Below are 122,613 nucleotides of genomic sequence, written 5' to 3' on the forward strand. Positions count from 1 at the left end.
CTGGGAAATCACAGTGGAATTGCAGAGCCCGATTCCTCATTTTGAAAAACCCTGTTTGTCCAGTCGGTGTGAGGCTGCCTGCCTGCTGGCTGGACACTGCAGTTGAGAGCCAGCTGAGGCATGTCAGGAAAAACAAAGCACCAAGACAGGGGAGGAGCCTGTATTGATAGGGTTTGTTTTTTTTCCTGTTTATATCCTGCCTGTACTTATTAGTTCTTCACAGAGGAATACAGTGTCAGCACTTGACTGCAGCTTCAGATCATTTTTTTAGTGCCTCTGCTGCTGATTTGTTCCCTAACATATGGCTGATTTAGTCAGCACATGGTAGTTACCTAATAAAGAATTACTGCTGCTGGTGTTCCAGCATAATATTGTTCTTAGAGATATTTTAGATATTTGTCCCACAGTTTTCCACACCCAAACAGATGTGCACATTCCCCAGACTAAAGGACCTCACTTTGGATCTGCTGTACAGGGACATCTGTGCAACTTCTTGCTCATGGCACTCCAAGAAAAGGACAGTGTTTTCCTCTGTGCCCAATACTGTGACCATGATGGTTTTCGCTATGCTGTACCTAAGATACCAACCAGAAATAGTCTATCACCCATGGTGCTCCTATGTAATACCCATATTTGTCCTAATAGGCAGCCTGAACTTGGACAAATCCCATCTGCCCTTGTGACATGTGATGTCTGAGCTCTTCTGGGAAGGAGCGTGGGCTTTATCTGCCCCAAATCAGCAATGTGGTGCGTCCCGAAAGGGCAGATGGGATAGATGGAGGCTGCTGGAGGCTGCTGAGCCAGCCAGAGTGCTGGGGCCTGTCCACATGGCAGGTAAGTGTGGCTGGGAGTGTGTGCTAATGGCCGGATTCACTGGGGTTCCCCCACTTCCACAAATACCAGCTTGGCGGTCCCCACCCTCACCCAGAGGACATCCATGCAGACGAATGAACTAAACGGACAGCTATTTTAGCCAAGATCCTATTTCTACACTTGCTCCTCTGCAGGGTATTTGCAGCCAAAAGACCAGTCCTGGCCGAAAAGGTTATTGCAAAAATCACCAGAGATTTTACTCCTGGGAACATGCTGTCGCCATATGGTCTCCACATTAATAATACCAAACAAGTGCTTCATAGTGTTCTAATAACAAATACCAGAGGAATTAATAATAATCTAGCTATTATTTTCTAATGTTCTCACTTTATGAACAACTTTTATACTGTCTGAACGAGCTCTTCTGGAAGATCAACATCTGGTACCCACATGAGAACCTGATGAAATCTGTATGGTCCTGGGTATCTTACACATTTATTGCCAGCAACACCATCTGTTTCTGCCAGCATGGCTTACAGTAATGCTACATTTTTCTTTTGTTCTAGGTGCATAGCGTAATGTCCATGCTGTACTACACTCTGATTATAGCTTTTTTGATCGGCACACAGGCAGCTCCAAAGTCAGAGGACAATGTTCCGCTGGAGTATCCTGCAGAACACTCCTTACCCAGTACACAACAGAGTAAAGGACAGCACATTTCCAAGGCAGCCCCACAGACAACCCACAGCCGCTTTGCTTGGATGGCAGAGGGAACAGAAGATTTAAATATCGCTATGGACCAAAACTTCTTTAAGAAGAAGCGTTTCCGGTCTTCTCGGGTCCTGTTCAGCACGCAGCCACCTCCAGTGTCAAAGAAAGGACAGAGTGCAGGATTTCTCAGCAGTGCAGTCTCTCTCAACAGGACTGCCAGGACCAAGAGGACTGCACATCCTGTACTGCACCGGGGAGAGTTCTCAGTGTGTGACAGTGTCAGCATGTGGGTTGGGGACAAAACCACAGCCACTGACATCAAAGGCAAAGAGGTGACCGTGTTGGGAGAGGTCAACATCAACAACAATGTTTTTAAGCAGTACTTTTTTGAGACCAAGTGCAGGGACCCCAGGCCAGTCTCCAGCGGGTGCCGAGGGATCGATGCAAAGCACTGGAACTCTTACTGCACCACCACACACACCTTCGTCAAAGCACTGACCATGGAGGGCAAGCAAGCAGCCTGGAGATTCATCCGGATTGACACAGCCTGTGTGTGTGTGCTCAGCAGGAAGTCAGGGCGACCCTGAGACAGAGCTGAACCCCACAACGACATCCTCCTGTCCCCCTACCTCAGCCTGTAAATTATTTTAAGTTAAAAAAGGGACTGCATGGTGTATTTATAGTTTATACAATACAAAAAGAACCTCGTTATTTATTAAACTCTTTTGGAAACCTTTTGTGTTTTGCAGTTTATTTGACCAGCAGGACTCTTCAAAAGGGGTTCACCTTTGTCGCAGTGCAGCCCTACAGCTCTGAGCTGCTCACAGGTCTGCTTGACAATCTTTGTTCACCATCCTGCAGAAGTACAGCCCTTCTGCAGTCTTTACACGTGTCCCCCTCTTCCACAACAAACCATTTTCCATCCTGTAACCTGTCAGCTTACTGTGACTTGTAGGTTTATTCTAAGCTGAAATGTTTTGGCCAAGAAACTGGAGGAAGTCTTTTCAAAAATTGCCTCTCGTTCTACTAATTATCCATAAAGATATTACTCTTATTAATTATATCAGTATATTCCAGGTAGAAAACACAACTTCTTCATGATGAGAGATAAATTTCTAAGCGTGATTCATAGTGCAGTTGTTAGAAATTGTCAAAATATTCTCACTGCAATGATCCATTCTGAATTATTCTCGAATATTTGCACACAAGCAGAGTCTGGATAGATATAATTTTTTAATTAAAGTGCTGTTCTACAGCTCATTGCTTATGAGCTTATATTGGAGTGATGGGGTTGTAAATGTAAACATAAACATGTAAGTCAAAAAATCTTCATGTAGTCGATTAATTAAACAGTACAAATGATCTCAAGGTGGTATTTTGGCAATGAGGCATTGACATAGGAGCAAATCTTTCTGTGCATGATAGAAAAAGGATTTAAAAATGCAAGTCCATGTTTGAGCAAGGAGCCCCAAAACAACCCTGTGCTCATCATTTCTATGCATTGGAGAATGGTTTCTGGAAGTAGTAGGGAAGCCTGGGGTCCGTGCTGGGTGTTGTGGTCATTACACATTGGATAAGGCTGTATTTTCTCTCTCACTGTTTCCTTTGGAATAACAATTGCTGTTCATTGTAGAAACTGTTTCAAAACAAACACCATTAGGGTTTTTAGCTTTGTTTCTTCCAAATCCTAGAGGGCACGCTTTACTCACACGCTGTTCTTTCCATGATGGAAAAAAGCAGCCCTAACGTTTCCTTCCCCAACCTCAACAGCAAAGGACAGCACATCTCCAGAGAAAATGTATTGCTGTAAAATAGCGTCAGTGTGATATATAAGGTGACGGTACAGAGACCAGTCCAGATAACCACTGGTACACCACTTTTCAGCCTCCTCTAGGAAGTGATTATGGTGTGGGACAGCAATATTCCAGTAAGAATGTTTTGTCCTCTCCAGAACAGCATTTCTGCAATATTTGCATGAATAACCAGTTATCTGAAAGGTCAAGGAGCGGGCAGGATCCTGACTGTCCTAAGTCCTCCAAATAATGACCTCCTGTTCTGTAGCGGGGGAGGCAATGAAAACTATGAAATACTTAGAGTGTGATCACATAGGCTCTGACACAGTACCAGACACAGTAAGCATGGCAGCCACCTGCCAGTCAGCACAGGAGAGATGGAAGAAAACCCAATGAAAAACGCAGTATCTTGGAGCAGAGAAAAAAAGTAGAATTGGAGCAGAGCCAGGTCTGTGTACTTCTGTGTCCTTAAAGCAACGGACAAAGATCATAAATCTGATCTCTGAGTGTCAGCGTGACCAGGGAAAACTGAAGCCCTGAAACTGACTTTTTGTTTAAAAGCAATCTTTGGAGCTAATGTTCATTCTGCAGCCAGCTGACTCACAGTTCCTGTGCTACACCTTCAAGCACGTTCCTGCCATTCAGCCTCCAGAATCCTGAGGTCACCCGAGGGACTGAGGTAGGTGAGGGGTATCATGGTGCAGATGTGTGCCCATCTTGATGATCTTTTTGAGCAGCTGACCAGGCTGTGAGAAGAATTAGCCAGGCTGAGGTGAATTCAGCAGTATGAGAGACTGATTGATGCTAGTGGCTTGGATCAGAAGGGATGATCACATTAAAAGGTGCAACTGAGGACCCAAATCACTGCTGATGCTGATAAAAAAAAAGGCAAAGGGTAATTGGAGGCTCTTTGCTGAGAGGCACTGAGGCACTCGCCTGGATAACCTCTCTAGAGAAGTTTTCTGCCTGCCAGAGGCCCATGACCAGAACATCAAGAAGAGGTATAATAAAGCCAAACCACTACTATCCCCTCTTGGCCTTTCATGCTGGGTCACACAAAGCTGTGACCAGGAAATTAAAATATCAAAAAAGATGTGAAGCCCCTTGGGAAGATGTTGAAGGGATTGGGAGCGCAGGTAGTGTTCTTCTCAGTCCTCCCAGTTGGAGACTGGGATCTGGGCAGAAGGAAGGATCAGCTGAATGACTGGCTGTGTGGGTGATGGCATGCCAAGGGCTGTAGGTTCTATGATCCAAGACATATCTTCATAAACCAGGAATGCTGGCCTGGGATGGGACACAACTGACTAGGTGGGACAAGAATATGCTAGGTAAGTTGGGCTCATCACCAGGGCTAGCTGGGCTCATCACCAGGGCTTTAAAACAGAGAGGCTGGGGAAGGGGGTGAGTGACAGAGAAGAGCCCTGGAACGCTGTCACTTCAGGAAGCAGCAAGGGAAAATAGCAGATTTGTTCTGGAAATCTGTGGGAGAGCTCCTCTAGGACAGTAATGCATCCAAAAGTCAAGCTGAAGTGCCTCTATAATGCACACAGCATGTGAAATAAGCAAGAGAAGTTAGAAACCATGGTGCACTTGGAAAACTGTGATCTTATTGCTGTCACAGAAACATGGTGGGATGGTTTGCCTAACTGGAATACCACCATTGAGGGCTATAAGATTTTTAGAAGAGACGGGCAAGGTAGGACAGGTTGTGGTGTTGCCCTCTATGGTAGAAAGTGGATAGACTGCAAGGAGTTTCCTATGAGTCAGCAACAGGGGGAGAGTCTATGGGTTAAGATAAGGGACTTTATGATCCTTGAAGTCCCTTCCAACCTAAGCCATCCTATGATTCTATGAAAAAAGATACTACCTGTGTTTCCAGACTGAGAGAAAAAGAGCTGTCATTACAAGCTCTATGAGTTAGTGTTACAAATCTGGACTTGATTAAAATTAGTAAACATTTAGCTATTCATTATGGGGTGGTGAGAGGTGTATTTACTGTTGCAGATATTGTTGTGATCTATTCTGTGCTTATCACATCAGTTGATTTTGTGGTTCCAAGACTGCAACCTGGTTTATCCTACATGAGGGTGAACTGTTATCACTGATATCTCTGTTCATAAAAAAAAAGGTCCAGAAAAGAGTGAAAAAAAAGTGAAAAGGCCTCCACACAGCAGTTAATAAATCTTTTCTATTGAATTCATGCCCATAGCTGTCACCCAGCTACAGTTGGGCTGAGAGAGCTTTTGAACATTTTATGTATACAGACCCTATTACAGTGTCTCCATATTTTTGGGGTTTCAATATGTGGATGGAGGAATACAATACTCATGTGACAGCTGCTAACAAATGCTATAGCAATTTTCCTGCAGTGCACTAGGATCGAATAATTGAATAGTACACAGAACAAAACATGGGAAAGCATTTGTAACACTGCTGCTGATATTCTGGAGGCTTAGCCTTCCAATTTGCAGTGGACCAAATAATATATCTTTCTCAAAGAGCTTCTAATTACATCAGTGAAAGTATATTTTGTGTCACACATCAGAGACAGCGAACAGTCATGGAAAAGTCTTTAATACCAACACATGGTGAGGGCATCTTAGTGTTTTCCAAATCATACCAGCAATGCCTTCAAAGGGTGAATTAGTGTTTCCATCACCTAACATGGGACTCATCCTCTCACCACTGCTGTTATTCCAGTTTAGCTTTGGTGTTGGTTTTTAGGTTTTGTATTGACGTGTCTGAAATCCTTCTGCGTATGCAGTGCTGAGTTGATGCCAAAAGCCTGGAGTGCCAAAAGCCCATTCTAACCCTCAGTCTTGCAATCAGGTTATAATCTGTTGAGCCTTGCCCTGATTATTTTCATTTCAATTGCAATATAGACAGGAAGTTTTGACATTGACAGAGGAAGAGCCTGGTTACAAAACAGGGGCACGCTTTCTCTATACAATTCCTTTCATCATGACACTGATGCATTATCTAATCCCTTATTCAAACATGATTAAGAGAAGCAGTGTAGATGCCACACCCTTGGAATAATTTCTCCAGTAAGCAACATCTTTCACTGGAGCAATTAAAAGCATTGTCAGAGTGCTTTCTTGTAAGGATTGGAATCACTGTGTACTGTATTTTTACTTTTCTCTGTCTTCTGGATAAGTTGCTGTTTTATAGAAAAGTCACTTCTGACAAGATAATGGAATCATAGAATGGCTTAGGTTGGAAGGGACCCCAAGGATCATTGAGTTCCAACCCCCTGCCACAGGCAGGGTCACCAACCTCCAGATCTGGCACTAGCCCAGGTCATCCAGGGCCCATCCAGCCTGGTCCTGAACACCTCCAGGGACGGAGCATCTAAAGCCTCTCTGGGCAGCCTGTTCCAGCACCTCACTACTCTCTCTCTCTCTCTCTCTCTCTCTCTAAAGAACTTACCCAGGATATCCAATCTAAACCTTCCCTCCCTGAGCTTAAAACCATTATCCCATCACTGTCAACCACTGTAAAAAGCTGATTTGCCAACATTATAAGAGTTGCAAGAGTCAGTTGGACCTGATATGGGATCTTAAATTCCAGCATTTTTAAAATTGTTCGTTGACCATTCAACCAAGCAACTGTTAAAAAGTAAAAAGAAACTAGCAGAAACTAAAGAACATTGAAAGTCGTAACCCAAAGTGGAAGAAACTGTGGAAGAATATGGAAGAACCATTATACAGCAGTTTAGTACTTAAAAAAACCAATCCAGCAGAATACCTGGAAGCAGGTAGAGGGACTTGAAAGTAAGAAAATACAAGACAGATTATCCAGCTTCTAATCTGGCCACGAGACAGTACTCATGGGTTTTAAACTGCATAGGAGAGCAACTACAAAACCAAAATCTCATTGTAAAAACGGATGTTCCCTTGATTAGGTTGGCTACCCTGAAATAAATAGCTTTTCAGATGTTTGAAGCAAGTTAATAGATGAGCTAAACTGAGAGCAATTAGGTACCATTTTCTTGTCATCTAACACATGTCTTCTGCCATCTGTCTTGCCAACTGCAGTAGTATCAGTGAACTGTAAAAGCTAGGCAAGAAAACTAGAAACACACTGCTCCTGTTTTACCACAAGTCTGCTAACTACTAGATGGTGCAGAAACAGCTGCTGACTGTAACTCTTTGCAAGGCTGATCCTTTTCACTTATCTTGCAGGCTTTAGATATAAAAGTGACCTCATGGCAAGTAAACAGTGTTTTACTCTGATTTTTTTTAATGGGACTTTAAATGAGCACAAATTGATACACATATGCCATACCTATCACTAAAATAATATCCTAAAATATTCTTTTAAAGAGTATGCAAATTTCTGAAAAAGCTGTTTGTTGGTTGTTATTTTGATTTGTTTTTTATTTGTTTGAAGAAATAAAGCAGTTACGAGGGTCAGAAATGTTTCTGGGCTGAGTCCAGTTCCTTTCCTGACTTTTTTTCCCATGACATTCTACCCAGGGTTGTTCAAACTAGAAAACAGTAGTTCTGTGGTTTACTCATACCAAGAAAAAGAAAAAAAAAAAAGAAAGAAAAGGGAGCTCTGGTACTTTTTTAGTGTATATTACTAAAAGGGTTCAAGAGTACCCTCTGTCATGTGGCTTTGGCTGTTCATAAACATTGCTCTGACCAATGGGGGAAAATTTAGATATTTCTCAGAATGATTTGTTGCCTTCTCATGACAGTTGCAATTCCAGACTGGATTAGATCCAGTGGGAAAATGTTTAGACAAAATACTGCACCAAACAACACTACTGAGTGATGTGCCTGTGGTGTGCCTGTAACAGAAAGTAAGATTATAGGAAGATATTAAAAACATATATACATCATGCTGTGACTGCGTGTTGCAGGGTAAATGGCCTGCTCACTGGGAGTAACACCCCAAGTGAACTTCAGGCAAGGAAAACTGAGCGTCACACAAATGTGAAGTCGTTCTCATGGTCTGTAATGCCAATCATTTCGTTCAGCTCTGTGTAATTCAAATACAGTGACAGTCCTGAAAGAGATAACAGAAAGGAAAAAAGAGGTACACCGGGAGACCAGAAGGGGAAGATATCTCTTAACCCTTTTATGCAAACCTTTCCCTCCACGACCCCTTAAATATTGGGTTTGAAGAGCATTCAGGAAACATTTAGCTAAAAAAAAAAATACTGTATTCCTCCTTCAGCATACCACATTCCTGTGTAGCCAACAATATCCTCACAAACAAAAGGAAACAGTGTGTATGGGGACTGCCTGAACCACTGATGGAGCACCTGAAGTTCTGCTCAGCCCTGGAAGCACAGCTGAAGGCAATTCACCTGTGTGACCAGAAGGGGTGGAGCCAGGCTGCACCCCTCTTAGACCTCATTTAAGGGCTGACTGCCACTGAGGAAGGACCTCTTGTTAGAGATTCCTCCTTTGGAGTTCTTTTCCTGTGAGCCTGGATCCTCAGAGGTGGGTAAACATTCATTTTTCCTTCCTTTTGAAACATCTCCTAGTTTGTGCTGGTCCCTTTGTCTTTTCATAGTGAAAGTGAGAAGTTTCTTGCACAAAGGTCTTGAGGCTGCTTAGTGTGACTCAGCAATGGGGTATTTTTACACTCCTAGACAAAGAGGAACGTAAGAACAGTAGAAGCTCAATGACTGCTTAAAAGAACTTAGTTAACCTAGTTCATAATAACTATGATAAATTATAGATTTGGCTTATGAAGATTATTAATTACTTGTGCAACATCCTTACTCTTCAGAATGTAGCCTTATGTTTAGAGTGTTAGGGCACTGAAACAAGCTGCCTGGAGAGCTGGTGGAGTCTCCTTCTCTGGAGATATTGAAAACCCACTTGGACGCTTTCCTGCGTGAACTAATGTAGGGAACTGCTTTAGCAGAGGGTTGCACTGGGACATCTCCAGATGTACCTTCCAACCTCTATGGTTCTGTGTTTCTATTACCATGATTATAAATTTATTTCTAGAGCATTGGGTTTTTTTGCTTGTTTTCAGAGAATGGCAGTTCTTGAAACAGACTCACTCTAAAAGAATTTGGTCATTACATCTTGGGAAACAAACATCTCTTCAAAGTAAAAGGTGTTATTATTCATCTGTTCATATTCCACGGCAGCACAATCAAGGGCCTATATTATATAAACAGAGAACCATGGCATGCAAATACGCCATCTCTTCAAATACAATGGACTCAGTTACAAGATCTCTTCCTGAGATAACCACAATTGCTTCAAGTTATATAATGCGTGAAGCAGCAAGAAAATGTATAGAAAAAAGAACTCTATTTCTAGAGGTCTCTTCCAACCCCTACAATCCTGTGATTCTGTGAAGAACCGATTTAACTGAAAGTAAAATCCTCTATGGGACTTCCATGCTGCCTGTAGTGCCAATGCTACTCAAGTTTTGTGCTTGTTATTAGAGTGTTTAGTTTGTATGTGCCTGAACTCTACATTTTTGTTGCCCTTTTTCCTTCATCTTTTAATAATGGGGGGTAGAAAGTTGTTACTTGTACACATTCTCTGTATTATAGACTTGGTATGTGGCCCAAGGCAATTTCTCTTCATTGGTGTGGCCCAAGACACCCTGCTTTAGACCATGAGCACCACTGTGTTCAGTCATGCCAAAGGTTCACTTCAGTCCCCAATTTCCAATGATGGCTGAACTGGATACTTACGAAAGAGAGGCCAGTATGCATTCTTCCTTACATTCTTCCTTAGTAACTGGTAAAGCTCTAGATACAATTGAAGCCCCAAACAAAAGAACATACTAAAAAAACAATCAATGAGTATCAGATCTATGAGTCCTGAAGAATCTGATAAATAGCATGCATCTTGACACTCAAATATTTTTTATGCTTTTACAGGAAGACAAAAAACAAAAAATTGCTATTAAATCTCAGAATCTATTAAAAATAAAAAGGAGGAATACATGGGGGGGGGGGGGGGGGATACTCTAGCCAGCACTAGAATTATTGAATTGCTCTAATAAAGAGAGCTTCAGGGTCACCAAGAATCAGCTGCAAATTATTATTTAAGTAATGGGTGTAATCTCACACTAACAGATTTGATTGGCCTCTGGGACTCACAGATCATGAATGTTCAGTCCTGGGCTTGATGCTTCAGTCACTGGAACAGAGTGAAAGCAATCTGAATGCCTTGCTCTATGACCAGAAGTGCTATGGATTTGTAACTGAAATGGAGCTTGAGGATACGCTAGTTCTATCAAGAGTCTGGAAAATGCACATTTGGGAAAGACAAATAGACTTCTACAGTGGAAAGAAGTCTTTAGGAATTATAAAGAAGGATTCAGCAATGTTCTGTTGCATGGTGCAAACCAACTCTAACAGGAGGCAAGATGTTGCAGAAGGTAATCAACTAAGAGTCCAGCATGCTTTACCTCTCATGATGTTTCTTGCTATGCAATACATCTTTACAATCATTCATTTTCTTGTATAATACATATGACAGGCCTTATATCCTGTCATACCTTTGATATCTATGCTTTTAACCACCTTGAGCAGTATCAGTTGGTATGTTAGGAATGTTAATGTATTGTATCAACAAATGATGGTGTTTAATTGACGGGGCAACCTTCTTTAAGTAATGGTGGGTGCCATTCACATTGCAACATAGATCATGTTGAGTGCTGCTATGAGGCAATTGGTGTTGGAATGCTAGCATACAAAATTCTGATTGCTGGATCTGAAGGCAGCAAAAGTACTTGTTCACTATAGTGGCATGTAGTCCAAATAAGTAACCAATACTGATCATTATATTAATCTTAGGTGTGACATTTGTTTGGGCATGTGGTATATACTACTCTTTTCACTCTCCTTTCCCTTGCTTTAACGTTTCATCATCTCCAATTTCCATATATCATTGATGTTTATATTTCACAAACATACATCATCTTGGCCTTTGAAAATCACTAAGAAACACTTTACTCCCACAGTGTGGACCCACAGTGTCTGAAGTATATTTGCATGTTGTATTAATAGAATTCAGAAGATTGCTCTACAAAATTCTCTAAAAGAGAATCAGCCAAAGTTAGACTTGGCATCTGCACAAATCTCAGCTATTTTTTAGAATACTTTGACAACACTCATGTTATTGTCTCTCAGTTCATTTTTTCTGCCCATGTATTCCCCAAAGAAGGAAGGAATGGTATTCCCGTTCTCTGAATAAGGACACATCTTTCTCATTAGAGTGATTTCATTATTTATTTTCCTTCTCTTTCTTGAACTGCTGGATACCCTAACTCTTACTCTTCCACACAAGGGCACATCCTACTGCTTCAAAATAATAGAAGTTACAACAAAATTTCCCCGGTAAAGGGGACACTTCTTTTCTCTTTTCATTTCTTGTGTTTTCAGCTCAGTGCAGGAAAGAAAGTCTTCAGAGATCACAAAGTCTGTTAGTTAACTATACATAATTCAGTAACACAAAAAAACTGAGTTTGATGCTGACATGTGCCATGTTGCAGTGCATACTCCTAACTCCACAGGGCCCTATTTTGTTTCATGTATGCATCTTGAGACAAAATAAATGTGAGGTATAATCAGAGTTATGCTCTTATAAAACTTTCTGAAGAAACTCTGCAGTCATTAGAGAACATGTACATCATCTTCCTTCCATTTGATCTTCTCTGCAACATACTTTATGTATTACTCCTCAGATTTTACTTCCATCTGGTATCAGCTTTTGATTAGAAATTTGTAAGTTGACCTTCAACAGTTCAATGCAAAGAACTGAGCTGCTTCCAAGCCATATTTTTTTCCCTGGAGCATCTCACTTCAGTTCTATTTTGCTGTATCCCTGCCTACACTGAAAGCTACATTCTTAGTAAATACTTTGCAAAGAGCAAAAATCTCTAATCTCTGCAAACAAAGGAGGGTTCTGTTACCCTAAAAGAAATGAACCTTACAAAAAAAAAAAGAGGATACAGCTTCTAAAATGTTTGCTATACAGAGTGCCATTATGTCAGTGGAAAAACTCCAGCCCAAATAAAGCTCCTTAACACTCATGTAGTATTAAGAAGCAGGCATTGCTTTTTATTACAGCAATGGATACAAGGGGGGGTATTTCCACCTGATGTATACACTGAGAGAACAAAGGAACATCCTTTATGTACATTTGGGTAGACATTGCAAACTATGCCTACGTGTTTGGAGAGGGGTCTGCAGTCATCTTGAGATTTCCATGTGCATGCCTGTTTGGTCGGTTCATAAGGGGCTAATCTCTCTTCCTGCAGGTTGGATAGGTGTGCTAATGGACACAGTATTTCCCCTTCAAGATGCTCCAAAAAGACAAGACCAGTCATACTTGCAATTATAGGAAAGCCACAGGTTTCTCAAGCAGGATACAGTACACACTTAAGCGCTTAAAGTGCTCTTCAACAAAAAGCTCAGCCCATAACTCGTTACAGCCACCAAAAAACAAACCCGAGTTACTGCTCAGAAAATGAAAAGTTCAAAATGCTCAGTCCAGATGGGAAACCCACGTCCTTCCATGCACTACTGGATGGGAGAAGCAGGCTGATGGATGGTCCATTTTCACCACTAGATCATCTCCACAACTTCAAAGCACTGAAACAGCATACTGAGTCAGACCAGAGACTGATCTACACAATCACGTTCAATTATTCAATTCTAAATTTTAGAAATTAGGAAATTAAATGTGATACGAGCATGCTGAGAGTTGATATTACCCTTCAAGAACAAAAAATCTACAGCTAAACAATTTGAGAGCAGAAGAGTTAAGGAAAATATATAGTAAAATGTCTTGTGAAATTACAGTAACTGTTTTTCTGTCTGTGGGACTGCAGTGAGTGATTGAAAGGTGGTGAAAACAAGTTATTAGTTTTAAGAAGAGACAAATCCATGAAAGTATATCCTTCCCCTTTGCTTACCCAATGCTGTCTTTAAAATCACCCCGTTTACATGTCCCATTCACTTCCAGAGGATTTTTTTTTCCTTTATCACTGCTTCTAATGAAGTACAGGGATTCTTATCCCATTATCCCACAGGCCAAACTACACGGCTTGGGTCTGCCCACAGCCTTGAGGTAACTTCTGGCACCCAAAAGGTTAAGAATGCAGACAAACAGGTTCTCCTGCGTACAGCTCCAAACCATTTATGAGGTTACTACAATCTGAGATTTTTTATTACCCATGTGCTCTAAATTCTAGTTACAGCAGAACCGAGAAACAAACCAAAACAAAAACAACACCTTGCAAGATACTGCAGGGAGACGAAAAGCTAATGAGAACATGGAGGATTCAAGTTATCAGGTTTGTACAGGTGTGCTGTAGGCACTGGTAACTCGGTAGATAGATTAGGTTGATACGCCTGTAGTGAGGAGTAGTCATGTGTCCCATCCAGTGTTTTTGCACCAAACTCATTAGCAGTTTCTAGGCACAGCCCAATGGCATCCTAAGGAACAAAACTGGCATCTGCAACAAGAAATTCTTCCTCTTTCCTCATAAATGGAAAATGGATGGCAGCACTCCTGTTTCACTTTGTGACTTGCTAGCAGGAATCAGATCAAAAACACATCTTGCATGTGAATGGAATTCAGTGAGATTGGAGATGGCTCGTGGATCCTGTGAGGGCTTGTTCAGCAGCCCTCAGACACACCAGCAAAGCTTCCTCCCCTGCACAGTTTTTTTTCACTACAAGAAATGCCATGTATGCATTACAGGCTATCAAGCAACATGGACAACCTCAAGCTGCCTTGCAGAGGAGAAACTCCCACTTGACTTGATATTCATGAGAACTCAGTACAGAAAAGCCAAAAGGGATAAGCTAGCAATATATTTTTAAGAAGTTTTTCCCAACTCTGAATTGTTTAACCAAACAAGGGCAAAATGGCAGCCAACTAACTATGTTTGCCAGCCCAGACAACTTATGCGGATCCCACTAAGACTCTTGAATCCCTCTCTGATCAGAAAATCACATTTTCCTATCTGTGTGATGCTAGGTTTAAACTAGATGGAAAAGAATGAAGACCAAGGAGAGAGAGAACCAGGATCAACCTCTATTGGCAAGACCCCAGGCCTATCAATAAGACAGCAGCAGTCACATGAGGATTTCTCAAGTTCCTGCAGCAGACCCACTCCACAAGCTCCCCACACACCAACCTCCACTGCTTATCTCAGTCTGGCAGACACTGCTCGTGGCCTCCCAGCCACAGCCCTGCCTCGAATCAGGTCAGAAATAAACTCACCCTCTGAACTGTCCCAAGGCCCAGCTCCACTTTTGAGGATGCTTTGTAACTGCTGCTCCAGCACTGCTGCTCCGATGCTCCTGCACCGTGCTGATGGAGATTAGGAACCTTCCACTAGCAGGAAGCCTGTATGAGCTGAGAGGAGCATTCAGGGGGAAACTGTGAGAGTAGGGGATCCACATCTGGCTGAAGATAAAGATGCAGTAGATCCATGCACTGATGAACAAATGAAATTACTGAGAGAGAAGAAAAAAGGAGGGGAACCAGAATGAGAGAAACACAGAGCAGTAATGTCACAGCGATGGCAGAGCTGAGAGAGCTGGGGATTAAGGTATGAAAGACAGGAGGCTGAGGTATGAAAGAATGGAGGATAGAGGCTGTTTGAGAAACAGGAGGCTACAATTAAAAGATCCCTAGATCAGCCAGTGGTTGCTGTATTACAGGGTGCGTGCATTTAAGGAGATATTTCACAGTAGATATAAAGGAGAGATGACTGATGCATCAGGTCCCAGTCCTTTGTATGAAACCTGACTCACCAGGCAGCCTGTAATTGCTCAAAATCTCAGTTATCCATCACATCTTGTAGCTTCACTTCACTGACAACTGCGAGTGAAGATGCTGGGGATTAGAGTTCAACTGTGTCTGCTGTCAAAGCATATGGAGAACTGTTTGAAACCCAGCCAGATCAGTACTGCTTGCTCTGTGGACAGCTGCCAATTTTCATGCAAAGTATGTTTGACACGTACATTACCATCATTTGCTTTAAATGAATTTCCAGTTCTGCTGTGCAGCTACATCTGGAGCCAGAGGGATGCACAAAGCAAAGAGAATGTGCAGGGAGTGGTTGTGCTGCAGGGCTGAGGCTCCAAAACTGCAGCCCCAAAATGGAAGAGGGGGCTCAGATGGGGAGTCCTTGATCTCAGAGAGGTGTAAATTCACTCTGAATATCCGCTATGTATATAAAAGTGCAGGCAGTGGGCACGTTACCCACGAGGGAGAAGGAGCTGTGAATGGGGGAAGGTAAAATACAACATCTCAATCTGCTAATGCTTTATCAGCACCTGTGCATGCTCCTGTCAAGTTAGAAGCCATTGCTCACAGTACTGTTCAGTATGGTGTGTCCATACATCCAGAATCACACTTTTGAAAGCATATCCTTTTAGAAAACAAAGGAAACATCAGGTAACATTAGAAACCCAGAAAACGTGGCCTGTATGGCACTACGTGCTCAAAAGTATTTTTATGGGGCCATGTCTATAAAGACCTGGCCCATTAGCTCAGAACTCTTGTGTCCTGAGTTGTGGTCTCACAATGAGAGCTGATAAGAAAAAAATACACATGGAAATGTACAACAAATCCTCACAGGAGGCTCTGGGGGAAGATCACTCATTGTTCTACCAACATGATGCCTAAAAATCCTACTCACTCCCGTTCCCTACTCTGTCCACTGCTGCTCCTGTGTAAGCAGTCTGCTGTTTTGGCCTTTAATTAATGACTTTGGAAGGAACAGCTCAAGTGCCCTCTAGTGTAGCTTCAGAATACCTTAGTCCACACTCACGTCGTTCAGTGGGGCTCTATTAGAGGTTCTGCTTTTGGCTTGAGACTTTTGCACAGCTCCGTACAGTTTACCACATGAGCCATTGTGAACAACTTGAACAAATTAATGGTGATTGTGAATTTTTTTTTTTCTGGAAAGCCACTGAGTGACAGTTACCACTGGTTTTGCAGGCAGTTATCTCTTTAATTCCTGAAGTACAAAACAGCAGTATTTATTACACACATCTAATCTCTTCTTCATTCTGTTTGTGAACTGATGCTGCTGCTGGGTTCAGTGCTCTTAATATAAACCTTAATAGGTTTTAAATATCACAATTCTAGAAAAAAAGTATAGTTCTACCTACTTTTTCAGTTTCTTTGTCTCTCCAAACATTTAATTTATATTAAGCAACTTATTTATTCATTCATTTATTTTCACAGATTGCATTTTCACTATCTCGTTGGCCACAAGTAAAATTTTCAGTGTATTCGGAAGCTTTCCTGCTTGGGGTACACAGTCTTCCAAATAAGTTTCCTGGTTTAGCTTCTTTAGCATCAGTAGCGTGCACACCATGAAAGCAAATAGACTTGGGCACCAAATGGTTTTGAGTTTTGAGTTTTCACTTAGCTTTTTGGGTTTTGAAGGTTGAAGTGGGAAGAGCGCAAGCTGTTTCAGAGTAGTGAAGTTCTCAGAATTGACTTGAAAGAAATGCTCCATATACAAATATGCATTCTGGTCATGCCAATGGTCCATCTACATTTTTGGTAGCTGACAGTGAGTGCTTAAAGAAACAGCATAAGAATGCAAGTATAAGAATAGGTGGAGTACTTTCCTAGCATTAGCCTTCTGGAATATTTGTTTTAAAAAGTGAAACAGGAAAAAAAATATTAAAGTGAGAATAGTGGAAATAAAGGACAGCCTGAGCTATCCAGCTGTGGAATGATTTATGTGGAAAAATCCTGTAATTTGGCTCATCTTTACACAAACAAACACTGGAACTGAGTCTCAAATTCTTCTCTCCAGTTCACAAGATGGTAGCAAAACTCCAGTACCTTTTCCCCCATTTCTTCTAACCACATATTCCTATTCCACTTTGAATGCCTTTTTCTATTACTTCTAAGACCTGGGAAAATCCCAGAATCTATTTAAAATTATGGCAACTTTCCAATCAGAAGTAGTAGCTGTAGCTAGGATCAGCAGCTCTCCTTTTCAGAAACTGTGTTCTCTTGTACAAATACAGTTATCTCAGCATATCATCAATACATTTCCACTCTGCTTCATATCTTAATTCCTTACCCCTGAAGTCCTGTATACACTCAATTTTCACATAGTATGAGTGTCCACATGCTAACAGTCCTTTGCAGCACTATTTCCCCCTCACATCATAGAATCACCAAGGTTGGAAAAGCCCTACAGGATCATACAGTCCAACCATCCACCTACCACCAACAGGTACCACCAATGGTTTCTCACAAAACCATGTTCCTCAACACAGCATTTAAGTTCCTTGAATACCTCCAGGGTCAGTGACTCCACCGCCTCCCTGGGCAGCCATTCCAGCGCATGACCATTCTCTCAGGGAAGAAGTATCTCCCAACATCCAGTGTGAATCTCCCCTGGTGCTACTTGAAGCCATTCCCTCTAGTCCTATCATTAGTCACATCACTGCATAACTCTCTAAAGCACACGTTTTTGCCCAAGCTGTAGTCATTCCAAGTTCAGTAATTAGCGAATCCCCACACCAAAAGAATTTTGACTATCATTAAAAGTCCTCTACTGACTAATTATGAAAAAAAAAAAAAAACAATTTAGACATGATGACTGTTTGCAGAACATCTGTTCTGATAACTGGCAGTCTTTTGAGGAACAGCACAGCTATCCCATTGCTGCCAGTGGGAGAACTCCATTACTGCTGAAAAATGTAAAAACTTTAAGAGCATGCTAGGCTTTTTCCTTCTTAAAACATTTCTTTCATCAAAATGAGCTTCAACTGTTGGCTTTTTTTCATCTTTTGAGGTAAGTCCTTGCATCTATTTGTTTACATGACTGTTGTTCATAATGGCTTTCTCTGGTATATTCCCATTCATCTGAAATACCTAAAATAAGTGTAACTTGGGACATTTTCAAGCCAGAACAGAAAAACGGCACTCAAGAAGGCATGTGAAGGGAAAAGCAGATTAGATGCTATCATGTCTGGAATAAGGATGCCTAAGAAATAAGACCAATCTAGAAAAGTATGTCTCAGTGCATCAAGTGATCTTAATTTTCCACGCTTTTTAATTTAGTAAATCCAGTGAAATATTGTATACTTTTGGAAGTGGAACCATTGCCATTATACAGCCTGTAGAACACATTAAATAGAAGATAAATATCTTTAAAAATGAATAAAGTTATTTGCGGCAAACCTTTTGGACTGAAGATTCCTTCTAATAGAAACCATAACTTCCCTTAGATGCCCTGTGTCCAAATATTCCTCTGATACAACACAGGCAGAGCTTTTCTATGCCAAGAGAAAAAGAGCATGACTGTAATCCAGACACTCCCAGATATAACACTAATCAAATGCTACTAATGGTGCAGCTTCCTAACTTCAAAATCTGTGTGCCTTAGAGGCTACCAATAAAGAATGAAACCTGTCACTGGAATATTAAGAAAAACAACAATGGCATTGCCAGACATCTTCATCTCCTTTGTTTTATTCTATTTATCCAAGGAAATGAACAGTATTACATTCTTTACGACAGTAAAGAAGACGTGTTCAGATATCCATTTGCCCTGAGCATTTCTCAGTGATGCTGAGCACCGTGTACAAATCACACATTATCTTCTGCTGCTGTAACTGTTTGGCAAAACTGAAAAGAACGTCTGCACCTCCATCAGTTGCTACGCTAAAGCAGTTCCAGGGAGGCAGACACTTCTAAGGATTTCTCATGCTTACTCGGTTACTTCATCCACCATTATAATGAGATGCAAGCCCTGCAACTATTAGTAGGTCCCTGCTGCTTATGGTCTTCATCTTTTGTTGTTGGAATAATCATGCCATCTGGAGGTAGGTCTGAACAGAATTCAGAAGCTGTTGGTGGGAGCATGCCCAGCAAGACATCGCTCCTTCGCTTCCTAGGAGCAGATCCAACTCTCAGACCTCACTGGTGGAGCTGTTATGAGAACATCATGCTACAAATCACCACTGTCTTTTGTGTCAATAAACTAAAGCACAGAAAATATGTGGCCCCAGTTTCACCACTCGATTCTCCTGTTTCACATTCCAGTCTGGATGCATTTTTGAAGGACCGCAGAAATGTGCAGTTTAAAACCTGTCTAGTAAACTTCCTTGATCCTGAGGCATAGGCTTGGAATTTAAGTCACTTTCTTTTTTGTTGTTGTTGCCTTTTGGAACAGTTTCATTTTCCTACTTGGCTCAAAGGATCTCAGATCCAGACGGCAGCAACAACACGTTGAATCCTGCAGTGCAACTTGTGAGTTGGGGCCTTTGGGACCTCTGTGCTGACTGCACGCATTCCAGGCAGTCACCCCATTCCTGGAAGGGCTGGAAATGCTTGCAGTACCTTACAGTGCCACAGATTTCTGCTGTTGAGGCAATACTGGAGCTCTGTTTCTTTCCAGGCAGAGAGCAGAACTCTCTATATCATCTCACACAGCACAGAGGACAGCAAAGCCTTCCATACCCTTTCTCTAATAGACACTGCTAGGCCACGGTGAAATAAATCACTCCTTTCTTTTGAATTAGATTATAATTCCCGAAAGAGAGGAACGGATTTACATGAAATTATACCACAAGGCGGAGCTAGGCAACGTTCTCATGAATTTATAATAGTTTGTGTGAACCCTGCAGCAGTCCAGTCCCTCCAGGGAACCTCCAGGTTCATGCTGGGCTTCAATCCGGTTGTGCTACATGCCTCCCAAATAAACGAAGATACAACAGCCAGAAGCTCTGGAAGAACAGAGCCATGTTCTTCATGGGCCACTGGGCACTGGGACAAAGAAGCAGTGGCCGCATCTCAGGGCATTGCAGACTGTGGGAATGAGAGTTGTGATGTCAGTCCTTAGCACTGCGAAGGCTTTGCAGACTGAAGCGTCACAGCTCCCAGTGCAAAGTGAGAAAATAGACATAAATATATAAATATATGGAAGGAAAGGAGGAAGCAGGCTGTTTGCTCAGCTGGGGAAGTGCAGCTTCTGCTGATCTCCTCTGCAGTCCAGCGAGCCATTCCTGAGCTGCAATCTGAGGCAGAAGGTGCACTGCCAGGCCTAGCGTTCCAGCACTTACTCAGGGGGAAAGGAAACAGCAAGATAGATGCCAACGGGATGATGCAAGCTTCAGTGTCCCTGTCAGAGTCCAATATGATTTCTGGGCTGCTTCCTTGCAATTTAAAGTCAGGTGTACTTCCATGGAAATTACACATTGAAGTAAGGGAAAAAAATTATTAAGGGTACTCCTCCTCATTTCTTGTCCTGTGCTTCTCTGAAGGGCTATTTTGGGCCCTGAAAGAGGAATTTGAAGTTAGGATGCGTAAGAAGAGATGAAAAACAGCACTGTGCAGAGATAAGAAGCGCAAATATAAAAGTTTTCCTGTTCCTAAATCACAGAACAGGTTTATAGAACACTTAGGGAAGATTTCAGCGCTGGAAATAAATAACAGCATTGTGCCTTCCTAATCTCTCAAAGGTTAATAGCTTCGTAAAGAACAGTTAGGAAGACAATGAAGCAGAGGAAGAGTAGATCAGACCTGGAAGAAGAAAATGAAGAAAATTCAAGCCTGTAGGGAAACATTTTAAATGTTTTAATTCTAAAGTCAGCTTAGAGATTATCTTTACAGGATTAAAACCTCTGACTGTATTTTAATAAATGAATTTAAACTGATCTTGCTCAAGCAAGGATGGTTTCTTATCTGTCATTACAGACAAAAATAATATCACACTTTAGCAGGAGCTAAACATCTAGTGCTACAGTTGGATAACACTTTCAAAAATTTCCCAGCATGCTCTGTAATGAGAAAATAACCAAAAACAAATGATCTTTTGTCCCAGGATCTCCATAATTGTAAAACTAACAGCATAGAAATTCCCATGCTAGAAAGCTATTGCAAATATTTATATGCTCTTCTCATCCAAGATGTACTATATAAAAACAGGGAAGGGAGAAGGTACGTGAGAATAGGAGGTTATAGATAAAGCAAAGGTTGAGTGAGAAACAAGGCGTGGATTTTGAAGCTGGACATGTTCAGGGCAGAAATAAAACGCCAATCTTCACAGCCAATGTGATGAGTGCAACTCGTGAAGCAGTTCTTATTTTTGGATTGTCTGAGTGTTCACAAATCGATAACCCCATTCAGAAGAATATTATGAGAATATTATGAGTTACTTTTTTCCTCCTGGAATTACATTGATTTGTATCATAATATCCTATGAAATAAAATATTAATCAGTTTTTGTAGTTTTTGTCAAAAATCACTAGGGAGGCAGAAATAAAAGACGTAACAATAAATTTCAAGGTGGCACAGACACCAATTATCAGGAAAGAAACAACAACACAGAGATCATTAAGTGGAATGACAGATATTGGTACATTTAGAGTAAGAAATATGTTGGATTAGAGATAGAAATCTACATACCTGAAGCAAGGCTGCCTCCCAAGTCAATGCTGCTGTATAGTATCGTGAGAGCATTGAGATGCTAGCGTTTCAGATCAGATATCCCTTTATTTTTTAATCCTTTCTGCAGGACTTTTTAATTTCTCCTTCCCTTTGTTTTCATTTCCCCGTTTGCACAGCGCTGAGGATTCAGTGACATAGCTCTTGGTGCTGCTGCCTGACATTGCAACCACATCGGAGCCGACAGAAGAGGGTGCTGCTGCATTGCAAAACGCGAAGGGCGTTGGAATAAAGAGACGCAGCCCCTGAGAGTCCTGAGCATCGATTTCTGAAGAGAAGATTGCAAAGTCTGTTGGTATCAGTCCTACATTTTGCCCAAGCTGGCTACTGACTGCGGACCAGTTGGAAAAGTAATGTTGGAGTTCACGTAGGAACTGTGTGTCCAGTTGGCAGGGAACTGATCACCACGGAAGATTGGGGGAAAAGGACAAGATATATATGCCACAAACTCCTTGCCATTAAATCTGTGAGTAATTTGTCTAACCTCCATGTGTACTTTCTGTAGAGTGAATGTGTAGTCTTGATTAAATCGGTCTTGTGCCCCATGTTTTACAGTGATAATTAAAGAAGCACACACTAATTCTAGTCAGGAATCAACACAAGTCAGCTCTGTCCCCCAAAATAAAGGCTTCCTGTCCCCATAGCTCCTCTTATGTATTCATCTGAATTCTCTCTTGGCTCGACTTTCTTGAAAGAAAGAGGGAGGGAAAGGGGAGGGGAGGAAGAGGGGAGGGAGAGGGGAGGGGAGGGGAGGGGAGGGGAGGGGAGGGGAGGGGAGGGGAGGGGAGGGGAGGGGAGGGAGAGGGGAGGGGAGAGGAGAGGGGAGGGGAGGGGAGGGGAGGGGAGGGGAGGGGAGGGGAGGGGAGGGGAGGGGAGGGGAGGGGAGGGGAGGGGAGGGGAGGGGAGGGGAGGGGAGGGGAGGGGGACCAATCCTGAAGCTCACAAGGTACCATTTTCTGCATGGACTGTTGGCTGACCCATTTGCCATAAGAGGCCTCCAGGAACAGAGTTTAGAGAAGGAACAATGAAGGAGCAGTTAAATAATCATGTCTGGAACCTTTATGAGAAGAAAAAAATTGCAAAAGTATTAAATGAAATCCTCATAGAGTGATCTTACATCTAGACATCAAGAGCACATGTTCTTGTCACTGTAAATGACAGAAGCAATGGAATTTTAACATAAATGTATCTGCAAAAATAAATGACTGAAAGAACACCCTCAAAACAAAGAATGAACAAGAATGTCCTACTAATATCTAACCTAAATCTCCCTAAGATTTAAAACCATTCCCCCTTGTCCTGTCACTGTCAATCATGTAAACAGTCATTCTCCCTCCCCCCTTCATGTACTGGAAGGCCACAATGAGGTCTCCCCAGAGCCTTCTCTTCTCCAAGCTAAACAAACCCATTCCCTAAGCCTTTCTTCTTATGAGAGTTGATGACTTGCCATTACTTTGTCTCTTCAGATGGATTCCTCAATGATTTGGGAGGGATACGATGGGCCTGGGAGGTCAGTACAATTTAACACAGCAGCACCACTTCAAATACCAAGAAGGAAACCTGCAGAGTTTTGCTTTGTGTCATAAAGCAGGCTGAAAGTTCCCTTAAATAAACAACAACAACAGAAGATATTTCGTTGCTAATGGAGCAAGAGAATTCAGCAGCTGCAATGAAAAGAAACCGTTTGGGATGGTTTAAACAAACAAACCAAACCAAATCAAACCTGGCAGGCTGCTTTATGGCAGCAGAAAACAAACAACGAGGTGGGCGAAAACAGAAACCACCTCCAACGTCCTTTGGGATCCCTGGATCACTAGGTTAGTGGAACTGCATTTAAAACAACAGAACCCGAGCATCTTTCTTATGCTTTTTTGCACAGTTTCCACGCACACCTTGTAACAAGCTGACTGTGAAACACTGACGTGGATGGGTACAACTCTACCGTTACTTTAAAACATCACACAACAGGAAATGACCGCTTTCTTCATTGAGCACTGGGAGGAAATGCTCAGCCCAGAAACCGCACTTCTCAAGAGCCTCTGCTTTTCTTCACGCTCCCTCATCAAAGAGCTGCAGGCAGCTTCAAATGGACTCTCTGAGCTGTAGAAAAAAAGAAAGTAAGAGAGGGAAGAGCGACGCGTTTGGAAACAGTCGGCATTCCTGGTTGAACTTTGGGAAGTGGAAGCACGAGGGAGTGGAAAGTGAGCTTCAGGAGCCCGTAGTTGATGAACTCGAGGGAAAACCACCTTGAAGGAGACAAGTCCCGTTTCTCAATCCCCTCGGGCTCCATCCGACGGCCGCGAGGGGGCGGGCCCGTCCCGCAGGGTGGGGGAGCGGAGTGCCCCGCACCTGCCCCGCAGCTCCGCCCCGCAGATCCGCCCCGAACCGCCTGGGGAGCGGAGCCGCCGCCGGAGCCGCGTCCGCTATGGGTACGGCGTACGAGGAGATGCGCTGCATCAAGATCTTGCTGTTCATCTTCAACCTGAGCTTCTGGGTGAGCGCCGGGACGGGTGCGGGGAGCGGGCTGGGTGGGGGGCGAGGGGCTGCTGCGGGCACGGCCGGGTGCCTGCCCTGGGCTCCGTCGTGCTGCCGGACACCTGCCGTCCTGTGCCCCCCCCACCCCCCACGCGGGGCTGTCCCGCGCCGGACGAGAGCTTGGAGGAGGTCCGCGAGTACCCCCGCACGATGGGCTGAGTTTGCCCTGCGGGAGCGCACCGTGCTCTCCGCTTTTCCCTAAAGACGCGTCTCTTCCTGGGGAAAAAATAAAAATAAAAATGTGATGGGCGAGGGCGTTGCTGAGAAGAGATAACGTCTTGTTTTCGATGATAACTTGAAATAGTGACCATCTCCACAACAAACATAACTTGGCAGACAACGGAGGCCATGTGGGATTCTCCCAGCATCCCCTGCAGCGCGTTGCGGTGGATCGCTTCTCCATAGTACGATGCTTTCTGGTAATAACGTTTCCAGTGGTGAAGAACAGTGCTTATTGCAACACCCTGAGAATGCAGGTCATCAGAGAATGCGGTTCCCATTCTCCTGTTGCAACAGCTTTTCAGCATGCTCACAGTTTCACAGCACAATGTATGTCAAGTTATCTTTTTTTCCTGTTTTCCCCATGCTGTGTTTTCTCTTCCCATCACTTTCCAGTTTAGAAATGTAGCTTTTTAAAACATCTTATTGCTTTCTGATTCACTAGAAAAAAAAAAAAAAGCCACATAATAATCCTGTTCAGCCTCTCTGGAGCAGCCAGCTTTGAGATTTTGTCTCCTTTAAGCACAGCTACACTAAATGCTTTTCCTTCTTGGTGACAGCTCTGCGAGCCCTGGGTACACAGTGCTGCTGTGCTCAGGCTCTGGGAACAGAATTATGTTGCTCAGCTGCAGCTGCAAGTTAGTGAGAGAAGGACAAAGCTCTGTCACAAGAGTGACAATTACTTGTGTTTTGTTATCTGTCTTTTCACTGAGATGGAAGAAACCAGCTCCTCAGCTGGGCTGGGGTGTTCCTTTCAAACACTTCCAGACTGTTGTGGCTGCTCAGTAGCCTGGGTGGGCAGCAGTCTGCATGCTGAGCCCACTCTGTAAGCAGGGGAGGTATGAACCCCGGGATCAGGACATCTCGTTCTTCACCTTCTCAGAGGGAAGCAGTAATTCCAAGCTGTGTTTGCCTGCCTTCATAGCAATGCCATCTGAATCATAGTGTCAGGTGATGCAAGGCAGAAGCAAAAGGCCCTGCACCAGGTGCCCTGGGATGTGGTCAGCAGAAGGTGTTTGGTGAACTTCATTCAGGCTGGGTGCTGGCTGCAGACCTAAGCTCTGAGTTTCCATCAGTAGAGTAGGAGAGCATTCATAGAATCCTAGAATACCCCAGCTTGGCAACTCTGAGAGCCTGAGAGTGTCCAAATCCTCCTTGAGATCTGACAGCTTGGGGCTGTAACCACTGCCATGGGGAGTCTGATCTGTGCCCAGCCATCCTCTGGTACAGAACATTTTCCTAACACCAAGCATGACCCTCTGCTGATGCAGATTCCTGCCATCCCCTCAGGTCTTGTTACCATCACCAGAGAGCAGAGATCAGTGCTGCCCTTCTGCTCCCCTGTGAGGAAGCTTTGGGCCACCACGATGCTTCCCCTCCGTCTCCTTTTCTCTGGAGAGAACAAACTAAGAGACATCAGCCATCCCTCGCACATTTTGTTCTCCAGACCCTTCACCATCTTCGTAGCCCTCCTTTGGATGCCCTCTACAAAGAACTGTGCCTGGTCCTGTAGGTCTGAAACACTACCTATAGATGTTTCCCCTCATCTGACATGCCTTGACACTCCTTTTTTATCTTGCCATTTGCATCAAAAGGAATTTGTCCCTGAATCTGATAGCCTCTCATGCTTTTTTGTTAACAACTGTTCATATGATTTAAGATATTGTGCATTGTAATGATCATTTCACCTCCAAGTTCTGACAGAGAGTCCCATGGTGGTTTATAGGAAAAATGCCCTGCCAGAATTGGTCCAAGCACACTTAACGATAGCACATCTCAAAGAACAATACAAGCCTTTATTTCTGGTGAGGCTCCAAACAGAATCATACTCACAATTCAGCAGCAGCAGTAATTCTGAAATGACTGAAAGTTCTCCTGTTGTTTGGTATGATGATTGAGGTCCAGCTGGTCTCTCTACACTATCACATATCTTGTGACCCCAGAGCTGGACCTGTGATCCCTACATGGAAAGGGGATCTCTTAGCACAAAAGGTTGTTAATTTGCCCTAAAACAGGCAAGAGCGTTGAGAAAAAGTAAATGAAGATGCTTCTAAGTTTGGTTTGTAGCAAGCCAGCAGTGGTCAATTACTGGCCTAGCAGCACTCCCCTGATGGTGTTTTTCCTACAGTTAACAGCATCTTGACTTCAGGCTGAGGCCATGAGTGGCCTCCTGGATACCGTATGGCTACAGTGCAGTCGTGGGTCTTCTGGTAGGAAGGAGAGCAGTGTTTCTCATTGGATTTGCATCCTGTCTGTTCTCATGGGTGCTCACACCCTCACCTCTTGGTCCCTTCCATTCCCCAGTTCCTTGTCCATTGCAATTCAGGCCAATTTGTAATGTCTGAAGGAGCTTATGTAGACGGTTTGAAAGTCACTGGTGAGTAAAGAAGCACCACTAAGCTGAGGAGCTAGAAGAACAAAGTACATTGTGCTGTAATAGGAGTTCACAGTTATCAAATACTAGCAAGAGCTTCCTGCATTTTCTGTCAGTGTAACCTTGAGCTATGGGATTTCAAGAAAGTGTAAAATGCCATGGACACCTTTCTGATGCTCTCCAGCCAATTGTTATGAAAGTATTGATTAATGTGTGTTTTCCAGCTGGCAGGATTGGCTGTCATTGCCTTTGGCCTGTGGCTGCGCTTTGGTGGGGCTATGGCAGAATTCGCTTCAGACAAAAGGTCTCCAGAGTATTTCTTCATAGGTAAGTTAAAACAGGTGTGATGACAGCAGCCATTACCCTTGTTTTCATTCTGGTGCATAGGAAATAGCTCAATCACTGAATTATATGAAGGCCAACAATACCTGAGACAAACTGCACACGTGTTTGTGTTCTGGTGCTGTGTTTTGTGAGTGATGGCTTTTCACCCTCCCTCTTCTTGTTATCAATTTCCTTAGGCCTAACTGAAAAGCCTCTCTCTGCTTGTTATCAATTTCCTTAGGCCTAACTGAACTCTCCTCTCAGACACGATCCATTTCCTACATATACTAAATGAATTGTGCTTATACTGTTGCAGTAGATGTGTCAGAGACATCTGCAACACCAGTACATCCTTCCAGACGTTTCTGTGTATCTTCTAACCAGGAAAAGAACAGTGTCATTTCTGAATGTCTCTAGTACCAACAGAAGAGTAAGACTTTTGCTCACCAGTCCTCCCTGTGTCTGTAAGCAGAGGCCCTCAGTGTGATTTTAAGTATCAGAACAAATCCTTGTACAGCTGAAAACTGCACAATGCTGTCACCTCAAGAACTGTTCATCTTAGTGAGGCAGGAAGCAACAAATTCCCCAAGCCCACAGAATTGGTATTGGTCACATCTAATTTTAGGCATTTAACAACTTTTTTCCTCCCTAGGATTCCCAGTTATGTTTTTGGGAAACACCACCTGTACATTTCTATAATAGCAGCTGTTTAGTGTGGCCAGTGACTGCATTTCTCCATCCACTGGCAGATGCAACTCGTCTGTACATCAGAAGGGAGAGATTTTTTTGTTTTGTTTTAATATTTCACCCCTTGAGATAGACTCAGCCAATAAAATCCAGTTTGTATAATTATTTTTGCCATGTGAAAATGCCAGGTGTGAATGAATACCCAATCATCCATCGAGCCATCCTTGCATGGTGTCCAGGACTTGAGTTGACCCAGGATGTCCCAACACTCAGTCACCCATCACAGGAATATTGACTGGACTGCGCAGTTACTTTAACCACACCCATTCTCTTAACAAAGACCATCACCCTGATACACACAGTCTTAAGCCAAAGCTTTTTTGATATATGCATGGAACCAGGCCAGAAGCACAGAGCTGACTGTACAGTACTGACGGAATAAATGGGTTGAGTGTTATGTCCAGCAAAGCTTTCCCTGGAGTTTAGAAGGCTGAATAAAACCATTCAGATGGAAATGTGACTGAGATCTAAGGGATACTGCAAAATACTCCATAGCATCTCCACTGACACAGAGAGCCAGAAAGCATGATTTACCTTTTCTCTTGCATCTGAGCTGCTATGTCAGCAGCACTACCTTTATTTCCAGATCCAGTCTACACCTGCTGAACTTTCTGTGTCTTGAAACTCTTCCCTGCCTTACCCACTTACATTTGGTCCTGGAGTTTCAACAAGACGGGGTTGTTTCTGTCCTTCAAATTCAACTCCTGTTGGTGTGTTAGAAGCCAGAAAGTAAATCCTGTAGAGAAAACAAGTACCAGCTTTGCAGTGCAGACTGTAACGCTGTGTAAACAAGATATTCTTTAGTGGCAGATTTAATCTGTATCAGTCCTGAATAAGAATTATGAAAGCTATTGAGAATTGTTCATTTTAGGAAGTGCTGGGGAATGTTCTTGTAAAAGTTTAGTCATGTTCTGTGACATTCAGCTATTAGGCTGATTGTCACATGTATTTATAGAGCTGTGTGCTGTAATATGTAACTGCTAGCAGAGGAAGTGATAAGGAACAGGGCATAAACATATTAAGCATTCTTTTCAACCTGCACTTCTGGCTGAGCTCTAAGGCATGGTTTTGACCCTTTTTTGTAATAGGCAGTGTGCTCTGATTTGAGGAAGTCTGTTAAAGAAAAATAATCTGTTCCCCACTCTCATAACAAATCATGTTAAATGCTGTTAGGACTTCTGAGCATCTGAGAGGTCATCCAGTCAGAAATCTGAGCATGTCAACAATCTGTGACTGAGGCAATGGTAAAAGAATGGTGACAAACTCAGTACCAGTGTTTTAGGCAGCAAGCAAGGCTGCTCTCGTTGGTCGTGCTCTAGTGCATCAGCTCTGTTGGGCATTTCAGCTCTACGTCCCTCAAACATTTGTGCATTCAACACATCTGATGGTGTTTCTAGGAGTACTGTTTATTTGGCTTCGTGCATTTGCTCAGTAACATGCAGTCTGGGTGACAGCCAGAATTTTGCATAGCAATTCTTAATATGGAATACTGTGCAGTGCACAAGAAGCAGCTGCCCAGAGGGCTGAAAGAGAAGCAGATCATCAGTGTGACCTGGAGATATAAACATACGGCCATATATTTAAAAACAATTTACTTAGCTCTACTACACAGATTGCTCTTGTGATAACTCATCCTCTGTGATCAGATCAGCTCTATGTCAGTGCTTAAAACAGCACTGCAGTTCCACTTAGATGTTTGTAGGCTGAAACACTGTCTGGAATCACCATCTTGTGGGCAACATCTTTTCTTGCTTTCAAAGAGCAACTTATTCTTTCTTTTTGTGTGTGTGTGTGTGTGTGTGTGTGTGTGTGTGTGTTTTGTTTTGTTTTTTTAACCCATCTTGGGCTTCCAGCTGAAGCTACCAAGTCTCTCTCTATTGTTTCCTAGTGATTTTTTTTTTCTGGATTGGAAATTTTGTTTTAGTTTAAAATAATTGGTAATTATATCCTTGCATTTTCCATTAGGCTGGAATGAGTGTCCCTAAATAGCCCTGTTCTTTACCAGCAGTTCAACCCCTGGAATAGTTCAGGCCAGGACTTGGCACTCAGGCCTGTTCAGCTTTTCCAGCCAATTAAATGTTTTTGTTGGTTTCAGAACAACTAGCAGGCAGCAGTGTTGAGGTCAAGCACATATGTGGTGTTAGTTTCCTGTTGCTTGTGGTTTTCTGTTCAGTGATCCATATTCCACACTGCAGCTTGCAGTTTTTTAACCTACAGCGTAAGGGAGTAGAACTGGAACTCCTGGATCCACGCAGTCTCCATCTGCTCTACTGAATGTATCTCACGGAGTGGAAGATAGGTTTTCAACTACATATAAGGAGCAGCCTTCTAAAATTGGGTATCTTCTCCTTCCAGCTCCCCAGCTATTGGAGATCCCACTGCAGTGACGAGGCATGACAATATTTTCATGTTATTCTATCCCATCGTGGTTTAAAAAATAATAATAATAATAATTTCGGCAAAGGAGGCCAACAGCTGGATAGTGACCTCTTTTATCTGAGTTGTTTGTAGCACTGTACTGACCAAATGGGGAAAAGATCTTTTGCTCCTCCTTTAATTAGTTATTTGTAATAGTGCTATTCTTAAATAAAAAGATATATGGGTATATAAAAAGATATATGGGTATGTACACCCACACACTTAAGCACAGGTGTGAAGAGTGAGTGTCAGCTGGGTGCAAGTTGAGCATTTATGAATTGAGAACTAACACAGGGACTTTTTAAATGTCAGTTCAAGACATTTACTCTTCTCTCTTTGCACAGAAGTCTGTTTTGGCTCCGTGGGCAACACGGAGGATAAATTTAGTGTATCCCTAGTGAATAAATGAAGTGCAGAGGGTCACCTCACTGCCAGTAGCACTGAAAATGAAGCCTCATCAAGAAAGGTAACAACTGATGAACATGAATGGATCAACTTGGATGACTCTCAGAACTAACAGTACTGAATCTTTGCTTCTACAGCACAGACAGAGCTCACAAAATTTCTGCTATGTTATGGTCTTTGCTCCAATTCCATGATCCATGCTACAATCCAGAGCCAGAGCAGCTGTGGGCAGAAGTTTCAGGGTGGTTGTGGCATTTTCTTGGGGTCTGAGAGAGCACGAGTGATCATTCTGGCTTTGAACAGTACGGTTAGATGGTGCATGCCTTAGGATATGAAGTCATGTCTGGAGTTGAAGGATATTCATATTTTTTCTCCATTGGAATGGGTGCCCATGCAAACATGAGTTGGCTAGCAGTTAAATCCATGTAAACTGCAATTCCTGTGCCTCATTCTGTTATATTCTATTCATGTATTTTGGAGTCAAGCACTGCACCCTTAGTTAGCAGTATTTTCTCTCCAAAATCCATAGCCTCACAAATTCTATCGATCTGAAAGTGGGAGCTGTTGACAGTCTGTGTGTAGAGATGCAGCACCACAGGTGGAGCATTGGGTGGTCCTGTTATCATGTGTACTGGGCCTTGCAGAGGCTTTTAGCAATGAACTGATCTGTCTTTCTATCATCTGTGCAAGTTTCTTCTGCAGTTGAAGGGTGGTTTGTCAAAAGCTGATAGCGGTCCTGAGTGGAAAATGAAAGTAGCTGCACTGGAAATCAGCTTAAAAAAAAAGCAATAATCAGTGCCCCCCTTCCTCCCCCCTAAAATCCAAAACAAAAGAAAAGCACCCACAACCTGAACTCTGACAGCATGATTTACTGAGTATATGGGGTATCCCCTGGCCTACCTCAATGAGTGATTACGCAGTTGTGTTTTATTCTGGTCAGACTGCCCACGCTGAGGCAGTTGACAGCACAGTGGTGTGCAGGCCAGAGCAGCTGCTGAAGACTGTATGACACTGTGTAGAGATGATTTTGTTTGCCATCTTCAGTGTGTGTCAACTCATTAATCTTTAATACTCAATCTGGCCATGTTAAAAATCATAAATAAAATGGTTAGACGCAGAACCACATAGCTATGTTGCCAAGTGCTTTCGTTATACTGCCCATTAAACACTCTAAGAGGTATATCCAGAGGTGCTGGGAGGCATCAAGCCAGCTTGTGTCTGTAATGCTTTTGTGGTTCCAGGAAGATTAACTACATAATATCTGTCACACTCACACAAAAAAAGAGAATTATGTCTGTGCATTATGCTCAAATTAAGGGTGTGCTTCAATTCTCCAGAAATTCATCTTCCTTCGGAGGACTCTTACTTTCTTCTCAATGTACTTTATAAAGCTATACAAAATATATGTATACTAAAAATCTATTAACATAAATATGATGATCTCTAGTTACAAGCCCAGTAACTCTGCCATTTGGTGTACTATTATGCTTGTCTGGCTTGTTATTTCCAATCTCTATGTGTTTCCCATCTTTTCCAATAGTGCACTTGCACTACAGGTCCCTTAGCTGCTCTACTGAGGACTTGAAAGCCTTAGTCCATCCAGTGAGATATCTCCAGGGCTGTAATTCACAACCTCAGGAAAACCTATTCTGGTCATGTCTGGGTTCTAGGACTCCTGTCATCACCGCCTCTGGATCACTCATGCCAAGAACAGAGCTGCTTGTTTTTTCAGTGGAGTATGAACAGTTGGCTTTTTGTTCGCCGTTCGTTATTCAGCCCAAAAAAGAAAGAGTAGAACTATTTAAAATGGAAAGTGACCATAGCAGCCAGGTAAACAAGAAACCCATGTGAAATAAAGCCAGGGAGACGGTGCATGGTTTGTCTGCTCTGGCTCTTTACAATAGGCTGTAGATGTGGATTTGTACATCCGAGCTGTCAGTAAGATTTTGAAGAAAACCAGCTCTGTGAGTGGGCTCTGCTCCAGACACTGAACTGCGTTCTCTACCAGTCTAGGGGACTGGCAGAGTATTTCTGGTGGTGGTGGTAAGGATTTATGTCTGAAATACAAATGACTCACGTTGGTAGGTTCCTAATCTGCCTGATTTGCATTGTGTTTCCTTTCTGCTTCATGAAGCACTGGCATTATATATGTCTGCCTATCAGACTGCAGTGAGGTATCCCCTTTGCAATGGGAGCTAGCTGAAAAGTAACCCGGTCACTCTGAATTTTTTACAAGGTTCTCTTCAACGTTCCTGGTTTGAGGCAATCCCAGACAGACTGGGCAATGAGTGGATAGGGTGCAGCCCTGTGGAGGAGAACGTGGGGGTACTGGTGGATGAAAAGCTCAACATGAGCCATAATGTGCACTTGCAGCCCAGAAAGGCAACCATATCTTGGCCTGCATTAAAATAAATGCACCTCCACGAGGATGGCGAGGCCCAGCGAAGTTATGGATGCCCATTCTCTGTAAGTGTTCAAGGCCACGTTGGATCGGCCTTTGAGCAACCTGGCGTAGAGGATGCTATCCCTGTCCATGGCAGGAGGTTGGAACGAGATGGTCTTTAAGGTCCTATCCAACCCAAACCATTCTATGTCTGTTATGCAAATGTCATATTTCTGTGTGAAAGGTTACACGTGTGTATATGTAGTAGGCACTTAAAAGCATCTTTAGTTCTACATATATATTTATATGTTCTCAGTATCTTTCAGGAAACAGCTCTCAGGGTATCAGCAGATGCTTAATCCCAGGCTAAGCATGGGGAAACTCTAGAATTAACTCTCCTGAGCACAGGATGGAAGAAGGTAGATTTGAATTCCTGGCTAGCACAACTGTGGGGCTAAGGACAAACAGCAAATTCAGCTTTGTTTAGTGTGTGGTGTGAGAAGCTCTTCCTGTAGCATGCCTTAAAATGGAAGTTCTGACTGAGGTAGCGGTTTAGTTGTGAGTCATGCAAGTGAAATGCCAAGCCTGGTCCTCAGGCAAGAGCAAATCCACAGTTTGGAAAGTGGTCTTGCCCCTGAACCTCAGAGGACTTTCTCTTTGCTAGCCATAAACAAAACAGAAATGTGAAGGTTTCTCTCCTGTCTTCCTGAGTTCTCTCCTAAGTTGTCTGATAAGTAATTCCAGGGACTGAAGTGGAAACCAATATGCAGAAAACTGCCCAGGAAACATCTTTGTAATTACACTGCGTTTGTTACCATGGAGATCTCAGAAAATGGCAGTTTGGGTGCTTGGCAGTTGGACATCAGATTCGGCACCTTAAGTTGAAAGTAATGTGTTTTCCAGTTCTCCTTTGACGGGGGCTGACATTTACTCCTGACCTACAAACATCTTTGTATATCTTTCCCTCAGTGAAAGCCACCGTGCTGTGAATATGTGTACAAGCATTGGCTTAAAGAATGCTCATTCCTGGGAAGTCACAAGATGCTGAATATTAAAAATCTAAAAAATACTTAACAGGAACTGCCAGCACAGTCAGCAGTGCTTATCTGCTGAGACACATCTGGCAAAAATGTATTAATTGCAATTGTTTGATCACTGTTTAGAAGAATGTGTATTTTTTTTTCCTCAGCAGTAATCTCTGGCACAAGAAAGAGACCAGGGCATGATGAATGGAGGAAAAGGAGAAGAGTTGCAATATCTGTGGTGGATATCTGGCTAAGACATAGGTGTCTGGACAGTGACACACCAATGAATGGACAGCAGGCACAAGTCTGCTTTCTTCATTCATGCTACCCCTGTGTGGCAGTGTGCTCTGCACTTGTCTATCCTCATTATTTTGTTGTTTCTTTATTTTCATTTTCCTAGCAGTCATTGCAAAGTGTCATTTCCAGGGCTTTATATATAGTCAAGGTCACATGAGGCCTGATAGTAGTAAATGCCTGCAGCTCTGAACATGACGTCAGATCTTAGTATATTTCACTTTGTAATTAAGAATACTGAAAACTCTCATGAAAAGTTTGAGTAACCAGAGCTGAGAGGAGGGCTCACTGTGCCATCTAGTGTGCTCGGCGTGCAGCTCTGGTGTCCTCTCCTTGCAGGAAAGGAAGCTGCTTTTTCAAGCACTAGACTGGCAAGGCAGATCCCTGTGTCCTCTACGCTGCCTACACAAGTCCCAGACGAGAATTACAAGACACTACACAGAGCCTTTGGTACTTTGGGTGGCACGGCATCCAGAGATAAAACTCAAACACAGTTGTGGTGGTTTGATAGAAACTGACACCCCACATGAAGGCTGTTCATGTTTGCAAGTGAGGAGAATTCTTTGCTGTGGTTTCTTTTTGTCCCAGATAACGCCCATATTAATAGTTGAATAAGAAAACTGTTGGGTAGAAGTATTTTCAGCAGCTTTATAGATGGCAAAAATGAATGCTATTCCTCAGCCCTGCAGGTTTTGTACTACCAAGTTTTGAGCATAGCTAGTATCATAGGTCTGTTCTTCCAAGTATGGGGCTGCAGTGCCATCTCCCATGCCCTGTTCTTGTCTCATTTGTTGGCAGTCTCATCCACAGATTGCTTCATTATCCTCTTATAGCATTTAGCCTGATGATCTACTACTTGCTGTTTTCTTTGTCATTAAATTTGTCCACAGACAGATAACTCATTTGGCCAGAAACCACAAGTCCGTTCTGCAATACAGTCCCACAAAGTGGTTCTCTAAGGCGTCTGAAAATTATTTTCAGACACTACACTATTCAACAACTGCAAAACATTAAGCTGTAAATGTCCAGAGTAAGAAAGCAATGCAGTGTTGCTGCTGGCTGCTGCATGTGGGCAACATGTATCATGAGATGTAGCATGAGTCTGCAGGCCGTGCATGCAAGATTCTTGGCATCTAAGTCTTGAACACTACTCCTTTTCATAAAGAATCACCTTAACAAAGACATCAGTCTGATGTTATTTGGCTGGTACCGTGATTGTATCCTTTTTTAGGCAACTCTTCTCCAGATCTTCAGATCATAATGCAGTGATAACAACATTAGCCTTTAAAAGCTACAGATGCCTCATATTTTGACTCTGGATGGGTTTTCCCAAGTCTTCTTCCTTTCAGAAGCACTCAGCTTTTTTTCCCTGGACAAAGCATGGGTTCACAGGAACCTTTCCTAGACACTTTCAAACTTTTCTTTGTATGTACGGCCAGGCAAGTGGGAGAACACAGATGTAGCAGTACACCACATTTCCAGCCCCAGGTTCCACAGAAATGAGCCCTCTATTGTTGGATTTTTTACCTTATGCTCCTCATTAAGGTGTTTCAGGGTGATATAATGTGTGTTTTTCCTGGACGAAGCTGCTGTGGAGAAAGGAAACTTGGGAAGTGGAAGCCGTTTCATTTGTCTCTATGAGATTTTCCAAGAATTCTGAAGAAATCATTGGTTTCATTTTGTGGTGAGAGCATCTTTTCCATGTAGCAGATGTTCTTTGTGAAAGCCAGAGACCACTGTTACTTAAAGATACATGTTTTTGACAAAATAGGCGTCACACTTTGAGAAGAGAAACCTTACATTCTGATCTTGATTTTCCCTAGGACTGTATGTGTTGGTGGGAGCAGGGGCTCTCATGACCACAGTTGGATTCTTCGGGTGCTGTGGAGCAGCGCGGGAGTCTCAGTTCTTACTCGGTGCAGTAAGTAAAAGGTTTCAAGGGCCTGGAGGTGATGTGAAAAGATTCAGAAGCATATTATCTTTTGTCATTAGTGGAAGGATCTTTGCTGTCCAAGATCTGAAATGTCCTATGTCTTTTTACTGGCTAATCTATCAACTATAGCCACTGAGTTAATGCATAGCTTCCATATATCACCTCCTGTAATGCACTTCCTGGAATTACCTTGTCGTTCCTGAAACTGCCATCTGAGCCACACTTTGCCATTTCCACCTTTGTTTTCGTAGTACAAGAAGCCTGACGTGATGCTCTTATCACTGACCCTGTTCATCAGCTTTCTCTATCATTGTGCAGGCTGTTGAGGTCTGGACAAGGATTGAGTGGCAGTACATGTAAAGCACATGAGGCAGAGCAAACTAACATAAGGTTCTCTTCTACATTTGCAGTTCTTTGCTTGTTTGTTGGTGATATTTGCAGCTGAGATCACTGCTGGAGTATTTGCATTTATAGGCAAGAAAGTGGTGAGTACCAATCTGCTTCTAAGGTTATAATGGGGCAATTCAGGATTCTTATGGCTGGCTGACCTACAGGCTGGCTCATATTGAGGAAAGCTTTCCAGAACATTTTTCTTTGCAAGGCTCTTTAATAATCTTGTCTGGAGTAAATGAGAGCTTGTGTTATCACAAGTCCAACTTCAGAATGGGATGCTGATTTTGCCACCCCTCCTCAATGAAGACTATCCGTGCTGTTGAAGAAACACCCAGTAGAACTGTATGATAAAGAGTGTATTTCTTGGGAGAAGGGCAAATGAATTCAAGCATTGAATTTATCCAACTAAGAACTGTTAAGCCAAAATGCAGAATTCAGCAGAGTCTGACCCATGCAGAGTACCTCTCAGTGCCATCAGGCCACAAAACCTCCTATCTTTCCTATCATGTCTACTTCAGTTTGCCAGGAACAATTTTCTGCTCTGGAGGTTGATAACTCAAGCTGGAAATCTGCACTGGATTGAGAGTAAGACTTATTTGCCTCTCACTTGGCAAGTCTGATTTCTGCAGGCAATACAGGAAGCCCAGAAAATCTATGAAGACATTTATGACGAATACATGAAAAACCCGGGGAAGGTCAACAGAACTATCTATCACTACCACTTGGCTGTGAGTAGTCATCCTGAGCTTCAACACCTTGTATTACTGCTCTACTGTCATGTTACCATTTAAAATTCAGAATGTCTCCCACAAAGGTTATGAAGGATAGAACTGAGTGCTGCTTAAAATGGAGTCAGAGGCTCACGGCTCTGTTTTCTGATGGCTGTATCACAGTTTCAGGTTTTAGATCCCAAGTGATTCCTGCCTTTGAAAGTAAGAGTGGCCAGGCTTTTAAATTTGAGCTAATGCTTCTGGTCTTTATTGTGCAGAAGATATGTCTGCTATGGACATTTTTTGTTTTAAAATTAAGGCATAAATAAAGCAAAATGCAGAGAGAAATAGAAAAGTGAAAAATCTGTGTTTTTTTTCTGAGGAAAAAACTGCCCAGTGTCCTAGGAACTACAGCGTTACCAACAGTAAGTTCAGTGACTGAACTGAGTCTGAACCAAGTAGAGAAAAAACAAAAAGAATATCAAGTATGACTCAATTCAGGCCACCCAAAGAGTCAGTGTCTGAATCAGAATCAGGACCTGTGACTTGGGAATGTCACTTGTGTCTGTCATCCTGTATCTACACTGCCTCCCATAGAGATCCAGCCCTAGCTTACAGCATTCTCACGTTCTTTAGAATAAACATTTCACAACCTCAGACCTTTCTGTCCTTCTTTCATGGCTGTTATTTCTAAGCTGAAGAGGAATTTCAAGCATTTTGTGGGAGAAAGGCAAACAGGAAAAGCAAGCCCTCTGAAACACTGACTTATTAGGGTCTGCAAACCAAGCACTGTGTCACAATTCTGACTTTCTTTGTTGTATCTTTTGTGCACTGTTCAAAATCTTATATGTGTTATTAGAACTTTCTTCATTTAAAAATACCCCTTTCCCTGGAATCCAGGGGTCTTCTTTTCCAAAATCCACGCGTTTGTTTTGTTAATAAGATACTTGCAGAAGGTTTTGTTAACACAAATTTGTCTGTTTGCTCTGAAATTGATTTTTGAGAACTTTGGCCCATGCAGTTGGAACTCTTAGCAGAGGTAGCAGTTTTTTACACTGAATGAATGTATGACTTGATCAGTATCGTTTCTTTTTCTTTTTTTAGTTATTCATTGTGATCAGTTGAGTCACAGTCTGTGATTTTTCTTTGACTCCTTTGACTCTCTTCCTCTCTCATTTAGCTCCAATGCTGTGGTAAAGATAATTTGGAACAACAAGTGGGATTACCTTGTCCAGAGAAAATGCAGGTGCCAAAGGCAAGTGTTCTCTGTTCTGGTTGTTCTGATAACTTTTTCAAGTCAATCATTGAGTAGAATTGCAGTCACTCTATATGTAAAAGAAAGAAAGAATGTCCTTTTCACCTTGCAAATCCCAGCATGGAATTTCCATATGAAATATAACAAAGGAGAAGCAGAAGTAAGCTCTTTCTAAAGCCTGCTTGCAGCATCCCATGATAGCAGTATCACACAGCCTGGGAATCAAGATGGGAGGGATGTCAGAGAATCATAGAATGCCTTGTGTTGGAAGGGGCCCCAAGGATCCTCACGCTCCAACCCCCTGCCAGAGGGCCACCAACCTCCAGATCTGATATTAAACCAGGTTGCCCAGGGCTCCCTCCAACCTGGTCTTGAGTCCTAAATGGAAGGCTCCTTAAAAGCTGCATTCTGTCAGCAGTCTGTCTTAGTAATGCATAGATATTCCTGAATAGACGCTCTGTTGTTACCATGGATACTTTTATTTCTCTTTTGGGGGGAGTCTGCTTATGAGTACTTTATCACTCTGAAGGGATATGCTTCTTGGTTTAGCACAGTCTATCACAGAAAGGGTCTGGACAGCTCCCTGTGCAACCTGGTCCAGGGAGCTGCTTTGGCAGAGGGGTTGGACTCAGTGATCTCCAGAGGTCCCTTTCAGCCCCTACAATTCTGTGATTCTGTGATTAAACTGAGGGAGAACTGATTATGAGAAGATTAATTGTATGTGTCAGCATGAACAGACAATAGGTAAAAAACAGCACATGCAGGTACTCCCAATATGCTGTGGGAATTGTCCAACAGAACACAAAGCATAGATGCAAGAATTAGGGCAGTGGCTGCAATAATCCTTTCTGTGCTCCTCTGCTGTTTAGTGAGAAGAGCTGGCAGAGTTGTGCAGAGTGTGTTTTTCTAGGAGTGAAAATCTTCATGGTTTGTTTTTAATAGAACTGCCTGGTTGAAATCCATAATGTAATCGATGCCAATCTGCATTTAGTTGGAATCGTTGGAATTGCGATTGCTGGCACCACAGTGAGTAAACCCACGTTCCCTCTTTAATTTGCTATTTGGACCCAGTGCCCCATCCTTTACTCACAGCTCTGTTTTGCAGCAAGTGGTGAGATTTCTCAAAAGTGAAACTACTCTCAGTGTCCCCTCTCTGGGAATTGGTGACATCTGCACAAATAGACTTGGATGACTTTGTTTTACCAGTTCGTTTTTGTGAAGACAAAGATCAAAAGAATCTAATGGTGACCTTATTCTGTTGTGATAGTAGGAAAGTGGTGTTCACATGAGCTGAATGGAAAAGCAAAAGGCCACAGTGGCATTTCAGCTATTCCAAAACAACTGCAGACGTGGAAGAGCTATGGCCTTAGAGCATCCATTCTTTAGGTTCCACATATGGAATAGAAAGGTTGAATCCTTTCTGCAGAAAACAGCTTTTCAGGAAGATGCTATCTGTAGCAATGTGTATAATCTGTAGCTATCTGTTCAATGTGAAGGACATAATATCAGGTCACAATTAACGATGTCAGTGCAATTTCTGTTAGTAATATTAACATCTGGGGGCTGTTACGCTGGCCTTACCATTTAGAAGAAGGAACAGTGAGACCAGTGTGGGCACAAAATCTTTGCTTTGAGTATCAGTGAAAACTCTCCTCTGTTAATTGTCTGATGTCCTGAGGTTTGTAGATAGAAGCAGTCACTTGCTACTCTGAAATAAAAGCATTCAGATTGCAGACTGTTCAATGCAGTCTATTTTACAATTGTTTTGTAAGTGGATCCCTAAGCTGCATTCCTTCTCTTCTAGATCTTTGGCATGATATTCAGCATGGTTCTCTGCTGTGCTATCCGTAACACAAGAGAAATGATCTGAAACTGTCACTGCACGACTGTGTCCAGAAGCTTTACAAGAAGTGCTCTTCTACCCAGCTTAATAATTGTAATGTATTTAATTAGTGTTTTAACATACTGAGAGGAAAATATCCCATTAGGTGTGGAGATGGATTGTATTAGTTACAGTAAAACTGAAGCGAACAAAAAAGGGTTTTTAAATGTCCTTTTTAATGCAAAGAGCCAAGATGGCATCTAAGACTAATTTGATTTTTAATGTTTGTGTATGTGCAATTAAGAGCTTACATATCTATAGGCATTGTGTAAGTACATGCATTTCTCTCATTACAGATATGTATGCACATTAGCAAGTATCTGTGTATGTAGTACCTTATGTAGGTAAGTATGTGCAAATGGGATATGTTGTGTGTCCACATTTGCATGCATATTTTTCCACTGTCACTGTGCAAGAGGGTACACACACCCATAGGTTGCTTGAAACACTTTCATACGGAGCCCCTGTTTGCCAGGAACTGGCAGAGGAACAAATGCCATTTTAAAAACACCCAAGATCCATTCTGTAATGATTCCATCCGAACCCTGGAGAGACAAAATGAATTATTTTTCCTTAATGACTTTATTTTTAAAAAGGGGTCTGCTCCAGCACACTCCTTCCTGGGAGATCTTCCAAAGCCCCCTGGATGTGGTCCTGGGCACGCTGCCCTGCGTGGCCCTGCTTGAGCATGGTGCTTGGACCAGAGGGACCCAGAGGTCCCTTCCAACCTCAACCGTTCTGTGATTCTGTGTCTTCACTGACATGCACAGACTGGAGTTTTGTTTTTGTTTAAGTCCAGTTGCGTTTTCATGCAAGAACAGAAAGCTGTGTGGGAGGAAACAGCCCAAGGAGACCTGGGCTAAACGAAGAGAGGGGAAGAGGTAGGAAGCTGCCAAGATACGGTCATCTGGGGACGACTGTAACGCACAGTGTGGTTAAGCTTCCCAAGCTAGCCAAACCCAAACCAAACCAAACAACCACAACCTCTATGTGTTAAAGGGGCCACTAAAATCTTCATTCAGAAGTCCCTTTATGCTGTAAGAGTCTATGATCTCTAATGCTGGTGCAGGAGTAGAACCTACATTAAGAAAAGCAGCAGCTTGTCAGATACCCTGTAGAACCTAGCAGGTCTGTAGAATCCAACTAAGGAGAAAATAATGGTCAGGGAAAAACACACAGCACTTTAATATCCTCTGGTTTTGCTTCTGTGACTATCACAGCTTCCTGGGGGCTCCTACCTCAACCTCCCACCCCTTCCTGCAGGTGTAAGGCAGAAAAGAAAGATGGGACTTCTTTTTTAAAAAAGAATATATATATTAAAAAAAAAAAAATGAAGAAAAGAGCCATAAAGTAAATTTTCTTACTGGCATTTGTAGATTGCATGTCAGGTATAAAAAATATTTTTCTTGAAATACCTCAGGGCTTGCATTTGCATTGTTTGTTTCTATATTGTTATTTTTATATTCTTCATACTTATTTATGAGAGTGTTCCTTCTAAAGCAGCCTAGAAGAGAGAAAGCTTATTCCCAGAAAAAGTAAATAAATTACAACAAGGGCTCAGAATCTCTTAATTTTTGGCTTACCCCAGTTAACTTAACATTTCAAAGACCAACTTCCTGCTAGCAATGCCCATGTAGAGCACTGCCCCTTTAATTACTACTAACTCAGAATTCTTATGCAGTTGTTCCCTTTTAAAAGAATAGCTACAACAGACTTCAGTTACATCAAGTATCTCAGTGAAATGGTCCATGATGCCTAACGCGGCTTGGCATTTACAAGTCATTATCTCACTAAAACGTGATGGCACTTCAGGTAATATGTGTAGTCCAGTACACGTGTTCGTGTGTATTATCCATCCCTCATGATGTTTTTCTCTAATTTCCAACAGAAACTCCAACTTCTGTCACTTATCTGTTACTTCAGTACTGGAAATGGTGCTGCTGTTCTGTGTTTCCCACTTAGTTGGCACATCTTGCTGTCTTTTACATGGATGTTGCTTTCCAAATTGATCAGCCACTAGCTGTGACTGTCCAGTGACATTATGCAGTTGTGCCCTTGTAGGGGAACCCTTAGGTCGGGGCTTGAACTGGTGACTGAGCGCCTGGGGAAGGGGTGAAGGAGCACAGTGTTTGCGCCTGTGCTCTCCCATGTGCCCAGAAGGGGTGGACCCAATGCAAAGCCACCCTGGGCTCATATACGGGGCAGCCACCGAAGGGAGAGATTCTTTTGGACCTTTGCTGCTTTTTCAGAGGGAGCACTGCACATCCAGAGAGGCCCTTCACCAGCTGGGTGAGTTCAGTGCTTCTTTTTATAGTGTATGACTATTACCCTACCTGTGAATGCTTTGTGTGCCATCACCAGAGCCTGACAGCAGCTGTTTTGCATAAAGTAGCCTTAAGAAAAGAAAAAATAAGAGCACTAAACAAGAGCTGTGATAACAGCTGTGTGCTCAGCCAGTGCTGGCAGGTGAGCAGTTTCCAGGCTTCACCTCAGGTCCCCACTTGGCAGGGAGGTATTACATCGTAGACCAATGTGCTCCTCTCTTGTTTCAATTCCTAATGGTGCAAAACCTTTGTTCTTTACTGACAGAATCATTTCCAAGTAACTAATTCATACGCAATATCCTCAGTAAGAAAGCTTTTCAGAGGTAACGAAATCCAAACCAGTATCTAAGCTTCGTCAGATACAGTTCATGCTCCAAAGCTGCACAACAAGATTTAATTAACCGACTTGTGCTCCAGATATGTACTCATTGCCACGGGAGTCAGCAGAAGCACCCATCTAGTAGTTGTTGAAGGACCAAATCCTTCTGGGGATAACTGAAAGCACAGCGCACATCTTCCTGCCCAGTCAAACACTTTGTACTCGAGTAGCAATGTGTAAATAGTTGATTCCTTCATTATTTCTGTACGACCATTGTTCCCTTGTCTCGTTTTCTTGAGTAACCAACTGCAGTGGGAGCTCTGCGTGGTACAAGCTAAGCTCAGACAGTGTTGGTGTCTTGCAGAGGCTGAACAGGAGCTAATGAAGCACAGCCCCTTAACATCCCTACACTGAGGATTCATGTTTCACTTAATTCTGAAAGTGATAGTTTTATAGCAAGACATATTTCACGTGTACTGAGAAGGAACTTGGGTTCTCTGAAGCCTCCAAATGCTCTGACAGCCTCCAGAGGCTGATTAACAGTGCCAGGTGCTGTTTGTAGGACACCTACATAAGCAAAGCTCACAAATCTCACTACTTTTGGTGCTCCAGACACTGCTGGGTTCTCCAAGATGCAAACTGCTTCCAACGTGACATTTGTTTCTATTCTATTTGGGCAGAGCCAGGATATCTGTCTTTGACTGCAACGCCTGTAGCAGCATTATCTCTATCACAGCTCTCTGTGAGAAATGAAAAGGAAATGGAGCGATGCTTGTACTGTTGCTGAAGGCAGCTTTCACTTCCCTTTGGTTTAATGTCTATTAAAGTGGAAATGTATTGGTTTTATTGCCGTGAATTTGAAACTGTTCTAATAAAAATAACCAGCAGTACACGACTCTCAGAAGCTGTCCCGGTGCCCTCGTGTGTGCTCCAATGCTTTGCTGTGATTTCCTGGCTGGAACTCAGATCCAGGGCTGTCTGCACATCTATTGCTTGGCTGTGTGAGGAGGCACTGTCACTCAAGCACCTGACCCCAAGGGATTCTTGCCTTGAGGAAGGGTTGTTGCTGCACCCAGGGGTGTTAAAGCTGAAAACAGATTGCTGAAAGGGCAAGAGGGAAAACTGCTTTGAGAACATGCGAAAGGGTATTAGAAATGATGCAGTGAGAATCCTTGTTGTTGTTTGTTTTTTTCTTTTAGTGTAAAAGTCGTTCTGGCTGTTTTCTTCTCTGTGCTTTAACCATGAAGTTAGACTTATATTTTTGCATACATACTGTCAGATTGAAGGAAGGCAAGTCTGTCAGATGCAGCCATGAGAAATCATTGCAATAATTTTGCAGTGTCATTTGTTACTGTAAGGAGGAATAGTTCCTTTTTTATTTCTTTCCTAAGTGAAAGTGTTTCTGAATAGCAAAGCCAGCACAGATAACTTGTTCAGAACTTGGTGGTCCAAAGCTGTCTTGCATCTTCTTTCTCTGTTTTTTGTAGTTGTGCTGGGGCTTGGGGAATATCATTCTCACTCCAGAAGAGTACTGTGGATCACCCCTCTTGGTCCAGCTGTTGTAGAAGTGGTCTTGTATGTATCTAGGCTGAAGTGGGCATCTGCTTTACTGTGTTTGCACTCTGTATGGTCCTGCACTTGGACCATGCTGATTTTTCTGTTTATGTAGTGGTCTCCAGCTGCTGAACTGCCAACTGCTGAAGTGAACTTTCCGTAGTAGTTCCCTGCTTATCTCTATATTCTTAACTGTGGAATGGCACCGGGTGCTGCTCTTGGGGAAAGCTCCTGGCAAGGTCGATATGTGGTTTTAAGAACTGATTGGCACAGTTCAACACAACAGAGCCTTTCCCAACAATAGTTATTTATTCCTAAGAATAAATATGGTATGTAGGAATGTACAAGAGGATTTTAAAAGGGCAGGATGTGTGTAGCAGGTCTATGCCACTTGCCTCCAACACAAACAGAAGTGATACTTCCAGTTAATTCTAAGAAAAACAAAATTATCATAATGTGTAATTTAACTGTGTTGCTTTGTTCTGTTTTTGTTTTTAACCCTCTTCGGGTGTTGCTGGAAGCAAATATAAGCAGAAGAATGAATGTAAGATCTGTGCCAAGTGCACAGTGGCTCTGAGGCGTATCAGCAGGTTAATTCTTAACGGTCACAGTGGCAATTACTGAGTATAGACAAGGATTCAGGCTGAGCATAACAAGCCTGTTTTCACCTTTCTGTCTGTAGAGGATATCCTGGGTTTGTTACTTGCCAACATAAAGCAAGTATTTCCTTGGAGAACTGAAAGCATAAGTGCATCTCTGCAGATGTAGATGATATCAACAGGTAAATCTGTTCCGTTTCATGCTCTCCTTTAAAAGAGAAGAATATTTTTCATGATTACACATTTGCAGTCACTGAATTGCCAACAGCTCTGGTGAGATAACCCTCTGTGCAAGCCAAAGCAAATGGGAAGCAGCAATAAAATAAAGCTTTCAACAGTGGTTTAACATGTTTAACACTGTATTTAACGGGGCTTTGAAGCTCTCACTGCTGCACGGAGATGCAACTTCTCAGCTCTGAACTCCTTCTTATAACTCCTTGTTGATAAAAATAGCTTTACCGTGTCCTTTGTGTATACAGTGGATTTTTTCTCCTGGCTGCATCTGCAAAGACATGCTGAATGGTTCCTCACCCATGGGAGCATGGGACTTTTTAACTTAATTTCTGCCAGCCGTATTCATGCCTTCACTGCAGCCCTGCTGAGCTACCCACAGCGTGCTGGGATCAGCAGATGTTGCATTTACTCGAGCAGATGCAGGTCAAAATGTTTTCACCATCCTATTGTAGGTAATAGAGATCAGTCGCATTGTAGGTAATAGAGATGAGGGGCAGAGCTGCAACTGCCAATGGATTCTGTATGTTCTTTTGCTTTGTATGAGAGTCACTTGAAGCAGGTGGGAGCTAGCTCTCACTCTCAGTGGTTGGTGTAGTGCAATCATAGCTTGCCACTGAGTCAGCAGCTCTAAAGGAAAGGAAAGTTTTATTATTTTACATTTATTTTCATATTCTTGGGTCTGCACTTCTCACCTGTGCATGTTCAGCACACGATGGGACTCAGCCCACCCTGGTACTCCAGAGGGGCCAGCTGACCCGCGTGGGGACAGAGAGGTTTCTTTCTGAGCTTCGCTTTCCACTCCCCTACCAGAGAACAGTGTAGCAAGGCTGTTACGTGATACCACAGGCAAGAGGGGCTTACTCTGCTAGAGGACAGACAGGACAAGACTTGGAGTGAAGTAGAACAGTAGTGTAGATATGCAACTGCCCATGCTTAGTCCCAGCTGACTGCACAGTACAGCTAGGATATTTGAGACATCCAATATCACATATGTGGAAAAACACAACAGCTACTACGAGGGCTGCGAGGATATGTCACTGTAATTGAAATGTTTAATATTGAGAGCATGCACAGTCCAGATCTTAGTTCTTAGATGTATTTTGTTTTGGAGTAACTCTTTACACAGTACCTGAAGTTTATGAGCAAAGGCGCATGTGTACACAGTTTGTTCTTCTTCCCTAAAGTAAATTATAGTTGAGTACTAAATATAAACCTTCATTCCCATGATCCTGTGTCTGTGCGTGTCAGAATATCCAGTTGTTAAAGCAACTCTAGCGGTCCCTCTTCAGAATAAAACGTTGTGCACACCAGTTTGCAAACCTGTTATGAAATATGGTTTTATTAATGCTTGGCTGTGAGTGGAGAGGTACATTTCAGCCGTGTTCTGTTGGAAGCTTACATGTTACAGAGCTTCTGTGGCTTAGTGCAGTAGTTTGTCCTGACCTTCTCGTGAACACAGTCACTGTAATCAGTGTTACATTTACCACACTTGCAGCTTATGGCCACAGGGTAGGAATAGTAAGGGATGGTGTGATGAGGACAGCCCGGAATCAGTGCTGTTTGATACAACATCTCTTTATATGTGCACACGTTTTGGGACAGAGCACTTTTGAGTAGCAGCTTCTTGCCATTGCTGTCCTGCAAAGAGAAGAGAAACGTGTTGTTTCACTGAAGCCTGCATGAATGTCAGGTGTCTCCCTTTGATGTTTTCTCAAATGTGGAGAAAACAAAACCATTTCATGCTTACATTAGCTCTGAAATTTTCAGTGTACATCTGTTCAGATCTGTCACTTTGAATCTGTGTGTGACTGGAGCTCTACACCTCCAGTAATGCTCACCTTGACGTGGTTTTGACCAACCCCTGCTTGGCACAAGCTGCTCACAGCATTTTGTATTGCATATTTTCAACCTACTGGCAAGAGTGGAAATTAACAGTGTTGAATAATGAAGCTCAAACATGGAGTTTGGCATGCCCACGTGTGGAATATTCTGCACAGCTGGCTGTCACAACAGTATTTCATTGCCTTTTCCACCTGACTGACTGGCTGGACTGGCAGTTACTCAAGTAATTCTCATTGAGAATGTCTAAATGTAATTCATTTCTCACCTGAACCACCCTGAGCCCATAAATTGACCTCAGAAGCTCTGCAGCAACAGCAGTAGTACGTTGACAGTTGATCAAACAACTGTCAGCATGAGAAATTGGGAAAAAATAGAAGACTGTAACAGAAAGCTGGAAGCCAGGAGAGAAACTTCTGCTGGGACAGAAACCAACAGTAATGCTGAGGGACATTACTGGATGGAGACAAGCTGCTGGTGCAGAGTGCTGAGTCATCAGTAAGTACTCATGTGTCTGAAATGTGGTGGCTGACAGAGCAGTGCACGCATATACAGCATGAGCTCTTAGAGGAGCTGCAAAAGGAGTAAATATTATCAGTTCATCATCTCCATGCTAATAACCCTGTGCTGGCCTGTGCTGATTTTAGCACATCTTGAAATGCTGAGGAAACCTCAAAACATTAAGGAAAATCTGAGAGTGATGGCAGTGTTTGAAGGGAGGATGCTGACCCAGGTAACGCTCAGCGAGATCACCTGACAGCTCTCCCTGGTAAATCAGGTAGAAGAACAGAAAGTCGATACAGGATTTGAGCAATGAAGAATTAGAGGATGAGAACATAATTAGTGCCAGTTGAGATGGTGTTACATAAATAGGTCATGTCACACAAACCTGATTTCATTCTTGGGAGTGATTACAAATGTGGTTGTTACGGTAACTGCATGGACACAAGGTCCTCAGTTCCATCTGCCCAGAGCCCCACTGCCACGAGAGCTGGAGCTGCTGGGCAGTGAACGCTGGCAGTTCTCCACAATTTCTGTAGTGTGTTCATTCACTGTAACTGTTTTTACTCAGCCTCTGAGTGCACGCTGTTATCATCTCCACGGAGCTCAGGAGCCTTGGCATTTCTCACCCCTGCATTCCCAGTAAGCGAAGTAGGAATCATGACCATAATGTGACTTTTCTATGACAGACTCTATTAGCCCGAGTAAATTTTATACCTCTTTCCAGCAAGAATAGGAACTTCTGTTTTTTAGATGGCTGTTATGGAAATCACCTAAAAGAGAGTAATGTCCTGTACCCGTGTCATGCAAAATCCAGCGCAGATGGTGGTGTTGATGGCCAGGCAGTACGCGCACTCCCGTTTCTCCACGTGGATTGTGTACTCTGAAGGAGCACAAACTGACGCTGTTTGACCAAAAGTCAGGCCAAAGAGGAGAGACATCACAAGGAAGGGACTCATGCTAGATAGGAGGGGGAAAAAACAGAAAAAAACCAGATGTGTCCTCCTGTCCTTTCCTCAGAATCTGACAAGAACAGTTCTGATGGACACAAGGTAGAAGCAATGTCAACTTTTTCAGCCATGGCGTCACAAATTCTTTCTCATCTCAGAAATCTAACTGAAACAGTACTGAGCACTGAACAGAACAAGGACAAACCACTCAAAAAGAACATACACTGTATTCATCTTTTTCCCACTGAATTATGTTACGTAGAACTTTTCACTAATGAGTGATGGAGTGCTGATGCAGAGAAATAATAGTAGGTTTTCCTGTCCTTTCCTGATAAAGGTTTTGAAAGTGTGACATATATGAGACAACACGAGCTCTAGAATGAACCAAAGTTGCAAAAATAATCTCACTAGTTTAAAATAGTTTTCTAAAGAAAGCATCTTAGCAGTGTTCAAGAGAGAATAAGAAATAGTTGTGCATATCAGACATACCCCTGTAATCTTTATGCTCAAGCTGGCTTAAAGGCATGATGAAATGGGAACACTGCCAAGAATTAAATAACAGATTCAAGCAAATTGCAATAAAGAACATCAGCAAAGAGTTCAAATCAATGAATCCACACTTAATCCATCTGTTGCACTGACCTCGTTTCCCAGGCCTGCTCAGGAGCCCCTAAAACAAAGCTCTGCTTAGCTCCAGGACAAGTTCAGGGTGCACTCTCTATCCTCCAAACTACAAATTCTACACGACAGTATCTACAAAGATCTGGACATCACCCTCTAGTCTCTTCATCTGTCATTTTCCTATAACAAAAACCATTCATTACACAGTCCAGTTTCCCCTGTGGCTGCAATAGTACAAGTCTGGAAAGACCAACCTCTTGTCTGCTGAATTCTTCCCTATTACAGGAGCCTGATTCTGCCTTGAGCTGGGAGAGGCAGTGATCTAGCACAAACTCCGTGTGCTTTATACACTCCAGGCTAATTCCAGGCTGATCTTACTGTTTATATAATTGCATCTGAATTGCTGCTTTCTTATCACAGAGCCATCTATTGAAAATTCATACTAAACCACAAAGCAAATGTGATAGGAAAAAACGTGTCCATAATATCCTAACCTGGAAACTGGAGCTGGAAATCTAATTATGTTAACAGTCAGTCTTTCTGTTGGGCTTTTACACTAACCACTGCTTTTAAAAAGTTGGTATTGATTAATTTGCTTCATAGGACAGCAGTGCTGTGACAGCCAAGCTAGCGTGGAGGTGGAGTCATCCAGAATCACATCTAATTCTGCCCTTCTGTTTTTTAGAGAGCTGAAGTCTGGTGCATTCAGTATGTCCATTACCAGGCAGGCACAAATGAGAGATGCAGTGCTATACCCATAAAATAAATCTCAAATCAAAGCGACTTTTTGCATCACAGTGTGGTCAGCATAAGCCTCATTTATTTAATCCCCTCCAATAAAAAAAAAGCACATTACTGAACCTACTGAACAAAGACTGATGTAATAATTCACTGAAATACTCATTGATGGGGTTTCACTTGGAGATAGCACTGAGAAGCAGCACAGTGAGAAGCAGAATGTTGTAGCAATATCATTGAAACTAAAGTATCTGGTGACCGTGGGGAAACATTCCTGGTTATGGTTTTGAGAAATACCAGAGGAGCAAAGTGAAGAAGGGATGGAGTCAGTACACACAGCTTGCTCTGAGCTAGCACAGAGCCACTGCAGCCTACAGGTGACAGTGGTTCGGACTGCTGCATGCAACTTGGTCTCCTAAGCCAATTTTCTATGGGATTGTTTGTATAATGTAATTAAGTTCTCGATTGCTTAGGATTAGCCAAATATTTTCTGTTTCGATGGAGTCTTTAATTTTGGGTTAACTTCTACCATAACTTCACAGCAATTAAGGACCTTGTGGACATCAGCATAGTATTGATTGTATGCTCAGTAGCATCTGTCCAGCTAGACTTAACAACAGAATATATAAGATATTTAGCAGTTTCAATGAGGCTGAATGAGTATAGACATACAGAGACGTGGATAATGATATATAAATGCACATCTGCATTATGTATATATTTATGTAGGTTTGGTTGTATAAAGCTTCAATCATAGGAACAGATTTCACAGTGATTTAAAAGCACGGCTTCAGGTGGACGGAGCTATTCTGTACACACTGATCTCACAGAAAGCATCACACATCGAGGTGTGAAGTGTCTTCAACGTATCCTAAATACGTACAACTAACTTACATCTTGAAATGCTGAGGAAACCTCAAAACATTAAGGAAAATCTGAGAGTGATGGCAGTGTTTGAAGGGAGGATGCTGACCCAGGTAGCGCTCAGCGAGATCACCTGACAGCTCTCCCTGGTAAATCAGGTAGAAGAACAGAAAGTCGATACAGGATTTGAGCAGTGAAGAATTAGAGGATGAGAACATAATTAGTGCCAGATGAGATGGTGTTACATAAATAGGTCATGTCACACAAACCTGATTTCATTCTTGGGAGTGATTACAAATGTGGTTGTTACGGTAACTGCATGGACACAAGGTCCTCAGTTCCATCTGCCCAGAGCCCCACTGCCACGAGAGCTGGAGCTGCTGGGCAGTGAACGCTGGCAGTTCTCCACAATTTCTGTAGTGTGTTCATTCACTGTAGCTGTTTTTACTCAGCCTCTGAGTGCACGCTGTTATCATCTCCACGGAGCTCAGGAGCCTTGGCATTTTGGAGATATCGGACCCATGTGTTAATGGGGATATCTGAGCAGGTATGAAGAATGGGCATTATTTTGGTCAGAAGCACAGTGAATTACTCTGAGTGGACTAATGGGACTGCTGCTCCACGTACTCACATTGGCACCGTACTAACATGGATACAGAGAACCTCTCTCCCAGTGCCCCTCCCATGGCACCCACTCAGCCCACATAGAGCTGTGCTGAGTGTCACCAGAGGGACAGAGAAAGTCCCGTTTCTTCAGCAACTTACACAAACTGTTAAGCTGGTAGGAAAACCTTTCCCAGATTGCTCTGATTGACCACAGACTCCTCTCACTAGTGAGCTCTCTGCACTGGGAATGAGATCTCAGTGCTTTATGGGAACAGCAGGACAACATGGCAGCACAACAAAGCACTGTGCGATAACCTATGAGCACAGAAAGCTTCCTTCCTACAGGCTGCTAAAATTCATAGTTCAGTACTGATGCTTATGGATCCCTTTCTTTGCTTGCCCCCCTGCTGACCTGCAGACTATTCAGAGATGCAAAGTTTTAATGTGCTTTCACAGCCATCAGCTCTGTAGCTGTGTTCTGGAACAGCCACTTACACTTTAAATTATTTATCTTTAACCTTTCTCTTAACTAAACCCTCCTATTCAGTCGCATCACTTATTTTACACTTTCATTAAGTGAAAGACAGTATGCTCATGTTCTGTAAGAAATGCTGTGAGTGATCTCTGTAAATGGAATTGAGGAAGCATAAAGTACTGGGTTTGTTATCTAGGGATGTCTACAGAGAGCTAGAGAAACTCAGCTCATGCTGTGTAAAATCAGAACAGGATTCTCTGTCACTGTCCTATGCCCAAAGTAAAAGTAAGAACAGTGGAGATAAGTTGCCATGAGTCTTTCCTAGTCCTGTTGGTAGCACAACACGAGAGCGGGTTAGAGTAAATAGAGCAGAATCAGCTCATCTTAATTCCACTGCAGACAGGCACACAGTACTGCAGACATTAAAACTGAAACACGTCCATCTTTCCAGACCGCAGAAAATCAGAAGCCATGCTGATTTCAAACACACGGAACAACAAAAGACAAAACTGATCAGATTTTTGGAAGATTACTGTTCTGGTGTTATTTCCAACCCCATCATATGCAGGCCTCCTTAACCTGCCGCCGTTGTGGTGTTTTTTGCCATCAGGTTTTGCATTTAAACAGGCTGTGGCTGTTGCATTTTCAAAGCTGATCTGTCTATTGCCAGTCTCTCTGAGCCAGCTTGAAATACAGCTCTTATCTTTCAAATTAGTAAATTCACAGATGACCGTTCTTTCCTTTCCTAGGATTAGCTGCATCATTTCCTGTCAAGCACAGATTAAAAGGGCATCTCTCTTCTTTGCATGTGATATGACAACAATTTCCTCTTATGGTCTTAAAATGCTTCATGGTCCTATTGGTTGTTGTGGCTTGTATGATAGACTGCTTTGGTTATGTTTCATTGGGGAGTGCTGGATATGTCAGTTCCTGTTATTCTGAGATAAACAGTGTGTACACACAGGACAAAACTGAAGAACAACAGCACAGACAGCTGTCAGTTTCTCATGGCTGTAGTGCCCTCCTGATTTGAGTGGCAATATGAGAGGCAGGCAGTAGGTAACCCAGATCTTCATATGGAGACTTGATACTGTGCAAGAGCACTTCATTTTCTTTTTTCCAGATTAAAATTTAAGTTAGTGTGTTAGCTCAGTGTGAACATTGGTTTAAGTTTCTGTCTCTCTTAACAAAATAAAATCCTTCAATAGATAAGGACCAAAAAGGCTCTAGAAAGTCAGACATTAACACTGAGATTTGCACTGTGTTTTTGCTCTTAGAGTCCTTTAATCTCTTTATGATCTTCAATCCTTTTGGTTTAGAAATTCAGTTGTCAAACGGAGTGAGTCTTAAAAGATTTGTTTGGATTCTCTGCATTCTCTTTTGCACTCTCCGCACTTTCAGCTGCACAAAAGGAATGAAATACAAGTTTTGCTACCTATTCCAGGAAGTTTTGTTAGTGTTTCTAAGATGTCTTGTTATTCTTGGGCTCTGAAGCAGGTTGTTTGTTGTTTTTTTATAGTTATGAAACCAAGATTACTTAGGGATTAATGCAAAAACAGATATTATTCTACACTTAACTAGCAGAAGCTATTAATGCTTAGGAAAGCTGCCTGATGATTTATATCTGTGCTCTAATAAATAAAGCAGCATCACACTGTGATTTCAAGATTAACAATTTAATGACATCTTAACACTGTGCTTATAATCTTAAAATACGTGTACATATTTCTAATGATGCAGAGATCATTTTAAACTGATATAATTCTATTGAAAACAGAATTCTGAAGTTTCAAAACTATTCTAACATACCAAGTCATTGCTACAGGCAACAGAACACTCTGAAAGAAGAAAATGCAAGACAACGCTGAGTGAAAATGCTGCACATCAGCAGCTGCAGCATTTCATTTACTAAATAATGCAATTTTGTGAACTGTGTACCAAGAGAGCAAATTTAAAAGAACATAACTGAAATTCTTAAAAACTGTCATTTCTAGTTAGCAAGTATTTTTTCTCTTTTTTTCTTTTGGAAACAGCTCTCTTTGAAATTATTCTCATTTCAATACTAAAATATCTCCAGACTTTTTATAGCATGAATAAAACACTGAATGTGTTCTGCAGATTGTAGTTATATAAGGACTATTTGTATTAAACACAGTGGATATGGCAGAAAAATGCAACAGTGTACCAATGCTCAGAGTGCTGCAGTTGTACTAATCAAATAACGTTAGAGCACTGCTCACTTGTTTAAGTAAAGAGTTTTTCAGCTTCTTTCATTTTTCTCTTCCTGTCCATTTTGGAAACTGCAGTCCATCCAGTCTCTCTCACTTTTCTCATAGTTGTAAGCATTAGCGCAGAGCCTGGAGCTTTCAGGTTTGATGTGGCTGGTTTCTAAGAAGAAAAACAAAGCCATCCACTAGTTTCTAAAACAAATGTGATCTGCTCTTCGTTTCGATCTGAATCAAAGGGAGTGTACCTGTTTCGGTGTCATTACATATAATTGTGAAGCTTGTGGATAATCTTTGTATAATTTTTTAAATACTTCTTCCTCTGAAACAAGGCTCTTAAATAAAAAATGAAAAGGTTACTTCCATATATACTACATTCAAAAATCTTTTTGTTCCCCTTAGGAATGAGTACAAAAAAGAAAGTTAAGGTATTGCTATGAAACTTCAACAGTTCCATAAAAACAATGTAGATATCCATTATAAGATTGGTATTTTTTATCATAAAGTAACTAATTATTTATAAAATTTCAGAAAGAGACAGCTAAATAAAAATGTACTCAAATTGTCTTATATACCAAAGCCCACATGTCTTATTTACATCCCCAGATGTAGCAGAGTGCATAAAGAACTGTTAACCATGCTATTTGTTTGAGTTTTACCAGCAGGTCGCTATGTTCAGAGCTATCTGACTGAGCATCCAGCTGCAGAAGCACTTTTTGCTTTTTCCTCTGCTCTGAAATCAGACCTGTGCTTTCACTTTGCATTTTGTGTACTGGAGGAGTCTTTACAGTGTATGTCTGGGAAAAAGATAGCATTTAAAATTACATTTTCAGCAGTAATCACGGAATCCAACACTAAACTCATAACCCAGTTTACAGACAGCGCATCCAGGAATGATTTTCCATTCAAAACTTGAAACAAAATCACACACACACACAAAGAAAAAAAAAGAAAAAAACAGCAGCTGCAGAAGAGCTGAGCTTTATGGCACACTGTATCTAATCTTTTTAAGCTTATCTGCAGAAATTCAGTAGTCCATTTGAACCACAGTCACTATAGACAGACTATAACAAACATTCACAAAAATGCAAACAAATGAGCTTGAAGGAAAAAGCTTTCAGAAGGACAATAATAGTGAGTGGCATCAAGAACAAGACTGCTTTTACTTCAGTGGTTCTTTCACTGGAAGTTAAACAAAAGGAAATAATATGTTCAGGAAAATAAGAACAATTCATTATGAGTTACAAACCTTTAACGATCGTCTGACCAAGGGACTCTGTGTAAATGCTGGAGATGTTTTTTTACTTTCCATCGTGTTGGCTTTCATAGGAACATCACTCAGAGACAGTATTTTTTTTACATTAATAGATGCAGAGTCTGGATCTAAACGAGGTTTAGGAGTCTCAGAAAAATGAGTTTGTATTTTCTAGAATTAAAAAAGGTTGAAAAATATTTCAGAGCCTTTTGTCCTGAATATTGATCTTATCTAATGTTGTTATTTAACTTCAGTTAGGTTGCTTATGTACATATCACCAAATTTGGAAATTATTTAATGATGAAGTTACAACTACCTTGTCCTTCTTTTCAGCTGCAGAAGCCATATATTGGGAGAGTTCTTTAGCAAGATTCTCCTAAGAAGAGAGTTAAGTAGTAAATATTTTATTTATATTTAGCTATTAAAAATCTTGTTGGTGTTATTACAGAAGTTCACACAAATATATGATCCATGTTTAGTCCAACTAAGGTATGACCCTTCTATTCCTGATATTATTTCTTACATAACTTTTCCCATCTCTGATGGACAATTCTTCTTTTTAGTCTCTCCATGCTCCCCTCACACATACTCAGGAGTCATGAAAAACATTCTCTACCACCAGAAGGCATAATGACTTCCGAGAGCATTAAGCTCTGATTTTAAGACAGCAAGACCTAGAATCAAAAACTCATTTCACAGTTGTTATTGTTGCAGCACACATGACCAGGCCAAGCATGTCACCCATACTGTTACAATAAAAAAGAAATACCTTGTTTTCAATTTCTGCCTTAAGCTGTTCCTTATGGGATGACAGTTCACTTTTCAAACACAACAGTTCATTTTCCTAAAACCAATTAGATAATGGAAAGGGTTAGCTCTGCTTAACCTGAAAAAAAAAAAAAGAAAACAGCCTAGAAGAGACATTAATTCATAGTGATACTCAGTATAAACAAAGAAAATTCAATTTGCTCAAATAGAGCTAGTTTATCCATAAAGTTAGTATGGTGAAAGGTATCTATAATCCACTTTGTGAGATGATTCTAGCACTAGAATAACAGATGAACGCAGATAGAATCGACTCTTCCACATCTAAGAATAAATTAAAAAAGATTAAAAAGAAGTGCTGACTTGAGTCACAGCTTCTATAAAAGTAAAGAAATAATATTCTATGAAAGGAAATGTCAGAAAAACACTACATTTTAAGTAGCAGTTATAGAATCACACTTCTGTGAAAGACTTGAGGGAATGCTCGCTCTCAAAGCTCAGTTTTCCAGAAAGGAAAAGGGAAAAAGAATCATGCAACTCCAGACTTGAAATGTCGTTTAAGCTTGTTTCAAAAAGTGATTGAGTATGACTAAGAAACAGTTCCTGTTCAGAACTATTCAAGGTAAGAATTTTAAATATTTGTGAGAAGGGGAAAAAAGAAAAAAAAAACCAACAAGAAAAAAACCTGCTCAATACTAAAATTTCTTAACCAGACAGTGAGGTTAGAGCATGATGCACTTTTGAGAAAAGCAGACAGAAAAGGACAGGTACTATAACAGGGAAGAATTACATTGGCTCAAAACAACCCCTCTTTTCTCAGTGCATCCCAGGCAAGCTGAAAGGTTGGACTTTTTAGGAAATAAGCCCTTTCATTTTATTATCCAACACTGATGAGTATACCTTACCAAAGCTCTTTTCAATGATGACTGCTCTTGCTCTTTTATCTTATATAGTTTTAACTCTGCATCTTTTTCTTCAACCATTTTATCATATTCATGCTGCATTAAAACAAACAAAGTTATTGGACTAAATGTTGCAGATCTATCTAATCTTAAAATATTGCTCATTTTTTGAAATAAATATTTTCTGGAGCTTCAGAAAGCACTATGAACAAACACTGACACTTCTGCAGAAATGGTACAACAGAAACTTCATAAGCAGTGTTATTTGATATTCTGTGGGGCAACAGAGAGTGCTTTATCCTTACACAGTGGTATGTGCTCCAGCACATAAAAGCTAGATGTTATTTTTGTTCATGTGATCTGCAAAATATACTGCAAAACAGAGTAATAAAGATGTCAGTTCAAATATGCTTAGTTACAGTGCTGAAAATCACTAAACAGTCTCTTCATTAAAAAAAAAAAATTGAAAAATACTGAAAACATTGAAAAACATTACATCAGGACTACAAAGCACAAACTTTGAATGCTCTATAAACAAAGCAGCCTGCAGGATTTTTTCAAAAAAACATTGCCACCATCACATCTAATTTATTACTGGGAGTTCAAACGTGCTAATAGTTCACGTTACGTCTGCAGCTTACATCAATGGAATGTATCTCCCAGTAGACACATTTTCAAAATCTGAAAGTAAATTTGTGTTTAGAAGATAAAACAAATCAAGAGTGTTTAACCTCATGATCCTAGATTTGGGTCTCTTATGAAGTTTCACTTTCTAACTTGTAAATTCTGGTTTTGAAAGGTTATCATAATGTCATAATTTATCATAATATCCCACATTAGGAAGCTTACCTTGTGCTTTTCCATGAGCGCCATCATCTCAGTTATCTTGTGTTGACAGCGGATATCAGTTTCTCTCTGTGCTACTGTTGCTTCATCAGCAAGTAACCTCATTTTTTCTACCTGTTAGTAACAAGGATCTTTTAATTAATGCAATCTATATACAGCCTAATTTAGTGAAGTCTTCATCTGCTTGGATGATCCTTTTCAAATCCTGCATCTTCTATACACTTTCTTAAAATGAGAAAATAAAACATAGATTAAAAATACATCCATTCTTCCATGGCAGACAAGTGTCATTTTGATCCACAATGCAATTTCAAACACTCATGTAAATTTTCTTTTATATTCTGATTAAAAAACTGTGGACAGGAAAACACCAATATGAGAAACATTAACCTATTTGCTTATTCTGTATTTATACCAAGAATAGAACACCTTTGAACAACCTCCTGACAAAAAGACTTTTTAAAACTATGTTCTTATTTTTAAAGACGTGAAGAGTTCAGATTAAAGGATTTAGTGCTCTAAAGCTTTGTTCACAGGCATACACAAGAAGTTCCATTAGTTTAAAAGACTACTCTGTAAGTGCAAGGAATCTCATGGATATAGCTTCATAATATATATCAAGCACTGATCTTAAATCAAAATCTAATTAGAAGTTGCAGAAAAAATTACCAACTCTCACCTCGTCAAGTAAGTTATTTTCATTTACTCCTTTTGCTTCGATTTCTTTTTGATAAATGTCAACTGTTGCCTTATGTTGCTTGTTCATGTTTTCCATCTCTAACTCTAGCTTATTCACCTTTAGAGAGTGCAGAAACATTGTTATTTGTTCAAGAACAAATGTGCCAATTTGGGGGCATTTTTCCATCTTATATAAAAGTAGAGACACTCTGAATACATTTTCAGGTATGTGACTACAACTATTTCTATCTAATGTTCTGTTTTCACCTTAAAGAGTAGAACTTTGGACTGAAGAGAGTTAGAAAATACTTTTAGAAACTACAGCAACATGACAGGGAAGGCAGCCCACTGCAGTTCTGTCCATCCCAGTCAACAGAGCAGTCCTAAAACTAGAGCTAGCAAATCACAAAGAATTGTTACAGTTATAGAGGAACAACCCAGTAGCTATCTGACACTATCCTGCCTTTTATACAAAAGACAAAGACCCTTTAATATCACTGGCATGGAATGCAAGGTAAGAAAATGAAGCGTAGTCATTCGTACAGTGATAGAATCCTAGAGCAGCTGGGCTTGGAAGGGACCTTAAAGCCCATCCAGTTCCAACCCCCCCACCTGTGGGCTGTTTGTCACCTGCTAGTTCAGGTTGCATGGTATTACTGAGTAATGTTCAGTATTCTATCAACAAAAAAAAAAGGAAAATAACTTATTAGGGTGATAATTCCTTGATAAGCAGTGTTTCTTATGAATATCTGAAAGCCCTATATCCAATGACTGAAATTTGAAGCACCTTCCAAAAACCAGGGGCTTATTTAACTCTGTAGAATCCATATTCTAGATTCATAAAGCAAAGAAGAACGTGCTTAACGAGTTTTATCAATAATTATACAGAGACTCCAGAAATTCAGTTGTTGTGTTTTAACATTTCCATACATTAAACCTACCTTCCCTTCGTAACTACTTGTTTTCTTGCTTTCTGCAGTCACTTTCTTTTTCAATACCTTATTCTGTTAAAGTAAAATAGAAACGTTAATAAAAGTTAACAGGACTGTGCAATGTTTTAGCTTCATGCAGTAAGTCAGAATGACCCATAGACTGATGATACTAGATGCTAAATGGAAATTATAAAAGTTTATATATGATGGTATATAAATTGCAATAATAAAAGTTTATTAAAGATATTATCACTGTAATGGCATTTTACAAATTGAGTAATTCCAAATGTGACTCATTAATACTCTCAGAGGTAAGATGAGAAAGGAAATGCTATGAATTACATAACTATGCCTAAAGAAATCACACCAGACTAGGATTGCTGAAGAGTAACCTCAAAATGACGTTTTACCTATTCAGTACTTCTAAAAGAATACACTTACCTCCTGCTGTAACTCTTCAATGCACTTTGTTTTATTTTCCACCTGTTTCTTCATATTATTCAACTAAAGAGATATTTCAAACATTAGTTAACTGTTAAAAATGACTCGATGTCTTAGATGCTACTGTGAAAGTTCCAAAGCATGCATTTGAAAAGATTTTATTAATTCCAATGAGACTGAAACAAATGCCAACATTTTATAATGGTTGGAGTCTTTACCATGATGTGCCACAAGAATGTTTCTAGCCCAATCTCATGAAGTTTAATTAACGAGGTCATTACAAGAAAAAAAAAAATTATTTACCTTATTTTCTAGTGCCTTCAGCTGCCTTTCCTTTTTCAACATTTCATTTCCGATACTCTTAGTCTGGAATTATATTTGTAAATCTAGTCAAAATATTATCAGAACTTTCATACTTTTTTAAAAAAAGAAAAATACATAATTGCAGAATTTCTACTAATTTCTGTGTTACAATTTCAAAGCAGTTTCCTCAAAAAAAATTCCTGTGTTGTATTTATTTGTAAAAAAAAAAAACAAACATACAAACCTAAAAAAACATCCCAGGTTCTAAACACATCTTTTGAATTTTATGATAAATTTGACATCCACTGTGATGTTAAAAAAAAGCAGGTGTGTGTTGACAATAGAGTAAGAAAGCAAAAGCACGTAAACACATTCAGTCTGAAATTCATATTACTTACTGGGTATATAAAAATAATAAATAAAATGAGGCTCTAAATTTGCCTAAAATATGACAAATCTGGACAGTCCAGTGAAGGTGCTTGTCTTTTAAAGTGTTAGGGTTCAGGATATATACATACGTTGACTCTTTTGCTAACAGCACTGAAAGAAGAAAACCTCTTTGAGAGAGAGCATCCCTAGGTTTGGCTTGGCAGAAAAGGAAAAAAAATACATCTAGATTACATCCTACAGGTAAAGTTGTATTTCAAATGAGAAATGATATTACGTTTTCTTCACTTTCATCCAGTTTGCTTTTAATCTCTTCACCTTTCTTTGCCATCTTCTCTCTCAAAGACTCCAGTTCATTTCTAAATGCCAAATTAACAAATATTAGTAAATGTATATTTATGAATATTACTTTTCAATATAGCTTATTTCCCATTTATCTATGATTTATTTCCATAAAAAAGGAAGCTATATGAAATAAAAGGAGCATATGAACACAACATTTAGATTAACCTTGAATGAAAGAAACTTACTTCCTTTAATTATATTGTACATTGATATTTATTTTACTTGCCTTAGTTGACCATTTGCTTCTTCCAGGTGTTCTACTAACTGCTTTATATTTTCTTCTTTTTCCCTTTGATCCTAAATAAGTAATGTAAACAAAATAAGTAAAATTCAAAGTGATATCTCATTCAATCTGGTGACCTGCCATATTCACAAGGGTAACTCCACTTATATTGTATTTTAAAGAAAAAAACAATTCAGATACTCTGCAGGAATATATAATACTGTAGTTTACTAAATTATTTTTTTTAATATATCCTTGTCCTTTGAAAACAGATAGAAGTTTACAACTCACCTCAAGACTTTCTTGCAGTTTCTTGAGTTCTGTAGCCATATCACTGTTCTCTTGTGCTATTTGTTCTTTTTCTAATAACAGTGTATTGATATTCACTGTTAGTTGCTCATTCTTTAGTCTAATTTAGAATAAATGATCAAGAGAAATAAGAATGTGTACTTGGAAATTTCTTTTTAAATTAAAATTATCTGTTATAAAATATTACTTCACATTGAAAAAGTCCAGGCCTGAATCTGCAAATGCAATCTTTGCAAAATTTAATATCGAGCCAGACATGAAAGGCAATAGGAGGAAGAATGAAAATAAGTCAACTGTATAAATATAATGGTTGAGAGGAATGTAGTTTAACATCTACCTCAAAGCAGTTAATGGTGATTTCAAGAACACTCTAGTCATGTTAAAACAGCTAAGACAGAAATAAAGAACAATTAAATACACATAAATAAAATATATAAAGGCTGTAATGCTGTCTGTGTAAGTTAAAAGTTTTCATAAGAAAATCATAGATCATTTTGTTCTGCATTAAAGAACTTCTATGTAACAATGAAAATGATTAAATAAAAAATGACCATACGCCTCTCGTTCAAGATCTGCATTCAGTGTTGAAAATTGTTTCGAATAACTTTGTTCCTTTTCAACTAAGCAAGTCAGCTGTACTTTCAGATCACATATCTCTTTCTGTAGAAGAAAAACATTATTTTGAATGTACATAGGTAAACTACAGTACAAGGAAGCTATCAGAATTGGACTGACAACACAAAGCTTTATGATGAAACAAAGCCATACTCAAGACAGACTCATTAAACTCTGATATGAATGAAAATGTGTCCTCTATTTTATAGCTTAACAAAGTAGTCTGCAAAAGTAAGTAGTACTGGAAAAATTGCTTTTCTATGGGCATTTAAGTAAAGTCAGTGTTTCCTCTGACATCATAAGCTTTTGAATTCACCTTATATTAAGAAAATAACAAAATTCTTCATAGTAATGTGATAACTTCTGATCTACAAAGTGAAACACTTCCCTCAGAAATTTGTTGTTGTTACAGGAGAAGGCAGGCTTTTTTATGTGATTATAATTTATATATAAATTATATAATTTTATAATCCGTAAGTGCTTTGAAAACTAATTCTGAATAACTAGTGATACGGTGGAACCATAGGTACCGGTCTGCAGTTAATTTAAAAAGGGAGAGAGAGGAAGCATGCATGTCAGCATACAGTTTTTAAACTTATAGCTTATAATGAACTCCTAGAATTTCTTATCACAGTAGGCTGTAGAGACTAATAATGTGAGCAGAGACAAAACAGATGAGACAAGTGAACATGGATGAGTCTATAATCTGATAACAAAAGGGAACTGACAAGGATGTGTCTTCAAATATGCTTTGCATACATTTATTGTAGGAACGTATGGAGAATGTACAATAGCTAATAACCAGGCTCCTGTACTGTCTAGTAACTTTGGCTACCACTGTCAAAAGCAGAATACTACAGTGTGTAGACCACTGGCCTAACTCTACATGGCATTTATTATCTTACATATATAAACATATAAAAACAATAAAGTATTTACGATCACCCTTTATTCAGACCTCTCTAACTTGAAGAATATTTTTCATTTCTTTTTCTGTCTCCTGCAAATTTTCAACAGTAGCCTCAAGATCTTTCTTCCTTGCCAGAAGTTCTTCAGCTTTTCCCTGTTTAAGAATATTGATGAAACTCAGTTTAGAAAATTAAATGCACAATAGTACATAAGGAACATTTGGTAAATCACATTTGGTAAAATGCAAACCTAGTTTCACATTACCTTACTTTATCTGAGATAGTTTCCTCTGGGACTAGTAGATACAAGATCATAACTAACATAATCCTGTATTAAAGTATACTTCGTATAACTCAGATTTCCATAACAGAAAATGAGCCTGTTTCAAGATTTAGAAACATTCACAAAGTTCAAAGCTAAATACCTCAGGAAACTTCCCTATAAGGAGATGAGAACACCATGGGAACACATGGTGTTATAACCGTAAGACCTTCCAGCAGGCTCAGACTCTTAAACGTTTTCTCTGAAAAGGAACATTTATCAATGCAGTAAGCAATGCTTCCTAGATACTGAATGCTGAAGCATGAAGGAAACGTCACCATAAGTAATACCTCTCAGAGGGTAAAATAATTGCAATAGACTTGTGATGAAACAAACCCATGATATCTATGAAATTGCTGTATTTCGTTACACATAAGTTTTTCACAAATTCTGTTGCCTTTCCTGGCTGTGAAGCTTGGTTATCCTTTAAATACCAAAGTATGGTCAGCCTTTGGGGGGGCTTAATTTCTAAAGGATTATTATAAAGAAAGCCACTCAAGGAATTATATTTACTGTTGAAAACTGATTGATCCTTCAGGCTTAAATATCATACGCTTGGAGTTCACAGTGTGTGAGCTAATGCTCCTCACACACACACGGAAAGGTATTTTTCAGAAAGGTTCACAGTGAGGAAGTAGTGAGTACTGGGCATAACTAAAAATAGGGAGTCTTCGTGTCCACAGAGAAAAGTACTTGAATAGGCGTGAATGAAGGAGGAAATGATCAGAAATTTTGACTAGAAGAAACAAAACAAGTGAAACAGTAGATAGAATGAGGTCCTTCAGAGAGAACAGCAAAATAGTCTGAAAGACATATAAGAAAGCAACATTAAGGCATACTGGACAGTGTTTATGTCATATAAGGTACTCATGAGGCAAGAGGGACTTCACATAAAAAGTAAATGCCAGGTGACTAATGAAATGGACACTTACCAGTGTTTCAGACAACTCTTCAAGTTGCATTTCTTTGTCATATTTTAGTTTAGTCATCTCTTCTGCAGCACATGCAATGTAAATATATTGAACAGAAAAGAATTTAGATATACAGCAGATAGTAGAAATAATTTATCCTTTCTTTATCTGCTATTATTTCTGTGCTTTCTGTTTTGTTACAACAGTGCATCAAAGTAATATTTGAAGCTAACTACTGTAGGTGCAGTTCTACATATGATGTGGGGAGAACAGTCTGCAGGAAAGCTTAATGCAGGTGTTCTGTCTCTGCTACATAGTACAGAAGCCATTCTTGGAATCTGTTGTTCAGCAGTCTAACACTACCTCTCTGAAACTGGTTTGGAGCCTACCAGTCTCAGCTGGAATAATGTGAGAAATCGAAATGACTTCCAGGAGTGTCCATGCATGCATGCATGGTATTACTCTTGAAGGTCTGTACAGCAGTGTTGTTTGACTACTGCCAGCTACAATGACTACCAAAGAAAGGGGAGGCTAAGTAAAACAAATGTAAGTTTCCCTGGCAGGTAAGGGGTATGGCAAAACAGTTTTTCAAGCAAGTACTACATAAGGATTGTCTATTTTCTATAAATAAATTTAAAAAAAAGTTATTACTGCTTATATTCTTTCTTTCTACAAATCTTACCCAGCTCAGCAGACTTATTTGTGAGTTCCAATGTAAGCAGTTTTGACTCATCTTCATATTTCTTCAATCTAATAATTACGAACATTTTCTGTTCAGTATAAAGCACTGCTTTTGAAAGTTTAGGGACAGTAAGACTGTCATACCACAAACATTTTAAATGTATACCTTTTCAACAGGCAGATGATATACAAAATATGTATGACGTATATATCAAATGTATCAAATCCCACTTGTACAGCTTCTGTACAGCAGATGTTAAATACATGCCTACATACATCCGTACCTCTTTATGAAAATCAGGAGGAAAAGCATTTACTGTCTCACAGACCAATGTCAACCAGTGTGATTTTAAAAACTACCTGATATCCTCTGCACTCAGATCAGAATATGAATTTCCCCTTCATTTCCCTTTGTTCTTAGGTCTTTCGTGGCCTGCAACTACTCAGAAGACACCTTAATGCCAGGTAGGCAAAATAACTCTTTACTGAAAAACTCCGTTGTGGTAACTGTTAAAATATACATCTGCTGTTCTATTCCTGTTTTTAGAAAAGTTGATTTTCGTTGCTAAGAGGTTTTTTAACATATGCATAATTTTTAAAACTGTGTAAGACCTGAAGTCCAGGAATAATAGAGACTGGTATGAAACACTACTATCATCACATAAGGAATAACATCTTCCTCAGTAAACATTTCATTCTTAAAGAGCGTTTATGTTACAAGCGAGATGGCTACTCCACTAGCCAAGAACTGCATCCATGCAGATCCAAACAGTGCAACCATGTGCTGGGATATCGAGTAGAAGGTTGAGGGGCACTGGAACTAGATTGTCTTTAAGGTCCCTTCCAACCCAAACTATTTTGTAACCATCTTTAAGGGCTAATAATGCAAATTACTAGATAGGTATCACTTCTTTGTTGTCCCTCCCCCCTTTTATTTTTTTTTAATGACTAAATTAGATGATGACTAGGTGACTGTACTAACTTTGATACAAACTTATTACTGATTCAAAAAAAGCCAAAAAGTTTTCACATCATATCATCACTTAGGTTTTATTCCCAGCAGCTCAGTGATCTATTTTACCTGTAAGAATGATCTTTGAATGTAAACTGCTTAAGTTACCTATTTTGTTCTTCTTGCAGCAAGCTTTTCAAATTGCAAATAGATGTCTCAAACTCTTCTGTCACGGATGTGTGCAAAGCCTTAGCCTCTTTACATTCTTCCATCTGTATTTCTTTCTCCTGAGTGACTTGAATTAATGCCTTCACTGTACTCTGCAATTCAGTTTCTAAGCCTTTTTGAGTAGCCTACAAAACAATTATATAATTTCCAAACATGTAATGCAACAAGCAGTTCTATTTGTTCTGTATCTAGAGTATTAGCAAACTATTTATGCAATTAATAGTCTCTTTATGCTGCAAAATTATGAACAAGCTATACCTCTGTTTTTTGCAGTGAAATTTTAGCTTCTTCCAGTTCTGCCTTCAAATATTCTTGATTGAGCTGAGATTCCTTTAACATTTCCCCTTCACGTTCTGTGCAGAAAAAATATATAGTTACATTTTGGGAAAAACAAAAAAAAGTTCTCTTCAAAATGCTTCAATTTGTGTTCTGCAGATAATGTAGTCACGTAATTTTTAAGGAAAAAATTCTACAAGATAATTATTCAAATTAATAAGTACTAGTATCCTAAATGTAACATTGCTAATATTCATAAAATTTAAGAAAATACAGTCACTCCTATCCAGTATAAAAATGATATAAACTTGCCTTTCCACTAGCCAGGAAAGGGAAGGTTCAGAACTGCCTCAGTTCTAAAGAGCAATCATAGAATCACTCAGGTTGGAAAAGACCTTAAAGATCATCGAGTCCAACCACGACCTGACCACACTGCCCTAACTCTAACATCCCTCTGCTAAACCATGTCCCTGAGCACCACATCCGAATGGTTTTTAAACACATCCAGGGATGGTGACTCTACCGCCTCCCTGGGGAGCCTGTTCCAGTGCTTAACAACCCTTTCTGTAAAGAAGTGTTTCCTGAAACACTGAACAAGGCTCTTGCATCATACAGTATAAATATTCTGTAATATAAATAGCTTTAGAAACACTGAAAAACAAGCGCTAAAGCTTCCCCAGTCACACCTGATCTTAAGTTTGCACAACTGTTTTCCCTTTGTAGACTTCAAAAGCTTTCATTGCTTGACTAATCCTTGAGACAAAAGAACCCTTCAAAATTATTCATGCTTCTGATCTCAGACAATCCTCTGCCTATCTGCAAATAGGTTTCCACTTAAAAGCCCTAAAATTTGGGAGAGTTATTTGTCAAAGATGTGAAAACACGTCTTGTTGAACACAAAACACGGATTTCTGAACAAATATTAGATGATTGAATGTAAGTAGATCAATACAGTAACCAGGAAAAACACTATTTACACATGTTTACTGTCCAAGTGGAAACAGAACAATCCCAAGAGTACAGGCAGTTGTACAACAGATATTCGTTGTATCATGCCCTGGTACATCTGTCCATAATTCTGTTCTGAAAAATAAGTGACAGAGTATATGATGCCTTTATAGTGGCATAAACATGTGCACACAAGAGCACATGGAAAAGCAGGAGAAGAAAAGCCCAGCAGAACAAAGTTCTCACATCAAAACAAAAAGAGGGTGTTGCCCAAGCCTAAAGAGAAATTCTGTGTTATGAAATAAGTGTCTGTATTTTATATATAAGGAGAATATGCTTTAAGTCCAGTTCACACATCAGCAGGATCGTGTTTGTTTCCAAATGAGAACAAGATTTGCAAGGTCCCAAAGTTCTCTGCTAACTAGGACCAGGATGAAATCATCATCATTCTGCTTTCCATTCTTTTATAGCCAAATGTTTTAATATTGCTCTTACTTTTTGCTTCCTCTAAGTCTGCAATCTTATTTTTTGATTCCTGCAGGTGAGTCTTGATGTCTCTTATTACATCATCTTTTTCATTACACCTTACAGTAAGAACAGAAACCTAAGGAAATTAAAACAATAACACATCTATAAAAAAGAAGGTACATTTTCATCTTTGGTTATTCACATATGAGTAGTAGTAAACACACTGCTGTAATTCAAGTTAAATAAAGTGGTCAGGTCTTAAAGCTCTTCAGTTCAACATCAGAACATGAATTCTAACAGACTAAAGATACCAGAATGTCACTAAAGGTAGCAGAATCTGCTGGAAATACAGCTCCAGCTGTTAGCTTTTCCTTTTTTTATTCATTCAATAATAAATGCCCCAAAACACTTCATGCATCCATCCTCAGAAAAAACAACAGTGCTTGACCTTCCTGGAAACGCTGCTTTTCAGTCTCTTACTTACAAATTAAAACTGTTTCACAATTGAATTTTCAATTCCATCTTCCATCACAGACATCTCATCACTACTAAAACCTACTCTGATCTCAGGCTCCTAACTTCCCCTACTAATTCATGTCCTGCTATGGATTATAACCATTCTTCCCACCTTTCTTCTTACCAGATATGAGCTACACCTTTCTTATCACACTGATAACTGGTTAAAACTGAGCATACCTGCTTTTCCTTCATGCTGATTTCTAGCTTGTGTTCTCTTTCAAAGTTGTCCATTTTTTCTTCTGCTTCTTTTACTATTGATCAAATATATCAAAATATTAATACTTAATATACTAGCTAAAATATACTTGAAGAGAAATGCAATTTTTTTTCTTTTAGGACTGCTTTACAATCATACAACTGTCCTCTTTGTTTCCTAAAGTGGCATTTTTGAGGTCATTTTTCTAAATACCTTTCTAATCAGACAAGTAACCTTTGTGCCTGAACTTTCCACAAAATTACTCCATTACTGCAGGTATTTATTACTAGATTATTATAAGAAAAATGGCAGTAATACAAATGTAAAAATGAGGCAGGCCCTTTGTGATAGATAAAGCTTCTAAAGTGATAGATAAATTTGATTCAAATTTCTGTACCTTTATACTAGTGCATTAACATTTAAATAAACCAACCACATAAAACATTAAGTGTCTACTTCATAGACAAAACTAAAACTTGTAGTGTCTATTACAAAAGTATTGTTCCAAATCTGACCCAATTGAAAACACAATGAAGGGCCCAGACATAGCAGCAGCATTAGTAAGACAGAGTCCAGCTTTCAGTAAATTAGTTACGGTACTGATGGAACAATTCATCAGATGCAAAATTTAAACCAGAATCATAAAAGTGTCTGAAAGGAAACCTGAGATGTAAATTGCAGTAAATTTACCTTTCCTAGGAAATTTGAAAAGCTTACCCCCAAACTAAGAGAAGCAGAGCTGGTATAAAGCCTGACAAGATAAAGTAGTAAACTGTATGACAAGGTAGACTGTAATTCATTTTATAGGAATAAGACTCAGGTAAGAAGTAAGAGACAACAGGTTGCCTTATCAAAGCAACTGAATTTAGCTGGTTATCTTCAACTTCTATTCCTTTAAAGTAAACAGAAGGCATTTACCACTCTACCACCATGCAGTGATGTTCTAGGACATAGTTTCAAAACAGTATTAGTGTTCACAGTTCACCATTCTAGTACCGTATCTTTCCAGCCTGACGCTGCAAGCAGTAAGATCTGTAAAGCTTGCAGCAGAAACACATTAAGCAGAATTCTCACATTTGAAACACATTTCCAGTCTGGTGTTCTCTGCTTGCACACGAAGTTCATCGAACGCCACTATCATCCTCTAGAAATAAAATTTGATACATACATTTGTTGTTTGTGGCTTGGAAAAAAAAAAAAACAACAAAACTATTGCACAGTTATTCATATGCATATAGAAAAAAGTTAAAATCTGAAGTCAGAGCGTAAACATATTTTGAGTTAACAGATGCTATCTTTAAGGAAATTAGATGTTTAAGAAGTTTTATTTTTTTTTAATAATAACAAGGATGAGATATTTTTACTGATCCATGTTTGTAGATCCCTAAATTAATGGATAAGGTGTTGTGCATTTCTTAGCTGCTACAACAACTGATAATTAATAATTAACTATTATGCCATGTGCTCACTGGTTCTGTTTAATATAAAATTCATCATTCACAGTGATGCCTCATAAGTTAACATATACACCTAACCCAAGTCTTTCAATATATGCATGTTAACAGGATTACATTTGAGCTTTTTAACACGCTGTGTCACTTACTTCAACACTGTTATTAAGTTCCTCATAAAGTTGTCTTGTTTCTTCTCTTTCATGTTCATCTATCAAAACAAGAATTTATGATAAAATTTTCCTTTTGGAAAAGGATGCCAGCTGTTCAAGCCATTATGCTTAAGGAGCATAGTGAATTAAAGGAAAGGAATTTTAAAAAGGCTCTTGTCCTATTAAAAAACCAACCACATTATGAAACTGCGTGCCAAAAGTAACACATTTTATACAGTATAAAGTTAACATTTTCCAACAGCAGATACCCATGACCACAGAACTGTCATCACAGAACTGTCACAATATTTCACCATTTAACGAGTTCACGATTTGAATGTATATTATTTTCCTTTAAGAAATCACATATAGAAGATAACAATGAGAAACAGAGTTATCAAAGGAGTACAGGAACAGATGTTTGTAGAAGTATGGCTAAGAGTCATGAATGCTTTTTAAATATTCAGGATCAAGTCAGTCAAATTTTAAAGATTATCATCACAATTCTGAACTTCATATAAATTAAGATCACAAGTCAACAACATATTTTTAAATCTTCAGAATTTTAATTCAATTAGGTTAGCCAACTTTCTTGGATTGGTCCATTTAGTGTGAAGAATATGTAACTGCTCCAAACAGGAGCATACCAGCTTCCAAAGTTCTTTAAGACAGTAATGACAAATAAAATCAATTCTACCGCTTAAGAACAGATATGAAATGCCACCTAATGTATCTTAATATATTCAAGATATAGGGGTGGGGCTGACAACCATGACAAGATCTCAGGAGGCTAACACTCCTCTCCAGTGGCTACTAGTAGCTAATCAGTATTGCTTGCAGTACATAAGCTTCTATTAGAGTTTAGGTAACTAAATAACTCCTGGGTGTGTAACCTTTTAGTAAACAATCATACTAACCTGAATTAACCTAACACCCCTGAATTTAGCATTACAAAACAGGTGTATCTGAGCTCTCACTTTACATCTGAACTTTACCCTTGTGTACTAAACTTCGCATAGTTTTATTCAGAACTTAATGATAGCTTTTTCTTTCATGAATTTAGAGAAAGCTAGAAGTAAATTTACTTCTATAAATCAAGATTTAAACAGCATTTACATCTGGTAGACTTCTCCGTGAAGTGACTGCATGTTTCCTTGAGTAGGTTACACAGATGTCTCGAAGCACTGTTTCTAAAAGAAGACAAAAGAATACTACAGTATGCAGACACAGGAATGCATGGTACTTTGTACACTCACGTAGTAACAATGTGAATGCTTCAATTAATTTTATAATGTAAGTTAAATTTAACTTTCCACACTAAAGCAATTCTCAGTAACAAAATCCATTCTTTTTACAAAAATAGATTTGATAGTTACTTACTCTTTTAAAAGATCTTTATTTTCACATATCTCATCTTCCAGTTTCAAACTTAGCTTTTCATTTTCAAACTAATTTCACAGGGGACAAATATAAAATAGATGGTTACTGGAAAATATACTAGAAGTATACTTTTACTTCTCAAACCTCATATGAAAAAATAATTTATCTGCACCCAAAGACAGAAATATGCTTTATCTGACTTACATACCAAGACATCTTTTGTTACAGTTTGCATGTAAATAGAATTAATGCAGTAATTCCTCAGGAGCTTTAGCACTTAAGTCATGCTATCCAGCCATACATTTGCACACTACATGCATACCTGCTCAGTAGAACCATTTTCTCAAGGTGAAAGTTAAATGATAAAAGATGACAAATGCAAACAAACAACAACACGTAAAAGGACTGAGAAATTTTTCAAAATATGTATTTCAGTTACAGAGCTCTGCATTGCTACCAGCTAGATAAAAACTGGGACAAAGCAAGAGCACACTGCTTCCTTTGTGAGTTGAGCACAGAAATATGCCTTAGCATAGTTTACACAGACAGGGAGCATGAAAGCTTATTCAGTCATGAATAGGTTTCTGCAGTATGATATGCTTGTGAATAATGCAATCATGGAATGTGCATTGTTAAAGAAAAGGAACCTATTTTTAAAAACAAAAAATGCACTATATCCCTTCAGAACACTGGAACCATATATTGTGGAGTCCAGGCTAAGTGGTTTCTTTAAAGTCAGCACAAACTGTTAGAAATTATTTCTTCAACCTCTGTAGCAATCTTGAACTGTATGAACAGTACTTTCACACTAAGTCAGGAAGCGCTTTCTCTTTAATGTATATATTCAACACATGTACAATACTGGCCTGCAATTCTTGAATGGCTTTACGCTGTGCTTCAATGATCTTTCTGTTTTCTTGAAATTTCCTTTCCTTCTGCTTTAGTTCTGATTCTACAGCTGTTTTCCATTGCTTGATCTTCTCAGCCTCTTTGTAGAGTTTTGAATACAATTCATTCATTGTTTCTATATTCTATTAAAACAGGTTGCACAATTTAAATCTCAAATGCTATTTAATTAATAATATTTTGCATACACATCTCTTAGAAATATCACAAGTTTTTTTCACAGATGTTGACATAAAATTCTAGATGCAGGAAATGAAGTTTGTGTATCCACCGTGTCTGTATCAACAGACATCGCAGAAGATGTGACACAAACACGAGTGAAAAATATCCTACTGCCTTCAGTGACATTGCTGACATTGTTCTACAGATGTAATAAACTGCACATCACCAAAAGTCAATGAAGTTTTGCTATTATTATCAGTGGAACCAGGACTCCTTCTGTTAGGCTCTTCACAGAACATCTTAGAATCACAGCATCGTGACTTAACACTAATCATGATTTAATCTTGTAATGTCAGATACTGCTATGTTAAGAAGCCTCACAGAAGTTGACACACAATGTATTTCTGCAGCTAACATATACAAAGCAAGAAAAAGCACAATGGGCCTTGTGCTCTTAGAACATCTGTACAGCACTGAACAGGCCATGCTTGATCAGTGGCTTCAGCAGGAAAGAGTAGAACAGCTAGCTCCAAGGCAGTTCTGTAGGTGTGTATAATGTCATCTAATGCTATCCTTCTTTTGGCAGCACTGTAGTATTTTTACAGTTCTGAATATGTAGTTCTAGTATCTGCTAGGGCTAAAAGAAGCTCAGTCTTTGGGGATATGAAAATCACTGAAAGGTCTGCAAGAAATAAGTTCTATTTTCTTGCTGCAATCAGCATCACAGGAAGCTACCACAAAAAATTAGCTTTGCTCTTGTATTAAAGTAGGACGCTGGTAAAAAGAGCATAAGAATCAAATGCTTGAGGTAACCACTCCACCAAAGACATTGTTTTAAAGACAAAGTCAAACAAGGTAATTGGAAAAATCTACTTTTATTTTCTAAAGGACTCTTGACTTCAACCCTTGTGCCTTCCAAAACACTATTCAGAACCAGATTCACAGTAATATTTAACTGCTTAAGTCTTACTATACTTGAACCTCCCCGACCTCCCAGGCATTACTGTTCTTAACTTGGAAATCCTCTTAATATCCAAAGATTTATCTGAAGCTATGTTGATTGAATATTAAAAACTTTTTTAAGTGCCACAAGTGCCACAGCTTTAAACAGGAGACACAGAAAACAATGATTCCCCTCTCACTGCTCCGTTATGTACCCAATAATGCTTTAAATTAGGGGTCCCTAAGAAATTAAATATGCAAGGTTTATACTTAAATGTGAAGTTTATACTTGGCTGACCTCTTCATCCACCTCAGAGCAAAGTTTTGTTTGCTGTGAAATTGCATCTGAAATTGGAAGATTTTGATCAGAGTATTTCCAGAAAAACAAGGAAAAAAACAATAGCAGCAAAAATAGCAGTGTGGCTCTAACAATATTACAACCGTGAAATTATAAAATAAAGGAAAAATACTCAAGATATCTATATATTTTAATTAAGATAAATGTTTACCTTACCTGCATCAGTGATTTCACCATGGCTTGCTGCAGTTGTCATTACAAAAGGTAAATTAAAATCATCACCTGGGCATTTGTTAAAAGCCTGCAAAATTTAAATATAATTTTCTTACAGATAGATTTGCAAAGCAAGGTTATAAAACTGAAAAACATAAAGAACAGCATTTCCCACTCATAAATCAGCTGTCAGCTATTCTGAAAGCCCAAAGGATGGCTGACGGCTTTGGGACTGTCCTGCTTGTCTCCTCCTTCACAGTAGATTTTCCAGCAGCTGGTCTTCTGTGTGCTTTACACTGTGGCTAGACAAGTGGACATTTCTAATGACAGTTATGAACTTAGTCACTATTGCATGCTTGTTCACAGTTGTAAAGGATTCAATACACCAATTATTATTTTTTTTACATGTATTTTTTTGCTTTATTTTCAGCAATACTCCTGAAACACATCAGATTAAGTCGTAGCATGAAAATCTGGCTTTACAAGGCAGTTTGAAAATCGCAGTAATTCATCTTTTAATTACTGTAACTCATCTCCTGTCAGAACACCATATGTGAACCTAAATATGTGTAATAGGAAGCGTCAGTGATGAATTCACGTAACTGTGCATTGCAACGTCATTTTCACTGCACACCTGACCTGGTGGGACCATAAGGCGGAGGGTAACGCTATGTGTCTGTGTGCACCTCACTCACAGCGTTACTAAACGTGTGCACTTATTTTTCAATCCGTGCTGTGCACTTAAAATACACGGCTGACGGAGGAGATGGTTTTGTAGGGGGAAAATAGATTAAAAAAAAAGGGCTAAAAAAAAGGGCTTTGAAATTAATTTCGAAATTGTTCACACGCATCCCTCTGGTTCTCGTTAATTTCAGCCCGTGCTGCACACGCGTGTTTTGTGTTCTCGTGGGGGGGGGGGTGTACAGCGGTTCGCGTGGGCGCGGCTCCGGCCTGGGCAGCTCCGCGGTTACCTGGCACGGCTCCGCGGCCCGGGCGCTGGTCTGGGGTTTGACTGCAGACACCTGACCGCCGCTCAGACGCGGCGGCACGAACAATTTAAACGGTTTTCCTTTCTCCATGGCGTCCGAGGAACGAGGAGGACTGAAAGCCGGCGGCGGGCGCTTCGCCCGCTCCGCCCTCCCTCCCCCACTCCGCCTCGCTCGGCCGCTGAGGAGAGCAAAAAGGCGGGAAGCGGCGGCGCGCGCTGAGGGCGGGACGGGGGACGCCGCCTAGTGCAGCTCCCAGACCTCACAGAGCAGCGCGGTCAGCCTGGGGTCCTTCGTCCTCCACGTCACCAGCACCTCGGCGTGGCTGTGGTTGAGGGTGCGCAGCTGCGTGAGCCGCCCGATGAGGCGGGCGAAGTGCTGCGGGTCCTCGGGGTGATGGATCTTGGAGTACTTGTAGAGGATGCCGAGGAACGGCTCCTGCAGCTCTTCCACGTGCCTCTTGTTCCTCAGCAGCGGGCGGTCTGCGGAGCACAGCGCGGTCACCGCGCGCCCGCCGCCGCCTGAGGGGGTGCGGGGCAGAGCGGGAACCACCGTACCTGAGAACAGCACCGTGGTGGCTACGAGCAGAGCGTACTCGGTCTCGGTGACTTTCAGTTCCCCCATGCTTCTGTAGAAGTAAAACAGCGCGGTGATGAACTCCTCGGTTATACCTTGAGAATGGAAGGAGGGCATCAGAGCGCTGCAGCGTGAGAGAAGGCTGCTGCGCACCGTGTTGCGTGAGACAGTCAACAAACTTAAGCAAAAATAGTAATAAGAGCCGCACTGCGTGAGCTGCTCCCGCTGAGTGTGTGTGTGGTGCGTGACGCGTGTGATTGCAAATGGAGTCAGCAGTGCAAAAGGCCTCCAGGGATGGTGGGCCCGAGGCTTTTGTTACCTGTGGTCGTAGTGGAAGTGGGGCTCTCCTCGCTGTGGGACGTTTCGATGGCGTACAAGTTCTTCTTGAGGTTTGCAGCGTGGCAGCATGCTGCGTGCTCGGAGCGCCTGGTGTGACCTGGAATGAGAGAGCTGGCAGCTCACAGCCGTGTCACGTCGGTGTGCGTCTGCTGTGCAGATCTCAAACATGCAGACTGTGATCACACCCAGGCAAGGGAAAGAGTTGCTGGTTGTTTTGCATCCTGCACTGGAGTTCATTCCTTCCATTCCAGTTGGTCAAAATCTCTGCTGTCAGTCTTGGCACGATATAACATTAATGAAGCTAATATTTACCATCCACCTCCTAACGTGGGCAAGCACTCAGAGGTGTTGATTTTTTGTTTGGAAAGGAGTAAGGCAAAAATCCATTTATTTATTTATTTTAGTACACTGTGGAAAAAAATTGCCTCTAGAAGGCATTCACACCTCGCTGGTACTGCTGTAAATAGTGCTATGCTTTAATAGGGAATTACTCCAGATTCATTAAATTGAAGCTTGCCACTAAATTGATCAGAGTACCTCTCCTATGAAGAAAGGTTGAGGGAACTAGGCTTGTTTAGCTTGGAGAAGGCTCCAGGGAGACCTCATTGTGCTGTTCCACTTGAAGGGAGCGTATCAACAGGTGGGGGAACAAATGTTTACATGGGTTGATAGTGATAGGACAAGGGGGAATGGTTTTAAACTAAGACGGGAGATTTAGTTAAGGTGTTAGGAGAAAGTTTTTTACTCAGAGGATGGTGATGCACTGGAACGGTTTGCCCAGAGAGGTTGTGTATACCCCATCCCTGGAGGCATTCAAGGCAAGGCTGGATGTGGCTCTGGGCTGCCTGGTCTAGTGGTTGGTGACCCTGCCCACGACAGGGGGGTTGAAACGAGATGATCTTCGAGGTTCAACACAGGCCATTCTGTGATTCAAAAAGGGCTGAATTACTGGTGTTTATTAGAAAGCTTTGTTGGTCCAACTTACTTTCACTTGATGATTGGCATTCACTAATTCTTTGGTTGTAGATCTGAGCGGAACACAAAAACATGGCCTCCACTGTTGACCCTTTTAGCAGTGCAATTTGATCTTCGCTAGCTAAACTTTCAAATCCTGCAAAGAGAGACTTATTGTTAAGAGCTGAGGCTCAGCCTGCTGTCAAGCACCTCACGTGGGCTGGTAGAAATTTTTTAATAATTACTGAAAAGAAGGAGCCACAGTTAAAAGACATCTGTAAAAAACACTATCTAATGCTCTTGCATTCCTGCTTGCTAGTTTGCGGGTTAGGAAAAAAGTTGCTGTTGTCAGTGTCCAGTGTATATCGTTGTTGCCTGCAATGAGTTGCAAACTGAACTGGATTTCAGACAATGTGTTTAAGTGGTAATTCAAGATGGTGTTTTGAAGTCAAAGTACCATCAGAAAAACATCTCTACTCCATGTCAGAAACTAGGGGGCAAAAAATATCAGTAAGATTTTGAAGAAAATGCTTTAATTTGTTCTCACATTGAATAAACGGTGATCCCATTTGTTAGGCTTAGAAGACTGAGTAGTCAGTCGAATTAAAGCTTTCTTAAAGCTTTCCTATTTTTAAATTAATTAATTTAATTAATTTTATTTTCTTAAAGCTTTCCAGCTTTCCCTATTTTTCTCAGATTTTTCTCAAATTGATGCCATGAATACAGAGTTCTGCTTCTTAAGACATCACACTACTCCGTAACACTTCCCAAAGGAAGGAACTTACCTGGGAGCCTTTTTGTGAAATCCACCAGCACTTGTACGTGGACAACTGCTGACTCAGAGAGATGGAGAAAGCTTTCCTCGGGACTTGTGGTTTCTTGCAGCTGCATGAAGGAGCATTTAGACATCTGATATAGCCAAGATACCTTGCTTAGAATAATAACAACTCACTAACAGAGTCTGATGGTTCCGATACATACAAACTTCCTTGCTTCCTCAAGGGGAATTGTGTATTTCTGGTGTGCTGCTACGATGTGGTCCAGAAGCTGATGTTCCCCTGGAGTAAGTTCCACCTTCTCCATAGTCTAAGAAAAAAAACCCAAAACAATCAAATCGTAACAAGTTAGGGCAAACTAAACAATAAAAAAGTTATTTAAAATAGAGAAATGTCCCACTTTTCCAGATCTTGTTGTAGATGATACATGCTTACTATTCAGTCCCTCATCTTCCAGTTTTATGTTGCAATGAAAACTGCTCTTTGGTTTGAAATTCTTTCTGAGTCGCTTTGACTTGCACTGTACTTCCGTCAGCAAACCTGTGAGGCATGAAATTATGAATCAGTGCTTTTTTTTTTTAACGGGTAACAATTTGAAATCATTACTGTTATTATGATGGATCTCAGGAGCTATAAGGAAGTATGCTTCCTAGAGAATATGGAAATGTACTGTTGATGAAGTGAGCTGCTGTTCTGTACCCACCAAAGGCCTGAGTGTTTGCAGTCTTCTCATGTCATGTGGTTTGTGATTGTGACGTATGAGTGTGAGAATTTTTCATAAAGATTTTGTGCAGTTTTTTTAATGCTTTGTTTTTCTTTCCAAATGCACACATCTGATAAGCTTGGAGAGCTGATGGCTGTCCCGAAGGTCAGGATATTTAGCTGTCTAGTTAGTAGTTTCTGTTTTGTATTGTTATGACTTTGAACAACAGTCTTCTTAACTTCAGGAGATACTTCCCAAGTATTGGTAGTTTCTGCACATGAAGGTGCTGCAGGTGCTGCAGACTTAAACATTCCTACAGCGAAATTAATTTTATATGAATACCACTTCAAATCACAGAATCGTCTAGCTTGGAAAACACCTTTAAGTTCATCAAGTCCAACCATCTACCTAACATTACAAGTCCTCCGACAATCTGTGTCCCTGTGTGCCATGTGCATACATCTCTGCCTCCAGGGACAGTGACCCCACCACCTCCCTGAGCAGCCTGTACGATGCCAACCCACCCTTTCCATGAATAGATTGTTCCCAGCTTGCCATCTAAATCCCCCCTGATGCAACCTGAGGCCATTGTCTTGCATTCTGTCACTTAGCTATAATGAGAATAAGGGATTGGATAGAGAAAAGGATTAATCAGGAGGGAGCACTCACATTCTGCTAGCATTCCCACAGCCTTGCACTTCTTCAGGCGACATTCCTGACACTTCCTGCGCATGTACATGTCCATTTCACAGTGACCACCATTCTTGCATCGGTACACTGCATTTTTGGTTATGCTGCGTCTGAAGAATCCTACAGAAAAGAAACAGGTTATGATGAAGGACTGTAAGGAGATTTATCTCACAATTCATGGCCGTGTTACTTTCTTGACAATGAAAGTATTACCTTGGTTTTTCATTTTCTTTGCAGTGATTTAATTATGACATGTTCTTTCTGACTAATATTAATCGCTGCTTTCCTTAACTGATCAAGACAGCTTCCATGTGAACGAGCGAATTAATAGCTTGCTAACAGCTATTAAGAAAAATAATTAATGATTTTTAAATAAAACCTAATAAATGGCCATAAGAAAATAAGCACTCACTTAAATAAGTGCTGTTCCAATGAATACTCAATAGAAAATTAAATGCTCTTATTGAATGTGTACAGAGAAAACATTTCTTCAAAAATGTTTGAGAAGTGTGAATCTGAGGGTATTGTGTTGGACAAATGATTCTTTAGATTAATTAGAGTTCCTATAGAAATGTCAGTTTAATGAATTGTGTTCGTTTGAATGGCAGGTATGCAACAGTGCTCTGAGCTCTGTGGAGTAACATACAGATGAATGTCTGCCTCTTACCTTTACAACCTTCACAAGTAAGTGCATTGTAGTGATAGCCAGATGCTTTATCACCACAGACAACACACAGCTCTTCCTGGCCCTTCAGTCTCAAAGATGAGTGGTTTAATCTAGGTCTTTTTAGTCCTTGAAATCCACTGTCATCGAAGTGGGAAGCCATGAAAGGAGGTTTGCTTAATTCGCAGTTACTGATTATGTATTGTCCATCGCTGTATTGAGAGTCCAGGCTGTACGTACTGAACTGGGATTGCGAAGGTTGTGGCTGTAATACCGGAGAAGGAATTTGAACTGATGAGTATTGACAGTAAGGTGCCGTCTGAAAGTCAGTGTCTTGCAGCTGATAATTCATGTGCTCTGGTAAAACATCTAGATAAAAAGGAAGTTGAAAATAGAATAAAAACCTAGGGAGTATCTTGACATCAGCTAGCTGATGGTTTTTTTTCTTTTGTTTTGTTTTTTGTGGTTTAAAGATTAAATATTTAAGCACAAATATTAGAGGAACACATTTTCACAAAGGCAGTCTGACATATTCTATTAAAACATGCAACCTGTAACTACAGCTAATATGGAAGTGAGATGTTAAATATTCTAGAAATGGCTTGTTAAATGGTTGGGCAACGTCATGTGGCTGATACTGGACTCTTATTAGGAAACTGAATATTAGTTCTCAAGCGAGTATATAGCTACTAGATGTACACTTAGAATTAGGTTTTTATCTAGTTTTCTGCATTCAAGAAGGTTTTCTCATAAAAAGGAATTCGTTAGTGAGTGAAATGTTTATTGCTGATATGTATATTTCAGGCATAATTTTGAAAATACTGTACTATAAGAATCTGAGAAATTAGAGTGGTAAAATTTACTGTGGTGGGAGTCTCAAAGTTGAAACTCAGAAGAGGAAAAAGCAAATACCTGTTTTGTTTAACATTTTTCTGCACATAATCCTTTATAATTTTAATTATTAAAAAACAACAACAACAACAAAACATGTATGTTTGAAGTTATGAAGAAGGCTGCTTTCTGCCTTTCTGGTTGTAGTGTTTTAATTTAATCCAGCCCCCCTTAAATGTACACAGCTGTACTGATGCATCCCATATTGGTTTTTATTGTTCAGATCTCTGTAAAAACTGGAAGGTTTTTTTTTAAAGTGTTTTGGAAGTCCTTTTGTTTTTAATGGACTTTTAGTCCTGGTTTTACTCACCCCTAATCAAATTAGTTATTGCAATTACAATTATGTAATATATAGAATATAATGTATTTGGAACACTGTAATGAGACCTATATCTTCTTCATGCCAGTGAGAGGAAGACAGCACCACTAATGCTTATATGAAATGATCCATTTTCATAATCACACTATACAAAAACCTGTATCAGCATATGCTCATACACTGGAGCACTGCTTGAAACTGGTATTCAAATGTGTAGCTTCTAAGAGCTTGTAATGTTACACTCAGATTAAGAAAATAATGGGAATTCCCGCAGACATTAATCTTGTTTTACTGCTTCTTCACAATATTACAACTTAGAACTACTTACCATAATACTGTATGGGCTCAGCAAGACAATACCCATCTGGCACAGTGACAAATGTATTTGCCATGTTCTGCTTCCAGTGTCACTGTTTCATTCACTTTGCTATGGGATAGGTGTTTTAGAAATAAGAGACCTAGAGAAATGGGAACAGAAGAGAAATGGGTGAGAAGGAATTGCTAGGTAGGCTTAGCTACAGAGCTAAACCCAGGGAACTCCATAAAATGAAACTATTTGAAGATTGTAAGGAAGTTAGAGGTATGTGTAAAGTCACGTAACGCTTGCAGTGAGATTGAAAAGTATTAGATTGTCCAAATAGTGGGAGTTTGGTGGAGTCCATTCATAAATCTCCTGAGTGTATTTAGAGCTCTTTTGCTCCTAACTTTACTTTGCTAACCATGTAGGGAAAGGGACTGTCCCACTGCTCTGCCTGCTGGGGCCTCACATCACACAGGGGGTGCAGGTTTGGGTGCCATAGTTTAAGAAGGACATAAAACTATTAAAGAAGATGTTATAAACTTTTTTATTTTATATTTTTGTATGCTCTAGCAGGAGCAATATTTGAACTTATATATGTGTAGATGCAGTCTGTGGCATTACTACAGCAACTGAGTAATGCTAGGGTAGCTGTTGCAGTATCAAGCTGTACTTTACTTACCCCCTTTTCCCTCTGTACATGGGGAATGTGTGCAAGTGCAAGCTCCACTGGGTTAAAATACCTTGAGTCTGCTGCCTGCTGAGTAAGCTCTGTACAAGACATCTTGCCAATGAGCTATTCCTAGGCTTTCTATAGCAGGTAGGAAGGACAATAAAAAGGCAAGCGTTTGGAAGCAAGTGAGAAAATTAAGCTCTTAGATATGCAACTGGACCCTCTATATCTGTCTTGCAGAATTTATAGCAAATTGGGTTTAAAGATCTTCCATGAAAGACTCACATAAGAGATAGAGTGCAGCGCTTACACGTGGCTGCAGCTGAGTAAATAAATGCATCACTTTAAGGAGTCTGAACTGAAATCGTGTCGTGAAAGACACGTCCCTTCCCCCAGAACCAGACATGGCTTTGAAACTGAACACTTTGTGTTGCCAGTGGAAGGTGAAAAGGTACAGTGAGACTGGAATGTTGGTTTTTTTTGTTGTTGTTATCTCTGCTAGTAAATATTTGTTTGAAAGAGAAATTACTCATTGAATCATGAGGTCCTTATCAGTTAGATCAATTTGGCATGGGCAAAGTCTGCATTTTTCCTAAAATATGTGTATTTGATGGAGAAGTGTGTTTCTGGATTCCAGTGGTTCCTTTAAATAAAAGTTAACAACAGAAACTAAAATAAAATTACGCTGATACAGTCTGAAACAGATGATGCATGGGAAGCATGAAGTACACATTACTAGGAGCAGGGTGTTCAGTTCATTACATATCCTACATCTTGCAATCATTTAGTCAAGTTTTCCTCAATTTAGATGACTCTCTGAGAAGGGTTTTTGAGGACTTAGTCCTTCTTTTTCATCTATTTGTAATGGCTAATAAGTTAGCAGCTGCAGACACAGAATTTTCAACTTGGAATGAGATTTTGAAAATCAAAACTTTTAAATTAAAAGAATGTTATAGCAGAATTAATACTAAATCTGTTATTTGAGGAATGCTATACCACCTTGAAATGAGATGTAATAGTCATAGTACCTGCGTATAAGTTAACCATTTCATTTTCTGACATTAGAGAATGTAATGTTGACAATTTGTTCTGATATAAAATTGCTTTGAGCCTTCTAAAACAAAACTATAGAAAACAAGACACATGAGGAAGGAACTTATTACTCTTGGACTGTAAAGCTTTGATGATTTGTAAGATTGACTATTGCACTGCCACCTCTACCTCACTAGATTACTCTCTCCTATGTGTTTGATAAGTATGGAAGCCTCATCCAAACTTCAGACGTTGATAAACTGATGTGATTCTTCATATACTGGTCTATCAAAAGTTCAGAGACATCCATAATCCCTCACACTTCCCTAGGAATACACCACGATCTCAAGGACACTTCTTCAGCTCACACATGTTCATTAACCCTTTGCTATGCAAGCAGGTGAATACTCTGTGCACAAAAGGTGAGCTACACATTGTGAAATCACTAAAACCTTGACAGAATGTAGCACATGTAGCCAGTAGTAATTTTCAAATCAAAAAACTTGGACAAGGTTGAAATGAGACTGGGGGACGAGCTCTGGGTGTTTTGTTCAAGTACAGTCATGCCATTCCCAAATCAAAACGTTTTATCGTCATCGTGGATGTCCATTTTTCTCTTTTATATTTCCTCTAAATGTAGCCATACTTTTTGTGTTTGCGTGCTTTAAAAATGGGAAAAAAAATGAAAACACAACAAAACATTTCCTAGAAAGGACTCCAAAAGATCATTTGCCTAAAAAGTGGGAATAACTGAATATGAAATAAGCTGCATTTTTTATAACTTGTTTCATAGTACCACAAGTAACACAGTGTTGAGTTCTTTATGAGACACTCTGATTTTGATCTAAGTTTCAACATGACATGTTGTGCCTTGCTTTTCCTTCTTCACAGTTAATTCTGTGGAGCTATTTCTGCTGTATTGCTGTGTATGAAATCCTGAACGCTTGGAGATTACTTTTTTTTAGGAGCCTCTACAAGCAGAGATTCTTCTTCTTCAGAAGAAAATGTGACCTAGAGTATAAGTTGCTGAAGTACTTCTGAAACTGTTGCACTTTTACGGATTTATCTTTGACAGTTATCAGTTTTCTGAAATAATAATGTTCAGTGTAAACTGTGGTGTTTATTCGAAGCGTTGGTTGTCCATCTAATACAGAACTCAGCCGTGTTCAGTTATTAGTCCTGACTGGAAGACTTCATGTTATCAAAGATGGAAACCGTTACAGAAAATAAGTAGGTAATTAAAAAATAACAGAATATCAAAACAATTATTGTTTATTGTCATTTATGGCAAAAGTTGTTTTTTTGTGGTTTTTTTCTTTTTTTTTTCCTGTAAAATACCACAAAATAAAGTAACACCATCGACTTCTGTTATTAAATTTGTTAAGATGGAAAAAATACCGCTTTTAGGAGAGGCTCTAAGGAGCTGTTTAAGAGTTATGTTATGACAGTACTTTAACTGCTATCATAAATATTTTGATAGTTGAGTCATAGGGAAATTTCTTGTTTGTGGGGAATTTTAGGAACTCGAGCTGAAGGTCCCCAGTATTTATTTAACATACCTTGTGGCATGTTAACAAACACGTAGTGTAACTAGAAGATAGGTTCTAATCTCTGTAGTATTGCAGTAATTTTGCTTCTGGAAAGCACAGCTTTGTTTTTATAATTTGTGAAGTTTAAACCAGCAGAGTACAATCAGTGGCTACTAAGTGTGATGCCAGGAGAAATATTCAGTTTCAATCAAGCAATTAATAACATCTGTAAATAAAGAGTGTGTGGGGTTTTTTTTTTTTTTGCAAGGGAATTTATAGGATCGTTTGAGTTGTCTCAGATGTAGCTAATATGCATTATTAAATTTTTAATTGGTTTTCCAGGTTTGAATGTGCTGTGAAGGTCTCCAAAGCCTGTTTGAAGAAATCCCATTTTTCTCCTCATTAACTGTGTTCCCTTTTTGTCATAAAATACCCTTTTGAATCTTTCCTGTAAATAGAAATGACTTCTTCCACCACTTGTGATGCAGATGAAACCTATTTTTGGCATCGTTACCTCATTACTAATTATTGCTAGTGCATAGTTTATATATATGGTACAGTCAGAGGTTGGAGATTGTTTGAAACTTACAGCTTTTCTGGTACTTTGGGGAAGGTAAACGAATAACTGAATTAAAAGTTTATTTTACTTACTTCTGTTCATCAAACGAAGTTGCTGGAAAAAAAATCTTGATAGCTAGGATACTTAATTTAAAAGTGGTTGTTTTCTATATTAATTTAGGTAACAGTTTAAAAAGAAAACAAAAAATCCACAGTACCTGTAATATTTCCACCTGGCAAATTGATTCACGACTACCACAACAATTTATAGTCCCAGAGCTCTAAGAGAAGTAAATGAAATACCTACAGTAGCTGCAGAGCTTTTCTTGTTTCCAGAGCAAGTCCGTGGGGCTGTAGCGGTGATCCCAGCTCTGAGTCCAGCTGGAGCAAACTGGGCCTTTTCCCTATTTATCAGTTTGTGTGCATACACTAGGCTCCAGACAATCTGCAGAGCAATCCTACAGCTCTGAGACACGAACTTCCCACACAGCCTTTCCTGGGGTCGAAGCAAGGGCAGCTGCAAGTCCACATAAATCAAATAATAACTGGGTCATCAGGGACAGAGGCCACGGGGACCTTCACGTCATGGTTTCCCAGAGTTCTCCCTGACTGATTACTAAGTATTTGCTTTCTTGGTAGAATTTAAAATTTTCCTCTTTGGATTGCTTAACGTTGACATGCCAGAGTGCTAATGGAAGATGTTCACTGCTTTGCAGAGAAAATACTGCAATGGTATGAATTCAGTGTCTCTCCATGAAATAATAATTGAATTTGCTGACACTTTATTAGGTCACTGTTGTGACACACAGAACACTTAGCATGCTCTACCTGTCCAAATTCTAACGTACCTGTGCAGATGCATCATGCAGAGGATTTCAGTGAGTTACCATATTTTTCATGGGTCTGTGGCATAACATGCAGCAAAATGGTATAGAAACCCTTCAAAGAAGAGTCGTGTTTGTATTCAACAGGTTCCCAAGAACAGCATGTTATTTATTTTCATATAGACACCATTCAGGAATCTGTGAGTGTGCCTTTGGAGCTGCAGTTGTTGAGATTGGCTTGCAGAAGGATAAAAGATTGCCTCACATATGTTATATGGGCATTGTACCAGATTTTTGAGCTTTCAGATGCTTTGTATGGGGCATGTGTGGTCACTGAGGACTGAAATGCATGGGTTTTGAAGTATGGATGAAGATAATGATCTTGTAAATTAAATTACAAACAGCATTTGTCTTCACAGTGAAAGAACCTTATTTGACAATGTACTGAGATACCAGAAAACTCAACACCTTTGATAGGAAAAATGGAACGTTTATAATTGGTAGAAAAGAAATATTTTGTCTAGAATTTCCTTCATAAACACCACTGGGTTTTTCCTCCATCTTTTTGGTCTTTCTCATGCAAAACAAGCAGAGCTTTATGAAATGTTGTCTGTTAAATACTACAGACTTCTGAAGTTATTTTGGGTTTTGTTTTGCAGTTGGTATTTTTTTGGATACGAGATAGTTTATGGCAAGCCATTCAAATATACCAGTGGGATGTGGACATTTCAAGTGTGTTAAGTCTGAAACCTAGGTTTTCAGGAGAAATCTAATGCTGCTTCTGCTCAGTGCTATAAAATCTATTGGATTCAGAGCAGGTTTCTAAAATAAGTATACGAGAACCTGAAAGTAATTTGTAGTAGAAATTCGAGTTCTGCATTGAATATTAGAATGTGCCTATTTACTCGAACCCACATGGCTGTCTTCACAGCTGTGGTAATAAAACCATTTTGCACCGTCATGCAGTGATTCAGAGCAGAGGAGTGGCCCACTGTCAGTGCGTGTATTCGCACTGTTCTACCAGCCATTCTCCTAGTCGAGGCTTAGCATGACAATAAAACATGGAAGACGTGAGAATCCACTTGAATCACATAAAGAACTGCTGCAAAGAAGGGAAAAATAAACTGTTTTCCATACTTTTAAAAGAATCTGACAAGCAATAAAAAGCTGATTTAGGAATAAGGAAGATTTACTGTTCTAGAAAAAACATGGCAGTAAAAATATCACTGGAATAACTGCATATCCAATCTTCACTAGTGGAGATTTTGTATATCAGGTTGGACTACATCACAGAACTTAAAAACTGTTGTCTCCAAGTTATGTTGATCTGTAAGGAAGAAAAAGGAATGGTGGCATCTCTTCCAGCTCTAGCTTCTGTGATTTTTATAGTTTTTTAAGACAAAAAGCTCTCTGACTAATATTCCTAATGCCATTTAAGTAGGCAAACGAAACCAGATACTTTGAACATGCTTTGCTAGAGGAAACAACATGTTACTCATAGGTATGGGCTAAAATATCACCTGACAGAGCTCCTGTCATGAGTGGAAATCCAGAAGTGCCAATGAAGTAGAGTACAAGGGGCACAAAACACGGCTCTGACCTGAACACCTTCCACTGCACCACTTCTGCAGCCTCGTTGTCATTGACAGTGTGAGCTGTCAGCTTCTGTCTCACCTACACGGAAAGTTTTCCTTCATGCAGTTCAGTCAAAGAATTTGATGAGTGCTGAAACTGCAGATTCAGACAGCTCCCTTACATAGATGCCTGCTGAGAGGATTCATTTTCAGGGTACCCAAACAACTGTATTCATCTGAACTCAGGATCTTGCTCGGTATTTGAATAGTTAAAGGAAATCCTATCTACTCCAGCTGGGTCTTCTCTGCATAACTGACCCATTCGGCTTGATCTGGTATTGGACTGTTTACGTAACTTCAGTAATTAACCACTCTCAACCTCATTAATGAAACATAAACCACCTCTTCTACTCATTTATTAAGCCCTTGTCAAACAAAACTTAAACACAGGGCAAAATCTCAGCAAAGGAACAGTCCAAAAGCTACTGGGATCTGACTGCAAGTCCTTAACGGTCACTTTGTTGTTGTTTTGCAGTAAAAATTAAACAGAAGTGATGGCATTGTCTATTGCTTTTGGCTAACTTCTCACAAAAACATCTGAGGTCTGTCACACGAGGGCAGTGATGCCTCCACAACTATTTTGGTCATTTCAGTGCAAAACGCTGATGTTCCAGTTCATTACTGTAAATCATTAAATGATGAAAGCAAGAGTCAAACACTGAGCAACTGCGATACTTAGGAAAACTAATTGCTTATTACAGTGTACTTTGTTATATGTGAGTTAAAGGTTATGTTGAAATGTAGATTATTTCATTACAGGATTAAGTTGCTCTTGCTACTAAACTGTTCTGAACGGCATTAAAAAGAGTATTTACCAAAGAATCAGATGCACTAAAATGTTCTCAGTTAATCTTTACCTATTTTTGGTCTAGAGGAATATTTCAGCAGTGGACTGGCAGACTCAGACAAAAAACGCTGAGCTACTTAAATTCAGAATTTGTTGAGGAACTCATGGGATAAAAAAAGAAAGGGTACGTTTTCTGATTACCTTCTGTTCCTGATTATTTAATCTTCAAAGGGTGCAGTGGTTCTGGCACTGTTTTCTGCACGGCACCAACAAACCTCAGCCCTGGGTGAAAACCAGTTTACGTAGTTACTATTGTAAGGTGTAATTAGTTGAGATGTTTGAGAAACGTATGCTTTCTTATTGTCAGCATCTGCCTCTGCCTGCAAGGGGGTCACCTTTGTCAGGTCACTTCTAACTTAAGAATGTGAGCATAATAGCTCAGTGCCCATGTTTTCCTGCATACAGGTATGGCCCGGAGCCCTAGCCAGACCACATTGCTTAAGATCTGATGTAATATTTCTAATGATGAGGGAAAACATTAAAATAAAATAAAAAGAGAGAAATATGCTATTTGTATGATGAGTTCACGTGCTTCAAATGTACTAATTTCTGCAGCTTCACTAAGTTTGTGTGACGTTTGTGTGACATTTCCTTTGAGCACCGGTTTGCAAAGCTCTTATTTCCCCTATGTGGAGCTTTTTGAAGCAATGTTATTTACTTGCATTAATTAAAGAACAGCAGTCTTCATAGAGTGAAACTATCTGTTGCAGCAGAGGAAGGAGTGTGAGGCTAGTCAGGGAAACTCCATCAGGCAGCGCTGTTCAGCTTGGATTTGCACACTGTTAGACATTATGTACTCTGCTGATGATTTCTGGGTACATTAAGGGCCTTACCTGGTGCACATTATTTTAAAATCCTTGGGATTTTAAATCCTCAGGACTCTTCCCAGCTGCAGGCACCCGTGTTGTGCTGAGAATGCAGTGCAGTGTCTGATGCCAAACGTTTTAATGACTCTTCCTGTGCTTTTCTGCTCTACAGTTCTTTCCTTCTGCATTTTCCTGCTCCATGCTCGAGCCTCCTAATGAGCAATACACAGAAATCTATCTACTCCATCACAGAAATACTAATGATGATTTTACCAAGATAGCCTAGAAGTGGTTTTCATTCTATAGCAGCTTTGCTGTTTTGGAGTGCCTCAATACATTTATATCTAGCATATATTTTTCCTGCTCCAACAAATCCATGTTCTGTTTGACAAAATACAGTCATGTGGTTAAGAGTTATTAAAAGCATTAAAGCACTAACCTCTTGTAACCTCATTTTTCACTTTGTACACATACATAAGTGTTTAATCGAATTGAAGTTAAACACTAAGATGCTTGAGAGGCCAAATTTATACATTCTCTTCAGTTTATACAGAACTGATGCGATAAGCCAAAGAAATTATAAGACACCACTACTCTGAAAATGCTCAACCACTGATTTGTTTAAGCTCTGTTGCTACGTAATAGAAGTTCTGGTGAGAAGCATGCCTAGCATTTAAATCAAGGAGTTCCGTCCTACTGGGATCTGAGCTGTCCTGGCGCCACACTAGCTCATTCTGCTGTCCTTTGGAAGTTGAACAAATGCTTCTGTGTCAAGAGATCTGCTGGAGAGGGAGCAGGCCACGTCCCTGAGCGAGAACGCAAGGCCAAGAGCTCTGCAGTGGGAGCACAGTACGACTCCATCTTCTTTTCATTCTGCTTTTTATTTCGGAGAGTCAGAAACCCACGGAAGGAATGCACCAGTCCTGAAATGGAAGCCTTCAAAGCAGTGCCTCTCCCGTGTCTCCGCTTGGCATGAGAGGCTAGAACGTTATCTCTGAAGCCAGGGAAAAGTAAGCATTAAATCATGCCCAAAGGCAAGTAGAAAAGCAAGGAAGAGAACAGATCAAACACACGGATTCAGACATAGTGCAACAGTGCAACTTCTGCTGTGGTGTAATAACCATTTGTGCTGCACAGGACCACTTGTTCCTTTATCTGACTTCCAGCTGATATGAATTGGAATTGCTGGTGCTACACTGACCTTATTGAGTACCCCATCTGTAAAACAGAATCCAAATGTTACAGGTTGCACATTTGACTTCACAGAACTTTCTTAGACAGAACAGGGTCAAAGGCAAGAAGATGCTTAACAGGTATACATGGAGCATTTCATGGCACAGACACATTTCATGCAGCTGTCCTGCGTGGCTGCTCACAGGCCCTATGAAAACTGAAGCACGATGAGGAGCTTTAAAGGCTGCTGTGGAGCTGGAAGTTAAGCAGAGTGAAACAGCAGAAGGAAAGAGGATTTGGGATGCAATTAGGGGACAGACTGTGGAGCAGGAGGAGCAAATACCGGCTACAGCATAGGGATTTTACATCCATCTCCAGAGAGGATACACTCTTGCCCACTTGTTCCATGACCAGAATTGTAAAGAAAACAGTTTCTCAGTTTTCGGTTCAGGGATCAGCCGCTATGAAAAAGGACTTCTGGTAACTGAATTGTTCCTGTGTGTGTGTATCAAAGGAGATTTAAACTTAAAAGGTGTCTTGGTGCAGTAGTCCCGCTGACACATGGCCGAAAATACTGCTTATAAAGTTGGTAATATCACATAAAAATGTGACACATTGCTAAGTTAAGCATCAGGGACATCGCAGATCAGCAACGGTAGTTTCAGTTAGCAAATAACAAAGAACGAAGTCAGCATTACAGAGCTTGTTATTTCAACTTGAGTGGAGGATGTTTACTGTTCGAGGGACAAACAAGATACAGATAAGATGACAGCTCAACAAACCTCAGCAAAGAATTTATCACACACTGCTTAAAGGAGTATTTAAAAAGATAACCGGGACCCCCCGTGGGTCACGGCCACCTGCCCTCTGCAAACAGCGCCCATTACCGCCTGCCGAGCTGCAGCTTTCTGTCGGGGTCTCCTCGTGCTCTGAGAGCAATGCCGTGAGGCGGGCACCTCCGAGGGCCGTCGGTGTTCTGGCACGGAGAAATCACATCACGGCGGTTAAGACACCGATGTAGCGCAGATTTCTTTGTACCTCCTTTAAAACGACGCCGTGACCCCCACCCGTCCTCCACCCAGGCGGTGCGATGCTCAGCGTGGCCGCCAGGCGGCGCCGCGGGCTCAGCGGCCGCTCCGGGGTCGGTCCGCGCCTGCGCAGCTGCGGCGCGAGGAGCGCGGCCCGGAAAAGGCGGCGGAGCGCGGCGCGGGCTCTCCCGGTTCGGGCCCTCCCGGTTCGGGCCGCCCGCTCCGCCGGGTATGGGACCGCCGCGGGAGTGAGCAGCGCGGTCCGGCCTGCGCCCGCCATGACCTGCACCATCGAGAAGATCCTCACGGACGCGAAGACCTTGCTGGAGCGGCTCAAGGAGCACGACACCGCAGCCGAGTCGCTCATCGACCAGTCCGCCGTCCTGCACCAGCGCGTGGCCGCTATGAAGGAGGCGGGCGCGGCGCCGGCCGAGAAGAGCAGCGCGGCGGCGGCGGTACCCACGGCCGCGGCTCGGAGGGGCCGGGACGCTGCGGCGGATCGTGCGGACGTCTCTCGGCTGCGGCCGCACATGCTGCTGTGCCAGGAGAACACGCAGATCCGCGACCTGCGGCAGGAGAACCGCGGTGAGCGGGCGGGGGGCCGGGCTGTGCCGGGCCGTGCCGGGCCGTGCCGTGCTGGGCGGCTGTTATCCCCGCAGCAGTGCGGGCTCTCGGCGCGGCGGGGCTGGGGGTGTAGCGGTGCCGTGATGTGTGTGTCCCGTAGCGCTGTGGATCTCTCTGGAGGAGCACCAGGACGCGTTAGAGCTCATCATGAGCAAATACAGAAAGCAGATGTTGCAGCTGTTGCAAGGGAGAAAAAGTGAAGATGCGGAACCGGTCCTGGAAGTTCATCAGGCCAACTCTGTGGTAAGATGGGACGGGGACCGGAGGGGGAATAGGAGACTTGTTGTCCTGTTTGCTTTCAGGCAAAGTTTGTCCACGTTCTGGAGCAGCCGCTCTGCTCCAGGCTGTGTTCTTGGAAGCTCTGGTCTCTTTGGTATCGCTTTTTCCTCTGTTTCTTACAGCGTCCATGTTTTAACACTTGTCATAGAGAACTCTGAAAGCCACGAGCTTTTTGTTGCCTATGTATGCCCTGGATGGTACACCCCTTGGGTTGGGCTCTAATGCCTTTGTTTTCACTTGATGGGAGTGCATGGAGGTGTTACTGTTCTGTAATTGTAACAGAGGGAAGGGAGCCTCCAAAATCCCTGTAAGCTGTGGTATGGTAAGGACATAATAAATGACTGCTTCCAAATGCTTTTAACTCCTGATACACAGTACTACAGCCTAGAAGTGTACGTTTGTGTCACACACAGTGCCTTCAGGAGGCGAGGGAGTGACTGCTGGTAACTGTCTCTTGGTTTAGGTGTCTGATAACAATGTAATAATGCAGGATATGTGATAAAAGGTTATTAAGTTAAGATTTTGTTAAAATGTATGTTTATGGGATGAGAACGTAGCAACTTGGTTCAACATGACCAGATCTCATATCTTGTGGGTATTTTGTTTAACTGTTTTCTGCTGCTGATGTCTTCCATTGCTTGCTGAGGTGCACAGATTATTTTGTTTATTAAGTATTAATATTTGGACAAAATTTGTAACATTCTCTTACTGCTTTTGCTCCATTGTAATGGCACAGAAACACAAAACTGGAAGGACTTCAGAGAAACCTTTTATACCATGATGGAATATCTCTAGACTACTTAAACACTAAGGCAAAATCTTCCATATTTCTAATTAAGTTTATGAATTCTTTCCTACTTACAACTTTAGAGAACAGTTGCAACCTTTTAATATCTTCTGAAGAGTTGCATTCGTATTTAACCCTCTTTCTGTATAAAAAACATTGTTCCTTCTTCTTGGATTATGTAAACTTCTGTTCCTCTAGCTCTTTCAAGGCATGCTCATCTGTTTACATGTTTTCTCAGTAATGGAATTCAAAGCTGGATTCTCTACTCAGGTGGTACATACCTCTTCCAGAGGCAGAACAGAGTGATTATGGGCATTTATTGAGAAGAAGCTCTACCCTGTAATGTTATCTGATATTTCCCAGAGTGTCTTGTGGTATCATGATATTATGTTCTGTTAAAATGCATCAGAAGCTTCCACATCCTTGTTTTATAACTCCCTGTGAATTATTGATATGTTTGTGTTCACATACCATGGGTTCCTCCCTAAATATGTTATTTTGAAACTGGACGTTCTTCAGATGAGAACTAATGTCACATTACATTACATGTTGCATAGTTACACTTATTTCTTAGCTTAAAAAAAAATAAAGCAACTTCCAAAGGATTGGGAGTATTTCTAGACAGATTCTGTTGGGAACTAATGCAGCTGTTTTATGTTGGTTTTTTTTTTTTTTGTTTTGTTTTTTAGTCTTCCAGTTTTACTTGCTTTTGTGTCAGAAATTCTTATGAATTCAGTCAAGTTTTTCTAGCAAAGCAATGTGGAACTTGCTGCATGCTAATTGTATTCAGTTGAGCAGGAGTCTGTTGTCTTAGTCCTTGTCATACTTGGAATGATTTCCACGTGTGTGAGGGTGCAGTACTGACTGGTGTCTTTCTGTTCACTGTTCTCATTGATGGCTGATAGTGGATAATAAGGTACACGATGCTGTCTTAAAATACTGTGTGAGTTGGGAGGATTACAAGTGGTTGGAAGGAGAAGATTAAAATTCAAAGTAGGAAAATAGTCCAAAATTAATAAGATGAAAATAAATGACTCATAAGGAATAAATTACTGCTTTTACCTGAAAGTATTGACTGTGTTATTTTTCCATGTCTTTCAGGAAATTGAAAGTCAAATAGATAGAATTTGTGAGATGGGTGAAGTGATGAGAAAAGCTGTACAAGTTGATGATGATCAGTTTTACAAGGTTCAGGAGAAACTAGCTCAGCTGGAGGTAAGAACCAGTGCCATTGCTAAGGGCAGATCAAGCTTCTGGAGACTCTAGACTTGCTCTGCAGATTGCTTGTGTGTGTTAAGTATTTATAACAGTAGAAAATGGGGACAGTGGGTAAGGTTGGGAAGCAAGGAATATGTTCTGCTTATTTTCAATTTCTTGATATTTCAGCATCTTAATGATAAAGCCAGAAGTAAAAGGTATACTTGAAATGTGGTTCACCTCTTGATAGCACTGCATTAATGTTTGTGTTATGAAATTAGAATTCTATTAGACTAGGAAAGAGTGGGGCCACTTAATTGAAGGTATATGATCTTTGTGAATTAGCTCATCTCTGTTTCAGCTGAAATATTGATTTATTTCTTTTCCAGCTTGAAAACAAAGAGCTGCGTGAACTATTGTCAATCAGCAAAGAATCTTTTGAGGTCGGGAGAGAAGATATGCATGGCAGTGAAGCATAGGTCACAGAATAGCCAAATCTTCACTTCAGAGACTGTTTTGAAACCACCCAATGAGGATGATTTGCTCTTTCAGGTGTTTCATGTTTTATCTACGCAAATGTGTGGCCTACTTCCTCTGTGTTACTCTGAACTCCTGATGGCAAAGGCACCCGTTGCTGCTCTGTCTTATGAATTGCACCGTACAATTGTATAACAATGAAGTACTTCTGGTGTGTACTCTTTTGTGACAGTTTATCTCGTGAATGATATTTTTGATAAGCTTTAGTGAGTGATGCCAGCTGTGCAGATGTTGCTTAAAACTGCCTCATTGGTAGCTGGTGAACATAATACAGATTATGGTTATTTTATTTGCTAGAAGGAATAAGATAATTTGAAAACTACATAATAATAGGTTCACATCTTGCTTAGCCTGCCTGGATTCGGCACGTAGAGCTTTTGATTTGCTTTGAAGGCCCAACACTCAGTATTTGGTCACTCATACTTGAAAAATTGTTTAGGGGCAGGCTGAGAGAATATCAGATGGCCAACAGAGCACTTTAATTACTAACTTATGTAGGGAGTATAGTTTGCCTTCTTTTAGAGAAGACCAGCAAGGATGACCCTTCCTCACACATCAGCATTTTTTATTTTTATTACATATCAGGCTTTTTTTTTTTTCTGTAGGCAGACCTGTTCTTTCTTTACCTGTGCATTGAAGTGCATGGATGCTGGCTAGCACTGGTCTGAATGCAGTGCACTTAAGGTAGTACAGAGAATACAGTGCTTTCAGATCAAAGCTGTTTGGCCTCTCACTGCTTTGAATTTCAGGGAGGGCGAGGTGTGCCTCAAATTAAACCAAAACCAACCACATAGACAGGTATTTAATGTCATAGTGCAGGTAAGACCTAGTGACAGATGTAACTTAGTTATTGCAAAATGCTATATTGGGTGAAACTGAAGTTGCAGTGTAGTAGGGTTTGATCAATATTGTGATGTTCTCAGTGGAATTTCAATGTGTTTTGTCTTTGCCTGTGATCGAGAAAATACTTCAGTAACAGTAAGCATCTAATTGTCAATATTAATTTTTTATGCTGTTTTTACCTGTGTGAGCATTTTGATAGCTACAAAAGGCAATTTAGGTCTTTGCATAGTAAGAGACGCTTCTCTGCAAGCGTTTCAAGTATCCAAAAAAAAGAGTTGATGTAAGGGATTCCTGTACAGGAGTGTTGTATGGAATTCTTTCCTAAAATATTTTAAGAGGGAATAAAAGAAACTGTGGGCACTGTTTTCTCAATTGTATTCTGTTCTGTAAAGTGTGGCAGTACTTGGGTCTGTGTTGCCTGTACCCAGGACTGCTGAGTGGCACTTCATAATTATCAAAAATGGTGTATTTTGAGCACTCTGACTGATCTGAAATGTGTGCAGTGGTGCCTTTCCACCTTAATTACCCAAGTGCGGGCTAAGCTTCCTATAAGGTGGGGGGAGATGCTGTACAAAGCTGAGCTATTACTAACTTGAAGGCAGTGGGAGTTGGCTTAGCTCCCACTATCAGCATCTCCGTTACTTCAGGACGGGTGTGCACGAAGGTAGGGAAGCAGCCGGGCCGCAGCTCCGTGTCCTCCATAGGGCGGCGTGGCCCGGCCGGGCAGTGATGCGGGCCGTGCCAGAGCCGCCCCGCGTGGAGCCCGCCTGAGCGCGGCCCCTGCGCAGTAGCGACCATGCAGTCGGCCGCTGCCTGCGCGCATGCGCACTATGCTGCCACTGGTGACCGCGACGGCGCAGGTGCGACTCCGCCCCACGTTCTCGCGAGAGGCCGGGATTTATTCCTACGTGCGGTGCCGTGCTGCTCATGGCGGCGCTGGAGCGGGGGCGCTGAGCTGTTGGGGTGAGTACGGCTCGGGCGGGGGCCGAGGGCTCCCGGCGCTGCGGCGGACGGCGCCCGCGCGGCTTAGGGGAAGCGGGGTCTGCGTGAAGCGGCGAAAGAGGCGGGCAGCGGCTTTGACCGCGCGGCCCGGCCCGTCTCTCGTCGCCGCGGTCTCGGTGAGGCGAAGCTGCCCAGGGCGTCCTCCCGCCTGCGCTACGTGTGGCGATCGTGGGGTGGGGGCGGGGCGGGGCCGCCGCTCCCGGGGATGAAGCGCCGGCGGCCTCGGGGCCGCTGGGCCGCGGCGTCGCGCGCACTACGTTTCCCGGCGTCCCGTGGGCGGCCGCCCCGCCGCGGGGGCCGGGTCCCGCCGGGCTGCGGGGCGGGGCCACGGCGGCTCCGGGACTCGCCTTCCCGGCGTGCCGCGCGCCCGCCGCACCGCGGGGCCTGCCGGGGCCTGCAGGTCGAGGGCAGCGTCCCGGTCGTGGGCGGTGCTGAGGGGGAACTACGGGTCCCGGCAAACCCCGGGCGGCTCTCGGCGCTAGGCCTCCTGGGGACGGGCCGGCGGGGCGGGCGGCGGACCGCAGCTCCCGGCGTGCAGCGCGCGCGGCCCCGCCCGCTGCAGAGCCGGGCTCCGTCCCTTTGTGTGCGGGGGAGCGGCCGCCATCGCCCCCCTTTGTGTGCGGGGAGGGCGGCCCCTCCCTTCCTCCTTTTCTCGCTCTTTCCCTCCCTGCCGCCCTCCCTTTCCCCGGCCCGTTGGCGGCCTGGTCCCTCTCGGCCCCGCTCGCTGTCACGGTGCGGGGCGCGGCGGCGCCGCCCCTCAGGGCAGCGCGCGGCTCCCGTTCCACCGCCTCCATCTTGGGCAGCGCGGGGCGGCCGCTCCCGGAGCTCCGCTGTCTTTCTCCGCAGAGAAAGGAGCTCCCTGGCCGGGCTCCACCTTACAGACAGGCTTTAAACCCTTCCAAGAACACTCGCTCTGCTTTTACTGCCCCGCTCTTTATTTAGTTTTTTTTTTCAAGGATGTTGTTAAGCGTACAAAAACGACCATAAAGTGTTTTTTTATTCTGTAGTTTCTTTAATCGCAAAACCACGCAGGCAGTCTGGTGGATCTCAAAGCGCTGTCATGTATTGTTTGCAGTGTTGTTTGGGTGGCACGTGGTGCTCCTCGCCAGCATCACACATCCTCCGAGATGGTGATATCTATTTCCTGGTGTTATCCGATAGCCATGCTGTGCTTGCATACTAAAAATACAGTGTTTTGTCTTCATTAGGTTTGGTCTTGCGTAAGAGTTAGAGAAGCCCGCGCTTTAGGTCTGTGGAATGTATGTGCTTACAGTTACGTACCTGTGTTTGTGGAGAAAATGAGCACCAAAGTGGTGTCTGTCACCTGGCAGTCTTTACTGTGGGTCTGTGCGTTTTGAGCTGTGAGCAACTTGTCATTGGGCAAAATCCACAACTGGAGGACTTCAGGAGCAGCACATCGCCAGCCCTGCCTCCTCCTGGTCTTTGCACCAACCAGTTCTGCTGTAGATATACAAATGCAGAACCTGATGTGACGTGGGGGCTGGGCACCTGCTCAGCATGTTTACCATTCAGAGAAGTATTTATGGTAGCTGCATTAAAAAGTAAAGAATTTGAGGTATACTCACAATTATTTTTACTTGACTTCTGTGCTTTTCTTTTTCTTTGTAATGACATAAATACAGTCAATGAATTCGTTGTTAAGTCAAACCTGCTTTTAGGGGGCAAGCTGATGCTTTATACTTGACAGAAATTACTTTAGTTATCTTTGGGTAGACAGAAATATTCTGATTGTTGTATGTAAATGTCATATCCTCCGTGCCCTGGAAGGTATGAAATGTAAGTAAGTTGTAGTGCTAGAAGAGTTCTGGTGATATTAGATTAGATAGGGGAGAAATGTGTATATTATTAAGATTCCAGGTGTCTCTGTGCAGAAGCTGTGCTGTAGTGTGTGACTCCTTCATTTCTCTTGAACTTGATTGAGAGGTGTTTATCATACCTTAGAAGAGGTTGTGATAAAGATTGCTTGAACATGAGAGGGAGATGTCTGAACAGTGGTGAGTCTTTTGTTTTGGCATTACCTTATTTCAGCTTTTTGCAATTGAGTCCGTGATCAACAAATTGTCCTCGTGATCAACTGCTTTGAAATCGGCACAGCCGGAGCTGCGGTGACTGATTGAGGTACAGGGCGGGTGTTCGGGAGGTTCCCGTCTCTCGGGGACCGAGTGAGAGCGGCCAGTCCCGGCAGACCCCGGCAGCTCGCTCTCGCGAGAGGCTGGCGTGGCGTAGGCGTTGCCAGGGCAACGGCGGGGGATTTAAACCGGTCAGAACCCGGAAGTACCGCTCAGTCCTCGTGATCAACTGTTTTGAAATCGGCACAGCCGGAGCTGCAGTGGCTGAGGTACAGGGCAGGTTTTCGGGAGGTTCCAGTCTCTCGGGAACCGAGTGAGAGCGGCCAGTCCTGTAGGCTCCTGTAGGCTGTTCTCGGGAGAGGTTAACGAGGCGTTAACGAGGCGGAGGCGTTGCCAGGGTTTCAGCGCCCTCGCCCTCACCCCTCAGCTGAATAGGGCTCAGGGAGGGCAGCGAAGTGTCACTACCCACTGTTTGTTTGTGTTTTTTATATATATATATAAATATATATATATATATTATATATATATATATATATATACGTCATATATATATTATATATAAAATATATGTAATATATATAATATATATTTTTATATATTTATAAAAATATATATTTTTATATATTCTTATTACTATTTATTTATTTTTAAGTTATTACAATTCATATCTATATATATCACTATAAACTATTTTTTATTTATTTGTTTACTTTCAAATTTTCATTTATTTGTTTTTATTTTTTTGTGCCATGGTCTCTACTAGACAGAGGGCTTGCCTTTAAAAGGCTGTGGCGACCCACACAGAAGGTCTGCCTAGAAGCGCGGCTACACAGGTCTCTGGTTGCAAGGAGTGACAGAGCCTGCTGCTGCTGGATGAGGGTGCTAAGCAGTTCTCCTGTGCAAGGTGTGATCAGGTGGAAGATCTGCTTAGCATGGTGGTTGAACTGAAAGAGGAGGTTGAGAGACTGAGGGCCATCAGGGACTGTGAGCGGGAGATTGACTGGTGGAGTAACTCCCTAGAGCACCAGAGAGAAAGGCACCGGGGAGATCCCCCGCAGTTGGTGGTGGACTCCCTGACCTGTCCCCGTAGGGCAGAAGGGAGATATCTGAGGGATAGGGAGGGCTGGCAGAGAGTCCCTGCTTGGTACCGTGGGCAATCTCCCCCTCTTCCTCCCCAGTGTCCCCAGATACCCCTAAGCAATAGATTTGCAGCATTGGATGTTGAAGAGGTGATAAGGGGTGAAGTGCAGGAAGATTCCCGCAGGAGGTCACCAATGGCAAGGCAGTCACCTCCGTGCATTGAGACTGCTGCTACTAAGAAAGAAAGGAAGGTGATCATAGTGGGTGGCTCCCTTCTGAAGGGAACTGAGGGCCCCATTTGCAGACCAGACCCAAACCGCAGGGAAGTGTGCTGTCTCCCTGGGGCTCGGATCAGGGACATTGCTAGAAGACTCCCGGATTTGATACGCCCCACTGACTACTACCCGTTACTCGTAGTTCAGGCAGACTGCAATGAAATATCTCAGACAAGTCTGCAAACTATGAAAAGAGATTTCAGGGGATTAGGGCGATTAGTTCAAGGGGTGGGAGCACAAGTGGTGTTTGCTTCCATACTTTCTAGGGTGGTGAAGGACACAGAATGGGCTAGGAAAACACAGGTGATGAATAACTGGCTGAGAGGTTGGTGTAGAGATAGACACTTGGGTTTTTTGACCACGGGGCAGTTTACTCGGCTCCTGGCCTGTTATCTGTTGATGGGATGCACCTATCTCCAAGGGGGAAACGAATCCTAGCACAGGAGCTAGCTGGACTCATTAAGGGAGCTTTAAACTAGCTGTGACGGGGGAAGGGGATAAAACAGGGCTCTCCAGTAAAGAGCCTGAGGAGGCTGTGCTGGAGAAAGGGGTGAGGCAGATATCTCAGCTGAAGTGCATCTATACCAATGCACGCAGCATGGGCAACAAACACGAAGAGCTTGAAGGCATTGTGAGGCAGGCTAACTATGACCTTGTGGCTATTACAGAAACATGGTGGGACCTCTCCCATGACTGGAATACTGGGATTGATGGCTACAAGCTCTTCAGAAGGGATAGACAGGGAAGAAAGGGCGGTGGCATAGCTCTCTATATCAAAGAGTGTTTTGATGTTGAAGAGCTTGAGGTTGGAAATGACAAAGTAGAGTCCCTATGGATAAGGATCAGGGGGATAGTCCAGACTTAACCAGAGTTAAGTCCAGCTGCCGTCGTGTTACGAGTGGTGTCCCCCAAGGGTCAGTTTTGGGGCCCATCTTGTTTAATATCTTTATTGATGACCTAGATGAGGGAATTGAGTGTACCCTCAGTAAGTTTGCAGGTGACACCAAGCTGGGAGGATGTGTCAAACTGCCTGAGGGTAGGGAGGCCCTTCAGAGGGATTTGGATAGGCTGAACAGCTGGGCTGAGCTCAATGGGATGAGGTTCAATAAGACCAAGTGCCGGGTCCTGCACTTTGGCCATAATAACCCCATGCAATGCTATAGGCTTGGGGCAGAATGGCTTGAAGAATGTAGAGAGGAAAAGGACCTGGGGGTGTTGGTTGATGCTCGGCTTAACATGAGCCGGCAGTGTGCCCAGGTGGCCAAGAAGGCCAACAGCATCCTGGCCTGTATTAGAAATAGTGCAGCCAGCAGGAGCAGGGAGGTGATCATCCCCCTGTACTCAGCTCTGGTACGGCCGCACCTCGAGTACTGTGTTCAGTTTTGGGCCCCTCACTACCAGAAGGACATTGAGGCCCTGGAGCGTGTTCAGAGAAGGGCAACAAAACTGGGGAGGGGTCTGGAGCACAAGTCTTATGAGGAGCGGCTGAGGGAGCTGGGATTGTTTAGTCTGGAGAAGAGGAGGCTCAGAGGAGACCTTATTGCACTCTACCACTTCCTGAAGGGGGGTTGTGGTGAGGAGGGGGTGGGCCTCTTCTCCTTGATAAATAATGACAGGATGAGAGGGAATGGCCTTAAGTTGCACCGGAGAAGATTTAGATTAGACCTGAGGAAACATTTCTTTTCTGAAAGAGTGGTCAGGCACTGGGATGGCCTGCCTAGGGAGGGGGGTGAGGCACCGTCCCTAGCGCTGTTCAAGGAGCGTTTAGATGAGGTGCTAAGGGATTTGATTTAGTAGTTGGGTAGGGATAGTGATAGGAGGATGGTTGGACTAGATGATCTTGTAGGTCCTTTCCAACCTTATGAACCTATGAGTCCTTCACTGCAAGCCTGTGCTGGGTGCTGGTTTGTACTTGGGCATGAGTTTCGGCCCTCATTTAGCTTTTGTGTATGGGTTACAGTACAGCAAGAAAACTTATTCAGCCCAGAATTGTTTTAATAGTGACCAGGAAGCTGTTTTATATGGAGAAGATGTCATTGAAGTGCTTCTGTGAACAGCAGCGGCTGAGTTTGCAAACATCCTTTGTATGCTTGGAGAGTTCAGAGTTGTTCTCTGGGTTGTCTAACTGCAGTCTGCATTTCCACTGTGATAACAGTGAGAGTGTCTTTGTAGTCACATAAATTTGTTTTCTCCTTTTTTCCAAGTGTGCGGTTCTTTGTGGTTCACTGAAGGAAATCCAGAGCTCAGTGTAAATCAAGACGTAGGGATTCATTACGTTGGGGAAATCAGCTTGTATCCAAATGAAGTTGCTGTTTTAGTTGGTACAAACTGGGACCTTTCCTGGAATGTGTAACTGCATCTGAAGTGTTTAAATTTAGAAATCGCGTATCAGTGGTGTGGAGGTAGAGTTTCTTGGGAAACCAGAACTGAGAATGGGAATACAAAATACAGTTATAAAACAACTTCCCCTAATTTGAATCAAACTCATGGTATCAAAGTAGAGGATATGCACCTGTTGATAGGAACATTAGGGCTGATGTGTAATTTCTGTTAAAGTTACACTTTAGTGCACATCTTATTTTTTTTTCTCTCTTTCCAGTATGAAGTGAAACAGAACAGAATTTACCACCTGAAACTGCTGCTTCAAGTTCAGATCAGGAAAAGAATATACCGCATCGTAACAACAATTTAAGACCAAAGAAGAGGAAACTTACACTGAAGACACGAGGCTTGATCTGAAACCAGAAGTTTGTGCCTACTCAACAGCTTCAAAAGAGCACGTCCCAACGCTGCTAGTAGTCTTTGTTTTCTCCAGTGCTGTATTGAAACTGCCCAGGGCAGCAGCGCTTGTATTCTTTATTAGTGTGCTCTCTCTCTTTTTTTTCTTTCTATCCTTCTCCTCTTTTCTCTCTATCTCAATAGCAGTCTTCATCCTTTGAAACTTCATACTGAAGCAGAAGAATCGGCTAATACTACTGAAAGTGCAATATTTGAATATCACTGCGAGGTTCGTGCGTGTGCTGCAGAGTTAACGTCTTCCTCCAAATTGAATTGCAAACAATTAACAGCAGGAGGGTGTGCTGCCTGTGGTGTTGGCTATTGTAGCTGTTCTGTTGGTTTGATTAGTGTGATGAGGTAGTGGTACCTGTGTTACAGTTCTTTTTAACAGTGCTTGTTTCATAACCCCGGAGAAACACTCATTCATGTCTCTCTATTCCAGTAACAGTGTTGTGATTACAGTCCCTTTTTCTTTCCAGAGCTTATGCTGTATTCACTGGTTTGCAGTCTCTGTTTAGTTTCCTTTAAATCTTTTAGTACAGTTTGTTTGCTTTCTCTTCCAAGTGTTGGGGTTAATAGTTTTTGTTAATTGTTGGGTCAGCTGTTGTGAGTAAACTGCTGACAGTCAACACCACAGCTCATTGTGGTTCAGTAGGTAATCATTATATTTCAGGTCTGAGCAAGTCTTGTTTGTGCATTAATATGTTGTAGGCTATTCCTAGAAGGTTTTCCTGCTAGGTGTTCCTTAGAGAACAGTTTTATGACAATGCTTCCATTTTTCTGTATGTTTCACTTAGCAGGATTGTTGCTATTTATTTTTTAAATTCATTTAAATTTAGTTTTTTGTAACACTCCATTACATTGTTGGAACAACTGTAGCAATATGGCAGGCATCTAGGAAGACTGCTGGTAATGTCATTCCCTGTCTTTCTTTCTACCGTGGATGTTAGTGCCATCCTGAGCAGTACACCTCTCCTTGAACTTAAGCTGTCAGGCTTTAGCTGATCTGTTGTCACCAATACTGATAAATAGTGGTTTGAGCAAGGGTTAGCAGTGTTGTTTCTAACCCTGAGCTTGGCTATTCTGAACTTGGTTTCAGGTAGATTTTGTTAGTAATCTACTACCTTCTGCCCTCCTTGTTGCAGGGGGTGCATGTGTGTTTGTGTGCTTAGCTTCCCCTGGAGATACAAAGAGGTAATTTTGTCCGTGACTCACAAAAAGCATTTGTAGCACTGATTTGAGCTTTTGTAACAGGCAAAGCCATCAACCTGGTATTCAGCAGATGGGTTTAATAATACATCACATTCCCTTCCCTCAATTGTTTTACCTGCTGGTTTAATTTTGAAAAATGTTTCCAACTCTAAGATGGCTTAAAATTGAACGTGTCAGCTGTTGCCTTCCCACAAGGGCCTCTTCCTTTCTGTGGATTGTCCTAGGGACTGCCTTCTTCAAGAGATGAGGGTCTTTATGTGATGGTGACAGGAACTGATGTGCAATATATGCTGCTTGTCTGAGTCTTGAGGATTGTTTTCCAAGAGCTAGACAATTTTAAAATGTTTTATCTAAAAAAAAAACTTCAGAATTTGCTTGTTACAGTGACTCTCATAAGCTCTTTGTGTCTATTACTATGTTTATGTGGTGGAAGGAGATGTAAGTACTGCTTGGTTTTCATTCTGCTGTTTTCTTTTGAATAGATGAGCTTTGATCCAAACCTTCTCCACAACAATGGACACAACGGGTACCCCAATGGTACTTCGGCAGCGCTGCGTGAGACTGGTGTTATAGAGAAACTGCTGACTTCTTATGGATTCATTCAGTGTTCAGAACGGCAAGCTAGACTGTTCTTCCACTGTTCACAGTATAATGGCAACTTACAGGAGCTCAAAGTAGGAGGTGAGTGGCTTTATCAAGTGAAAACAAGTCTCTTTTGCTTCCCGTAGAAAATCCTTCTATCCTGTGGCATGAACAATGCTTGCTCTTGCTATTAATGAGCTAAAATGACAACTGTATTCATCATCTGCTGCTCCTGAGGAAGGATTTTTATTTGTGTGTATTAATGCACACGTGGCTGTTCTTAGTAAGGTGTACAGTGTTAAGTCCAAGCTGCAAAACTACAGTGGAAACAAGTGTTCAGACTGTGGAAGTGCTGTGCCTTGTGTGCTTAGCATTTAGGGCTTTTAAAAAGTACTTTGAAGATGATTGTCTTTCACAACAGGGGTGCTGCTACTGGGTTATGTGGCTATGATGTTTGTAACTGTTTAGTGGTAGTTTTGCATAGTCTCAACTCCTTCAGTGTGAGGTTGGCTGTTTGGGTGCAGGGAAGGATGAGGGAAGTACTGCAGGGCAAGCTGCTAGCAGTGGAGCACTTCCAGATGTAACAGCAAATTGTTCATTTTTCCTGGGAAAAACAAGTTTTACTTCATGTTCAGATACTAGCAGTAAGTTATCAGACTGAATCAATTAGAAATGTTGAAAAATTGCAGTCTGTGATGTCATTATTGTTTGATTATCTTGTAGATGATGTTGAATTTGAAGTGTCTTCTGATCGCCGAACTGGAAAACCCATTGCTGTTAAATTGGTGAAGATCAAACCAGAAATATTACCTGAAGAGCGAATAAACGGACAAGTCAGTGGCTATGGTGTCTGTTTCTTATGCATTCAACTGCTGTCTTTTACTTTAGGAGGAACGTGTTCATTGAGCATGCATGCTAACTACATACAGAATTCAGTTGCACTGAAATCTCTTCATTATTCCACTAGAAGTTTATCAGTGGGAGCTCTTACTTTGCTGCAAACAGTTCTTCAGGGCAGCAGATGCTCTCTAAGATTGAAATGTTACAGCGTGGCGTTCCCTGCTGGTTTAAACTAAAAGTTAATCCCCAAGTGTGTAGTAGAGGATACTGGGATGAGTTTTGTTTTCTACGCTGCTTCTCCTGAAATGACTCGCAATGGATTTTTTTTTTCCAATTTTTCTTTTTCTGGCTGGTAGGTTGTGTGCGCTGTTCCTCACAATTTAGAGAGTAAATCTCCAGCTGCCCCGGGTCAGAGTCCAACAGGGAGTGTATGCTACGAACGTAATGGGGTAAAGCTTATGTATTTTATTTGAACTCTTGACTGATCTGTTGCTGTGGTCTATGAGCAAAAAAAGAAAAAAAGCATACTTAGGCAATTGCTACAAACAGATGTTAATTTTACAGCTTGCTTGCCCACCTGATTCTATGGGGAACTCAGTGTTGAGCCAAATAGTTGTTTTTCTGTTTTAAAACGTAATGGAGCTGGGTTGTAAAATGTTCATGTATCCTCACTTTGAGCTTTGAAAGTTGAGAAATTGGCATTTCAAGATGGCCACCTACAAAGCTCTCAAATTGAGTTGCTTTTTACAGACTCATAAAAGCAGCCCAATGGAAGAGGGAACATTTTTGCATGCACTGTGATTATTTTCAGTTTTCTCAGTAAATCCATTTATTTAAAAGCTGTTGTTGCTTCTAAACAAAAATATGCTAACTGTTCTTTGAATTGACAAAGTGGAATAATATCAGCTAATGTTAATTTACAGGAAGTATTTTACCTGACTTACACTCCAGAAGATGTTGAAGGAAATATTCAGCTGGAAACGGGAGATAAAATAAACTTTGTAATTGATACAAATAAACAGTAAGTTGATATTGTGCTTCTGATCTCATGCTTTCTCTTTTAGTCGTCGGGCAGCACTTTGTGCCTTTTCCAAGAACTGAAATAACATTATGAAATATAATCTCAATATTGCCTCTGGTTTTCAGACGTTTCAGCTTTGTTCTTTTTCTTCCCTCTAGTACTGGTGCTGTAAGTGCTCGTAACATTATGCTATTAAAAAAGAAACAAGCCCGTTGTCAAGGAGTAGTCTGTGCCATGAAAGTAAGTGATGTTTCACCTTCAAAGTATTAAAAGATGAAATGCTTTTCTGACAAGTTCTCCAAATGTTAAATTCAGCGCATTAAACGCTATTAAGATTTTGGAAGTGTGAATGTAAAATAGCTCAAACAGTTGAAACAGCTAATCTTGAGTGCACACACTCTTGGAAAACGAAGGGAAGTCCAAATTGTTTCCTGTAATGCATTTGTGGTAGTGTAAGCTAAATGCACTGAAGTTTGCTGTACTGAATAGGTGTAGTCTTATTGTTAGAGTGTGTAAAATGTTTTCTTAGTACATTCAGAGTTTAGGCAATCTACTGAACACTTTCTTCTGTTCTTAGGAAGCCTTTGGATTTATTGAGAGAGGTGACGTCGTGAAGGAAATATTCTTTCATTATAGTGAATTTAGAGGTGACCTAGAAGCCTTACAGCCTGGTGATGATGTGGAGTTTACAATCAAAGACAGAAATGTAAGATGAACTCCAGTAAAAACTGAGGACAAGATCCTGGACAGCTGCCTGTTATTTCAAATTCACTTAAAAAGATATAAAAAAGGGGGGTGTGGGGAGAGAAGGGTTCATAGGAGAATGAACTTATTGTTTCATCACTTCTCTTGGGGTATTTGATTGACTTTGTGCTTTTAGGGTAAAGAAGTTGCAACAGATGTAAGACTGCTGCCTCAAGGAACTGTCATTTTTGAAGATATCAGCATAGAACACTTTGAAGGAACTGTAACCAAAGTAATTCCTAAAGTACCCAGCAAAAACCAGGTGTGTTTCAGTATTGTATTTAAGGATAATACTGTATTGAATTCCAGTCAGAGTACAGAAGTTCTTCTTTGGTGGAAGTCTGCTGTTAAATGTTGCATCAGAGATCACTGTGGAGTAAGCTTGGACTGCTTAACTTCTATGAACCATTCCCAGCAGTCACAGGAAGCAGGTTTTTTTTCTACAATTTGTAGGACCAGGAAATGGAGTAATACACAGTAGTGGTGCTTTGTGGAGTGTCTTTCATCTTTGAAACGCTTCCAATTGAAAAATGGGGCGTTAAAGATGCATTCTTCTTTGAGTGAACAAACAAAAAGCAACGAAGAGCCTTAAGACAAAAACACAGTGTGCATTATGGGCTCTGTGAGCTCTGGTAATTAGTCTGGTTTTGAAGAAGAGCTTTGTGACCCTTAATGTTTGATTCTGACTAGAGGGTGTGCACAGAAACAATTCTCTAAAGTGTTTAGGGATACTGTGCATTCTTGGTTTTGTTTTGCTGGTTAGGGTTTTGCGAGCACTCAACAGGAAGGCCTCTTAGAAGTGTTATAAGCTTAATTCTCCACATTGATTTTGAGTTTTGTTGGCAGTACGTATTTGGTGAATCTGATGTGTAAGGTAGAAACTAAGTTGTACTGTAGTCATGGCCATGTAATCTGGGAGTGCTCACTCAAACGTGGCCTTTCTAACCCGAATGCTCAGTAAGGATTTGAGTGCTGAGACTTGTAGGTGTACTGATGTCTTCCGTTGCGTTTTTCTTCTAGAATGATCCATTACCTGGCCGCATCAAAGTTGATTTTGTGATTCCTAAAGAACTTCCATTTGGAGACAAAGATACAAAATCCAAGGTGACTTTGCTGGAAAGTGACCACGTTCGATTCAATATTTCAACAGACAGACGTGACAAACTGGAACGAGCCACCAACATTGAGGTTCTCCCCAATACTTTCCAGTTTACTAATGAAACTAGGGAAATGGTAAGTATCTGTTTTTAAAAACTTTTATTGTTGGGGGGAAGAAATAAAGGTGAAAATTAGGGTGGATTTCTGGAACAATAGGAATATCAAAATTGCCAGTGTCTGACTTGTCTGAAGTCAGAATCTGCTCTTCAGTGGATGTGCAGATGTGCCTAAATAGCAGAAAACTCTCAATTAATGCTGTACGCCTTTTCTACTCAGGAAATGATATTGTATTAGGAAAATAAATATGTTGGTTCACTTGGAGTAGATTGCTCTTTGGTTATAGCAGGCATAGCAGCAGCACTGCCTTGAACAAATTAAAAACTCACGTTCCTTAGGAAGACTGGAAGAACCTGATGCTGCTTTGGTTCAGGCAATGAAAAGTCCTAAGAATCAGAGGAGGTACTAGGTACAGCTTTTGAATCTTGATCTTCAGTGTTCTTTCTATGATCTCTGCCAGAGGATCAGACAGAAGGGTGATAAAGAGCTAAATTCTGTCACGTGCAGAGAAGTTTTTAATGGGTCACAGAGGCTGAGATAGTTGTGCTGATCATTATGAAAGAATGTCTTTTGCTCTGCTAAAAGTGCTGGGAAAGTTAACTTCTGTGTGTGTGTATAGCAGTAGCTTCCAGTTCTTTGGCTCTAGTCCTTTTCTGTGGCTTGAATTCATCTTTTCCTCTTCACTTTTTACTACTTACGAACTAGAGAGCAAGTAGAAAAAGCTAGGTAAGTAGGATTTGCTTGCATTTAACGTTGACTGTAAGCATTTGGACTCCAGTTTGCAAGGAGAGTTAATGAGAAGGTTTTGGGATTTGTTGTTGTTGTTGTTTTGTTTTTTGGTACGGGTTTTTTTTAATAGAGTTTGAAATTTGTGTTCAGATTATTAGCTTCTCCATAGTTGTCTTCTTAGGGACAGATGTTAGCATAGTAAAACTGTAACTGTCCTTCTGTTTACAGGGAGTGATTGCAGCGATGAGAGATGGCTTTGGCTTCATTAAATGTGTTGACAGGGATGCTCGCATGTTCTTTCACTTCAGTGAAATTATGGATGGAAACCAACTCCATATTTCTGATGAAGTAGAGTTTACTGTGGTTCCTGTGAGTGGTACAATTCCTTTGACAACTAGGATTTCACAAAAGCAGGAATATGCAGTCTATCTAAAATCACATCGATCTTATTTTTCAGGATATGCTGTCTGCCCAAAGAAATCATGCTATAAGGATTAAAAAACTTCCAAAAGGCACAGTTTCTTTCCACACCCAATCAGATCACCGTTTTGTGGGCACTATAGACAAAGAAGCCACTCCAGCCAAAGCCACTAGCCCAAATAAAGGCAAAGAGAAGGTAGTATATCATGTTTCTGGCTTTGCAGACAGAGACTACTGCTTTAAAGTCTGTAATTCAACATTCTGAAGCATTTTTTTTATCCTGTATAAACACGGACTGTGTTGGGTTGCTGATTACAGTACTCAGTGAAGGCCAGTTTGGGTGAAACAATATAATAAGCACACGGTTAATGGTGTTTCTATTGAGGATAACTTCCAAGAGCTTGATGGGAAGATTTCTCCCTCCTGCTGAGGAAGGTAGAACATAAATACTCCAAGCTGGGAGAGACCCAGAAGGATCATTGAGTCCAACTCCTGGCTCCACACAGGACCACCCAAAGGTCAATCCAGATGTGTCAGAGCCTTGTCCAGATGCTTCTTGAGCTCTGGCAGCTTGGGGCCATGTCTGCTGCCCAGTGGAGCCATTTCCAGGGCCTGGCTGCCCTGTTGGTGAAGAACCTTCTCCTAAGATGCTAGAATTGATTGAGACTAAGTTTCTGGGGATTGAGAAAGAGCCTGCTTTATCATGCTGCTTTGAACTAGGATAGAATAAACTTTCAATAAATAATTAATGGAAACAGTATGTTTAGAGGAAAGTAATACTACTTTGTGGTAAAGCTACGATTTGTCACTTAAAGCTTGTGTTTTTGAGCATCTCTGAACTTAGTGGTTAGTGTTTTCATTGTATATGGTAAGCTTGTTTGCATACGAATAAAACACCACTTCCTGAATCCTGAATTGTTATTATTTTTTCTAGGAAGCTGAAGATGGAATAATTGTTTATGACGACTGTGGAGTAAAACTGACAATTCCTTACCAGGCCAAGGATGTGGAAGGATCTGCTAATCCCCAGATAGGAGATAAGGCAATATAACTAAGTATACTATTGGGAAATACTTTTTGGGGTTTTTTTAAAGACGTGAGCTTCTCTTTGCCTTGATCCTTTATTTGGTGTCCTTTTTAAGTGAAGGACATCTGTGTAGTCACCTATTTTTTTTCTCTCTTAGGCTTGAGTAGCTTAATCTTCTGTATAACTATAGAGAGTACAACCTGAAACCTGATAACCACACATGAAAATATTGTTTTGCTATGTACATTGTTTTAATTAAAGGAATTATTACGCTTGCTTATTAGGACAATGGACAACTCCACTTGTGAATACTTGAGAAAGATAAATGTAAAGGTATCAGGATGGGTGTTGAAGAGTGAGAACATCAACTTGCAAGCAAAATAGCTAGAGATAATGGCAAGGGCAAGAGTTGAGGGATCTGAAAGAGCAGCCTAAAAACTGTCAGTGTTCAGGTGCTGTGCTATGAATGCTGTAATTACAGTTATTGACAGTCATAAATGAGTGAGCCAAACTAGCTGCATGCTTTCAGAGGGCCACTGGTAATGTGTGGTGCAGATGTAAATCATTAAAATAAGAGATTATTGTATTTGATAGGTAGAAGAATGAGAGTGCTGGAGGATGACTTGCCTTTTGAGGGGTACAGCTGTGATTCTGCCACTCTTCTGTATATCCAAAATGTCAGCAAGTGACAGATGTTTTTGAAAGAGCAGTGACTGAAAGCCCAGGTGTTGACTACAGCTGTGCAGCCTTGAAATAACTTTAGGTTGCTGTTTATTGCTTCTGGTGGTTGTGCTTTTTTTGTCTGTAGTATTAATAATGTTCCTCTTCAACAGGTTGAGTTCAGTGTTTGTGAAGTGAAGAGAACTGGTCTCCAAACAGCTGTTTCTGTCAGAATGCTTGGACGTAATTACAGTTCCAAGAGACTTCTGGGATACGTGGCAGCCCTGAAAGATAACTTTGGGTTTATTGAAACAGCCAATCATGATAAGGAGATTTTCTTCCACTACAGGTGAGTGACAGTTTCTTTCGTAGGAGTGATTGCTTAATGCTTCTGGACTTCACATGTTTATATCCTTTGGTGTCTCAACTTCCATTTATAACCTCTGCTCAGCTGTCTCCAGCTTTTCTGGTAGTCAGTGTTCTTTGTGTTCACTGTCTCTGAATCTCAGGCAAGACATGCAGTTTCTAGACTGTATATTTAAATAAAGTTTTGCTTTCCTGAATGAGGATTCCTTGGAAATGTGAAATGCTGAAGCAGTAAAATGTATTCAACCTATGTAAATGCTGGATGAGCATTACTGTTTTCATGAAATGTTGTATATAATTCTGTTCCTTTAGTGAGTACTGTGGTGATATTGATAGCCTGGAACTTGGAGACACAGTTGAATACAGCTTGTCAAAAGGCAAAGGGAACAAAGTTAGTGCAGAAAAGGTGAACAAAACGCATGCAGGTAAGACTGTACCTGGTAATATATTCTTACAAGGCTATCAGCAGGTGCTGATGGTTAAACTGGTAATTCTGTTGACAAGTGGAGTTTAAAACAAGATGATGATGCTGAATGTGATGGTCATTAGTGAAGCTTGCTAAGTCTTAATGTCATCAAACAATTTCCTGAAGCCTGTTTCTCGTGTTAACTAAGAAAAGGGAAGTGCAGACCAAGAGTACTGTATGCAGTGGCAACTATTCTTTTACCATTGTCTCTCTTTAGTTGGAGGGATAGCAGAAAGCACCTAATTTGGATGATTTTGCCATTAGTAATTCTACTGTGTGCCTTAAAGAAGAAAAATTCCAGTAGGAACTACAGATGTGTATTTTAAGGATTTTGGGGATGCAAGATGTATACTTAACCTATTGGCATGATTAAAGGGAGTTAGAAATGCAGCAGTACAGAAGCAAAATCCTTCAGTGTGCTTTTTCAAGTTCTGTGGCCTGTAATTGCATGAGGAACTAGTATCCTTTTACTTCTGCAGTGGAACAGTGTGGTGGAGACTAGAAAAGCTATCGCTGTGTTTCTGAGTTAGAGCAGTTCCAGTTTTAGGGGATTGTACGTGCTGTATTAATGCAAACTCAGTCTCCTGGTGAATACAAATTGGTCATTCCTTTTTAACAGAAAAGTACCACAAGAACTTCTGATTCTTGCACTGTCTCTTTTCAGTGAACGGTATCGCTGAAGAAGCTGATCCAACTGTTTACTCTGGTAAAGTAATGCGTCCACTGCGGAGCGTAGATCCAACACAGACTGAATACCAGGGCATGATTGAAGTCATGGAGGATGGTGAGACCTGTTGCTTTTACCTCAAGCTTGCTTTAATAAGTGTAATAAAAGTTGTTCATCTGAGCTCATCTGTTCTTCACTGGCAGACAGGAAGCATAGAAAGGTAATAAACTGCATGTAAATGGAGGTGCTGAGGATTGTATTCACACTAGTAAGCTGACAATAGAAGTAAATACAAGATGTAAATTATGAATGCCCTTAAGAACAAGAGGACTTAATCTTGTCTTGTGTGTTTTCTTCTGTAGGTGAAATGAAAGGAGAATTCTATCCATTTGGAATTGTTGGAATGGCAAACAAAGGTGACTGTCTGCAGAAGGGAGAGACAGTGAAGTTCCAGCTGTGTGTTCTTGGTCAGAATGGGCAGACAATGGCTGTCAACATTACACCGTTCCGCAGAGCCACTGTGGAATGTGTGAAAGACCAGGTGAGCAAACGCTGCTTGGGAGACAAGATATGTGTTAATTGCAAGTAACTGTTGGAGTTGGCAGAGAGCAGGTCAGGACCTGCTTTAACCTGAATGCAGAAAGTTTGTTGTGAAGCAAACTGTTGCAGAAGCTCTTACTCTAGACAAATTAGAACTAGGCTTATGTAACCCAAGTACTGGTTTATGTAAGCCTGTGGAACGTGGATGAGTAAAGGTGAACTACTGTTGCCTGTTCCAGTACAACATCACCCTCTGTTGAAGACTCTTTTCCCAGTACCTAACCAGAACCTCCTTGGTTGCAGCACAAGTAAAGCAGTAAATCAGAATAACCAACCTCTTAATCTGCCAGTGGTAATCAGGAGAGGAAAAAAAGCCATTTCTGTTACGTAATTCTGGACGTAGAGTTTAGAAAAGAATGTACAGCAGTGCTTATCTTAATTCAGTAAAACTTAGGCAACTTGCTTTAATAAAGGGCTTAGGCAGTTTTCAGTATATAGACTTCAGGATTTAAATGTGCCCTTAGAAACCCACAGGGAGTGGCTAGACTTGTAGAAATACTGAACCCTGTTCTGTATTTGTAAATTGTAAAATGATGACTGTGTAATCGTATCTGCTTGGGTTAAGGGGAAATAACTAACTATATCGTGTTTTGGTTTTCAGTTTGGTTTCATTAACTATGAAGTGGGTGACAGCAAAAAGCTCTTCTTCCATGTCAAAGAAGTACAGGATGGTGTGGAACTACAAGCTGGGGATGAAGTAGAGTTCTCTGTAATACTTAACCAGCGCACAGGGAAATGCAGTGCCTGTAATGTGTGGCGTGTCTGGTGAGGATTTCACATTACTGGTTTAATCTGGCAGACTGAATCAGTAGTGGAGCACATAACTGCTGTTAGACTGAGCTGGCTGTTCCTGCAACTGCAGCTCTCAGCTGTGGTTGGCTTTAGTGAAAGCCTCTCATCTCAGATGTCCCAGCACTCGTAGGGCCTGCGGTGCAGTGCAGCAGCAGAATGCAGCTTTCCTTAAGAACAGATCTAAAAAATAAAGACAGGCTGTCTGTGATTAAATGGTCTTGACAGAGAAATTAATGAATGATAAAAGAGGTGGAATTCTTGATGTAGTTCTTGGCCTGTCTGGTGATTTTTGCTCTGCACCAGTTTTTATAAAAGAGTAAGTGTTTTTCACTTCTACATATAAAAAAGTCTATTTTGACCTGCTATTTCTAGGAGGGAGGGATAGGTATTTTCTGCTTCTGAACATTTTCTAAATTGTGCTGATGAAAATGTATTTTGTTAAAGTTCAAGGTATATTCTTGTTAATACTTACTGACAGTGTTTACTTTTTTCTTTAAACTCTGCTTGTTGTCTTCAGAGATATTATTGTGCTGGCAGATTGCAAGCCCTACATTGTTAAAGGCAACAGGAACCTAGGGAGCTCTGTCAGAGTGCACTCATAGTACCTACAGCATCTTTACTCAACTGGGGAATATTCCTTTTGAGAGTACTGTTTTGATCTGCTGCTGTGTCAGCACCCGGTGGTTGAAGGAATGGTTTTGAGGCAGATGTGGTATCATGCAGGTCTGCTCTCAAACAGAGCAGGCTGTGCCTTAACAGGGGCAGTGACTGAATTTGGTAGCTTGCACTGTCTCTGGGAAGTCATTGGGATTCTGTGTGATTGACTTTCTTACAGTGAAGGCGCTAAGGCTGTTGCTGCCCCACGTCCAGATAGACTTGTTAATCGTTTAAAGAACATTAATCTGGATGATGCCAATGCTCCTCGTCTAACAGTTCTTCGTCAGCCCAGGGGACCGGATAACTCAAAGGTGTGTAAGATCCAAGGCTGGCTTGCGGGGTAACCAGCTTGTGGTTAAACTTGGAGAACATTGTTTCCACTGTTGAAAGGCAAAACTGTTTGAAATGTGTCGACTTAATTCCCTTTCAGTAGTCCCATGCTGAGGGAAATTGTACTGCTTTGGTGTTTGAGATACTAATGTACACTGTAGCTTCAGAAGAGCAATGCACATGACTTGTGTTGTTCCTTTTTCTGGCTCTGAAACCAAGTATGGTGAATTAGAAATGCGTTGATGCTGTAGGATCAAAACAAACCTGCTTTAAAGCACAATGCCAGACCTAAAAGATTGTTTTTTTTCCCTTGCAGGGATTTGGTGCAGAGAGAAAGATCCGTCAAGCTGGTGTTATAGACTGAGCAACAAACCAATGCCTGAAGTACGACAGTGGTGGGGGCTGGTGAAGGGTACTGAATATCTCCCTATTCATCCCTTCCAAATTTTAAGAAGCTATTACACCAGTTTTAACACCTTCTCATGTTATGTTTAAAATAAATTTATGAAACCATTTTAAAATTATGCACAGTTGCATTCTGGAGAACTTAAGGTGGCGCCTTATAGTATCACATTTTAGAAGCTTGTTTTGAATGGTGCATTTAACGCAACTGGTAACTGCAAATCTACATTGCCTATGTGAGTAAACATTATAGACAGCTCTACTCTGGTAGACCTTATGGAATTCTGCACTACACTTTCCCTAAGCTTTCTTTGTTACCTTGGCCAAGGTATTTTACTCTGCCTTAGTACTCGGTTGCGTTACGTCTTTCCTTCGAAGTGGATGTGGAAAGCTCACTTCTGCTCACTGCTCAAATTCTGAGGACCATAGGAGGGTGCACTAAGTTCAGTTTGATAGAGAATCTGTATGAACATTCAGATAACTTGAGTTGATGGCTAGATGTTACTTTGTTTTCATTTGATTGGAACCCTTTAGCCAGCGAAGTTGTGTTAGAGCTCAGTGAAAGTCTCTTTCTGGGGTAGACATTTTTTGTAGTGTTCTGAAATATGCCTGCAGTGCAGAATTTCATAAGGCTGAGGCGTGCCATCAGTGTGGTAATTTAAATATATTTAAAACAATGCACAAATTTGCTGCTGCTTAGAACACTGCAGCTTCTAAACCCAGTTTCTTTTACTGATTTAAATTTACAAAGAAAGAAATCGTGCCTGAAGTGAATCCATTTTTTTTCTTTGCAGCCGGCACCCAGTGTACTGTAAAAGAATAAATACTTAGGCTTTCCATAGCTGTATTGAAACTTTCATCAAGGTGAAATAGTTGATGTCTGTGTGCTTCCCTCCCCCTTCCCTCCCCCCCTTCCATCCCCTTCCCCTGTTTTCCCCAGTCACACTTTATCAAGCAAGAAAACTGAATGATTGGTCTAAGTATTACTTTACCAAAAAGATCAGGAGTTCCTTTCTTTGAATAGAGGGCAGTACTGTGGTTTTTTTGTTTTGTTTTCATGTTACCTCTATTCTCAATTTAGGGTTTTCTTCTCTGGGAGATGCATTATCTTTGTAAAACAAACATTGCTTTCTCCAATTTTTTTTCTGTTAATGGCAAAGAATGGAAATAGAATAAAGTTTTACTGATTTTGAACAACCCCTCTCTCGCCCGTGTCTGTCCGCTCGGGCGCCGCCGCCGGACGCGGCGGTCACGTGTCCCGGCACGGCGGAGGCACTTCCGGCGCCGTGCGATGACGGCACCCCGCCGCCGGAAGCCGGAAGCAGTGCGGTGTTCCGCGTTGGCGGCGCGGGGCCGGGGGCGGGCGGGGGGCGATGACGGAGTACAAGCTGGTGGTGGTGGGAGCCGGCGGCGTCGGGAAGAGCGCGTTGACCATCCAGCTCATCCAGAACCACTTCGTGGACGAGTACGACCCCACCATCGAGGTGAGCCCGGGGCCGCCGGGGGAGCTGCGAGGGGACGGCTCGAGAAGGGCTCGGGCCGCAGCTCCCGTGCTGAGAGCGTGACGGGCGGGGCTGAGTTTGGGGTTTTTTCGCTGTGTGAGGGGAGGGAACAGAAAAATTCTTTTGAATTAACCCCTCCTCCTCCAAACGCGGTCAGGCGCGGGGAGCAGCAGCGTCGTGTCTTCCTCACCTGAAATCTGCTCGTGTTTCGTGCAGGATTCGTACAGAAAGCAGGTTGTCATCGATGGAGAGACGTGCCTGTTAGACATCCTGGACACTGCGGGACAGGAGGAGTACAGTGCCATGCGGGATCAGTACATGAGAACTGGGGAAGGATTCCTTTGTGTGTTTGCCATTAACAACAGCAAATCGTTTGCTGATATTAACCTTTACAGGTACGGTCTGAGGGGGACAGACTGGGAAAGGCATCAAGGGCTTTGTCATTGGCTTTAGTGAACACTAGATAGTAGAACAATATGAAATCTGCTTCTTTCAGAAAGGTTTTTCAAGGTATTCTGCATCTGTGTGTTATTAGTCAGTGGGGGGGGGATAGCTCTCTGGGTTAATCAGCTTTTAATCTGACATTGAGTGAGTGGGAATACAGTGAGAGGGCCAAATGCACAAGGGAGGGGCGTACGTGGTCTCCATGATAACACTGCGTGGAGGTACTGGAAGTACAGATATATGCTCTGGTGTCTGATCCACCTTCAATGTATATATAAATTTCTGTAGCACAAGGTTGTTTGGATTCAAGCAGCTTTTATTTGAGGAAAATAATTCATGGGGGTTTTGTTATTGTTATTTTTAAGAGAGCAGATCAAGAGAGTGAAAGATTCAGACGATGTGCCAATGGTGCTGGTTGGGAACAAGTGTGATTTACCCACGAGAACGGTGGACACAAAACAGGCTCAAGAATTAGCAAAAAGCTATGGGATTCCCTTCATAGAGACATCAGCTAAAACGAGACAGGTGAGACATTTCTGTTCTTTGTGCACTGGATGAAGAGCAGTCGAACTCTTCCTCACGTGCTTTTCCATTAGCTGTAGGAGTAAAGGCTTCAAAATCAATTTGCAGCTTTTGGCTTTTGATTTTAATCCACCAAGGGATCTGGTGATCCTGTAAGATTCAGGAATGAAAGTACTTGATGTGAATAATTTGCATTCAGGGCGTGGAAGATGCATTTTACACACTGGTGAGAGAGATTCGGCAGTACCGGATGAAAAAGCTCAACAGCAGTGAAGATGGGAATCAGGGCTGCATGGGATTGTCGTGCATTGTGATGTGATAAGGTGAGCTGTACACTCAGGTTGTCTGTGTGTCTTTTCTTGAGCTGTTTTCCTTGGGAATGTGGACTGTGTGATGAGTCACCAAATAAAATAGTGTGGGTAATGAAACTCAGGAGTGCTCCAGCTCAGTGAGAGCGTTTACATTGGCTGCCAAAAAATGACACTCATCAGAGTAAACACAGAGCAGCCCAGGTGACCTGTACTGTGCACTGATACCCACAGCAAATTAACAAAGAAGCTAATTAGAGATGCCTTTCTGTTCCAGATGCCAGGAATACGTGGTTCAGATGTAGCTGCTGGACAAGTCTTGATGCTACTGTATTGTGTCTCATGCTGATGCCCTGCAGTGTTTTGGTGCCAGCGACCAGAATCTTGGTAGCAGTTAATTAGCACAGGATCCTTTCCTGTGCTCCATCTGAAGAAAACATCTCTGGTATCTACCTCCTTGCTCAGCTCACAGAGCAGTCACATCTCTTGGTGTACTGGGATTCTTTTCTGGCTGTGTTGTCTGGGTTTGTTCAAGAAAACCAGTCACAAGAAAAGTGAATTACAGAGACTAAATGCTGTGAAAAAGATCACACTTTACCTCCAGAGTAAAAGCTAGAAGTGGTGTTTGACCCCTTTGTATTGGATTCAGACTTGTGGTGTTGTCAGAGGAGTGGCAGAAGTAATTTTGCCATTATAAAGGTTTCTGTCGCCAGTCACATTGGTATCTGCTGTCTGTGCACCCACACAGTGTATTTGCAACATCTGCATTGTGCCAGGAGTATCACTTAACTAATTAACTGATTAACTGATCCTTTATTTTTCTGTAATAAAAAGGAGATATCTTCGCTAACTTAAGTGCCTGTTTGCTCAGAAGTTGGAAGCTGTACCCTGTGCCCTGGGGCTGAGGGAGTCCCCAAGGATGAATTTCTTGGGTGCTCGTTGTCTGGAGCAGGCAAGCTTTGTGTGGGTGATCTCTTTTCGTGGCAGGATACTATCATGGGAATGTTTAGCCTAGAAGGTTGGTCAGGCGTTTCTGAGAATCTTGAACTAGGGAGAGAAGCATACTGCATCTGTTCTCAGTCCATCAGCATGGATCCATCCGCCCCTTTGTGTTGGAACTGTGTGTATTCTGTATTGGTTTTCTATAGCATTCGGATCTCTTTCAGGTTGGACCAAATTAGTCAGCTGCTCATTTTAACATAACTGCCAATGTTTATAGACCATTTTTTGTGGACCAGTAGTGAATTGTAAACTGGAGGTTACTTTGGGCATCTGTTCCTCAGCTCTGTCTATAACTTGCAAGTTATTTGGAGTTATTTTCTGGAGAGCCTCCTTCCTTATCACAGGAGGAGCCTGGGAGTTGAGGTTGACTGTGATTGGGTCAATGTTTGTCACAGACGTAGGGCGTCCAGGCTGAGTGGAGGGGGCACTGAGCCCTAACAGAGCACTGAGCTGACTTCTGATTGCAGCATCCTTGCAAAATGAGGGAGTTCAGCGATGTCTACACTGAAGATGTGTGATATACTGACAGCACTTCTGGGTTTGTCCCCCACAGTGGGACTGAAGTGGTGCATGAGCTGTGTGAGTTGTTCCTAGGACACAGCACCATCACCCCATGCAATTGGGACGTGTGGGTGAGCCCAACACGTTCCTGGTTCCTTGGTGTACTGTGGCCTTCTCTTGTTCTTGTGCCAGTGATACTGGGTTCTGCTCTGTGGTGTTGTGTAGCAAAGCTCAATTCCCAGTTAGTCTGGTGAGAGAATAATGAGCCGTCATCCGACAGAGGAGTGTTCGTTCTGCTGGACCAGCACGGGCCATAGGAATCACAGGAGCTGTCATTTCAGTTTGTTGCTGTCAGGTTCCTATATTTTCTAAATTGAAATCAGGAATAAGTAAATACTGAGAATATAAACTGTTGCATTTAATACTCTTTCCTCCTCTAATTACACTCTCAATTTTCTTCTTGGGATGCAGAAGTTCGATCTGCATAACTTCATCTGTGATACTCCAGAGAAGTACTTTAGCAATTCATTTTGTCCTTGGCTGATGTGACTGATAAGGATTTAACACACAATATATTTACACCAACCGTGGTTTTCCTGCATCGTTCTGAGTGGTGGGAAGCATGGTGGGGTAGCACTGGCTGCAAGTTCATCTGCAGGTTACATAGGGCAGAGTCACAGTCACTGTGAGCAGTCTGTGGGTTTTTCTCACTGTGATCCTTTTGCTTTAGTTTGGTGCAGGAAGAGTTCTTTGTGACAGCCTTCCCTGAGGGGTGCTGCAGGAGCTGACTGCTCCCTGGGCTGTGTGAGGTGCTGTTGTCCACCTGATGGAATTAGAGAGAGGAATCACTTCTGGAAGTCGCATCTGGTCGCGTACATTCAGTGTCTGGGGAAGCTATCAGAATGGAGTTTGCTTTTTGTTTGAGTGGTGAGTTCATAGAGGGTCTGTATTCCTTCTGGGTGATTTGAGGAAACATGGAGCTCCTCCTCAGGCAGGCAGGATCAGTGCAGGGCACTGCTGCCTATGGCTGTGGGAAACCTCACAGTTGGTGTGTAAAGACTGAGCGGCCAAATGTGACATTAAAAATGCATTTTGAAGGGAGATTTGTCCTCACAGCACTCTGCTTTGCATGGCATCGTGTACACTGAAAGCATTCCAGCTATAGATCTAAAAAGTTGTGTGTCCTCAGAATAATTCAGGAGCTACAGTTGTCTGCTTTCTCTTTGATGTGTCCCCTTCTCTTGGTCTGGATAAAGCTTTAAAAGGGAAGGAGCCCTGGTGAGCATTGATCAGCATGCATTTCACTTTGGGAACCAGGGAGGAAGTTGCACCAACTTTCAGGATGTTGCAGAGCTCATCTGCACAGGTGGTGCTCCAATCTGTGTCCTTTTGGGGTCAAATCCAGAGAGCAATTTTACAGAATCAGGTTTTGTACCCATCGTGAGCACGGAGGGAATGGTGGTGTTTGCTTTCCAGTTGTTATGTGTATCCACAGCCATATGTCTACGTGTGAGTAATCAGAGTACCTAAAGTGTATGCACCACATAGCACGTGAGGGCAGAGGTCCTGTCCTAGGAGCCATCTCTTTGTGGGTTTGGGTTTGTATAGGCAGTACTTTTAACCAGAATGTCTGAAGCACTTTCTGGAGTTCTGCAGTAATGCAGTGGCAACTATTTTATAAAGGAAGATGCATCTGAGGAGTATGGAAGCAGATTTGCTGGTCTAGCAGAGAGGTTTTGGTGACCATGGAAAAGGTTTTGTGTCCTGGATCTGGGCGTGCTCCTGCTGAGCTGCAGTCTGTGATGAGCTGCAGTCTGCACAGCATGAGAAGGGAAACCTGGGCATCCCATGCCTGAGCACAGCTCTGACTCGTTAGTTCTGCCAGGTGTGCCCTATCAGTCAGGGTGTTGCAATCTCTTAGAGCTTTCTGCAGTTTAAGGTAGCACTCATTTTACAGCTTGGTGGTTGGTGTCATTGAGCTGTGCATGGTGGGAACAAGCAGAGTGTGATGTGCTTCTGTGATCAGGACTTAACTGGAGTGGGCAGGCAGAAAAGGCAGCTGCTCCCTTAAAGAAAGCAGACTGTGGATGGTCAGCCAAACTGCAGAAGGACCAAACCCCATGGAGTTTTGGAGCATTTGTTAAAAGAGAAGCACAGGTGTTTTTGCACAAGGGCAGCTCCTCATAACAGTGGCTTTGTAGATTTAGTCTGGATGTTCTCGTGCCCATCTAACCTCACTACCCGAAGAAGAGCAGACCATAAACAGCCTTGTTCAAGGACTACTGCACAAATAACAGAGCTAAATATTCCTAACTGCTGACTGAGAGCTGCTGTTTGCTGAGTACAGCACTGTGCCCCAACTCTGTGGTCTTAAAGAAACACCAAATAACTGCTCAGATTTTGT

The 122,613-nt window shown here is 41.3% G+C and overlaps 8 protein-coding genes across 12 annotated transcripts in view; 5 read left to right on the forward strand and 3 right to left on the reverse strand.

Annotated features, from left to right (window-relative positions):
- The window catches only part of NGF (nerve growth factor), a 19,380-nt gene extending 17,124 nt beyond the window's left edge, over positions 1-2,256 (forward strand). For 2 of the 5 annotated variants that reach the window (XM_065740324.1, XM_065740326.1), the window contains one exon: positions 1,380-2,256. In XM_065740324.1, coding sequence (XP_065596396.1) covers positions 1,380-2,111 — 732 coding nt within the window. In that variant the 3' untranslated portion in view covers positions 2,112-2,256. Of the gene's footprint in view, positions 1-645; positions 835-1,379 lie in introns of those variants that run through there. The other 3 variants (XM_065740328.1, XM_065740327.1, XR_010622449.1) reach the window with 3 other exon arrangements.
- Positions 2,257-24,110: 21,854 nt separating this feature from the next.
- TSPAN2 (tetraspanin 2) lies at positions 24,111-43,037 on the forward strand. Its single transcript, XM_065740346.1, has 9 exons — positions 24,111-24,242; positions 27,101-27,203; positions 36,296-36,393; positions 36,816-36,890; positions 37,428-37,526; positions 38,689-38,763; positions 39,706-39,789; positions 40,568-40,699; positions 40,942-43,037. The coding sequence occupies exons 1-8, from the start codon at positions 24,174-24,176 to the stop codon at positions 40,631-40,633; spliced, it is 669 nt and encodes a 222-aa protein (XP_065596418.1). The 5' UTR covers positions 24,111-24,173; the 3' UTR covers positions 40,634-40,699; positions 40,942-43,037.
- Positions 43,038-47,041: 4,004 nt separating this feature from the next.
- Positions 47,042-48,974, reverse strand: TSHB (thyroid stimulating hormone subunit beta). Its single transcript, XM_065740340.1, has 2 exons — positions 48,813-48,974; positions 47,042-47,313 (listed from the first exon to the last, which is right to left on the reverse strand). Exons 1-2 carry the CDS (start codon positions 48,972-48,974, stop codon positions 47,071-47,073), a joined length of 405 nt encoding a protein of 134 aa, XP_065596412.1. The 3' UTR covers positions 47,042-47,070.
- A 5,299-nt stretch (positions 48,975-54,273) lies between these two features.
- On the reverse strand, positions 54,274-75,501 carry SYCP1 (synaptonemal complex protein 1). The gene is made up of 31 exons (XM_065740345.1): positions 75,380-75,501; positions 74,412-74,496; positions 74,196-74,242; positions 72,754-72,918; positions 71,888-71,955; positions 71,624-71,697; positions 70,508-70,566; positions 69,979-70,048; positions 68,886-68,959; positions 68,217-68,325; positions 66,756-66,850; positions 66,438-66,622; positions 65,319-65,386; positions 64,658-64,719; positions 63,454-63,558; positions 62,437-62,540; positions 61,863-61,980; positions 61,575-61,645; positions 61,281-61,362; positions 60,617-60,679; positions 60,314-60,376; positions 59,882-59,944; positions 58,942-59,058; positions 58,266-58,376; positions 57,420-57,512; positions 56,519-56,593; positions 56,066-56,125; positions 55,744-55,920; positions 55,154-55,291; positions 54,743-54,829; positions 54,274-54,657 (listed from the first exon to the last, which is right to left on the reverse strand). Exons 1-31 carry the CDS (start codon positions 75,485-75,487, stop codon positions 54,514-54,516), a joined length of 2,940 nt encoding a protein of 979 aa, XP_065596417.1. The 5' UTR covers positions 75,488-75,501; the 3' UTR covers positions 54,274-54,513.
- An 18-nt stretch (positions 75,502-75,519) lies between these two features.
- LOC136051065 (bile acid receptor-like) lies at positions 75,520-85,891 on the reverse strand. The gene is made up of 11 exons (XM_065740305.1): positions 85,704-85,891; positions 81,635-81,764; positions 80,100-80,361; positions 79,412-79,552; positions 78,440-78,579; positions 78,245-78,349; positions 78,049-78,148; positions 77,295-77,420; positions 76,290-76,406; positions 75,952-76,065; positions 75,520-75,876 (listed from the first exon to the last, which is right to left on the reverse strand). Exons 2-11 carry the CDS (start codon positions 81,668-81,670, stop codon positions 75,638-75,640), a joined length of 1,380 nt encoding a protein of 459 aa, XP_065596377.1. The 5' UTR covers positions 81,671-81,764; positions 85,704-85,891; the 3' UTR covers positions 75,520-75,637.
- Positions 85,892-91,853: 5,962 nt separating this feature from the next.
- SIKE1 (suppressor of IKBKE 1) lies at positions 91,854-96,347 on the forward strand. The gene is made up of 4 exons (XM_065740282.1): positions 91,854-92,293; positions 92,433-92,575; positions 94,500-94,613; positions 94,985-96,347. The coding sequence occupies exons 1-4, from the start codon at positions 91,987-91,989 to the stop codon at positions 95,072-95,074; spliced, it is 654 nt and encodes a 217-aa protein (XP_065596354.1). The 5' UTR covers positions 91,854-91,986; the 3' UTR covers positions 95,075-96,347.
- A 500-nt stretch (positions 96,348-96,847) lies between these two features.
- Positions 96,848-116,052, forward strand: CSDE1 (cold shock domain containing E1). Its single transcript, XM_065740292.1, has 20 exons — positions 96,848-96,938; positions 103,022-103,429; positions 104,895-105,093; positions 105,718-105,827; positions 106,191-106,283; positions 106,758-106,855; positions 107,014-107,095; positions 107,433-107,561; positions 107,736-107,861; positions 108,620-108,832; positions 109,772-109,912; positions 110,001-110,159; positions 110,898-111,005; positions 111,824-111,999; positions 112,329-112,441; positions 113,147-113,266; positions 113,512-113,690; positions 114,351-114,514; positions 115,377-115,509; positions 115,845-116,052. The coding sequence occupies exons 3-20, from the start codon at positions 104,895-104,897 to the stop codon at positions 115,890-115,892; spliced, it is 2,391 nt and encodes a 796-aa protein (XP_065596364.1). The 5' UTR covers positions 96,848-96,938; positions 103,022-103,429; the 3' UTR covers positions 115,893-116,052.
- A 1,249-nt stretch (positions 116,053-117,301) lies between these two features.
- Positions 117,302-119,556, forward strand: NRAS (NRAS proto-oncogene, GTPase). Its single transcript, XM_065740283.1, has 5 exons — positions 117,302-117,414; positions 117,649-117,827; positions 118,242-118,401; positions 118,598-118,721; positions 118,984-119,556. The coding sequence occupies exons 1-4, from the start codon at positions 117,304-117,306 to the stop codon at positions 118,715-118,717; spliced, it is 570 nt and encodes a 189-aa protein (XP_065596355.1). The 5' UTR covers positions 117,302-117,303; the 3' UTR covers positions 118,718-118,721; positions 118,984-119,556.
- The last annotated feature ends 3,057 nt before the right edge of the window (positions 119,557-122,613 follow it).

This window comes from Cyrtonyx montezumae, unplaced genomic scaffold (assembly GCF_038088225.1).
Source record: "Cyrtonyx montezumae isolate F1298 unplaced genomic scaffold, pur_monq_1.0 scaffold_26, whole genome shotgun sequence".
Lineage (NCBI taxonomy): Eukaryota > Metazoa > Chordata > Aves > Galliformes > Odontophoridae > Cyrtonyx > Cyrtonyx montezumae.

Excerpts from the sequence above, each read along its gene's own strand:
- TSPAN2 (XM_065740346.1), top strand. The coding sequence starts at position 24,174 with ATGGGTACGGCGTACGAGGAGATGCGCTGCATCAAGATCTTGCTGTTC. Across the intron at positions 24,243-27,100 it reads TCTTCAACCTGAGCTTCTGG|CTGGCAGGATTGGCTGTCAT; the intron begins GTGAGCGCCGGG and ends TGTGTTTTCCAG. Across the intron at positions 36,891-37,427 it reads CATTTATAGGCAAGAAAGTG|GCAATACAGGAAGCCCAGAA; the intron begins GTGAGTACCAAT and ends TGATTTCTGCAG.
- TSHB (XM_065740340.1), bottom strand. The coding sequence starts at position 48,974 with ATGAGTCCCTTCCTTGTGATGTCTCTCCTCTTTGGCCTGACTTTTGGT. Across the intron at positions 47,314-48,812 it reads CTGGATTTTGCATGACACGG|GACAGCAATGGCAAGAAGCT; the intron begins GTACAGGACATT and ends TTCTCTTTGCAG.
- SYCP1 (XM_065740345.1), bottom strand. The coding sequence starts at position 75,487 with ATGGAGAAAGGAAAACCGTTTAAATTGTTCGTGCCGCCGCGTCTGAGC. Across the intron at positions 68,960-69,978 it reads ACTGGAAATGTGTTTCAAAT|TAAAAGAAGCAGAAGAAAAA; the intron begins GTGAGAATTCTG and ends TTTGATCAATAG. Across the intron at positions 66,623-66,755 it reads TTTCACTGCAAAAAACAGAG|GCTACTCAAAAAGGCTTAGA; the intron begins GTATAGCTTGTT and ends ATTGTTTTGTAG.
- LOC136051065 (XM_065740305.1), bottom strand. The coding sequence starts at position 81,670 with ATGGGTATTGTCTTGCTGAGCCCATACAGTATTATG. Across the intron at positions 79,553-80,099 it reads TACTTGTGAAGGTTGTAAAG|GATTCTTCAGACGCAGCATA; the intron begins GTAAGAGGCAGA and ends TCTTTTCTGTAG. Across the intron at positions 76,407-77,294 it reads ATGCCAATCATCAAGTGAAA|GTCACACCAGGCGCTCCGAG; the intron begins GTAAGTTGGACC and ends CTCTCATTCCAG.
- SIKE1 (XM_065740282.1), top strand. The coding sequence starts at position 91,987 with ATGACCTGCACCATCGAGAAGATCCTCACGGACGCGAAGACCTTGCTG. Across the intron at positions 92,294-92,432 it reads CCTGCGGCAGGAGAACCGCG|CGCTGTGGATCTCTCTGGAG; the intron begins GTGAGCGGGCGG and ends TGTGTCCCGTAG. Across the intron at positions 92,576-94,499 it reads TTCATCAGGCCAACTCTGTG|GAAATTGAAAGTCAAATAGA; the intron begins GTAAGATGGGAC and ends CATGTCTTTCAG.
- CSDE1 (XM_065740292.1), top strand. The coding sequence starts at position 104,895 with ATGAGCTTTGATCCAAACCTTCTCCACAACAATGGACACAACGGGTAC. Across the intron at positions 105,828-106,190 it reads AAGAGCGAATAAACGGACAA|GTTGTGTGCGCTGTTCCTCA; the intron begins GTCAGTGGCTAT and ends TCTGGCTGGTAG. Across the intron at positions 106,856-107,013 it reads GTAATTGATACAAATAAACA|TACTGGTGCTGTAAGTGCTC; the intron begins GTAAGTTGATAT and ends TCTTCCCTCTAG.
- NRAS (XM_065740283.1), top strand. The coding sequence starts at position 117,304 with ATGACGGAGTACAAGCTGGTGGTGGTGGGAGCCGGCGGCGTCGGGAAG. Across the intron at positions 117,415-117,648 it reads AGTACGACCCCACCATCGAG|GATTCGTACAGAAAGCAGGT; the intron begins GTGAGCCCGGGG and ends TGTTTCGTGCAG. Across the intron at positions 117,828-118,241 it reads GCTGATATTAACCTTTACAG|AGAGCAGATCAAGAGAGTGA; the intron begins GTACGGTCTGAG and ends GTTATTTTTAAG.